Source organism: Meleagris gallopavo, chromosome 3 (genome assembly GCF_905368555.1).
Source record: "Meleagris gallopavo chromosome 3, MGAL_WU_HG_1.1, whole genome shotgun sequence".
Lineage (NCBI taxonomy): Eukaryota > Metazoa > Chordata > Aves > Galliformes > Phasianidae > Meleagris > Meleagris gallopavo.
Window position 1 is genome coordinate 50105439 of NC_139406.1, and position 121896 is coordinate 50227334.

Here is a 121896-nt window from a genome sequence, read left to right on the forward strand (position 1 = left end):
TCCTCAGAAAAAGCTCCATATATTTATTCATATTGTAAGACATAGCAAATCCCATTAGCTGTTAATTCCTTACACTGGGGAAGTATTTAGAGTTTTAGAAATACTTTAAGGCTGCTACTCTTTACTCACACACGTGAAATCCTAATAGCAAGAAGTAGATTTTGTGAGAATACCTTTATCACTAAATACAGGAGAAATGTCTTTTGTTCATGTCCTGCAAGGAAATAATCCCCTCCAAATGATGGACATGACACATACAGTAGGATATTGTGAAAATTTTAACCACGAGGAAACGTTTTACATGATTGCATCACTAATATAATGATTTGATCAGACAGGAGAGATGCTTTCAGACATGCTTAGTGTGTCAAATTTCCGTAGTTTGGTAAATGTCGAGCACTGGATTATTTTCCATAGGTGGCAAAATAATGCAATATATTATGTATTTAGTGATTCATTTAAACTACTCAATAACCGATGTGTGCAATTCAAGATAATTCATATGTATATTAATAGGTATAATAAATAATTTGATTCCACTTACAGAACACTGAATCTGTACTTTAATAGTATCTAGAAAGCAGAGAAAATTGAAATGATTGCTTTCATTCAGTTGACGAGCTGTGAATGTGACTGAAATCTCCACACTGATTGTAGATCAATTTACTTTCGAAACTGAGAAACACAAGTTATGCTCTGTGTCTTGTTCTTTATAAAGTTTTTAAACCATTACTTTTTGTATTTTAACAGGCAACAGAATTTAATCCTTGTCAAAAGGATGGGAGTTATATAGGAGCGGTGGTGTGAAGATTCACGAAGAGCATCGTGTTTTGTTTTTCTTTATAACTAAACATATATTATCATATTGATATATCATCAGTTTGCTTCTTTTTAAGAACCTTTGTGCCTGTATGGAAATGAAGAGAAAGGTTGTTGCAACCAAATCTGCAACAAAGCAACTATTTGCTTTCCAAAATTCAAAGCATCGTTATCAAATCCACTAATTGACAGACATTGAGTGTGATCTCTCATATGTCTTATCTTTCCAGTTCTATCCAAGAACATTAACCAGAAGAGAAATCTACCACTACTTTGAATATGTTTTTACATTTTTTTCTTGAAGTCTAGAAATTGTTTATTTTCAGTAGGATCTAAGTATTTTCTTCTCTAGTCTAAAAAGTCTGCTCATGGCTGAAACAGAATTTATAAGCAGGCTGGCTATCATGAAAACACCTCCTCATCTGAACCAAATTAATATATACTGTCACTAAATCCTCAGTCTGCTGAATCTTGCTGGAATAACTTTTCTACACTGTGAAAATTTTAAAAGACCCTCTACACTTAAGAATGAATTGATAGGGGAAAAAGTGGTCTTCACAGAATACCTGAAGATGTAAAGCAAAATGCCTTCAAGACTTTAATTACAGTAAAAGAACAGCGTACGTTAAGATTTATGGCATTCTAAATTTATAAAGTTAAAAAGCCTAGAAGTTAAAGTTGACAGGCCAAGTTTAGAGGATTTTGTTTAACAACTTACATACTATGAAATAGAAAAGAAAAATCACGTTTTATATTTGACATAGAGCAAGAGAAAAATATGTCTGAGCAAAAGCCTGCAGAGGAGTTGTATGTAAGAATTTGATCACATTTTTTTTAACACTTTTTTTTTTTTTTTGCTGAGTTATTTTAATTATTATTTTTTATTTTGCAAATAATGCCATAATTTTCACAAAGCTATAGGAACAAACAAAGTTATGCCTAGATCATTTGTTTGTAGTGTATTTGCTGTCCGCGTCTGCTGAACTTGTATGGTTGAAGATATGTAAAAAATAGCCAGTTTAGTGTATTAATGCATGCCTAATATCAGCCAACATCACAAGTTACTGTGCAATACCTTCTTTATCCCCCTGCAAAATAAAGATGATAGTACTGTTTACATTTACTTTATCTCAGTGCAATATTGTGCTCCTTAATCATGTCCTGCCATGCAAGTACACTTAACCTTTGGAAGTCCTTGAGGAAAAGAAAAAGGCAAAGGAAAAGCAAGATAATGTGAAATCAAATTATATTGGAGGAAGGGGGAACTTTAAACCTGGGGCAAACTAGGATTGGTTGGATGTTTTTGAAAGAAAAACATCATGTGGCCAATATTTTCCCTTCACTTTTATAGAAGATATTTATAGTTTTTAATAACTGCAAAGACTCATACTCAGGATCTAATGCTGCATGCTCTGTCGTGGCTGTAATGCTGACAATGCCATAAAACCAGCATTACAGTACCTCAACACATCGGAACACATCGTTGCATGCTCTATGTCACATGGAATGTGGCCCCCTCCTCTGCCACCTCCCCACACCATGTGGGTCTTCCTGGGCTGCCTGCCAGCCATTTTGTTCTTCTCAACAAGCGACAAAAACATCTTCCTTTTTCATTTCATCTCTTTCCAGCCCACATACAGCTTCTGCTGTCATCAAAGGTGAACAGAACTTTGGAGAAGGATGATGCAAATCAGGAAGGGGATGGTCAGCCCATCTAACTGACAGCTGCTAAGATTTTGAATATTCCTATCCATCACTAGGGAGAGGATCCTGGGATGAGAACCCAGTTTGTGAAAGAGTTTCGAAGGGAAAAGAGGGAATGGAAAAGAAAAGCATGGAAAAGAGACCATGGAGTAATGAGTAAAGAAGGAGAACTTAGAAGGAAATTGGAGATTGTAAGAAATGGAGGGAAAGTGGAAAATAAATAGACTAAAAAGTAGGCTAAAGTGTCTACAAAAAGGAGTGAGGAGAGAAGGAAGGGAAAGGAAAAGGAGGTACTCAAAGTTGAAGAGTTAGCTGACACTGGCAAAAAATGTGTAGCATCAGGAATTTCCCAGAACTCCCCAACTCTACAAAAAAAAGGAGAAGATAGGCAATGGCTGAAAGAGCTGGTCTCAGTTTAATTAAATGTTTACTTAAGTCTAACTTATTTGAAAATTATAATTGGTTTCCCCTAGCAATGCCCTTAACCAAGCCCCTCTCACAAAGATCTTTGAAAAGCAGAAAACTCACAAAAAATCCCAGTTGGCAACTCTTTTTCCCTGGAAAAGAAGTTTACCGAAATCTTCAAAGGAAGGATCTGGCATAATTTTCTCCTGAGTAAAGTTAACTCTGCAAGTTAAAACCCTTCCAGGCAGAACAGTGTACTCCAGCTAACTGCAAGCTTGGCCCCAGACCTATGGCAGGAGTGACTCATGGTGCTGCCCATCAGGCTGGGAGGAGGACCAGTCCAGTTCTTCTGTATAACCCATCCCTGCTCATGGACCACTAAGCTTCCAGCGGTGGTACTACAGGATGCAGTCTGTAAGCTGAGGATATCCCCACAGTAAGAACAAAATACATGAATTTGCACAGTTTCATTCTGCAAAGGTTCCCACTGCCCTTCAATGTTAGTGGAGATGCACTAGCAGATAAAACACAACATACAGTAAATGTATACCTGAGCAGTGTTGTCATTCAAAGACCACATAGCCAAGGCAGGCTTAACTGATCATTTATTGGACAAAGCTCCTGCTCATGATCATCAGCTGTAAAAAATGTGTAGAATGACTAATTGCCCAAGAGCCAAAATGGACAGCAAAAAATCTGCATATATCTGATACTGGGAAACCATGGGCCTGATGTTCTCTAAATATGTCCTAGGTGGGACACTGTTACACTCAGATCACATGGCCTTTGTAATTCTGACATTGGGACAGAAAAATAAAAAAGAACAAAAATGATGCAAAAATGTATTTGAAGTCATGTCTTTAGCAAATATAGAGTGGGACTGGCTTGGAATATTTAGGAGGAACCATTTCTCAAACAGAAGAATCAGTTTGTTAAAAAAAATTCTCAACAATAGCATATCTACAGTTTCAAAGTGGAAAGAATTTCTGGTCGGAGTACATGTAGAACCAATTATCCACTGGCTATAGCCCCTGCTGGCAGGAGGAACAGAAAGTCTTAATATCTTAATTCTCATCAATTCAACTCAGAGAGGAATGTTCAAACTACTGGGCTACGGTGTACTGCATTTTGAGGAGAACATTTAGAGTTGGACAGTATCTTACTCCGGCTCCTCTGCTTTATTCTCCTTTCTTGTTCCTCAGCCCATTCCAAGCAAAGCTTGGTAGGTACGGCACTTTTCTGAGATGTGCATGGCAATCTAAAATTGGATGTCTCCCATGCCACTGAGCAGAAACCAAAGACCTGAACATCACTCTCAGCAAAACCTCTTGGCTAGAAGATTCACGTTCTATCACTCTGTGGTCATTAGCAGCTGAGTTCATAAGAGGAAGTTGAGTTTTCCATTTCTGAAGGAAAAAAATGACTTGCATCTGAATCCAGGACCTACGCAGACACAAGTAAACAAAGTATAATTTTTTAATATCAGTTTAATTGCATACTTCTTTTAAACTATAAGACCACCTGGATGCAGTCATAGCAATAACAACAAATCAATGTTTGTGAGGAAATGCAGTTAAGTATTAAGATCTAATAATACACTGACTTGGAAGTAGCTGTAAAATTCTTTGTTTCCCTTTACAAGCAGAATGTTATGAATGCCAAGAACCAACAAGTGTCTAATATTATTCTTCCCCAGATGAAATGAAAAGATATTGATTTCTACAATAGATTTCCTAACATGTAAACTCATTATTCTAAGGCCTAGAAGAATCATATACTTTTATTTCTGTACTGAAGACACTCAAAATAAATGTTTTATGAAAATAAAATGTTGTGTATGCTTCTTGAAAAACCTACCAATATATAAGTCACCTTTTCACACAGTGGATATATATATTCCTAATTTTGCCTAATACTTGAAGATTGAGTATCTCTAAACATTAAATGATGCAAGGTTACAGCAGTATGATGACATCATGTGCTGTTGTGAGGTTGCATTTTAAAAGAATTCTATTGCTCTACACTAGCACAAAAACCACAGAAGAGAAGGGGAATAGGGATGAATCAGATACAACAAACCTCCTTCTACTGGAGTGTATCTGGAACAGACACTTAGAGGTTTCTCATTAAGTCCATCATTCTTTTCTTTTCCTTCAAAAAGGTAAACATTTAGAAAGATTTCAGAATTTTACTACTAGTCTTCCAGTCATCTATGAGTTCATTTTTCCTAGTTAATGGAATAAGGAGGAATGCCCCAAGTACTGTAGAAGAAGCATGGATACTGGCACTGTTTCCAGCCTATCTGGGGGCAAAACTATCAGACACCTAGATAATATTCGGAAATATTTTCCAATTGCAATCCAATTGAACCCTTGAACTACTTCTCAGAGTCACTTGCTTGTATCATAAGCATACCAGGAAATACATGCCTATATCTAGCTGTTTCTATATACACAGACTGGGAGAAATTTCTCAGACGTAAATGTTTTAATTTTAGAAAGACCTTGTACTCTTCTGTCGCTGCTTTTCTTCTTCTTTTGCTCAAAGTTATTTGAGGTACAAGCTCATCAGTACATTTGTTCAAGAGGCTTGACGGTGGGAACTACTGTTTCATATCTTCAATTTTCCAGCAGCTTTGCCTTTTCTTGAGCACATGCATATTGGAAAAGAAGCAGCCTGAGTTACCAACTCCTCAGTAAAGGACAAAGAACATCTCTGTATCTATCTGAGTACTATACAAAAAAGCGAAGAGGAGAAACAGGTTTTTTATTCATTGCTAACCAGAACAGCAAAAGGAGAAGGCAGCTTAGAGGGTGGCAGGAAAAGAAACGATCTGATTTGTGATGGCCACACAACCTAGTTAGAAAAAAATGTGTACTGCAATTCATGTTAAATAAAAGCCTGTTTCTGCTGATACTTGGGAGAACTTGTCCATGAGCACTTCATTATTAAATAGTGTTCCTATGGTACCGCCAAGTTTAGAAAGGTTTTATTTAACATGCCATTACAGCAATTAGCCCCAGGGAAAGTTCAGCTTGCATACTCAGCTTTGAAATATGCCTTAAATTTATATTTATCAACTGAGTTCCAACCTCCCCTCCCCCCAGTTATAAACTTTCCCTTTTCTCCTCACCTCATAGCTGCCACAAAGCTTCCAACCCAATCCCTTTTATCAGCACCCAGTCTGTCAGAGCCCCAGTCCACCTTCCCTCGCAGTGCACCAGTGCAGTACCAGTCCTCAGGAAGATTGGCCTGACAGGCCCCACGTGTCAGTGTGTCACATCACCACCGCAGGAGTAAGTCGGTGATTTTGTCATGGTTTTGTGATTTTTGATTGTCGGTATTCCATATATAACAATCATGTAGTGCACTGGGAGTTAAAGTTTTTAATTATTTTTGGGGTCCCTTGTTTCCCTTTTCCGTAGGCGTGGATTTGCGAAATCCCTCTGCCCCACTAGTCACGGAACTGGGCTGAACCAGCCCATAAACTGTTGATTCTTCCACAAGACAGGGTGTTTAAGAGACAGAAAGGAGGCTGAGGATGTTGAAATTTAGTTTCTAGCTCTGCTGTGTCTTGAAGGAAGTCATTTAGTCATTACTGTATCTCAGCTCTACAAGTCTGCATGAGGATAGTATTATTAGCTTTTCTCCATCTTGTTTATTCAGTTCATAGTAGATGAGCTATCACTTGCAATGTTTATTTACAGGATTTAGTACACCTAGGGTCCAGCCTATCCTTAGGTGTCCAGAAACAGTTGTTCCTCACAAAGCTCTCTGATCCTCATGGCTTTGATCAGGTCCTGGTGAGAAAGTAGGATTGACACACAGTGTGGCAGAAGAAATAAACTCTGGTGACTGAAAAATTCTGGTTTTAAGTTTGCCAGGTTATCTATCTTCTTAAAATACATAAATAAATGATTTAATATTCTTCAGGTTTTGACTGCATGTCAGAAGAATAAGGAAGCAAACATTCCGTGTTCACACAAATGCTGGTGTGGCACTGCTGCTGTGCACTGATCACGAGCAAAGTGCTGGAGAAGATGTACCTCGAGATGCTCTCCTCCTGAATCCAAAACATAGTTTCTATTGTCCATACCATCGCTTTTCTTTTCCAATTGTCCATTGCAGGAACCAGAAACATGGTTGTCTGAGCATTTCTAAAGCTACTGTTTTTTAACTCTGCAACTGAAATTAGATCCTTTTAACAATATTTTTTGGGTGTGCATTTTATAGTCATAATGAACTGTGAATGTTGCAAAACAAAAATTTCAGAACCTCTGCTTGTTGTACGTATGAACAGTGAGAGGCGTAGGGAATGCCATTGCCTGAGTTTTTAAGGGTAATATTGCTTTGAATTTTGCAATACACATGAAAAATTAACCTTTTTTTCTGCGTGCATACTCCTTTTGTGCACCATGCTGAACATACATTCGTTATACTCTAGCTCAGTACAAATCACAGAGAAGTCATGCTACAGTGGTATCAATGAAACTTTTCTCTCAGGTAGCAACAGAATTGGCCAAATTCTGAGTTGCTGGAGGCAAAAAAACCCAACTATATATATATGTATGTGTATATATATATATATATATATAGTTTTATTTTCTACCACTTACACTGTCTAGCATAAAACTGAAGCCAACTGCAATAATACTTCCAGCAAATGACTCAATCTACAAAACCATCATTCCCTGACAGTTTCAACCATTGGATTTTTTTTTTTTAATTTTATTGGTTAACCAGTATTTTGATCTACCTGCTATAATAGTCTCCATAAATTAAAATCTGAATATTTCCTAATCCATTTTCCCAGCATTATTTAATTAGCATTACATCTCAGCTGTTCAGGATGAATGGCTGCAGCTGGAAAAAGAAAGAGGAATTTCAAGGGCTTCATGAACACTACCCAAGATATAGCTGCAGTCTAAGATTAACTGATATCAGCTTGACCTCCTATCTGCCTAAAGGAAAATGATCAGATAGCATTTGGTAAAGTTTATGAAATGTTGTTTCTACTGTGGTGTATGCAGGTCTTTAATTTCTTGTAATTTATGTTGAGAAGGCTCCCTTAGGCACACTGCTTTATCCCAAAAGCAATAGAGAGTCAAACTTCAAGCCTATGATCTCTTTTTTTTAACATACCTTTAGGAATGAAAGGAATGTGAGAGAGTACAGTGCAAGTGTGGTTGAATAGACTTTATAGGGCATAGACTTAATGGGGCAGTCATGAATAAAACTGAAACGGGTTATGTAAGAGAAAAGATATGCAGCTGCTCACAACCACTTCCTCAGTTGCACAGAGCTTAGTAGAACACAATTTCATTTTATCATATTTAATTGTATTAATTTTTATTTAAGAAAAATTATGATGTACAATGTAGTTTGGAAGAAACAAAAATTCTACTCCGATAATAAAACTCAAGGGTCTATGTCACATTTGAAACTTGCTTTAACAAATGTAATGAAAAATACAAAGTTATGCTAGAAAAATAAATGATCACGAGCTTTTGAACTCAAACTAGCTTTGATCAAGAGCAAACTTCTATGAAATTTTAGGAAACCACTCACATATTTTAGTGGTAAGAGCTGTCTGGTTATAAAGAAAAATAATCACATCTGCTTTTCCCTCACTGAAGTCTTGAAAATAATAGGGAATGGCATAGTGGCTGTGAGCATTTCATAGTTCCTAGAGAAGAAGGAAGTATTTCTCACTGATTTCTAGTGACCCCCTGTGGTAAGGCAAACTCAATTGCTGAAGGCTATGGCATCTGCTGATGTCCACCATGGCCTGGAAAAGTCTTAGGAGTTGAGTCTGACCATTTCAATGAGCGTGACACCTTAGGCTGTCCAGAGCCCAGGAGATGATCAGAGTTCAAAAGGTGCTCTTTGTGAGAAGATACCAGACTGAGCCCTACTTACTATAAGAGGATGTAATTCTATCAGACATGCTGTAGTGACAGCCTAATCCATAGGCAGAAATTAAAAAAATTTACTCCAGTCACACATACACACAAAAATCGTAGGATGAAATTCGAGTCTAATATACTTTTTATATTGCATTAATGTGGAATGTGATTGTCCATATAAATGTCTTTCCAAGCTAATTTCAGCACTGAGGTGAACAGTAATTCAAAGGAGGGAGCATTCTGGGTAATTTAGTTTAGAATTCAGCCTGAAAGAGAGAAGACAAGCTATATGAATGTCTTTAGGTAGTTCAACTTTTAGATTTTCTAAAATACATATTAAGTCCATCTGTAAGACCAGAAGTTTAAAGAAAGTTCTACTGGAAAAAGGATTTATTAGAATTTATGCTCACTCTCAAGTACTTACAAATGCTTCATAAATTGCATATTCACTACACAAACATTCCGTCAATTGGGAACAAGCCAAAGTTCTCACTAGTTGTCCTAGAAATAAAGCCACTTGCAGAAGAAAAATGAGCTAATGGAAATATTAAAAAGTGTAATGCAAATTTTTTACATAGAAAAGGTACATCTGGATCTCGTATAATTCATATACCTAGAAACTGTACGTTACAGATTTTGTCAGGTGTCAAAACACAAAATGAATAGCTGAAAGGTAGTTATTGTTTATTGACGGGGGTAAAAATACCTATAAGATTTTCTAAATATCATGTCATATTTCCCTAGTGTTTGCAAAAATATGAAGGCTGATTCCTTATCTGACATGCCTTCATTACAGTTGGTGGTTAGTTACATTAGTTGGGAATCTGTTACAGGTTATTTAACACATATGGAATCAAGTTCATTGGCTCAGTTAGTATTGTTGTCATTCTTCCCCTTCTTACGAAAAAATGAGAAAAAAAAAGTTGGAATTATGAATAAACTTTATGTATGTTGGCTAAGCTGACAATGTACTGTATACATAAGCTCCCTTTTCCATGTGTTTTTACTTGTTTCATGTTCTTCCCCTTAAAATTGCTTTAGTAACGTCCTTGAAAAGTAAGGGGAAAAAAATGCCATTAATATTTTGGGTCTTTATAAACCAGACTAAAAAGACAATAAAAACAACCTTACATGAAAAAAAAAGTGAGTTATAATATAGGTTTAACAGCGGTTATTGGAGCTTTCAAACTTTGAACAAAATAACTGGGCAGCAAATTTTGCAAAAGCACTTAGGAAAAATATTTATTTAGATCTAAATGAATCTGGCCCTAACCTAATCTCCCTGTCTTTCCATATTAAGGAATGTACTCTTGAGAAACATCTTTCAGTTTAAATTTTGGACATGGGAATAACAGACACCATAGTCGTGACTGATGGACCACCTACAGTGTGCGGCATGGAACATTTCTGACACCAACAGAAATGGGAAAGTTACGAATGGATTCTTCTCCCTTGGTTACAGAAGTAATACGATTTCAAGTCTGAGAAAATCATCCTGAAAAAAGTTTAATCGATCTTGGGATACTGCCCTGAAAAAATTCCATTTTGCCTTTTCCAATTTGAAAGAAATTTCACTGGAAAATTTCCAGTGGTTCCACTCACTGAGTAAAACAAGAAAGACATTCAAAAGGTATGTGAGCTATAAGCTTGGAATCTAGTTTTTCCCCATTTAAGCCGGTCTTCAAAAACAATCACTAAATATATTTATTGAAATCATAAGATTTATGGTTATGATTTCTATGTTTTCATAAGTTTATATTCAAAATATCATTCTAGAACAAAATTCATCATCCTCTTTTCCCCTTTGTGTATTCCATCATCAGTGCCACTTTAAAATGCTTCTGGACATTTTTGGGAGGGGTGAGTTTTCATAACAGTTTAGATATCTGAACAGATGTAGAATTAGCCAATATTGCAAACTAAAACGAGTTATATACTGCAGACACACTTGTCACAAAATTCAAATATGATATTTATCAGCTTTTAAATGAGAACACAAACATCAACTTCAGCTCAATCTAGGATAATGCAATGTTTGCAGCTGAAGAATAGCTGATTATATTTACAGAGGTGCTTGCATTTAATGGCCACATTTTCCAGTCTCATAGTACAACAGCAAGAAAAAATCTTTCTTTCTCTCATATATGCTAATTTATAACAACAATTATTATGATTTTTATATCTATACAATGCTGCCTACAAAATATTTAATACCTGAGCAGCTGGTGCAACGTGGCTGATGCTTACTAAATGAATAAATATTTTGTCTTCTGCTTCCCCTGTGTACTTGCATCCATCTGTTGTCTTGTGTCATTTTTGATTGAGGCCTAGAGGCATGATCACAAAACAAATAATGTCAATTCTGTTTTCATTACTGGGGGAGCCAAGAACCCTACTTCCAGGCTGAGAGCACTTTGGTCCTCGGGGCTGCAAAGAGATGCTTTTAGCTTTAGACACAATAAAAAGCCACGCATTAGGGTGTGCAAAAGTTAGCATGAGAAGTTTAAATTGGTATTCATTACAGGACAAATAGTTTCATCAAGTGTGCATTCCGAGTGAAAGCAGATTTACCAAGCTGGCAAGGGAAATGTTAGTTCCCCATAATGAATACTGTAATTGAAGCGTGTTCTCCAGGTCAAACAACAGGCGAGCATCTGTTTCATGTCCCAGACAGTACGTCCTTGCTGTGCCTGCAACCTGCCCGCTCTGAGAAAGTAGCTCTCAACTCATGCAGAGACCACCAGGGCCTTGTACGTATGCTTAGCCCTCAGCTGTGCTGCACTGGCTGTACCTCCTTGATACTACTGTACAAGTCACTGTACAGTCACTACGCAGAGCTCCAATACAGGGCCACGCACCTGCCTTTTCCGAGTCCTTTTAGTACAGAGGGAAATAGTACTCACCTGCAAGGCTATTCCAGGCAGCTGTTTTGGGGATGAGGATGACTGCTCTTGGAGAGATCTTCTCCCTTTTTGTTGACTGCAGAGGGAGACTGACTGGCTTCCTCAGTCGATCAATTCTTCTGCTTGACACCTTGAAACTTTTCAAATGCTTCAAAACCATTGTTGGGTCAGGATCAAGCAGTAAGTTTTGAGGATTTCTCTGCTCAGCTCTGGCATTAAATGAATACTTGGATTTGGGTGATGCATTTATACACCCATACAACCATATGCATTCATAGTTATCTCTAAAGGCATTTAATTCTTGTATAACTCCTAAAAATGTGTTGATGAAGACAAACATGGTAGTTTTCATATGCAGGAAAATAGAGTTTCTACAGACCATGAAGTAACAATTCAGCAAACTGAGAGTGAACCTACTGAAATCTGACTTGTCTGAAAGCAATCACTCCTCTTTCCTTTAAGATAGAGAGAGATGGAGTTGCAGAAAGAGTAAGACTGAAAAGGACCAAGAAGTGTACCTGGTGATTACAGATATACAGGAGACTGTGCTCCAGTGCGTTTGGATTGAACACTTGAAAGATCCAGCAATGGCCTTCCATTTGGGTAATGCTTTCTAAATCTTGGTCTTGCTCACCTTACCTATATGACCTACCTTTTGATTGTGTGATTATGAAGAATAACTCAGGAAAAAGTGAGAGGGATTTTGTTCCAAATGGGAATATTCTAAGATAGGTCTGTTCCCAATCTAGTAGACTGTGAGTTCAAGTTTCTCAAGAAACATCTTGGAGTTGTCTGTCTGCTGAACAAACAGCTTCAGGGACAAGGAGCGGCACCCTGAGCTGAGTGAAGTAGATTGTCCCTGACACCTCTGTCAGGACAAGTTTTTCTCGAGAGAAAGACATGGTCACTTTCTCTTGCAACCACATAAGAAATCATTCAGTATGGCCATATTTGACAACTAAAACAAATACAGCTATATGCAAGAATGTTCAGTTAAGTAACTCAGTATCATAGAATTTTTTTGACATACAGCTAATGACCTATTTTTCATTTTCTTCAATCCCAAATAAGACATAGTAAACATTAACTACTATCCGAGAGCATACCTCTGAACTTTGAAGGCCATTCCTCCTGGAAAATAGAAAAGGAAGAAAGGGGAATTTTCTCATATATTCAGAAGATTTATTCTGTTTTGTGAGATTGCAGGCATGAGTATAATCCTTGCTCTCAGAAATGGCTGCATGTCAGATGTATCCAAGTAATCTAAAGCACAAAAATTAATGGAGCAAGACAGATACAGCCAAGCACAAAAATTATTTGAGAGAAACTGATCAAGCATCTATTTGGTAACTTCTATCCTCTTCCTTCCCTTTCCTTCTAACATTGCAAGAGGTCATGCATTGGGTCTTACCTTTGGCTAATTATTGAGATGGAATTATTTCTGTGAAGAAATCTTTTTTTCCCTTTTTATTCAAATAGTCGTGGAGACATTGACTCCTGATCATTTCTTTGCTGCTAATTAAAGACTCTTGGAGTCATGGATGGTTTCAATCTCTTTCTCTCTCTCTCATTCTTTTTTTTTTTTTTTTTTTTTTTTTTTGGTAGCAATCTAAGTAAATTAGTAAATAAATGCTTGATTAGCTAATGTAGCAGAGGTATTCCTCTGAGCTCTTCTTGTACCACCTGAGTGAGCCAAAGCCTCGTGGTGAGGCAAGACCCAGATCCCTGAGATTATTATTATTGCTCCAATAGCTTCTACCCCAATTAGGATCAAAGCCCCCCAGTGTTCTAAGCACTGCATATTACACAGTAAGAGATACATGCTGTCCCTCAGAACCTTCAGGCTAATATGAATAACAGATGAAGCCAAAGGCTGTTCTGCCATTCACTGGGGAAGCAGATTGAGTGGTTGTGCTCTGTGGATTTTGTGTGAGAAGCGTCTTCGACTGCCAGGATTGTCAGCCTTTGTCTGATCCCCAGAGCATGACTAAGAAAAGGGAAAAAAAGGTAGAAAGATGAAGATAAAGTCAGTTACAAAGTTGTATATTTGATAGAAAGCTACATGGGGAGTAAAAACAAAATTACAAAATGACAGGACACAAATGCAGTGGGAGTTGGGAAAAGATGAAAGAAGGAAGGAAATTGGATAACAATAGTGATCAGAAAGAATAAAAGCAAAGACAAATAATGACAAGCAAGAAAGAAAGCGGATTAGAGTTGAATGATGAAAGCTATGGAAATAAGGACGGTAGCTGCTATCAGAATTACAGGAAGTTATTTTATTTAAGATGTCATTGTTAGGAGTCTGAAAATACATTTTTTTAAACATAGACAATCCTGAAATGAGGAAGATTTCAAGACAAAAGAGACTTAGGGGAAATGTACAAAAGCTACAGAGAATATGTACACATGGCACTAGCTGCTGATGGAGTTAGTTCAGAATTGCCTGGATCAGTGTAAAAGAAACAGTACAGCTTATATTGGCACAAACTTTCACATAGCCTAAACAGTACTGTTAAAAAAGTAAGGAATTGTAAAGTGCCATTTGAAAATACTCTTAAATGCTTTTGAAAATTTCATCTGAGCACCATCCACCGTTGTGATTTGCTGCTTTCTTTTCAATTATTTAACAATGTCAATTTCTGTGCAGGGGAAAAAAAAATTGCTTTGTCAAGAATATCAGCAAACTTCCTTATAAATAGTTGATGTATGTTGAATAGCATCGTTTCTGGAGTTTGTTTTACAGGGACTATTTTGACTGACTCTTGGGATTCCAAGCCTCAATGCATGCTAGGGCCAACTGGTATCAAGCCTTCAGCCTGAAACACTGCTGTATCTCTTTCTCTTGATTCAGTATATCTGACCCATAACCTAAATAGGCATCTAAGATGCTCTTGACAATATGCTATACTTACACTATATAGCACTGAATGTGTTATTTAGGGAGCAGGTATCTGAAAGGCCGTTTGTCATATAGTTGGAATGAGGGTAGTGAGGAGAGAGAAAGACAAGTATGCCACCGGGTTGCCTGCCAGGACAGGAGAAGAAGAGCCATGGGAGTCAGGATGTAGATAGCATTCTGGCTAGGCACAGTGTCCCCCATGGTCGAGTGATTTCCAGCATTCTGTGTTTGCAAGGAGAGATTCTGGAGCTACTCGAGCTGTGGTGTATGAGTTACACGACAGCTCGATATGAGTTTTTCAGCACCCAGGTTCTGTGGCAGCTAAAGAGACTTGCCAAATTCACCACTAGGAAAAATTAAAGAGGTATGAATCACAGCTGATATATAGCTCATTTAATTTAAAGACGTCCCACCAAACACCAAATGTTAATGTTATATCCCACTTCTGAGTTCAGTAAAAAAACACATTTGTAACACCTGAGTTCCTAAGTAGGATTGGTACCTAGTAGCAAGGATGGTCAAACAAGCTTAGTTTCTCTGAAGATTATATTTCATAGGCTTCCTTCTCATTCAGGCTATTCAATTTAGGATAAAGCTCAAATTTTTAAGGCTTTACTTGTCCAAAAGTGGTGCTAGGGTTTTGGTAAATCAAGGGTCTTTTGGTGCAGGACAGCCATACACCTGGGAACTTGGGGATACTACTGGAGGGCAAGATGGACATGAGCCAGCAATGTGCCCTGGCAGCCCAGAAAACCAGCTGTATCCTGGACTGCATCAAAAGAAGCGAGGCCAGCAGGTCAAGGGAGGTGCTCCTGCCCCTCTGCTCTGCACTGGTGAGATCTCAACTGGAGTACTGTATACAGATGTGGAGCCCTCTGTACAGGAGAGACACAGACCTGTTGGAGTGTGTCCAGAGGAGGGCCACAAAAATGATGCAAGGGATGGAACACCTCTCCTGTGAGGACAGGCTGAGAGAGCTGGGGCTGTTCAGCCTGGAGAAGGGAAGACTCCAGGAAGACCTGAGAGCGCCCTTTCAGTATCTAAAGGGGGGCTGTAAGAAGGAAGGGAACACTCTTTTTAGCAGGGTTTGTTGTGATAGGACAGTGGGAAATGGTTTCAGTCTAGAAGAAGGGAGATTTAGATTGGATATAAGGAAGAAGATTTTTACAATAAGTGTGTTAAGGCACTGGAAAACACTGCCCGGAGAGGTGGTGGATACCCCATCCTGGAGACAAGGTCAGACTGGACAGGGCTCTGAGCAACCTGATGTAGCTGTAGGTGTCCCTTTTCACTACAAGGGAGTTGGACTAGATGACCTTTAAATGACGACTCCATGATTTTATGATTCTTTGACTAAAATGACACAGTAGCAGAGATAATATCTGCAGACTTTTTTCAGCCAAAGCTCTTGCCTAGATCAGCTCACAGAATGAGAGATATCTGGCTGGAAAGAGATCCATAAACAGCAACTATCAGAGCTGGATGGAAAAAGATAATTCCAGCTTGGGGAGGATTTCAATATTTGATGAGCACTTTCATGCCCATTTAAAATGAGAGCTCAAAATGTCAACGTTTTTCTTAGCCAGACTCCAAGCTCAGTTTAAAATCCTGGGCAAGATGCAAACTGCTCCTAAAGCACCAAAAATTCTGAAATAGAAACCTTGATGACTAATTAATCTTTCATGTGAAAGGCTTTTCTACCAGGAAGGGAAGGGTTTCTGAGGGCAGGCTTTTTGAAGCACAGAGCAGGCAGCCTGGCATACACAACCAGAGGCCAATGGTGAAAGCTCTGCTCTAACAAGAGTTTCTTCCAGTGAACCCCAAGCCTCCTTTGAGTAAACCCTATCTCTGATGAAAGATGCCTCTGTAAGCCATCGGTATTCAGAAGGAACCATCTAGAAACTGTGTTCCTTTCCGTTCAGAATCCAAGGCAGTTACGGAGAGTGCCATGTTTCATCAGCATAAATAATTAACTGCAGAAGGACATGTAATATTCATAGCTGAAAATCATTAAACAAAATAAGCTGGGAAAAAAAAATCTTGAACGTGAAGCAATATTAATCATTAGCCACAGATTCAGCTTAGAGCTTCTCTTTTGTTTAATTTAATTATTATTTCTTTAAATCTATTCACGGGCAGATGTTGCTCCACAAACCCACACAACTAATTCCCACATGCACAGCAGTCAGCCTGAGGTTTAGCCTCTTACAGTATTAATTAACATCATGAGGCACTGTTAATGTTAGTGGACAAAATCAAAGAGAAGAATTTGTACTGCTTGCTGAAATGGGGATAAAAATGGGTCAAAAGAGCAATGCTTTTCAAGCAGCCTTGTCTTCTCGGCTGTATCATAAACTCTCAGGTTTGTTCATTTATGCGAGATGAAGAAAAAAAGCTTTTCTCTCCAAGCATGCACAAGGGGAGCCCTTGAGAGCTGAGGTGTTAAAAAGCAGAAAGGACCCCAGCAGCTCCTTTGGGATTTCCAAGCAGGAAGACAAGAAAGTATTTCCATGTAAGAGCCAGAATCTTCTCAGCAAGCAGTAATATCCAGAGTTACACCGCTGCTCTCACTAAAGAGGTGATGTCAAGGCAAACCCTACAAGCTGGCATTGTTCAGCTCATGGCCCGGAGAGCCATCACACACAAATTAGCAGTGTCACATCTCACTAAAGGTCTCATTGTCCTTGTGCCTTTCTGACATCCCTTCTCTCTTTCCCTTCTTCTGTCCAGAAAACAGGCTCAGCCTGAAACTAGCTTCTGTGAAATGGCTACTGTTTTGACAGTTGGGAAGATAATGTAGAAAATAAGAGGGAAAAGTGCAGAGACAGAATGGTCGGAAATATCTCTGCTGGCAGCTGACGGTGGGAATATTTGATTCTCTGGGGGTCTGTGGCCTGTGATGCATCAGGAAGCTACACAGGATTTGAGCTTAAAGGAGAAAATGTTCCTTTTTTCTCTTGTCACTTTTGTTTCCTTTTTTTGTGGTTTTCTTTGTTGTTGTTGGTTTTTTTTTTCCCTCCTGGAATAACTGCAATGACCCGTGGTGTCATTTGCATGGAAATGCTCAAAGCTGTTCAGAAACACTGCATTTGCACCACGTGTCCATGCTATGCTGAGGAGCCCGTGCAGAGGGAGAAGACTCTGTATGCCTGAGTTGTAAAGCATTGACTTATCACTTGAAGTGATAGACATTATTCTCTTAAATATGACTGAATGCTGCAGCCCTTTTAAGTATAGACGTCCAGAGCCTGTAAGCTGTACTTGTAACAGTACTCTGTTACAAGTCTTCACGCACAGACTTTGGAGCTGCAGACTGATTTTGAGCCTTGCAGAAGCCTCCTCACAATACATTATACAAAAGCTGCTCTCCTGGGGTAGATGGTTGTTATCCTGGGCCTTGAATGTGGCCAAACATCTGTCAAACATGCAACTTAGTGCTTCTTAAGGTCCCTTTTATCGAATGTATGCTTTGGAAAGCAGGTGTAAAATCTACATAGAGAGGTATCTTCAGTCACTCTCACTTCACAGTTACTTTTAATGTTTGCTTATTAGGCACTTCAAAAGGCTGGAGGGGACTGCACCAAAGCACAACAAGGGCTTATGCACTTAAAGGTCGTATACAGTTCTTTCATGAAAGGTGCAATCATACAAAACATCTACAGTTCTTTTTTTTTTTTTTTTTCAGCAAACTGTGAGAGTAAAGTGAGAGATCTTTTTTCATTAGCTAGCCAAACATCAGACCCAGATGTTGAATATTTTATGCTTCTATAAGGCAGCTACAGACATATATATGTTTTTCTGTTTCATCTGCAAGGTTATTCAGTCTTTAGAAACAAACAAGAAAATTTTGATTATCCCCGGGTGCTTAAGTGTTGGGACAGTTGCATGGAAAAGGATTTCTGTTTGGTTTTCAATGAAAATCATAACACAACCTTAATGATTCGAAGATCACCAGTATCTGTATGGCAGTTCTCAAATATGTAAGCAGGTAGTCACTGAAAGCTCGCAGTGAAATAATTTTAATTGTATCATTTTCTTTTCCTGTTTATCCATTCCTTTGTCCGACTCCCCGTGCTGGGCTGCGCACTCACCCAAGCTGTGAGGTCTCTAAGGCACAGTGCCTAGTGTGATGCGCACTTAGCAGCACTCTTAGCTCTCACTTAGGATAAATAGGTCATCTAGCATGCTGTGTGCATGCCAAGATGGTGAACGCTGAAACCTCTGGGTTGGTTTACTGCCAAAGTAGGATTTTAGGACTGTATTCCTACTAGTAAGTAAAGTAAAATGTAAGGAAAAAAAAACAAAAAATAAAGAGCAAAACCAACACATATTTTCCTTTCTGGGAAAGAAGTCAGCAAGGGGAACAGAGCAGAACTCTGGGTGACAGTGTATATTGTAGGTACAGAACAAACAACCGAAATAGATGCACCAAACCTATATGTGCTACAAACTGATCAATTAATCTGGCAGGAACCAGAGTTCTCTATTTCTACTGTCAAGATCTGAGGGCATAATTACATGAGCCTCAGCACTTGTAAGAATGTTCAACACAGTCATGAATTTATTAGAAAACAAGGGAAACACATTTGCATACTGAGTTCATATTTCTAGAGGAAGAAATCTATGCACTATGCCAAAATAAGAATTTAAATGATCTAATAAAAATTGTGAAATGTTATGAATGATTTAGTAACATCATCAGCATTAGCACAGATGGCTCACCATGTTGGTGTACCACTCTGTCTGTATAATGGGGATGACTGAGAAATGCCACACATCTCTATTACACAGTATTACCCTGGGTGCCAGCACAGCGTACTACTGAAGAAGTTCCAGTGCCAGAGCATGAAAGTTATCAGTTAGATTTCAGCTGCAGAAAAAAAAACAACAAACAACACCTTGTTGATTTATAACTACTGTGTTGTTCAGGAGAGAACAGAAATTAACTTTGGTGTTCTCTGGGAGACATATATTCTAGAAAAGTGAACAAAGTAGACTTTTCTATGGTTTTCTATTGCTAAAAACCTTTCTTTCTGAGAAAAGGGGGATAATTATCAACAAATTCCTCTGAAGCTATTTGGTTACACAATATAGACAAACTCCAGAATATTAATAGTGTTTGAGTGCATTGATATCTTCAATATGACCTAAGTTGCTACTGAGGGAAACAGGTTTTTCAAATGATGACTAGACATTCATTGAAATTTCTGAGATTTGCAATTGCTAGTAATTGATGAGATGATAATGAATGTGTGTTTAAAAGAGAAAGCAAAAAAAAATAAAATGCTATGTTTAGAACTCTAGCTTGATTAAACATGCAGTCTTACAAAGTATCACGACTTGTGCTTTGGAGAATAGGTTGGAGATGCAGGGGTGGGGACTGATCACAGGTGCAAATAAATAAAGGCTTCTTGAGCCAAACCTGCCACAAAAACAAATGTACATTAAACTATGCTTAAAATCTTATTAATAGAAGAGTCATCGGAGTCATTTGAAATCCATTATTTTCTTACACAAACAGTAGTAGCAAAGATTTGGAGTCTCAGATAGGATACAGCAAAAAGCATGTACTTTTTAGAAAATTTAAATATATCATTCATGGTTGGCATATGGCAAAGATCAGAAAATTTTTACACAAAACCTGGGAGCAGGCAAATGTCCTTCCCGTTTCAGCCTGCATTCCAGATTGTCTAAACAAGCAGAAAATTATTCTTATTTTAATATTTTATTCAACACTGCCTCTTCTGGTTTCATTAAAACAGGGAATTACCATAAAAAGCAAAAGAACAAGAAGAAAACTCTGCTTTCCCTTAAGTTCTTGGAAAAATGTCACTGATTTTGAGAGGAAAGAGATTTGATCTTTTTCTGCAATGCTAATCTAAGTCCTTGCAAAACAGAAGATTTTGAATTTTGTACTAGGACGCATCTAGTGCTATCAGGCCTCCTTTGAAAAAGGAGTGCTTCAACTGCTGTTCTGAGCAATGGCACTTAAACAGGTTTGCTTCTCATACTTTTGCATGTTTCAAGGCTGAAATAGAGAGGATCTTGGTTAAACACTATTCAGGGCACCAGGGTTAGCTTGCATATGGCAGCCATCACCTTCACTTTCATCTCCCACTCACAGAGTGCCTGCTTTGTTGACTTTCAGTAGAATGAGTGATCCCAACACTTTACCAAATAGAGTGCATGGTGAATCCCAGAGCAGAGAACCACAGGGAACATTTGCTTTCTATAAGTTTCTCTCTACCAGACAGTGTGGCTGGAAAAATCTTAGTATGACAGGAGAAAGCACCTCCATCTCAAAAACACTCATACTTAGAGGAGCTTAGGACAGCTTTGACAAGTACAGGTAAGACACAGTATTGTGCGTTAATTCACAGTAGTTAGCAAGTTAACTGTTCTGACATAGTTTAAAGCTGGTACTTGACCTACTTTAAAGGCAGCTGTTGTCTTGTAGCACATGGGAGCCTTGGAAGTCAGATAGCTTTTATCTTGGTGCCATGGATTGTGGTTTATGTGTTGTCTCTTCCTGACAAATGTAAAAAGCAGGTACAGAGTAGCGAAGAACTCTCAATGAAGCCTAAAGATCCGTTATTTATCAGTGTTTTTGTAAGTTCCCTTACTGTATATTTGCTGTGCTGCCATGGAAACAGCCATTCAGCAGCCAATTAAGTACAAATCGAAGTGATGCTGGATAAGCAGGATAAGCATATGTTAGAAATGAATTCCTTACCTGTTCCACCTAAAGTCCCGCAGATATTTTTAATTCTTAAGAATCCTATTTGTCATCATCTTTTTGGAGAAATAAAGAAGCTATGTCATAAATTCAACAAACCAAGAAAAAGCTTTGTGAAGTCTATGCCTTCATACAACCTGCATGCAGTGGACTGTGAGTGACTTTACAAGTGCAGTTAATATAATGATTTCACTTTTTTTGCTTTGATTGTTTTCCAGCCCTCACACACAAGCAGTAGATTACACCTAGGGATGGGTGCTAGCTCTTTTTCATATGGCAAAATGTCAGAATAGTGCATGCATTATGCCATCCCAGTCCTACACTCTGCTCCAAAATTTCAGGAGACTTGTCTGAAGCTTGTGGCTGTGGTTCCATAGAAGCCTTGGAGGTGCAATGGCCCTGCCTTCCCTTCTCTTCCCAGCTCCTCCCCAGCTGCATCTTTGTTCTCCCTCTGTGCTAGCAGAGGTGTGCATCTCCCAGTGATGTGAAGGAGCAACATCAGTTTTATTTTCTTCCCAAACCTGGTCAGATGAGCATCAATAGCTCTGCATAGCAAATAGAATAAGTTACCTGGAACAGCATCCTTTAAGCTCTCTCAACTATCTAACTCTTAAAGAAATGTATTACTTTGTTTATCAGAAAACTGTTCTGTTCCATTCCCAAAGTCACTAGAGTCATACTCTAAAGTTACTCAGAAAATAAGGAAAAAAAAAGAACAAAATAAAAGCCTGTAAAGATAACTCTTCTTGTACCATTCTTAAATTGGATGAAGAAGGTGAGACAATAAATCAGTGCTACTATGTGTGAAGACCTGGAGTTTGCTGCAACTTTCTCTGATGATTATGGTCACGAATATGGCTGATGAGAGTAACTATTTATAGCAAGCATAAAAACATTGCTAGTTAGAACTCAATAGGTGTCGTCATCACTTTAACAAAATCTTGTGAGCGTGATACCAATTTGGAGGTGTCATACTGTTGCTTGAATTGTAGAAAACTGCTGTTTTTTTACAGGTACCAAGAAAATGATCAGAGTAACAGCAGTAATCAAAATGAAGGAACCCTACATAGGAAAATATAGTGACTACAGACTTGACGGCAATTTTTCCCTTCCTGCGCCTGTCAGTCCAAACAAAGCGCATAGTAAACAAGAATCCATTATGGCTGATAGGTACAGACCCAGTGAGAATTTCTGTATATTCCTTCACTCACCCAGAAGTACCTATGCTTATCCATCAGTTATCTCTGATAATTAAGAGTCATACAAAAAAATGAGACTTTTAAAATATCACTTTGTTCTGTGAGGACTATCTATGGAAGTGTTTTAGTTTTGCTTATGATGTTGCTGAAATTCAGTGTCCATGACAGCCACACCAAGGGCCCTCACCCATTCAGAACAAGCACAGTTGCCTTAATTATTTATCCATACAGTATGTTAATTCCTGTAGTAGCTTGTTTTCTTCTCTGACTGAGTAGTATTGATGGAATATAATTAACTTATGCCCTTTTGTTTTCAAGTACTCTTCTACTAAGCTTGCCTTAACTCATGATGAACAGTTTCCCAGTGGCAATCTAATATAAAATATAATACTAATAGGACAGCATCACTTTCCTTCAGGAACAGAATAGCGCAGGTTATGTCCCTGAAACAAGGTTCCCCTCAGCTGGACCTTTTTGAATCACCTTAGTCATTTCCTATTGTGTCCCACGATCTTCGTCATACAATCTCCACTGATGCTCCCTGCCTTCAGAAACTTCAGACATCTGTGTCACTCTTTTATCAAACAACACGGATGCTGAATTTATTCCAAAAGGTAATTCAAGAAATCTCTAGTGACTTTATATGACTTTCAAAGCACTAAAGATATTAGGCTCATCTAATCTAAGACACCAGATCTATAACTCGCCTCTGATTCAAGAATACTTTACAACTTTGAAGCCTTGAGGTAATCTAATCACGTACGGATGTGTGCAAGTCTGTGGGAGCCACAGCAGCCTTAAGCTTTGGTCTGGATTCTTTGTAATGAGCCAGTCTGTGAGCTTGCCCATTTCACTCCTGTTACAGTAACTTTTTCACTTAATCTAATTTTATCGCCACTTTTTACTTGAACATGGTAAATATCAAAAGAGATAAAAATGTCATGCATCTGCATTTAGTTCAAGAAAATATTCTATTTCTGGCAAAATTGTGGTATTTTTATATTAATCATGTCTTGAGATACTTGCAATGATGATTAGTTATTCATATGCTAACTTCTTTAACCGTTGTTCAAGGTTAAGCATACATCTGCTTTTATACAGTTTATGATCTCACGATCCACTTTATCCTTATTTTTAGAAATAGGAATTCTAATAAACCAAACATTTTAAAAAAAAAAGCTGCTTAACTGCCAGGGTTACTTGTAGGAACATCGAATTCATCAGCTTGTAATGTTGCTGTGTGATATCCAGCGCCCTTGGAATATTCTTCTATTCTTCTCCTTTCCTTTGAACCTAGGCAGTGTGTCACCAGCTTTGAGCTTGATATTTGAGAATCGTATTTTAGGATTTATTGCAATCCTGCTTTCAGAGATTGCATTTTCTTCCTTGTTCAAATTAGGCTACAGTGCATTACCTCCCATACCACTCCCGCTGCAATTAGTTTAGATACACATATGCCAAATCCGTGACCTGATTGATTCATAGAATCATAGAACGGCCTGGGTTGAAAAGGACACAATGATCACAGAGTTTCAACCCCCCTGCTATGTGCAGGGTCACCAACCACCAGACCAGGCTGCCCAGAGCCACATCCAGCCTGGCCTTGAATGCCTGCAGGGATGGGGCATCCACAACCTCCTTGGGCAACCTGTTCCAGTGTGTCACCACCCTCTGTGTGAAAAACTTCCTCCTGATATCTAACCTAAACCTCCCATCATAGTTTAAAGCCATTCCCCCTTGTCTTATCACTACCCACCTTCATAAACAGTTGAACCCCCTCCTATTTATACATTCCCTTCAAGCACTGGAAGGAATACACACACCAGTAGCAATTCAGTTCCTTTGCAAGCAAAGAGTAGGTCAAGTGGAGCAAACCGAGGACACTGGGCACCTCGCTGACTGTCTCGCCCCTCTCCCCGCGTTCACAGGGCTGCAAGATGCCGTGCCTGAATGCATTGCCCCTTGCAGCGCCACCTCTGAAAATCAAATCCGACGGGTTTCCTGGCGTTTTCATATGCCTTATTTAAAACACTAGGTGTCACTCGCATCCTCCTAACGCAGCCTGTTGAAAACCAGGAGCCCATCAAACCCTAATCTGTGCGCATTTGAAGGTGTTTGCAATGCAAGCACAGTGCAAGGCAGCTGCCTGGAATAGGTGTCCGCATGGGAAGCAGCAAGAGGGGTGGCAGCCAGCTCAAATTTCTGATTTTGTGCTTTTTTATTGGTCTCAGACAGAATGTATGAAGCAGGGAAGAGCCATAAACGGGAATGAAATTTTAGCTGTACTGTAATCAAATCCAAATGCTGCCAGAGGTTTTTACAAAAAATGACCTTAATCACAAAATAAGTCTGAATAAATTATCTGGGATATTTTTTCTACCGGTTGGGGGTACATTTTAACAAGTTATTTGTACCGACTTTTATATAATACGCTCCAGTGATGTGATACAAGTTCAGCTTGTGCACAGGTTTTTCTCCCTCTCAGCATGTCTGTGGCTGCTGAGAGCAGCAAGGAGTGCTGGCATGAGCAAGATAAACACAAGCAATGTTCAATGGTGCACAAGAAGTTACTTTTCAGTTTTTATGACACCCTCTGGGAAGATCTGAGGCATCCTCTTCCTAGCACCTACTGCCAGACACTGGAAGAGGCACAGAGTGAAATGCAGACTGGCAACAAGCAGCACAGCAGCTGTCCCTCAGTGAAAAAGTCAAGGACGGCAGCCAGGAATGGGTGAGAGTCTAAGAACATTTCCAACTTGTTTGTTGCTTTCTTTCTGTGACCAGGAAGTTGGAGATTTGCCCCTAGAATTTGAAAGCATTCAAAAGGGTGCACAAATGGCTGAGCTGCAGCCTGATCTGCTGTACAAGAGCTGGGTATCATGGACTGTGCTAATGATGACCTCATTTAATGGCTACTGAAAGTCTGAAGAACAATTAGAGATGTCAAGGCTAGCTCAAAGGTGCTATTTGTACCTCTACAGGGCGCATCACACCCAGCTTCATAGAACCACAGAATGGCTTGGGTTGGAAGGGACCTTGAAATCTATCCAGTTCCAATTCCCTGCCATGGGCAGGGCTGCCACCCAGCAGCTCAGCTGCCCAGAGCCCCATCCAGCCTCGCCTTGAGCACCTCCAGGAATGGGGCACCACAACTTCTCTGGGCAGCTGTGCCAGCGCCTCACTGCCCCGAGTAAACAATTTCCACCTAACATCTACCCTATATCTCCATCCAGGGTCCACCTTCACAACTTACACCTACCCAGGCAGAATGCCCTCAGGCTCCTCTCCATCCAGTGGAGGTTTTCTGCTCACTCTAGACAATTCTGGTCATCTGGGGAAGGAAAGAAACAATTTTCACTTATAAAGCATTTTTCATCTTATAAAGCATCATCCATTCCTTTACCTTAAGAAGCACTTAAAGAACCAGCCACATTAAGCCAAATAGCAGTGATTAAAACCCTCAAGAGCTGCTTCATTTCAGAAATAGATAGATACACTCAAGTCTCCCTTTCCCCCTATCTTCATCTCCCTCCCCACACTTCAAAATGCTGACTAGAACTGTGTTTCGTACTGTGCTCTAAAGACCCACCACTGCTGTTCTCAATCTAATACTTGTTATCCAGGACCAGCAGTCCATCTATGTTGCAGGACTGGACTGTCAGTAAAAGCATAAAAGCAGAGGCCAGGTCATCTCATTCTGGATAAGCGTGCAATGAAAATGAGTAGAAAAGACATGATGCCATTTGAGATAAAGCTATCCAAGGATAAAATCTGCAAGAAATCCTTTATTTCTGAATTGTTCAACCTTCCTTTGTATTTTCTTTGTGAATGAATTTTCCATATAAAAAGCAGAGTTGTTTTGCACAGAAATCAAGCAACTAAAATTGTTTAAAATAAATTACAAATTTATATAGTGGATTATTATATATAATAGGATTTTTACAAATTCAATCAATTTTATACATTTAAATGTGTTCCATATAGCAGGCATACTACGCTTTGTTCTTCCTTTAGAACTAGCCAAGTTTTCTAATCAAAGGGAATATGCTCATATTTAAAATTTTGCCAATCTATTTGTTCCCACTTCCAAATGTAGAGATCCTCTCTAACAAATTTTTCAGACTGCCAAGCACTGATATAGCTAACAAAGTGAAACATTTGAAAATCTAATGCAGCTTTCAAGGATGATAATGCTCACGTCTGCATACTTCACAAAACAATTTGTTTACTTGTCTTGAAGAGCTTATCTGGTCCTCACGATACTGAGATGCACACAGTCAGCAACATTCATGTCCTTCTGTCTTTCACAAGAAAGAGATATTAGCCTAAGTCTGTGGAAAGAAAATTTCCATTGAAACCCCAATGGCAAGGAAGTTTCGAAATGTGAATATCTTTCCTAATCCCATCTCTCCACTTTGTCTTAAATTTGTTTCAATCACTTGCAGAAGTTCTGTTTCAGCAGTGGCAAAATCAGAAGAGTGCTGTCAGCAGTACTCTTATATTAACTGCAGTAAGCACTTGCTTATTTTTGTCTAAATATTCCAATTTCTTAAGTCTCAACTGAAGTGTTGATTCACCAATGGTGCATACTGCATAAAGGTTATGTTACATATAAACTTCACCTACCTATTCAGAAGTTTAATAAGACAAATTACTAAAAAAATTAAGCATGGTTTTATTTTATATATTTCAACATTATCCCTGAAATGGGTATGTTACATTACTTTTAATCAAATGTCCCAATCAGAATATTTCATTGATTTCTTCAGGACAAAAAGCTGCCCCAAATGTATAATTCGTGTCATAACTAATTTAAGTAGGTAAACAAACAGTTGCTATTTTGGTGTTTGACAGCTTCAACTGTGCATTCACTAGCAATAGTAGCAGTTCAGGACACTTTGAGGAATCCGTGCTAGGTTCTGCTACTTAGGGGATAAAAAGGGTGTATGGTTAACTTCCAGGCCTGCTGAGTCATTTATTCAGTATTTCTGCATCTTAAAACTATGTGGGTTCTTCAAAAGGTGTTGCAGCTTCTGTCCTCATCACTTTCCACATAGTTAGACCCAGAAATCTTAGCCTCCATGCTTACAAACAGATTAGTTTATTTGCCCTGCAAAATATGAGACACGAGCTTCAATTATTTCATTATCAAAACTACAAACTTATTGCATCCTTCCTCACAGCCTGGGTTATTAGCACACCCATCTGTGTGGTTCAGCAGCCTGTGTGATTAGCACATCCGTCTGCTTCAAGTCTGTTGATTATGCACAGATCAAAGTCCCACTTTACTATGGCCATTAACACCTTTCAGCGCAAGAATATAATTCGAATGAGACTGGGAGGTGGGAGGGCTAAGAATCTGTTTGAGACAACTGTTTTCTCAAGGAAAGTCCCGGTGCTTAAATGGTTGGCAAGCAGCTACAGAAGGTTGCAGTGCTATAGGATCTGGGAGACAATAACTGTGGTTGCTTATTCAGTCTTCCAAGAAGCAGAAGGGAGAGGCTGTCTTTTTACAGTTCTCTTATATCCCACTTCAATACGTTGGGCACAAACAGTGTTTTCCTTGGGTGAAATCTCTTGTGCTTTAAACCCACCTTGCTTTTTGAAGCAGGACTGCACCATAACTGAGCTTTCCTGTTTGACAAACGTGACAAAAATTTGTTCTTCTCACAAGATTACAATGCTCACATTGGCTGACCCTCCAACTGTTTTAGTTTTAGAATGATTTAATACAAATGATAAAGAATTTCCTGTCATTTCACTCTCCAGGACAGCCACAAAATAACATTTGTTATGAGAAAGTTAACTATTCCATTGCTTTTTAAAGACAGATATATTCATTGCATAATTTTCCATTTGAATCTCTTTGGTAAAGTTATTTTTACAAAGAAACACTATATCATAGAAAATGTTGACTGAAGTGAATCCCAGCTCGGTATGCAACACAAGGCCCAAGTAAGAAGATAAATCTTTCTGGGTTATCATCTTTTTGTTCTCACATTTCACTGAAATACGTTACCCACTGTGAGAGAGGAAAAGCCTCAGGGGTTCTTGATATTTCTCAACCGTGAATTTCCAGCTACTTGCTGTATTTATGGCTACATTATCAGTCTTCATCAGGATGCAGTAAATACCTTTGCAGAGGTCAGTATCTTGGATTTAGTTCAATTGTTATTTTCAGTGGTGATAGAAACTAGACTTAAATCACTCCTGTCATGTACTTGAGACGCTCAACTTGTTCCAGCATCAGCCCCTCCCTTCTCAAACGAAGGACAGATTCCCTGCCTGGAACCACTGAGAGAGAGAAACCCTGCCCTACCCTGCTATCCTACCGGCTCTTTTTTGGGGTTTCTTGTTCCCCAGCACTTCTGATCCTTGAGGGCCCACAGATAATCCAGTGATTTCTGCTTTATCATCTTCTTGTGACTTTCAGTGTCTTTGTCTGCAATATTATGCCTCCTTTCTTTCATTTCACCTTTTCTTTTTTTGTGATTTCTGCCCCTGAATCTCTTTTATTTTTAGCTTCCTGTTTCTGTACCACCAACCTTTCTATTCCCTTACTTCACTGTCCCCCATTTCCAAAAGACCTTGGAACAATACAAAGAAATGAAACTCTCTGAAGATCCATTCTCTCCCATGTTTTATATTCAAGTAAAATCCGAGGCTCAGTTTAGCCAGGCTTCAATACTGAGCACCATAGTACCCAGCCATGCACAATTTCTATAACATTATGGTTTTCAGATTCTGTATTACTCAGATTCCTGTCAGTTTCTTCTGAGTGAAAAGTGATGCTCCTTACAAGGACTTTTCCCTCTCTACACACCTACGCCTTCTAACCACCTTAACATGCTTGACTCCTATATTTGACACAAGCCTGTAATTAGCCTAATTAAACTAGATAAGCATGTCCCCTTTATAGAAATAAATTACGCTTTTTTTTAAAAATGGGCTGGGCTGAAACGTGACCTCGCTGAGTCATTCTTGCACAGAGCAGGTGTCATTTGTAAAAATGTACTCACAGTCTGCCTGCCTGAGACACAAATCTTCCTCCCTTTCAATCTCTTAGCTCTTCTTTTCTCAGTCACTTGCAATAGTTTCAAACTCAAAACCAAAGTCCTTGTTAATCTCCACCTAGGAGAAATACATCCATAGCCCCTGTTCCCTCAGGGAACTGATACACCCTTCACCTTATCATAAGGACTCACTTTCACTTGATCTTGACTAACATTCTAGCTGTTTCCCATCAGCCTTAGACAGGTTGCCCTATAAATAACGTTTTCAAACTGTACATCCATCTTTCATCTTGCCATTCTCTCCAACATATTTCTAGCACAGTCTAATCCAGTGCAGAGAGAATCACATTTCCTCTCTGTCCATATTCCCTCTTCTCCAAGGACCACTGCTCCAGCAAGCACACAGCTCTACTGGCTCTGCTTGAGCTCTCAGGGTACAGTCTCCTTCTCCCATTACTTTCAGGAGGTCAATCAACTCTACTTAACACCTGTTTAAATACCACGCTTGGCCCATAAGTGTAGAAACTGTCAAACTTCTTTCTGTCAACTTTCAGCTTGCAGTCCTCTGCTAGGCATCTTGTCTGAGCTACCAGAATATCATAGAATCATAGAATGGCCTGGGTTCAAAAGGACCTCAAAGATCATCTATTTTCAACCCCCCTGCTATGTGGAGGTTGACAGCCACTAAACCAGACTGCCCAGAGTCACATTCGGTCTCGCTTGAATATCAGTTGTCCCAATTGCATTTTGGGGTTCAGTAACAAACACTGGCTTTATTAAGATTTCCTTTTCTATATTCAGTCATGAACTTCACAGTCTTATCAACCATGCAAACTCAGAAAGTTAGCCTCTCTCTATGCTTATCTCCTCTCTTTTTTCTCCCTTCTTCAAATTATATTTATTTTTCCTTAACCTCAAACTCCATCCCTTTCCATTCTGCCAACCCTTTGGCTAAACAAAATCTATTCTCTGTAAAGGAGGAGTGATGTCTTCCTCTGCTTCCTCTTTTGTCACAGAGCTTCCATTTGTAAGAATTTTGTACCAATTGCAATTCAAAAGGAACCTCTATGTGCATCTAATATGACCTTTGCTACACCAAACACTTACAACCATGAAATATGCCTGTATTCAGAGTGGATTTTTTTAGAAAAAAGATCCATATTTAATTTTTAATCCTTCCATTAATATAGAATTCACAAGAAAAACATCGGTAAATTGACTCACAATAACTGGGAGAGTGTTTTCTAATCCCACTTACATCGACTAGATCTTGCTGTGCTTTTTGCTGGAGAGCAAAGAGCATTGTGTCCTCCAAAGACAATTCCCCAATCAGTCTTTCTTTAAAATAAATCATCCGCTACAATTTTGTCATCTGAACTTCCAGTTTTCTATAATACTCCATTTCTGATATATACATGATACTACATAAATAGAAAAGAGAAATTTAGCACTGTATTCTTTTCTTTCCCCCCTTCCCCGTCATGCTTCAGCATTTTCCTTCCTTATTTATAAAACTGTGTTTTTTCTATAATGTTCTTGAATCTTCCCAGTTAATATTCACGTTTATGAACTATATTACCAGTACAAAATTTATTTTATTTTCCTGTAATAAATGTTAAGATGTTAGTAAACACTTTGCTTTGAAGTTACCTCCATACTTGGTCTACTAATGAATCCCTCTTTGTCTGTCAAGATATAGTCTAATGTAGAAGTCCCCAGAGCTGGATACAGCACAATTTGATTTAAGAAACTGTCATCTGTAACATTTAAAAATTCCAAGGACATTTTATTATGGGCAGCATGAGACTAGCAGTACAAGATGCTCAGATGGAAATTCCCCATGATAGAATATTGTTTTTTACACATATTATGGAGAGATATTTAAGTTATTAGTTACTCTCTTCTCTAGAGCAGTGCCTGTGGCACACTGAGTTAAGCTCTTTCTTTTAGGGTGCTGATCCTTAAACATTTATGGGGTTTTGGCTTTTATGTGGCCAAAGCTTTATGTATCATCCCCATTCTTATCAAACTCAGGCTCTGGGTAAAATGCCAGTGTCTCTGAATTTCTACATTTTCCAGCAGCCTTTCCTCAATTTTTGTTTCCTTGCTTCTCTTCCCTATTACTTCAAAGGCAGACTTTCTCTTATTTAAAGACTATTCTCTGTCCTTTTCTGCCCTATTCCCCTTTTCATTTCTCTTCAATGCTTTATTCATTCAAGTCCCTGCTACTACACCAATAAATCCACTTTCAGTGTACTGGGTCCATAACACCTTATCACCTTCATTTCTCCTTCCTCATATCTTTTAGATGCAAGATTCCCCACCAGTTTTCCCATTCGAATTCCTGTTCTCTCCTTCTCTCACTTAAATACTGTCTAATTATCTCAATTAGACAGTGAATTACTTCTTGTTCTTCCTTTCTGGCTACTTTCTCACCAATAACATTGTTCTTTTCATTTTGGATCTCAGCCATGTTTCTCTTCTTACCCTTATTCCCAGATATCTTGCTCTTTTACAAATCCTTTTAGAAAACAAATTACAATAAAGCCTCTGATCAACATAGGAAACTTGAATAGGAGGACTTGGAAGCAACATTAAAAAAAATTTGTTTACCTGCAGTTTGGAGACCTCCTGTTTTCTCAGAACTGAGTTTCCTGAGGATCTCAGTTGTACCAAGGTCGACAAAGATGTTCTTCTCACTCTAAGATTTGTCAGAGAAAATGTTGTTATGAAGTGTTGTCCAGCATGTACTGTGGGCAAAAGAAGAAACTTCATTGGTTTAATCCTTAGTCCTACCTTGGTTGGCCAGTCAAAAGAACAAGGAATCCATGCTTATACCACCAATGGGGAGAGGATATAAAAAATCTATGCTTTTTTTTTTTTTTTTCCTCTCCTTTAGGCATTATAGAAAAACTATGTACCTTGCTTGAAGATTATTTGTGTTAATATGATTAATAACATGTATGAAAAAATTAAATCTATAAATTGTTTGCTTCAAACACGATAAATGTAAATATCTTTGGTTCCAAAGCGTTATTAAAACAGTAGAAAAGTAATAAAGCTTTTATCTTCCCCAAACTATGAGCATTAATTTGGAAGTGAATACAAAATACAGACTGTAAGTTCTAATTTGAGACAGGATAGAAAAATAACCAGAATCTCTTACAGAGTCCCTAGTGACTGAATGTGTGAAATTAATCACTGACAGGTGGAGAGGACAATTCTCCATGCAGTGTTAAGCTTCCTATTCTCTGAATGACAGCCAGTTAGAATAAGAGAGCCAAAGATAATAAGAGGTGCTTTGCTGCATTAACTTTCTGATCACCAATCATGCACCTGCAGCAAAAAGAGGTTTGCCCAAAACCTGGACTGGGAGTACATCTTAAATAAGTATACATTATCCTGTACTTGCATTTCTCTTGGAAGTCTTCCAAATGCTGCCCCCATTTGTTACAGCCCTGGACAAATTCCTTCCCCCCAGCATTCACTACACTTGAATACTTGGTGCAGACATGGAATTCATGGGGTTTGGTCCCTCTGTTATTCTGTGCGAGGTCTTCGTTCCTCAACTGCAATACTTATTACATGGGAATACCCTGCCTTATGAGAGCCCTTGGTTCATCTTCCCTGTACTCAAACCTTCTGCGTCCTTGAGACTTTCCATGAGGTACTTCACTGTCTTTGCCAAAAAGCTTCACTGATACATTTATCTGGAGTACTCTGAAAACAGTGAGTGGAAGCACTAAACAAGCAAATAAATGAAACAGCCCATTTCAGGTTCAAAAGAAAGAAGACACATCGAGCTATGGAACTCATTGCCATGGTATGGTCAGCATGCCAAACACAGTGCTGCCATGCCTAGACTAAATAAAGTCAGGAGGTAAAAAACTCTTGACCAACAAGCATTAAATACAAGCATAAAACAGTGGTCAAGGAAGTCTCTGAGCTGCAAATCACTGGAGATTGAGGTAATAAGCATTACTGTATGCTCTAAAACTTTTTTTTTTTTTTAGTATCCAGCTCTGTCACACCAGGATGGTGGTGTAGATCAGTTTTTGCTCTGACTTAGAATGGCTGTGTTCTTATGATATAAAATGGCAGGGATTTTACAGAGAAATATCTGCTTCAAACAGTAGTGGTGTCACGATAAAGATTTAGAAAATGACAGATAAGCCTAAGCAAATGATTACCTTCATTTCTGCATGGAAACTAAGTAAGGAAGATTTCAGTTTAAGCTTACTGCCTTTCTTTCTCTTCTCAAAATGGTAGGTATGAGACTCTTCTTTGTATATACGTCAGTGTTTTGTGAGAATGAAGCCTCCTTGTCCAGCTCCAAATGAATGTCAGCTGCATGAAGTCCTCCAACCTCTGATCAGCTGCTTTCTATCCAGCTCACCTTGAGGAATGCACGTAAAATCAGGGGGAGGCACCCTTCTCTGTAAGGGATGAGAAAGACTGCTGTGACACAAAGTAGACATAAATTCAGCTGCAAACTTAATTCGTCACACTGAGATACATATGGTTTAAAGGAATAATGCCACCTAAATAAAGGTAGATACTTGTAAGGAGAAATGTGTCAAATGCTGGATGGACATAATCCGGCCAGCAGCTTAGAGCAGGAAATGAAAGATAAGCATCATAGACTGCAACTGCCAGGCAAAAATATTGAAAGCAGCAGGTATTTTTTTTTTCTAGGTGGAAATTAGCTTTCTCCTCATGCTGCTAGACATTTGAGAAGTTTGGGGTTTCATTTTTCTCTGTCATGAATAATATATAAACATATATGTGAAAAATAATTGTATTTCAAAGTCATATAAGACACATAAGATTAATTTAAAAAGAAAACCCACGCTGTTCTATAAACATGTTTTCTTACTGAGTTTCTTATCCAGACTTTACGGTACAGTTCCATGTCACACACATGGCAGTATTTAAAATCACAGCTAAAACCTTCAGAAGCTGATAAGCTTGTTTCAGTGCTGTCAGCTAAGTCCCTGTACCTTTATCTGCAGTTTGTGTATGCTGTGAAGTTCAGTGACTGCTTACCTCATATTCACAGAAATATTTCAACATCTTCTGCAGTTCATCCAAAAAATAATCTCTCAGGATCAATGCGTGTCCTGAGGCAGGATTAAGCCAGTACTTGGTAGGGCACCAGTTGTTCTGGTGGCCTGTCTGCTTTCATCTTTGTTTATTAAAAAAAAAGCAAAAAAAAAACAAAAAAACCCTCTCATCTGTAAGTATGTGAAAAATTCTTGTAAATGTGAACCAAATGCCATGCAGTTTCCTGAAACTACAAGAAATTTACGTGTTCTCTGAAGTGTATGGTTTCCTCTGTCAGTCTTAATGGACCGTTCATTCGAAGACCCAAATATTCCAGTTATTTCACTGCTGTTTGATTGCAAAGCAGAGCCATGGTTCACCATTTATGATGCAGAGAATAAAAGAATGCTCACAGTTCATTTTCCCATCCGGTCTAACTCCTCCATGTGCTGCTGCTGTCCTAGCTGCGGTGTAATTAGTTTGGCTCTCCAGTCCCTGAAGATAGCTTGTGTGGGTGGGTACTCTGCTGCCACCTGCTACTGCTGCTTTATCAGAGAGCTGTTCCTGAAAACTGATGTCCTCTAAATGCTGGAATGAGATTCCCAATTTTTTATTTTTTATTATTATTATTTTTTAATGTGGGAACAGAGTGAAGCAAAGGTAAAAGAGAGCTTCCCATTGTATTGTGACAACAACAAACCATAGCAGAAAGAGAGTGCTGACTAGGGCCATGTCCTCTGTTGGTACATGCTGGTGTCGTTTCATTTACCTTGGCAAAGTCCATTCACTGCATTTGTAGATCTGGCCCTTGAAAATGTTTGTAGAATTTTAAAGAACAGTTAGTTACGAATAAGTAAATTTGCTGCCCACTCTTTTCCTTTTGATGAGTTTTTTTTTTCTAGTATACATTCCAAGCATGAACAGTGTTTTAAATTTATATGTCAATTTTTTTTGTTTGTTTGTTTTTCTGTTCAGCAGCATGTCAGCATGACATTTTTGATGCAAGTCAGTCGCTGCCTGCACTCTGAGCTACTGCACCTTAAGCAGTGACGAACTCCAGGCTGATTAATGCTGCACACAGCAGTGGAACACCCAAATCCTATGGCCATTGACATGACTACAACATGAATGGAATCTGATGTGTATCTGTACTGCCCTGAAAAGCAGCAGTTTTAATTGGGTAATTATTATTATTTCTTAATTTAGTTCCAATAAAGAGAGTTTCTATATTCGGGACGAATGTTGTTAAATGTTAATGCTGCCCATAGTGCTTTGGTGTGCTTCTTTCCATAAACTGAACAAAGTGACTCTGTCTCTTGCCAGCCACAGATTTATTGAGGTATGGATTACACATATTAAACACAGTCATCAGGCCACAAAGGTTCCATCACAATCTGCCTACAAGCTAACATCATTAAGAGGCAGACTTCATATATCTTCATGACTGATACGCTGATCGTTCCCACTCCATTGACTAATGAATTGACACATGCAATGTTCTTCAACATTAATGTGCACACCTTTGATTTACAGCATTGAAGTATGGGGCTGTAAGCTCTCGGATGCTGATGAATTCCAGACAGCACTTGCATCTGGCTGACCAGGATGCTTCTCTCTGAGGAGAGCAGTGTTTGCATCCCAGAATTGTACAAATAAATGTGGCGGGCCTCACTCAGTCTGCAGTTTCACCTCCACAATGCCATCAATGACTGCTTGCCTTCCTGAACCAAATCCCCAGCTGCTGTAAATCAGTGCACACTGATTTATGTCAGTTGAGCTATGAGCTGTGTGTCTTAGCCTTTTGGTTTGTCTGCTTTTAAGATACACCTGGGAGCCACCAATGCATGCTCATTCCCAGGGTTTGTCAGTGATAGGGAAAAAGGCTCAAGAGAAGGAGAGTTAACTGATTTCTGCCCACAATGCGTTTCAGTTCTGCCACCCTACAGCTGTAGTGAGAAAACGGTGGCTGCTAGCCTGATGCTGCCTCTGTGAGCAGAGGGGAAGAGAGAGCCTGTGAGAAGATGAGTAGTAAAAGGTGGTTTAGTCCAGAGGCAAAGATGGTTTAACCTGCAGGACTAAGTGGCTGGCTGCAGGCTCATATTTTCCTTGCAGCCTCATATTTAAGTTACCTACTACGCAGACTACCTAGTTCTAATGACGAACATGAAATAAATTCAAATGTCAATACTTTGGAAGTTGCCATCACATGGAGCAGCCATCTTCCAGTCTGCTACTAAATCCATGCGATAAAACAAAAGAGCCATTGCAGGTACCATCAATTTCGTGAGCAGGACAGGGCAGGAGCAATTGCTTGAATGCATCCTGAATGAAAGACTGAACATGATTTGTAGTGTGAGTCTGTGGTGTACTGAGCAAAAATAGCCAACAAAGACACTTCCAAAATTAAAATTAAATAGGAAATTCTTATTTTATGTGACAAATAAACCATAATTTTAAGAAGTCTGATAACAGATGCAAAACTAAATCATCCAGATCTTCCCACAGGGAGATATATTGTAGTCTCTGACACAACATTTTAACGATGACTGAAGTATAGTACTTCTCATAGATTCTAGGATTCTTCGTCTGTTTTTAATTTTGAGATGCCTCCTATGGTTATTCAGATTTCATATCAATAAGATGTCATAGATTTAAACCTATTCAACTGGAGAATTTTAAGACATAGGGAAGTTTATTCCTGCTATTCACACAAAACAAACACAACAACAACAACAAAAAAACCCACATGCAAAAACTATTAAAACAAAAACCTGAGCAGACAGCCCAATTAACCTGAGGGAAAGAAAGAATTCTTTTTATCTCACTTGCTAAGATGGTCACCTCACTTAAAAAAAACCATCAGACTTGTCACATGACTATGTATCTAGTCACACTGAAAATAAGGACTGTGAAGTGTGTCACTGAAGACAGGAATGACATCATTCGTGCATTTAAGGAAATATTAATAGTAAGGGCTGTCAGTTCCACATCCCTTTTAAATGAGCAGATCCAAAACTACTGAGAATATAGGAAATCAAAGCAGAATTTCTATTAGTTGTCTATGTTCTGATTTTGTGGATAGAATCAAGGTGGTAAAGAGAAACTGGTTGCTGGTGTTTGTAGCTGACAAAAGTTGAGGCCAGAGAATGACAGCAAATGAAGAGTTATGCCACAATGGAGATTGTTATACTGTTTGCAATCAAAATCAGATCATTTTTCACAGCTGCTAGATATGAATGTAAGCTGCTTCCAGGCATCTTTAATTTATATGACTGCGACTGGAAAAGCAAATAATGTATTTTCATACTCTTCTTAATAGATTACAGGATAAAATGTGTCACAGGGTGACAATGTCCTTTATACAGCATTGCAACACCCGTTGTATAGGGAGTACAAAAGCCTTTCCTTCTAATATGTAGCTCATATAATCCTTCATTGTTAATACACCATACTTATTATGCTGAACTGAGTAATAGAAAGAAGGGATTTAAAAATCTAGGTAAATTAGAAATCAGATTCTTGATTCACAATGCTGACTGTATTTCTTTGGATAATCTTCATGAAGGTAATTTTTGGAAGCAAGACTGGGAGATGGAGCTAAATTCCATCATGAACAAGGAGCAGCTCAGGAACTACCTTGAAAGTTATTGTGCAGCCTGGAATGAAGAAATGAGCCAGTGTTTGTGAGAAGAGAAGAAAGAGAGAGAGATGCAAAATACTGGGAGGAAGATCTGCTCTATACCTGCAACAAGGTGCAGTGTGGGACCAGTTCCCAGCAGAATGTGGAAAGTGAAAAAGCCCCCAGCCAAACCAAGCTGGACTGTTCACCCACTCACCAAAAGGACTGGTTGAACTGCACAAGAAAAACACCCTGTTTTTCTCCTTGCCAGCAGCTGCAATGTGATTCTCAGAGGAAAAGCAGCAGCATAGAGAAGACTTGCAGACCTTCAACAGCAGGACATCATCCCTGGAGGAAAATACCAAGTGCTTCCTTTTACAGCAGGAGCCTGGATCTGTTCCTACACAGAGGAGATCTGCTTAGGAAAAAAGGACCAGCAAGCCTTGTGGGGAATAGATCCCTAAAGAGTAGAAGGAAGAACACAACAAGCAGATATTTTACTGAAGAAATCTTTTCATTTAAATAAATTCCCACAAGACGTCACTCTTTTTATTTCCTTTGTCAACGTTCTTACTTGGCCCCTGGGAATCTTGCTGCGTTGGCTTCCAGAAACTCTCATGTGTCCAAGATATCATGAAACACTACATGAACTTTTCTTGAAAATCCCTTTGCTGAATGCCATTTACTCATCTTGAATTTCTCATTTTCTGCTGTTCACCTTGCCTTGAAAAGTTCTACTCCAAAGAAACATTCTATTCTCTCCCACTTTGCATCATATCTGCTTTCTCCTTCAGTGCTCTCTTCTCTCAAAGCAATGCAGTAAAGAAGAACAAAAAAGTTGTTAACGTTGTCAATCTGATGTTCCAGGTTGGAGAAGAAAGTAGACAAACTCAATATTGCTCAAACTGCATGAGCACAATGGCTTTTCCCTTCTCTAGAAGGTATATACACTCCTTCACAGACCAAAAATATCTCCATGGGAGTGTGTGAAATACACAGGCAGCAAAAGAAACCGCACATAAAGAATTAAAAAGCTGCGCTTAAGTTGCTTGTTCTTATGAAACAGAGGTTGGATTCCTTTGTGTAAGCAAACTTACAGAAATAGTCTGTTGTTCAGGAGCCTATCAACTGAAACACAGCACAAATTTGTAATCTCTTTAAGTTTTCTGTGAAGCATGCAGGGTGTACTGAAAATATAAATCTATGTGTTCAAATACACCAGACTGGCCCTTCCACGTGTGTCTCAACAAACATACACAACTCGCTTTGGATATCCCACAACACAAAGCGCATACTGTTATTGTGACTTCTGCACAGGCTTCTTCCTTCTCATTAGCTCCAATGAGACGGGAAAAGAATAAACTGCAGGCAAAGTGTGATCTAAGATGACAAGGCTAATTTTGGGAAAAATGTTCCTTTACCTTCTTCAGTTGTCGGATTTAATATAAAGCAAGAACAATGTGCAGATAGTAAACATAATAGCCTCCTAATTATATTAAATTACCTCTCAGGAGCTGCCCTGCCCTCTTGTCAAAGTCCAGGAACTGGCTTTTGATGACAAATGTGAACCTTCGTGGGGCATTCTATATTGTCATTTAGTTCAGCAAATGTAGTCCAAATTAGTTATATAGGTGTAATTAGATGCTGAAAAATAATTACCGTGGCCTTGCCATTAAAAATTTCTTGCTTGTATCCCCTTGTGATCTATGAACAAATTACTTTATTAGGAAATCATTAGAGCTCAATTTGTCTCTATATACTACAGACATCAATATTCATTTATCATAATGGTACCACACATTCTTGCCATAAATTCATACAGCTATGTAGACAGATATCAATTTGGAGTTGTTAACAACCTTAACTAAAAGACTGGTTTTACATACTTAGATGTTTTCCTTAGGCGCCATTTTCCAGCAGAAAACTGAGCAGAAGTTTTTGTGTTAGATCATGCATTCAGACAATCTTTGCATCTATGTACCCCAATACATCAGAAGAGCAATTCATATGAGTGCTAATACAATATACAAGTTTGTGTCTGCTGAAGCAAACTACCTCCTCAAGACCATGAGAACAGACCATACTATTTTTAGAGCCTTGAGAGCATCCTGCTTGGAGGATAATTTTGGGGCCAGCTCTCAGAGTGTAGAGATGAGAGCAGCTCAGTCCCTCTGAGGCAGAGGGGAGGCATGCACAAATGCCCTGCAGGACAGCCTGGCCAGGACTGACCCATCCCATGGGAGCTGCTGACCATTGCTTAGCCATGACCATGATCTCAGAGCCCGCTGCAACTTTTATCAGGCCTCTATTTCTCTGCAGATTTCTCTGAGCACTGAAAAAGCAGGCTGCTCCAGTGCCCTTGATGTGGGGACACACTACAGTTTCAAGTCATATCTAGTAGTTAAGTGATTTATTGACTATTAGAATTTACAGAGCAGATGTGAAAAGGGAAGGAGAGGATTAGTCAGACCCCAGGTTACCTCCTGCTATAAATTATGTTCCCAAGCTTTTAGCTTTCACACAAGTGCAGGCTCTCACTGAAGTCATTGCAGGACTGAATAAAGGTCCAGCTAACTCTCTACAGTGATGGTTAGATATTTACTTACTATTGAAATGAACCAATATAGAGCTATTGCCATCTTCGTACTCCTCAGAGCATCACAGATACCCATACTAGTACTCTGCATACTAGAACTTCCGAATTTCCATTTTGGTTTGTGCATGCATATGTGCATTTTTTACATTTTATAATGTGAACATTTTTGAGGATTTTAGTATGCCACAAGACCTGAAGAAGAATTTAATTAAGAAGATCACATAAAAGCAACAATACGCCCATAAAATTCATAGTCACTTCAGAAAAAAATGTCAGTAGCGGATTTTTCAAAATTATTGCTTTAAAGTTGAGTAAGACTGAGATTCTAAGCTTGCTTCCTTTAACTTCCATTTCAACAGGTACAAATTATCATCTCTTAACAGTTATAAAATTCTTAGTCTAGCATATGTAGTAGTTTCACAATGACAGGCAGCTAAGCTCCACTACACCACTCTCTTAATCCTCATCCTCAAAAGGACAGGAAGAGAAAACATGATGAAAAACATCTCAAGAGTGAAGATAAAGACAGGTAGATCACTCACCAATTACAATTAAGGGCAAAACAAACTCAGCATAGGGGAATTAATATTTTATTGCCTACGATGAAGGTCTAGAGCAGTGAGAACTAAAAGGAACCCAAAACTACCTTCTCCCCATCCACCCTCCTCTATCTCTTCCCACCAAACAGTACAGAGGAATGAGGACTGAGGTCAGCCCATAATGCTTGAATTCTGCTGCTCCTTCATGATTACTTCCTTCCCCCGCTTCAGCATGGGGTTCTTCCCGAACTGATTCCACGACAGCTTCCTATGGGCCTCAGCTCTCCAAGCACTGCTCCAACACAGATCTGTACCACAGGGCCCACGCTTCAGGAACTGCTCCAATGCAGAGCCCCATGTACATCAGGTCCCCCAGCCCTCCTGCCCCACTGTGGGCTGCTGGGCTCTGCTCAAAGAGGGCACTCCTGCAGCCCCCCACTATTAAAGTCTTATCACATAAGCCCAGTACAGAATCATAGAATCAAATAATCATAGAATTGCTCAGTTTGGAAAAGATCTTAAAGACTATCAAGTCCACCTACAACCTAACCAGACTACCCTAACAACTCACCGCACCATGGACCACTGGTCCCTGAGCATCACATCCAAACAGTTTTTAGACATATCCAGGGATGGTGACTCAACCACCTCCCTAGGGAGCATATTCCAGTGCTTAACAACACTTTCTGTAAAGAAGTGTTTCCTGATATCCAACCTAAACTTCCCCTGGTGAAACTTGACGCCATTTCCCCCGCTCCTGTCACCTGTCAGCAATGAGAAAAGACCAGCTCTGCTCTACTGCAGTCACCTTTCAGGTACTTGAAGAGGGTAATAAGGTCTCCCTCAGCCTCCTCTTCCCCAGGCTAAACAGCCCCAGTTCCTTCAGTCACTCCTCATAGGGCACATTCTCCAAGCCCTTAACAAGCCTTGTTGCCCTTCTTTGGACCTGCTCCAGCACCACAGTGTCCTTTCTGTATTGAGGTGCCCAAAATGGAACACAGTAATCATGCAGAATCACGCAGATCCCGTAATCAATACTCCTACAATCACTGCAGTGTTCACTCTGCTGTTGGTCTCATTCACAGCTGCCAGAGTCCCAAGTTCTCCACTCAGGATCCCTCTGAATCCTTCTGATTGCAGCTATGTAATGAGTACCAGGGCTGTTCAAGCTGCTGAAAAAGGGACACTCAGCTGGGAGCAAATGGAATGCTAGACTCCTTGCAAAGCCCTTGCACATACCTTAAGGTGTTGAAGTTGTTAAAGCAGTGAGAAGACAGTAAGCATCTCAGGCCAGTTCCCTCACACAACAGGAACAAAAGACTAAAGTCATCAATATAGTTAGCGTAAATCAACTGAATAGGCAGCTGGAAAATGACAGCTACTTACATTATGAGACTTAAAAAGAGAAGATAAAATATAGGTGGATTTTTATCTTTTGGGTTTATAAGGCCATGTTTGATGGACCATGAGATCTTGGTAGGCTTTATGGGCCTAATTCTTCCCTGGGGTAACTCTATTAAGCTTGGTTGTCTCCCATTAGGATGGTTTGAACCAGGAGAATTATGTGTGCTGCAGCAATGGTGTTAGGTGCTCTGCTTTTAAGAGCTGCCATGCCTCAGCTAGTACATTAATTCCAAGGCCAGGAAGCATATATTCAAAACTGCAGAAAGCAGCAGAAAGAACAGTGCAGTACAGAAACAAGAAGATAACTGGTGTTCCCAGCAAGCACACACTAAATGGCAACTAAAGTGCTCAATTCTTTGCTTCCTGCAAACTGCATCTTCCAATTATATTCTTTTATCATTTCCTGCCTGACATGTCCCCCCAAGTCAAACCCTACCAGTGTAACCAGAACAGTGCTCAGGAACGGACTTGGCTTTGCTCTGGGGAAATTGTCTTTAAATGTCATTCTGTCTTGCTTTAAGTTACACAGATTTTTCTTGTTTTCTGATCTCCTCCAGCTCCAAGTTCAGCCTGAAAGAGTGACAGCAATTCTTGAAGCTGACTATTACTCAACAGCTATGTTCAGGGACCCAAACTGAAAAGAAATAGATCACCCTTTCAGCCTCAGAGTGAATCATTTTCAAACTAAGATATTCTGAAAGCATTCCAGTGAAGGTGAGAAAAATCCTATACAGTGATTTAAGCATCTACTAACAATAGGCTTTCTTGAACTTGGAATATAGGCTGGGAAACATCCCTCAGAAAGGTTTACTGCCTTAAAAATTACCTTTACTTTTGCTGACTTGCAGCAGTCAACCAACAATACATAGTTATAAAGAACTTTAAGTAAAACATGGGATGCTTAAGATGAAAAAGATGGAATAAGATGACAAATGTAGAATAAGTCACCAGAATTCTTTCTCCAGTTGTTTTTTGTTGCAGACCTTGCTGAGAAGACAGAGATTTTGATTTTACAAATAAAGGTTAAAACATAGTGACTTGGAATTTTTTTTAGGTCCACATTTCCTTTCACTTTTACCTACATTTTTCTACTTTTTTGTCAGCTTGGGGATACAACTAGTTTAGATGTCTGGTCCTAGCAGTAGGCACAAGCAAATACAAAGAGAAGAAAAAATACTTCGTGCCTACAACATACATCTGTGCTCTTTCGATAGGTAAAGGATCAGCACCTTTTGTATTGAACTGGGCTCCTACTAGTACCATCTGTTGACTGACAGCTCTTACGACAATGAAGAGACAGCACCTATCCTTCTTTTCTGTGTCATCCATGTCAGGATGCTATGGATCTTTTATGTCTGTTTTCCTAGGCTGCTCAGCCATTCTTTGTACAGAAAGATTGTTACCTATCTTTGATTATGTATTCTGAGGTACAAGAACCACACAGTTGATTTTTCATAGACCTAACATATCCTCAAGATCTTGCTGAGAGTCCATCATTTTACACTGGAGTGGCTGTCCATCTTCACTGAGTGCATTGATCTGTATTTATCTGAACTGAACATCAATTTTGTTGTGTTGTTCAGTCTTGTAATAATCCTCCAAAACTCTTCCTACAATATATGTGCATTACTAAGCGGTACAGCTCAGTAAGAACTCAGAATTAAACAATTAAAGAGTGAACCAAATGATGCTGTGAATCCAACATCCATATATATGCATCTTGAGGTGTATGCCTGAGAGAGTACTTGAAACTAACCTGAGCATGTGGATAGAAAACTAATTAGTAGTCAGAGTGCATCTTCCAGCTTAGTTTCTCCTAAACTGCAATCTAGATTGTGCACTCAGAGACTTCCTGACATCACATGTACAGCCCAGTAATTGAGGATCATAAAATTTGCTTCAAAAGCACATTCTTGACAAAAACTGAAAGGCTAATATGGGCACTCCTCTAATCTCTCCCTATTACACTGAATAACTCTGTAGTATCAGCAAACTTTATACTTCACCGCTCACCATATTTTCAATGTTATTTATAAATACACTGAACTTAAGATGTACTCCCAAATTCATCTCAAGATAATACATCGCTCCTCCTGCAAAGCAAACATGTTTGAGAATGAGTCAGCTTTATCTACTAACCCTCCTGGAAATAAAATTATTTGGGCCATGAGTTATGTTTGAAAGTGCCAGTTTCAGCTGTTAGTCTGATATTTACATTAACTCTCTAGGGCTAGTCTTTTTGTTCAACATGTCAATCCACATCACTAATGACAAATTGCCTGAGCACTATCCTTACCTTAAACCTTTCATAAGTAGCAACTATTTTTATACACATTCTATCACGATCTAAAAACTCCAGAGACAAAATGTTTATTGCAGCCTTACTCAGGATAGAAACAAACTCCTAAAGACCCTTTTATTCCTCTCTTGCATGCTGTTTTTCAGCTGGATGCCTTCCTCACTGTTGGCTTACTATTTGGGAGAATAAACAAATGATCTCACACAGTAGAGATGAGGCACATGTAAAGTGGGAATGAGGAAATGACAATACAAGAAGGAATTGAGGACATCTTGTTGATGAAGAAAAACCTATCTAAATATGGTCTGAGTTACATTCATGTTTACTAACATTTCTGAAAGTGCTGATAAACATTTGGTATTTTGGAAATTATTGGTATTGCACACTGGTACATACTAATCTATTTCAATCACTTCAAACAAGAGTTTAAGACATGCCCTCTAGCTTCTCAAAAAGAAATGGATGCAAGGTTCAATATGACTATATCTTAAGAATATTAAAAATATTATAGTATTTAATCCTTGAGGTTAGAAAGGCCCTAGGAGTTCTCTTGTCCAGTCTCTTGCTCAAAGCAGGATCAGCTGTGATAAGATCACATTGCTTAATGCTTTGTTCTGGTGGAACTTGAAAGCCTCCAGAGATGGAGACTGCACAGTAGTTTTCCTGGGCATCCAATTCCATTGCCTGACTGCGCTTGTTAAGAAAAATATTTTCCTTTCATCACACGTCAATTTGCCTTGTTTCAATTTATGCCTATTGGCTCTCATACTCCCACCATCCAATACCTTTCCGTCATTTTCATTACTTCTCCAGAGGTACTGGGGGACCACCTCTAGGTGCCCTGGAAACTGTTCCAACCTTAACAAGCCACAATTCCTCAGCCTCTGCACAGAGAGCAAACTCCAGACCATGACTTGGACTGGACTTCCCTGAGATAACTCCATTTTATTAACATCATTCTTGTCATGGGAGTGCCTAAACTGGAAAAAGTGTTTCTGGTATTTTCTAACACAGGCTAAGTAAATAATGGGTTACAGCAATACTCCTGTTATACTTTGTTAAGCACAGTTCATGATGCTATTAGTCTTCCTTTTTGTCAAGGCCCTCTGCTGGCTCCCATTCAGCCCACTGTTCAGCAGAACTTCCAGATTCTGTTCAGCAGAGATACTCCCCAGCTGCTCAGTTCCCAACTGTATCGCTGCGTGGAGTTAGCTTGCCTAATCTGCAGGACCTCACATTTCTCCTTGCTGAACATCATGAGGTCCCTGCTGGCCTTCAGCCTGTCTAGAGCCATCTGAAAGGCAATTCTGCTACCAAACATACTGACTGCACCACCCACTTGGTGTCATCTGCAGACTTGGTGATGGTGCAGCTCTCCTCCTCTGGATCTTTAATGAAGGCATTGAACAGTAGTGTTCCCAGCACAGAATCTTGACCTGTAACTAGTGTGCAGGTACAGCACAAACCCTGTCCATGTCATTGTCCACGGTTTTATGGTACTACTGCATACTCTAGTATAATACTGCATAGTATAACTAAGCACTAGGTTAGTTTTCATATCCAAATATCTATTTTTCTAATCACAACTAGCTTTATGCAAAAAAAGTTTTTGGTATCTGAATTTATGGACATAATAAATAAGATGCTGTGCTGGAATGATTTTCATTTAACAGAAAAGGTCATTCAAAAATGCTATCAGAAAGCGTACTCAGGAGAGCACTAAATTAACAATATGTATTTGTCCTTGTGCCTTTGTATAAGGTCCTACTCTGTGAACTATTAAATAGAAAAATGTGGTTAAAAGGTGATAAATGTTGAGAGGCATCAATATCAGTATTATTAGTGGAATAGCAGTAATGCATAAAATCAAGTTATTCTTATCCTTACTTACTTAATGTTTAACACTGGGAAATAAAAGTAGAATGAAGAAAAGACGACTGCTGATTTCTAGGCAGTACATACATCTGCATACATGCACTTTTTTATTATGTGGCATAAAGAGATTGAGATGAATCAATCTGGAAAAATAAACAAGTTGAAAGACATGTTTTAATTTTAGAATGAATCTTCAGACATTTAAGAACAGTTGATTCTTGCTGTTCGTTTTATATCTTAGCCTTTAGTTGGGGGCAGAAAAATATAAATACTGTACAAAAGTTTTTTGTTTGTTTGTTTTGTTTTGTTTTTACTTGTAGAATTAAGTAACAGCAGAAGTCTATGAAGGAGGAAAAGATGTTTAAATGTTCATGCTCTGTTAATATTTTAAATGCAGTTCCATGAAGCATTAAAGAATGTTTCTAATGGACTTTTACGGGTAACACTGGATTTTTTTTTTCTGCACACTCTGACACAAACAGCTGAGACGACACCTTTCTGATGAAGGACACTGTACGCCTTTCCAAAGGCATGAAAGTACGAGACTTTGCGATTGCTGAAATTTGCATCTGTGTGGGTTTTTTGTTTTTTGGTGTGTTTTTTTTTTTAATATATATATTTATATATAAAATAAAAAATAATGGTGACAGAACTGGCTTAACTTCAATAAATTTTTGGTTTTGATGAATAGCCTCTTATGAAGGTTCTGTTTCTGCTATGTTGTTAACATAAAAGCGGATACATTCCATAGCTGAAAATCTGCAGATATATATAAGAACAAAGTTTTGACAGGGAATGAAACAACTTAGATTTTCTTCTCTACTCTAGAATTAAATTTGTGCAAACCAGAATTCAGACAGCTCAAGACTGTACTCTAGGATGGGTAATTGGAAGTAAGATCTCAGAGAAAAATTAGTGAAATTCTCTTTTTCTCATCTTCTATACTATTAATAATGTAAGTTTTAGTATGCATGACCCCGGTTGCTTTTGATGCACTGTAACTACCTTGTATGGAAAATATGATATGAAACTTACTCAGAATATTTGGCTTCCTAAGAGTTTTAACTGGTTTTGCAATGCATCAGTAGCTCTCCATAAATGATGGAAATAAATCCTGTTACTTGAAAACGTGATAAAGGTTCAAGATGTCACTGCATATTATAGCAGCTGGTTTTTGCAAGTTTTCAGCTAATTTACCTGTATCAGCTATAAAGGAGACAGACACAGTTAATACAGTTCATGGGAGAACAGAAGAATTGATCTGAAGACTAAGAGACATGACATACTGAAAAGATTTGAGGTCAGTTCTAGAGAAGAAAACACAGAGTGAGCTTCTAGATACGTTACAAATGATGAAAGTAAATTCTATCCTCTGAGTCCACTGGTGGTGGAGTAAAATGTAATAAGATTAACTTTCAGCAATTTCACTGCAGTCTTTTAACCAGAAAGACTTGTTTTAGACATCAGAAAATACTTTGTAACTAACAAAATGAGTGTCTAAAGGAATACAACATGAATGGAAATGAAATGTAGGATGTAGAGTCTCTTAGACTATCTCAGGAATGGAGCAGTTGACATCTCTCTGCAGTAGTAGTTTAGGCTTTAAAATGAAGAAATGGAGATGACGATTTTTGAAATTCTCCTGTCCACATGTTGTATGGTTTATATGTCTGGCTACAAAATACTCTGGAGCTGAAGAGACGTTGAAAAAGCAAATGAACATCCTCCTCCCATCCCTACTCATCATCTGTAAAGTAATTCCCTGCCCAAACCTTGCTGAGTATACATGCACATTTTAAAGCATTGCTGTGTTGACACCCTCTTCTGTGTTTGATTTGATTTTTACAGATTGCTGTGATCAAATTATATTAACCACAAGTGCTGAGAAAGCACTTTAAAGCTTTAATGCACAAATACACCATGAAAATGAATAGGAAAATTCACAGGAAATGCTGTTTTCACTGGTAGACAGAGTTGTATGACAAATTCATCCATTCAATGAAAAAAAGCCCAAGGGGTGAAATCACTACTTCAGATCACAAGGCATAAATGAGCTTCATGAAGAAACTGTAGGATCAAACGTGGAAGGGAATCTTCTCTTGGACTGTCTACAGAAACAAACACAGTGGATAGATTTTTCTAGGGTTTAGTATGTTAGATTGTTCACTATTTTGTCTTGGTCCTTCAATCTTAGTGCCCTCTTTACTCTCAAGAGAATGAGAATTAGAGAAAGTATTTTGAGTGGGTAAACCTTATGGGGAAGAGCCAATTTTATTGTGACTAGATAAATGAGGCCAGGGGAAAGAGGACAATTGGGTCATCTTTCTCAAAGTGTTGACTCTAAGCAAGTCCTATTTCTCTTTTAGTCACTTGTAATGAAAACTGAAAGCAATAACTTTATTAACTGTGCAATGAAGAACACCACTGGAAGCCCAGTATGAATTAATGAGGAATAGGCTGTGCATAAAGTGATGAGATCCATATCTGTTATAAAACTCAAACCCTACAAAGCACAACAAAACACCCTACCTTCAGAATGTAGCAATCCTGCTGTGGCTGCTGCCTGCATTTGGGCGGGGGTGGGTACTTCCTTGCCTACTACACCCCCATGTGCTCCCCCACCTGCCAGGCAGCTTACCTTTCCTGTCCTCACCACAGAATTGATTGACAGGCATTTGGCTAAGACTTCAAAAGTGGCTGAAGAAAATTCACCCCTTTGCATTTTCTCATGCCTTTGACAACAGGGGGAGAAGAACTTGCACTTATGAGCATGTATTGTTATTAGAAGAATGGAAAGACTGCACTGGCAACTGTTATGCCTCTGAGCAGGTGCTGATCACTATCCTATTTAAAAATACTTGTTATTCAGCTGTTATTCTGGAGGACTCTACATGAACCAGAATTAATTTGTGGCTGGGACAGTGCTTGCAGAATGCTTCCTATGTTGAACTTGTTTGCTTTTTAACATACCAAAGGTGCAGTTTTAATTGAGAGTTATTTTAACACAAATTGGAAGAGAATTGAGGCACATGACAATTGGAGGTCTTCAACTGTTAGTCAGGAAAGTCATGTTATTTGGTAAAATTGAACAACTTAAAAACTAGTCTATAGTGCAAAAGGCGGCTGCCCTCACAAAAATAAGCCAATATTGATGGGTACATAAACTGGCCTCTTACCTCAGGCTCCTGGTTGTTCCGATCAAAGAGAAATGCTATCAGGAGACATGGTTTCTTGGGCACTTCCCTTGTCAGAATCCTTTTGCCAGGTTTCTTGGGCTGCAGCCATTCTATTTGGAGACATTCAAACATTGTCTTTTGTGAACAAGAAGAAGAGCGCAAGTTCTATGAGCCAGGCAAGAGTTCTGCAAAGTAGTACCTTGAGGAAATCACAGAATCGTAGGGGTTGGAAGGGACCCCCAGACATCATTGAGTCCAACCTCCCTGCCAAAGCAGGTTCCCTACACCAGGTCTCACAGGTAGGCGTCCAGGCGGGTCTTGAATATCTCCAGAGAAGGAGACTCCACAACCTCCCTGGGCAGCCTGTTCCAGTGCTCCGTCACCCTCACTGTAAAGAAGTTCTTACGCACATTTGTGCAGAACTTCCTATGCTGCAGTTTCTGGCCGTTTCCCCTTGTCCTGTCTCTACACACTGCTGAAAAGAGTCTGGCCTCGCCACTCTGCCCAAAAATATTACATGCTACTTAATATCACAGGCAAACATCACATGCTACTTAACCTGTTCAAGAGGGTGAGGGGATTTTTTGGGTCCAGTTTACCAAGCAGTGAGCAAGTAGAAGCTTTTTATTCAGTCTGGCATGACTCATACACTTCAAAAGAAACCATTTCCTTTGTAAATTATTTTGAAGCTCTCTGCTTTCAGAACAAAAACCACATTTTCAAAATGCTCATGAAGTGGAACTTATGTCCTTAGACACTAGACCAATGCATCTGTAATGACGGACTTGTCCCTTCATCACTCATGCAGTGCCTTTTCATTGAACTACAAGAATTCACACCAGGGATTTTCCTTGATCTGTAGCACTGCCTGTGCTATCCTTACTATCAATAGTAAATAATGTCTTTTTATTGTTATGAAAAGAAAGACATTTTGAAAAGATCGTGTGACCACCACTCCCGAAGACGCACCTCCAGGGGGACACATTGCTGAATTTTCTCAAAAACTAAATGTGTATGCATGAGCACAAACGAGAAAGATAGAGGGAAATAAATACCTTTCAGAGTCCTAACTCAGGAATTTTGGTTGCCCCCCCAAGTCCTCACCTGTAATAGGACTGTTTCTCAGAGAGACTATGCATTCAGTCCACATTGCAACCGCAAGACACTTTGAGAAGCCTTTCTTCATAGCAAGGCTCTCACTTATTTTTTGGCCTCTACTTTACAACTGTTTCTGGGAAGGATGGAAGCAGACTTCTCCTATTGGAGGGGGGCAGCTTTAGAGAAAGACAATCTCCATTTTTATGTACCTTTACAGTAGAGAATTTTTACATAACAACAGACCCCAGAGGCAGTTAAAAATCTGTATGGAGATCACAGTCAGCACAATCTCTGAATTATTATTTTGCCTGCCTTCCTTATTAAGATCATACCTTACTGACTAAATCCATTATTATACATTGCAGGTAAAACAGCTAAAGTTGTGTCAAAACAGCCAGCACTTCTCTCAATATAAAAAGAAAATTAGTTTTGCAGTACTGACCAAGACAACTGATTAACCACTCTTCTGCAACACTTGCAATTTGCAGAACCATAAGCTGGCACTGTTCCATGTAATGATCATTTACGGTACAATATGCATTAGGAAAAAAAAAAGTAAAAGCAACAACTCTTCACCTTCTCCATAGGTGATGTATATGGAGAAAATAAATAAGGAATTATTGACGATGCTTATACTATTCATATTCTTGCAGAACAACACTGTTGACTATTGCATTCTCCCAGTAGTCTATAGAGATACACATCTAATGTAAGATACAGCACTTGCTTGAATCATCTTCTGATAAATCAAAGCACTGTTACTGCTTTTAGAGTTGCCATTAAAATATCTCCTCTGGACATGAGTACTTGAGTTCTGGTTCCCTATGCTGTTACCTGAAGTAGTGATAGGTGCCACAGAGGGCATAACAAAAGCATAGCACACATCATCGTAACAAGCTGACACAAGATTGCTTCAGATGAAGGATCTTTTCAAACCTGATGCCTCCCAGGACACCCACTAATAGCTGAGACAGCAGAGATTTAATCTGACTTAAAGCAATTGGACAGAAACTGGCTTGTGTGTGTATCCATATGTCTCTGAGTGCATGTACAGTGCTACGAGATGTCACAAACTTCTATTTTTTAACTCAGCCATAAACATTTGCTCCAGGCAAAACACAGCACACGATGTTCCACCCAGGGAACAATTTTTGTTTAAACAAATTAAAAAATATCAATTTGCTCTTTTTTAAATTTATGAGTGCCAATATTTCTTGCTCCCCTCTTCTAATATCCACCTACATGACTCTACATATGACTCAGTAGGGATTTGATTTATTGGAATTAATTTGGTAAGTGATTAGTTCATACCACAGAGTAATGGTTTCACACTATTTTTCACAGGAGGAAGGAAAGTTGAAGTAGTACAGCTGTTAGAATTGAAAAAAAAAAAACTACTGTAAGGGCAGAGTATCTGTCTCTTACAGTATAGGTTTTCTTAGGATTGTGTGACCTCCTCTTTGCTCACCCCTGTACAGAATGGCAGAGGTTAATTACTGCAGGGAAAATCATACCTATTCCAACAAAATGTCATAATAGGAAATTGAGTCCAACAACATGAGATATCCAAATCCTGGCAATTAAAAACTCATCTAGATTTGCTATACTGACATCTGTATTTCCTAACTCTGGAGAAGAAAAGTGATCTCAGGCAGCTTGCACTTTTCTGCCTTTCTGCTAGACATCAGACACAAAAAAGCTGCACTCCAGCAAGAGAGAAAAGCATGTATTACAAAACAGAAAAAAGTACTCAAAAAAAAAAACCCAAAAAACCGAAAAAACAGAGAAAATACAGGCTTGAGAAACACCTAACACTCGTCTGACGGTCTTTGTTTGTTGTTAACTAGAACGAAGATGCAGAAGATCTACACAGTAGAAAGCCATCTCTGTTTTACCAAGCACTACAGTCCTGCCTTCCAAAATAGGGCATGGTTCCTTAGCTCTAGAAAAGCCTCCATCTGGCAAGCACTGGTTCCTTCTTAAGTGAAGCAAGAACCATTGTTAAAGGACTCACAAAATTGAGTTAATTAATTAAACATTCTGATTTGTTGTGGATCAGCATGATGTGGATCAGGCTAGGAAACCAAGAGGGAAAAAAAAAAAAAAAAAGAGGTGAGATTTTCCCTTTCAGAATATGTGAAAGGGTGAGTCAGGCTTACAATATATGCCTCTGGTTTAAAGAGGCTGCTTGGTGTCAGCTTTCCATCAGTTCAGAGCTCTGTTAATTGGAGTTGCCATTAAAATATCTCCTCTGCACGTGAGTACTTGAGTTCTGGTTCCCTATGCTGTTACCTGAAGTACTGATAGGTGCTACAGAGGGCATAGCAAAAGCATAGCACACATCATTGTAATAAGCTGACAAAAAAAAAATCGCTTCAGATGAATGTGGTGAATGCACACACCTCTGCTGGGAAGTGTGGCTGCTCTCTAGGATGTTGTGTTTGTGGAACATTCTTTATACTTGAGTGTCAGTTTTCTACCTTGGGAAGGGTGGTGGTTCACGTAAACTTCTGAGCGCACAGTTCTACAAAGCTGTAATATTTGGAACCCTTTGAATCTCAATCACAGAGATACTAAAACTTTCTCCTACTTTCCTTTTATTATCCTTCCTTTTCTAATATTAAATAGCTTCACAATGCATAGGAGGGAATATCATTTGTGAGTCCAGTACTTATTAATGGCAGGTATGTTGCCTTGCAGAGTTTGTGAAGCTGCTCTGAAAGACACCTCTTTTTTGGGAAGCAAGAGGTTGTTGCTAGGAAAGGTCTCAGCATCTTCAGGAATAGGCACAGCATGAGGAAAAACTCCTGTGTGCATACACAGCATTCCACTCATGCTTTTCCAGCATGGAAAAGGAGACTTTTTGTATTCTTCCATCTCTGAGTTGTGCATGGGCAGGGAAGCATAAGGACCTGTATTGCTCATGGGCTTCCCAAACGCAACATTGCTAAATACATCTTAAATTACTGGAAGCCTGTGAATGCTGATACAGATGACGGACAGGAAACTTCAGTGAAGTTGCCTTTGTTTTTTAGTCTTTGAATTTTTGCTGATGATAATCAGTTTCATAGTCTGACTGCAACTAGAAAGGGATTATTTCTTTCACTCTGGATTTTAAGGATGAGCATATTTGTTCAGAGGATAGAGGAGACCAAATTAGAATGTGCTAGTGGGGCATAATAAATTCACAGTAATTGTGTTCCTCAATTCTTCAGACACCATCATCTGTAAATATTCTGATCCCTTTATAGTTAGCTCATTTATGCTTTTGTCCTTACTGAATTAGCCATTGTCTTTTCTTTCATGCTGTCTCCTGAGGGAAACCCATTCTAAATCATTTTGGTTTAATTCAATTAATTGGCATATTGTCTGAACTTATGTTTGCCCTCCTGGGTCTTGAACTTATGTTCCCTCAGTTCTCAAACTCCTTAGCTATATTTCTGCAGCTTTGACTGACAACTTGCTTGATCAGAGGACAAAGCATGTGCTTTCATATCTTTTACTTCCAGGCTAATGTTTAACAATGTAGTCAGTTATCAGTCAATTTGTTAAGCCAGGGTGAGAGTTCTCCGTTCTGAAGTCATCATAAAAATCAATAATAATCAATTCATTTATTCTAGCTACATTAAATTATTATTAACTGTAATAATTGAAAATAAATAATTTAAAGGACCTAAAGCCTGTGCTGATTTATGAATAGTTCGTGCTTTTGTCCTTTGCTACCAGCTTTCATTAACTGGAAAAGGATTAAAAATGTGAAAGACAGCAACTAAATCATACTGCCTTTTCAGTGTGAAAAATTAGAGGATGAAGGTTTTGCTTTCAGCATAACTTCTTCACTTATATAAGCAGAAGAATGACTGTGCAGAAAGTATGAAGCAGAAAGAAAAAAAATGTAGTTTTGATGAAGCATTATTTCTGTAGTAAGAAAAATGGGTTGAAAAACATAGACTTAATACTACTCTTAGTCAATACATTTTATGGCTATAATAAACTGAATTAATGGTACATTGAGGACATTTTGTCAATGCTTTTTTTTTTTTTCTTCTCCACAGGACACACAAAAAAACATAACTTCACCACGACTTGCTCACAGCAATTCTGTCAAGCTATAGGTTTTAATATATCTTATATACATTCAACCAAAAAAAAAACAAAACAATCAAGAAGTAGGGCAAAAACAGAAGTATCTAAAGCAGCGATAAAGTTAAGCAAAAGCTGAATGATCATGTCATTCTCAAACGTAACCACTCTGGTCTCTCAGAACTTTCCCCATATCAACATGTCCCTTATTTGGGCAAAAGTTTAAGGTGCAGATTCCAAGGTTGAGAAGAACTAGATCTGTAAAAGCTTGTCTTAGGACACAAGAAGAGTTTGATGTAGAAAATAGCAGTGCCCTGACTACCATTGTATCTTTCTTCATGTCTGTTCCTTTCTACAGCAGGACTCTGACAAATATCCATATATATATGAAAATATATGGAGAGGCAAGAGCTGCTTCAATTCTAAAGAAGCCAAAACAGAGAGAACTGTTTGCTTCATATTTCATAATATGAATGACCTGTCATTTAATCGAAGACCACTTTCAGATCTTTCCTCTGGCAAATTCTCATTCAACACAAGACCTAAGGAAAAGGTGACTAAAACTCCATGAAAGCTGTTGATGGTGTAAATGGCTGTTGAATAACTTCAAAGAGAATCTTGCTATCATGGTGTATCCACTTCAGAGTATGTCTCATGGCTGTAAGCATCCATTCAAACTTAGTGAAAATTGTATACTATGCCATGTTTCTCTTTAGAAGTTTTTTTTTTTATTCAGGTTAGTCTAAGAGCCATCTGGCTGAGGTCACTAAGGATCTTGTGCATTTTCTTGTTCACAGTACCCAGATGGTAGCATCTAGATTAGAAACAGAAGATATGCCTGTCAAAAGTTACGCATTTATCTTGAATCCCATAGTGACGCAACCTAAATAAATGATCATAAGTGATTTTGCTGAGCCTTTTACAAAGAGAAAGGACTTTAAAGCATTCTTTTCAGGTGTTATTCTCCTTACCTAACTTACTAAAAGTACTGATTCATAACTTTCTTAGTTATGACCATAGGTACATGAAATACTATCAGTTTTAAACAAAGGACACCACCAAACTTCAGAAGTGAGTCTAGTCTAGTCTCTTCTTCAGAACTACTTCAAAATAAGAGCGTATTTTTTTTAATACGTAGTTTGAAAACTTGCAGAAAGTGACATCCTGGCTTACTGTGTCTGTATGTCCTTGTTGTCACAGACAGCATTTGCCCTAAATCCTTAAAATCTATAAAACTTGTTCAAATAGTTCATATGCACTGCCCATTCTGGGAGGCTACACTGAATTTCAGTGCTCTGCTCTCTACAAACTAGCTCATTTCTTCTCTGAATACTATCCTTGTCAGTTTACTGCTGGTTAAGACAACATATCTTTTCTCATTATGGTTTGAAAGATAAGGATATTTCTTCACATATTTCCTGACATAGGCATTATGATTCCTCTTGTAACAAAGAGATGTGTTTCCTACGCTACTGTGCCATGCTTTCAGTATATGCATGCTGTCAGCGTTGCCTGAGAGGAAGGACAACAGAGGTACCATTAATATTTTTCACTTGGTTTTCCAAAAGGCTAGCACTTTCTCCATAAATGAAGCAGCTATACCTGTATAAGTGGCATATTTAACTAGAAAATTAGTAATTAACATTCATACAATCCACTAGATTGAATGATTAGACACAGCTGTAATTTGAACCCGAGTGATAACAACATAGTGGTACTTAATTCCAGTACACCTTCTTTTGCTTCCTCACCAGAAAAGGTACATGAGTGTCAAGGTTTCTTTTAGCAACTACAACTGCAATCTAACCTCTTGATACTAAAGACTTAGGTATCACTTTAACACTCGACCAAGGGCAATTGAATTGCTGTGGCATTTCAACATGTTTCTGCTCATTGGCTCAGCTCCAGGAGCACTTAGGTGTTAGAAAGTCCCAGTTTTGCCATGATGTATTTAAATTTTTTAAAAAATTAAAGATACCTTTACTGTACATCTCTGCCATCTGAAAATATTAAAACCTGTGCAAAAGTCAGAATCAGCTACTCCTGCTTTAGTGCTTATCCACATCTGCATAAGAATACCTTCAAGTATTATCCTTCCTTCCCCATTGCCTAGTTCCTGTTTGAAAGTTCCATGAAATCTGAGTTCAATTAAGGCCATTCATGTAACTACCTCATTGTGTGCTTATGCTTTAAATAGAAACACAGATGCCTGAATAGGGCCTTCTAGTTATCTGAATCTCAATAGTTTTACTAACATTGCCAAACTTTGAACTCTAGTTATAAATCTTGACTCAGTAGAAGACAGGAATTCAGAGTTATATACAACCCTTAAAAATGCAATGTAGAATGTTACTGTGGGAAGCCTTCAGATTCTAGGGAAAAAAAAAAAACAACCACGGAGGAACTAAATAGATAAGAAGAATATTCAAAAATTCAAGGTAAGAAGGGGTCATAAAACACAGTTCCCTATTTTGTCAAGCCTAACACATAAAATAGCCAACATTTCTGTCTATATGTTCTTCCTGGACAAGACTGATTGATGCTACTTCGAAGGTACACAAAATTTCAATCAAACCAAATCTCTTGTTGTTGTTGTTACTACTGCTTTCATGCTTTTACAATAAAATCTGTGCATGAGATTTTCTAGGCTTTCCATGTGGAACAGCTGCAATATGACCAAATAATAAAGCCGTACTACTGCTTGCCAAAAAGCTCCAAACTTGAAAGTCAGACTAAGCCAATAAATGATAGATTATAATTGCTTTTAAGTAGTGTTACAGCCTCACATCAAACAACAGATAATTACTAAGGACATTAAAAGTATGCTGTCATACTAACGTATATTAATCACATAAAAACTAATGTACGCATTCCTAGATATAAATGATACAACAAGAAATAAAATTAATTCTTTTTTTGTTAGCTGGTCAGTAAAGCTAATTTTAAGAAATACTAATGCATATTTATCCACTGGAACATTATGCTATTTTACTATTTTGTTAGTTACTGCCCTTAACGCATAAAGTCATCCTACCTTTTAAAATGCCAGACACTATCAGATAGTGAGATGCCGTTAAGAAAACCAGTGAATACAAATAAGGGGCTGAAATATCTATTCTAAAAACATTACATTTTTTGCTACTTGTTTTTGTCATTGATGTTAAGAAAGTAAGAAGTATTGAATGGGAATATCATAACTTTTACCAGTGTCTGGCAACACAGCACAAAGACAACAAATGTTCTTTGATCATCTTGTGCAGGCTGGAGGATTCTGGATAATGATTAATAATTACAAGACATTTAGAGGTAATTTTTCAAATCCTATCTAGTTTAGCATAATCTATAATACATAAGATTAAAAGATAGTTCAGGCTGGTGCTTCAATCCTTGTTCAAAGACAAAACCGATAAAGAAAACATTTTAGTAAAAAAAGAAACAATGCCCTTTTAAGTAGAACAAAGGCTAAAGGGTAGTTAGCAGCATGGTTACCACCCATCAATCCAGGGAGTGCTAATGAAAGCAGCCCCAAAAGTGGCTGTGGTTAGAAATGAGGAATGTGTTGTCAGGATGATGATGAGGGCTGATATTTTTCCTGGCATTTTAGGCATCAGGAGAATGAGACCCTATCCACAGGATATAAATGATCACTGGTGTGGTGTCTACTGTTGTAGAAGGGTGGATCTCCAGCACATTTGTGCTCATCAGATACCTATCATCTTCTAGAGTGTGTCCTTACAGATCAACTGAGTCCCACCCCATCATTTCTCAGATAAAGTAATATCACCCAAGCAGATCTGGCTGCAGACTTTCCAGTCATGCCAAGCAGTGAAGATCTCAAGCACCTTTACAGCCTTTCAGTCTGCTTTTTTTCTTGATAAGGGTTTCATGGCTGTGATAAAACGCAACTTCCAAAGACCAAATTGGCAGAAACCAGCAAAACTGGATTATTGTGATTGTGGTTAATTATCCATTCCAAATTAACTGAAGCATTAGTAATGTTAAAGGGTAACATTAGTAATGCTTGGGGAATTGTAGTATAAGAGACCAAAGCTGCAAGGTGCAACAAACATCAGAAAAATTTAATATGCTGCATTTTACAAAGGTTCTTAGCACATTGCAAGATCAGGCCTTAATTACTCCAAAGGCCTATGCTCGGCAGGACTATCAACACTACACAATGAAGCAGTACAGTGCCTGCTGGCCAAATCTGTTCCAGAAACCAAAAGAAAATAATAACGTCCACAAAGCGTTATCAGCATATAGTACTCTCAAAACCCATGTGGGTACCCAAAGAACTAATCTGTTCTTTGCTCACACCAGCTTTTGTTGATGAATTAGGACCATTGCAGAGTTTCTATACAGGTTGTCCACAGGCCTAAAAAGAGAGGCCACATGAGTGCAGAAACTAGTGAGAGTATCTAATCTCAGTTTGAAATTGTTCCACCCTGTGTCAGGACTCTGCCTACTCCATCATGAAAGGACTGGAGATTTTTATTTAGTCACAAATGCACATTGGCAGGCTTGGAGAGCATGTGCCTATGTTTCTCTCCTTTACTCTTAATGAATAAATGGAATAACTCATGTTGTGGAAGTAAGCAGTCAACCTCAGTTTTAATGATCTGGGGACATTCTATGAGTTCTGTGGGATGGCACGTTTTCTGAAGTGAAAGCTTATTTTCATATTTTTCTCTTATCTCGGGCCAAACAACTTCAAATCATACGATGCAAAGAATCCTGGGTAAGTGACTCCTTTTGAACAGGGAAAGTTAGTAAATATTTTTAATATAACAGAAGATGTTGGAAGAAACAGTGAATTAATTTCCAGTATTTCAAGAAAGGCCTTCATAAGTATGCATACATATATATATATATTTATATATAAAATTGTATATATATATATATATAAAATTGTAGCTGTTTATCTACATAAGAATATTGTCACTAAGGGAAAAAAAAAAAAACTTCGTCTATATGATAACTGCTGCTTACAATTCAGAAAGTTACTGTGTTGAAAGCATTGTGCCAGTCTAGAAATTCTTGTAATATCTAAATCAATGTCTTTCAGATGTCTGTGCAAGGAAAACAAAGCTCTAACAATTGAACAACCAAACATCTTTTCATATTAATCAGTAGGAACTTGATAAATTCCACTGATGTGGAAAATTAGCACCTTTGCTTGTTTCCCAGATTTTGATTTCATTTTGGACACTTGGTCATGAATTATAAGTGCTGCCTGGCTGGATGTAACTATTTCAGTTGAAATCCATTATATCTTACAGAATTATGTGCCTTGTTAGGAAAATGCTAGTTATTTCCATTTCAGCATCTGCACTGCGGTGGATCTATTATTAACAGTGAGCTCATTAAAAAAATGAAAGAATCTGATTTGTGTCTTTGGGTTGGGGGTTACCAAGGCTTCTGCTGAAACAAATAAGCTGGCTGTTCTGCTTCCAGCTGACACAGCTGTCACGAATACCTCCACCGCCACTGCATTGCACAGGGATGCTGGGCTACAAGGCCTTGTAGCCATATGTAAACAATACAGCACTGATGACAGGTTTACAACACTGGAGACAACACGTGCAGCTGTTAGCCACTGGTTTTTATAGTGCAGAACAAATGTTTCTCGATTTGCAGACGTTAGGCATGCAGGCTCTCTGGGAGCAGGGAGGGGGAAAATGTGGATGGCTAGTGGCAGCTCTGCCACACAAAGGAAGGGACTGAAGACCATGCTTCCTTCTCGTCACTTCATCCTCAGTGGAGGAGATGGGGTTCCTGTCAACAATGCACATATGTTTCATGGTGTACTTCTGAAGGACTCCAGTGAGATAAACACTGTGACAGGAACAGCTGATGTGGGCTATGCTTATGTCACCAAGCTAAGTTGCAGCAACAACCACAGATACAATATTTTAGAGTGGAAGGGACATCAAAGATCATTCAGTTCCAATTCTCTGCTGCAGGCAGAGTTATCAACTGCTAGATCAGGCCACTCAGGGCCCAATCCAACCAAGCTTTTCACGCCTCCAGGAACTGGTCTTCCACAACTTCTCTAGGCAACCTGTTCCAGCAACTCACTGCCTTCTCAGTCAAAAAACTTCACCCTGATACCTCATCTAAATCTTCTCTGCTTTAGTTTAAAGCTATTCCCACTTGTCCTATCAATATCTATACATATAAAGAACTGACTTCCCTCCTGTTTATAATCTCCCTTTAAATATTGGAAGGGAGTAACGACGCGTTCCTACAACCTTCTCTGTTCAAGCCCAGCTCCATCAACGTATCTTTGCAGGAGAGGAGCTCCAGCCCTCTGATCATCTTTGTGGCCCTCTCCTGGACCCTCTCCCAAAGCTCCACATCTTTTCTGAGTTGGGGGACCTGGACCTGAACACAGTACTCCCGATGGGGCTTCACATGGGCAGAGCAAAGGCAGACAATCCCTTCCTCTCCCTCCTGGCCACCTCTCTTCTAACACAGTCCAGGATACTGAGGGCCTTCTGCACTACAAGTTCACACTGCTGGCTCATGTTAAGCTTTTCCTTCTACCAGGATACCTAAGTTCTTCTCAGCAGGAATACTCAAAGTGTTCTTCCCCCAGTCTGTATGCATATCTATGTTTGCCCCAAGCCAAGGAAGGCTTTCAAAATAGATAAGAAAGCATAATGCTGTAATAATGCAGTGGAAAAGAAACAGAAGGAAAGAATCTGCTTACCCTTAGAAGGCTTCAAATACACAATAAGCTCCAGCTAGATACCCTCACCTCCACTGCCAGTGCTTAAATGAGGTCTGGGAACAGGTGGATCCAGGCTCCACCTCTTCCAGTCACTCAGGTCCTTTGTGTGCACCTGAGCTCCCCTAGGTTGGCCCTGCCTTCCCACTAAGGTGCTCAATCATTGTTTCAAGCTATGACTTAGCATTTCCACTGCAGAAGGGATAGTAGAATTTGGAAATTCTATCCAAAAGTTCTTGAGTGTGAGAATATATAAAGTAGGAAGACAAGGAGTAACGACACCTTGCCTTATCCTTCCCTACTTAACAGCTCAAGTGTTGGTTACTTTCTGACCCAGCAGATCGCTCATAGACTACATATTAAAACAGGTAGGAAACACCAAAAGAGAAGGAAATTAAAAAATAATAATTTCTCATAAACCACATCCCAAAGCAATAACAGTATCTTATAAATAATTATTACACTGTTACACTCCTGTGTGTAGATGTACATTATATTAAGACTTGGGTATCTCAACTAGCCAAGTCATATTAAAGTACATCTTTGTCAGCAACATAAGTTTAAGCCTGTATTTCAATACTTGCTGTCTCACATAACTTCTAGTGACAGAAAGTTTCTAGCTAATTAATAATAATGAACATACTGATAAATACCTAGGTCATGATAACTCAGTAGCATGCGCTAGTAAATAAAATGCTCTGGGACCTGTTTTCTAGCCTCACAGGCAGTGTCACTGAACAGTTTGTGCCGTAATAGTCATCTTCCACTACATTGTTTGGGACCATTTGATGTCCCCAGGACAGTCTCTGACCATTACTGTCCTCTGACCCCAGACTGGCCCGGCATTGGTCAAAATTATACAAAAGGAGTATATGAAAATATAAAGAGCATCGTGGGTCACAGCTTGTGAGAATGCGCTTGTCATATTTAGTATATCACTATGGATGTAGCTTTAGCACAAATGGTAGTGTTAAAGCATTAGCTGCTGATTCCACTGGATGATGGGCTGCTATGACATGCTGGAAGTCCCTTTCGCAAGGGGAGCAGTTGGTAATACAGCAAAGCAGATGCAAGATCTCAAGATACAACTTTCACGAAGACTTTCCAGATAAACAGAAAGGATTGCTTGATTACAAAATAATGTAACTACAGAAAATAAAATATCTGGGAAAGCTATTGCTTATTTCAATCAGCAATTATTTTAGAAATTGGAAAATTGATCCAGACTGCAAAATCAACTATTTGTGAAAATCCTTTCTTGCTTCTTCTTAGTTATGGTGTTACTATCTTCCACATTGATTTTTTTTTTTCCTATGAATGAGAGGAACTGACAATTCGAGGAACTTCAGGAAATGTGTTTTCTTTAGTTTATGTTTTCAGAAATGTGCTGAATTCAAAATGATATTATTTCTTTTACTTAAAGTATCTTTTTCTCCCAGGTAAGTTAAATTTTTACACCCTATTTTTGCTAAACAGATAGCAAATGAAAACCTCGAAGCAAATGAAAACAAGCTTGCAAGCTTGTTTTAAAAAGTTTTTTTTTTTTTTTTATCCCGCTAGATTTTGTAAAGAAGATTAAATCTCACCACATGACTATAAAGAATTGCAGTGTGATAAAACAATATTCAGCAAGAAATTTTAATATAAGCCAAATGATTACACTGTGATATAGCCAAGGGGACGTCATAAAGGGAGCAATCTTGATTTGAGAGAGAAAGATCTGTAATTGCTGTATTTGATACTTAGCAACATGTCTAGATGACTGGGTGACACATTTGAGAGAATTATTCCATCATATGGCTTTTGGGAGAGCTGTTATTTATGGCATTCCAAGGCCTTCATCCTCTAAGTTTAATTTTTGGTGGCTAATATTGGTGGGTTTTTTTTCTGTAAGTGCTGGAAGTAATGACTATTTATGACATATCCTACCCACACAATACCCATTTTGTCTTCTAACAAGGTCATACTATTGCTGTCTATAAAAATTGCACATTCTTGCCACAAAAAGCGGATGCAACTGGAAAGAGAATTTCAATTCTGTGTAGCCATTTACATGTGAGAGGTACATCTCCACAAATGACTTCCAGCCTACCACACATGCTCTGCCTTTTAACTCTGGGTGGGGTTTTATAACCATCGTAAACTTAATCCTCTAATAGATAAAAGCATGCAAAAACAGATGGATGATGAGATTGATGATAGTGCTCTCCTGCAGCTGCCCTCTCTTCCTTCCCCAGTGAGTACTAGGAACTGACACATGTGCCCATATGGAGGCATATGAGAAGTTTGCTCCTGTTTTAACTCCATCTGCTAAACAGGTGGGTTGTGTTAGTTATCCATGATCCATCCTAGTGTTGCCTCTCACCACTGATGACATATTGTTCCCTCTGCTTTGCAAAGAAGGGTGTTACCCTGCATCTTCTGAAGCAAAACCCTTATCCCGTCATCCATTACAGATCTGAGCTGTAGAGCGTGGCAACACGCTGGTAAGCACTGCATACTTACCATTTTGTATTCAGATAGGCAAGAAACAAAGGATCAGGTTCTGTAGTCTCACTTAAAAGGACTTTGCTGAGGCAAAGAGACGTGATCTGCCAATGGTCCTCTTCAGGGCTTTCCATTCACAGCACTGTGTTTAATTCAAGTCGTGTTATACCCTCCCTGTAGTGGCTTTGTTACTCTAATTACCTCAGATAGTGATTGTATTTGATATTCTATTATTTGGTTTGCAAAAGCCAGGCAAACTTTTTCATGCTGAAGTCCCTTTTATTGCTTATTAGTCACCTGATCACAAATCCCTTCATTTCAGTTCAGGTTTGATACTTAAGTTTTGAAGTACCTAATATGGATTATTTTTCTCATTCTTGTTTTTATTATTTTTAATAGCTTGTTGTTCATAAAAAACTGCAACATCAAGTCATCCACTGATGCAATCCATGACTCACATGACACCCTTTCTGTGTTTGAAATGAGCAGTTGAAATTATATATTAAGAGATGCCAATTAAATATGTGTTAAATTGGGCATAAAAACTATTCAGGATACTATAGATAAAATGAGGTCAGAATAATGACAGATGAATGGTGTAATTTTTGCAATGCTACTGAATGATGATCAAGAAAAACAAAATAATGGCAGAGCAAAAACACAAGGCAGGAAATAGGAACATTCATATCTGTCTGAAATTAGTAGTAGAAAATCTATGTCTAAACATACAGAAATTACTTAGATGCATCAAGTCACTTTACTTTTCCATTGTTTGCATGTTGGCATTATCCCAGATCCCAAGTCTTTTTCTGTGTTTTATGCTCATGGATTTATACATAGCAGTGCTGCTTCTGTCAGATTATTTCTGGGAGTCACATCTTCTCTTGTCCTCAGCTGAAATTTCCGATCATGTCTTCATCTCTTTCTGTTTATTTTATATTGTTTTGCATCCTTCTCAGATAACCATTCCCTACCCCACAAAGGAATTAAGTATCTCTTTTCAGTTAAAGGAAACAAACAAATAAATACAAACAAAAAACTTTTTACATTGAATTGTAAATCCTCAATCATGTCCACAAAACTCACCAAATAATTTGGATATTAAAATGGAGCAATACAATTAGTGAGGCAGTATACACAATGCTTTGGTGATTGATCTGTAAGCTGACAACCCTTCAACAGTTGAAACAGAGCACAGCAGTCTGTATTTACCAGCCTGGAACACATCATAGAGGAGTCCTACTCTAAGTGGTTCAGACCCTGCTCCAAATGTTGGGTTGTGAAAGTTAGCATGTTCTAGGGAAAGCAATGACCCTTTTGTCAAGGGAAGACTTCAGGGGAAGTCCCCAGAAGACTTCCAGACCTGGAAGGAGCGCTGTGAAGTAAATCTTTGCTGTTTTCCACTGCATACAAGAGAAAATATATGAGATACTGGCAGGCTTAGAGGGATGTGGTACATGGACACAGACCAGCAGCCTCCAAAATTCTTGGTCATACATCATTATGTCCTGGTTTCAGATGAGACTGTTGATTTTTTTCTTCTTAGTTTCTGGTATGATGCTACATTTTGCCTTTGGGAGAAAAACAATATTGATAACACACCAGTGTTTCAGTTGTTTCTGAATGGTGCTATGCAGGATGTTTTGTCTTCTTGTACTGCCCTACCAGCAAAGGTGGTTGGGGGGGGGAGGGGGGGAGGGGTAGGAGGGGGTAATGGAGCACAAGGAGATGTGAGGGAGCGGAACTAGAACAGCTGACCTAAACTGGCCAAAGGGATATTCAATACCATATGACATCATGTGAAAAAACTATAAAACTGAGGACAGTTGGTCAAGGGGGACAGCCACTGTTCAGGGTCTGGCTTGGACATTGGTCAGCAGGTGGTGAGAAATTTCATCACTTGTTTCATAAATATATATTATATTGTTATCATTACTATTATTATACTTTTTCTTTCTGCCTTAGCAAATCGTGTTTATCTCAACCCACTAGTTCTATTTGTTTTCTCTTTTTTTTTTTTTTTTTTTTTGGTTGTCTCCTCCATGCCACTTGGAGAAGGAAGTGAACGAATGACTGCGGTGCTTAGCTGCCTTACAGGTTAAACCACAACATATTAGCAGTAACAAACGTTTGACTGTGTATCTCAGTGTGTATATTTGTTAATAAATTACATATATTTACTTACTGCTGTACTAATACATTATGTACAGTATCAAATATAAAAAAAAAAAGTGATGAGATAGATGAAATGAATACTATTTTGAAATATTTTATTTAGAAATATTCATATATTTTTACAAGAAATATGTTATTACTTCACGCCCGTGGATTGACTTCCACACTTCCTGAGCTGTAAACACATCCCATTTTGGAGACCACTGCTGAGACAGGTTAGGTTTTCTAATAACAAAGAGGAATGTTTCCTCTCCCTCTAATATGAGGGTTTTAGATCAGGAGAATAAGTAGTTCAAACAAATGCTACAGGAAACCAGAAGCAGAATGGCACAGGCTCTGAAATCTCCCTTTCTAATCCTCTCACAACAACTCTTCATCTGAGGAACACAATGAAGAATTTGCACATATTTTGTTGCTCCAAAGTTACGAGGAGTTATCTTTCTTGATTATAATATGAGGTTTATTTTAATGACAGAGCCATATAACTAAACTACTTTCTCTACGATATAATGAAAATCTATAAAATATGTTCAACTGTTCAGAAAAATCTAGTCATCAATACTCAATGAATGCTTAATATTATTTTCTATCAATTTCCCTCACTTGGCTCTAGTTTGATATTAGGGAATAGAAAATTTCTACAGTGGTAAATCACTATTCCACTAATCAACTAGCTTTTTCTACCAAAAGGTGAGATGCCCTTCTTCCTTCATCAAAAAAGCCTAATTAAGTTCTACAGTTTGTATGCCTAAGGAAATTTGAGGATGTAAGGCCGTGATTCTTAAGCAAGCCTGCTTAACTTACTGAAATGACCCCTTGCATACATATAAGGGAAACTTGCATGCAAATATTATGAGAAAATATACATTTCAATATAATTAGTGTTCTTATTTGTTCTTATGTATCAAACATTTTCTTAAAAACACATCCCCAAGCAAAGGTTTTTTCAAGACATTCTTGAAAGCCTCATACAGAGTAAACTCCATTTTGGATCTATTAAACACTGGAAGACTGTCTTTTTCTATGGAAACACTGTACTGACTATTGCATAAGAAGGGTTGTCAGTATAGTCTTACTGTTGCTATGCTCTTGTTGTCTAGAAAACCTTTATAACACTGAGAAGAAACAGCTTGAAAGAATAAAAACTGCAAAGTCAAAGTGTCACCGGAGCCCCAGTAATATGCCAGTTTTCCACAGTGAACTTTCATGCTTAGAGCTTATGAAATAAACAGTGCAGACAAGTAGCTTTTTGCTGTGATCTGACTTGCAATTTGCACCTCTGAAAAAGCAATATTCTTTTTTTTCTTTTCTTGAGTCCTTTTAATCAATGTGTCTCATTCCACCTCATGGCTGGCACCTCTGCTGCAAGAATCTAAATTTTCATTAAGATATGCTAAAAGTAATACAATCTCCTAATGAACCTCTTCACACACAGAGAGAAAGAGAGAAAAGAACAAAAAAACCCTGAAGGAAATCAATTATTCTACATTATTTTGCACTCTCCTTAGAAAGCGTGCTTTGCTGACCTAAACATGAGGGAATGGATGACTTATGAGCACTCACATAGTTATCTGCTAGTATGTTGATTAAAGGTTCCCTGGGGCTCCTGAGACCTGCATCTTCTTGGACCATGAACTTCATATGTTGTACAATGCATGGACACCCAGCTGCCAGCTTTCCCTGAGTCCATTCAGTCCCTACTCTGTGATGTACCTTGTTGCACACCCACCCAGTGGCAGCACCCTTAGGAGAGGGCAGCTTGGATGAGGCATCTGCCAAAAGAACACTTATCTTATTTGTCTTGCAGGTTTCTCTTGAGAAATCACCAGGAAAGACAGCAGTGAGGGATGTGCCATGAACCAGGGGAGCCATTTTGGCAGACTGCACAAAGCCTGCAGATCACAAGCCTAACCCCTCCTGATTGAAACAATAAAGCTGCTTAGTATTTACTTTTATTCTTTCTCTCCGGTATTTTCTATCATGTTACAAGCTGTGAAACCACTTCATTTCTTATTTACCAGATGCTAGTTCTTGTCTTGTTTATGATTTGGACCAACATTTATATGGAGAACAACTTGAACCCAATTAAAAGTCATAGGAAGGAAGAAAAAACAACCTGAAGTGTCCTGAGAACAATTTTATTTAATTTTTTTTTCTTTTTCAGTGGAGAAATATATTTTCACATTTAAAACTAGCTGACTTTTTAAATAAGGGAAATAATATCTACTGGTGAATTGGAGGGTGGTAGTTCTTTGTGGTCACAATTTTGCTAAGTATTCAGAAGAGGTAGCAGGTCTCCTTCTCTTCTCCTCCCAGTTTTGGGGAGATCTGAGGAGGAACACTAGCCTCTCTGCATTTTCAATTCTTATCTGGCTTCCCTGGTTTGAATTAAATAATGGATCCAAAGAAATGCAGTGGAATGAAAAAAATCATTCTCTATGTCCTCTGAAAGAGGCCAGTGCTGTCAAAAGCCCATTTAGCACTTCAGCATACTCTGGTTCCAGGTTCTTAGCTGCAATAGCCATGTGTATAATGTTTGGGCTGTTTCTGACAGCCAGATCAGATTCTGCTGGGTTTTATTTCCCATAGAAAATATCAGCTGAGACCTTGTCATTGCTTGCCGTATTTTTACAGTTCATTGTACAGAGCCTCACTTTTAATGCAGGTAAAACTAGACATTCTAAAGTATGCATTTTCTTTTACTTTGGTTGCTTTTTTTCTAAATCTACACATCAAGCAGTTGACACACTGAACAGAAAGAATGGCCTCCAAATTGAAATTGCAGGAAACTACAACACTGAGGCACACAGACAAGCTGCAGACACAGTTTGAATCTGAAAGTAAGACTAGCTGCATCTGTGGGTTAATCTCACTTGGCTAATTTATGCCTTCACAGGCAGGACTAAGTAACTTTGCAATTTCATTGCATAGCATCTGTGCAACACTGGACACCAGCTAGAAAATCTGTGTGAATCTCTTACCACATTTTGCAGATTTAGTGACTTTAGTCCCTGCTAGCTGCAGGTATGCAGTAAATATGCTCTCTGTTTGCTGCCAAGCATCTGTATAGACTTAAACATCTGTAGAGCAGAAGCTTAAAAGGGTTGTGTAATATAATGAACAGCAGACTACATAATTACTCTTTATTTGCTTGTAAAAGATTAGTTACTAAAAGAATTGTATTTTCTATGCACCAAAAAAAAAAAAAAAAAAAAAAAAAGGTACTTCAATTAAATCAGCAGATGCACTTGCATTAATTCTGCCAATGAGAATATAATTTCAAAGTGGCCAGGGTGAGTGTAAGGACAGTGAAAATAGATTTTTTTTTTTCTTCTGAGGAGCTGGCAGTAATACAACAAGCCTTTGCAATAATTCCTAAGAGTTATTGATTTTGGAGCCAAAAAGAACCATTGCATTAATCTGTCTTGACCTCTTGAGCAGCAGAGGATTTTGCCCAGCAAGTTCTCCAATAAAGTCAGTAGCATTTTACTTAGCTTATGAAGACCTTAAAAAAAAACAAAAAATAAATAAATTTTAAAAAGGCCTGAAATAGTGAAGGAGCTGAAATCTGCAAGTTCCGTTCATGATGCATAATAAAAATAAGAGTGAATTTGGTATTTCTGGCCCAGATTTATTCATGTGTCACATTTAGAGTCTGCCACATTTTCACAGAACTTCTGAATTTGACTCTGTCAATCATAAAAATCCTTCCTTTTCTGACTAGTAATGAAAAAACACACTACATTTAAGACTCATTTCTTCTGGGGCAATATATGTGAGTTGTGCTAGATGGAGCAAGCAGAATTTAACATCTACACCAAGACTCTGGTGTGATATAAATATGATCTAGATTGATCTAATAGTCCACATTGCTATCTGAAAAAGAGAAAATAGCAGAGTTAGAAAATGTGACTAATACACTGAAATATGGTCATTCACCTGAGCGTGTAGAGAACACAAAGCAATAACCCTAAGGAATAAAAGGCCTGCATGCAGCTATGCACATCATGCCCTCTCAGAACTGCAGAGTGAAATAGGAGAACATGAGGGTTTCATGCTCCACAAGTTCACCAAAGTAAGACGCACAATTAGTAGGCTACAAATTTGCTACAACTTTGTCTAGTGGAGGATACAAAATAAAGAATCCCTTACACAGTTCCACTCCTGTTTAGATTGGTCATCCCCAGTCTTTCCCCACCCCTGCCATTCAGTGAGCCAGAGATATATTTTGGGAAGAAATGATAGCAGCCTTTTAGTATCTAAATGGGATCTATCGGAAAGAAAGGAACAGACACTTCTACAGGGTCTGTTGTGATAGGATAAGGGGAAATGGTTTCAAACTAAAGGAAGAGAGATTTAGGTAGAAGAAGTTTTTTAGAATAAAGGAAGAAGTTTTTTAGAATAAAGGAAGAAGTTTTTTAGAATAAGAGTGGTGAGGCACTGAAATGTGTTGCCCAGAGACATGGTGGATGCCTTGCCCTTCGAGACACTAGAGCTCAGGCTGGATGAGGTTCTGAGCAACCTGATGTAGCTTTAGGTGTCACTGTTCACTGCAGTGGGTTTGGACTAGATGTCCTCTAAAGATCCCTTCCAAATGATTTTATGATTCTATAATATTTTTTGTTAAGGCCTTCTCTTCGTTCAGTTCTGACTTTTGATATATAAAGAACTTTAAAGCTCTATGGAGTAAAATAAACAAATTAAGTACTATGCATAGATTCTTTCCTCCTTCTGCTCAGCTTAGAAATGATCTTTTTTCTCTATAAAATCTTGAAGTTTGGAGTGACAGAAAACTTGGAGGGCGAAGACCATGAGATGGGGCAGGATCCTGCTGCAGCCTGACCTGCCCAAGAGCTCCAAGATGGTGCTGGAAGTACTGCACAGCCTGGGGTTCAACAGAGATTTCCCATTGCAATGAAATTTCAATGAAGAAAAACAAAAAGCTGTTGTCAGAAGTGTTTTTTCTTTGTTCCTTTGACATGAGTCCCTCATGACATACAAATATCTAGAAAAACTAACAGTAGAATAAGTAATCACTGTGAAGCTCAGAAGGCGCATTTAGGTCTAATAGCGTAAGCATTCTTGTTCATTGCAGAAGACTGTGTTATGTATGTTAGAGTTCTGTAAATTTCTTAACAGTCCAAGTAAATTTAAAAATCATTGCAAGAATCATCAGAAGAAATAGCTTTGTATTCAAGCCCCACCTTTCAACTAAAGTGGATATATCAGCTGAAGTCATGTAGAGACAAACAACTTATTTACAGGATATACATATACTCAAGAAAGTATTTTCAGCACTGGAAACTATGAGATGGCATTTCAATGCCCTGCAATATTTGATAGCTTTGATCTGTAGTATCTACAACAGAAAAGATGCCAAATTATTGAAAGCATGAGAACTAAGGTATAAAATTTGAGTGTGTGCACCTGTCTTGCATAAAATGCATCTTTTTGGGTTCCAGTTGGCATTTGAACTAGAAGAAATACATATCTTTGCAATCCAAGCTGCCTATACACTCAGTTGTAGTTATCAGTTTCTCATACACGTAGGCTCTTTAAGTATTGAAATACGCTATTCAACCGAGATAAGCAGGAAACACCTATACATACGAGGAAACCAAATAAAAAATGTGTCTTTTGTTCAGAACAAGTCAGTTAAAATATTTAACTCCTGAAATTTGGAATTCAACTACCATGTTTTTTATAATAAATTCTCCATACCATTCAATTTCCACATTTAAAACAAGACTACTGAAGCAACCATGTTATCTGCTGTATATTGGATTTTTAAGTCCCATCTCTTCCTGGTTTCTGGATTTTATGACTGTTACATTTTCCATCTCCCAAATGTCATCAAGCTGACAAGACTTATATTTAAAGGGCTTGAAGTGGCTACTTCACTTCTTTCTAACAGTTAAGATGGTAGTTGCTGTGCATGCCTATGTCTAAAACCAGTGAACTGTATGGTCACATCACAACAACACTTATGCCTCTTTAACCACTGGTTCCAGCTGTCAGAAGCATTCATTGGATTTGAAAACGTAGTCTTAAATGAGAGAGAGTGGTTATTAATGATACTGAATAACCAGTGCACCATCCCTCTCTAGTGATGCGAGTCTCCTGCCATAAGGAATTAGGTTTGAAGAATTTAATGCAGTGATAGGATAAGATGAACCTACTACAATTTCATGACACTACGACTTCAGAAATATTAGCAATTAAATAAAAACAAGTAAATAGCAAAAGCTTTCTTTATACTATTTATAAGTATCATTTTAAACAGAATATCCTACAGTTAAGTGACACCAAGTCCATTTTTTAGGGGCTTAGAGGTTTAGGTCCTCCTAGCACAAGTTGGTTCTCTGGTGATGTTTGTGCCCAAAACCATTGATAGCAGATGGTGGCTAAAGACTAATGCATTCATTATTAAAAATCTTATTTAAAAAAAAAAAGATATTTTATTATGATAGGTGAACCTCTGGTGTCATAAAGAAAGAAGATAGATGAAAGGACATGATACAAATTATGTTTCTTGGTGCATATATTTTTTTTATAAGTAGGACACTGCCACCTAAGAGGAAGATAATTTATAGTAATCAACTCTGCAAACCTTGCTCCTGTCACTGCTGTTGCTCTTTCATAGCAGATGAATAAGCAGTACGAGAAGTGGCAGTAAAGATGCAGTAGTTCCAGTTTAGCAGACGTATACCTATCTTGCAGGGCAAGAGTATATTGTGCACTCAAAAATAAGCTGCATTTTCTTCCTCAGACTTCTCTTTTGAAAGTCAAAATTTTCTTCCTTTAAATTATGTATGTATATATATGTACACAAATATACATAAATATACAAATATACAAAAATAACCCCTATTTGAAAATAACAAATAACCTCTGTATGAAAAAGTAGTTTTATCAACTGTAACATTCACACCTATGCTGGTATTTACCATGGCCAGAAGAGTGCACTGTGCTGTTTCCATGCACAGACGGGGCCTGGATGGCCAGAGTTAACAGACTGTGTAGAAGTACAGATGTGGTATATAACATGCTGGTATATATTTATTTAGATAGGCATTACTGATATACTTAAGATCATATCTATTTAATGACAGAACAGTATTTTATGTTTTAATGCAATGATCTCTGTTTTTAGCAGTTACTGTTTTATCTAATCCTGCAGTCCAGAGAACTCTGGGTGAGAATTAGTGAGAGTTTTGTATAGACGGGATTTTTGGGGCTTAGCTCATAGTAGAAAATATGATTGATGTGAGTATGAATACAGATTCATTGATCTGTTGATGGCAGTACCAAAAAACAGCCTGACACGGGTCCAGTTGGCAGAGACCGACATGAGGATACAAGAATACGGACATTTATCTCCTGGAACTTATATGTCTGCCATTTGAACCAACAAAGCTGCATAACATTCTAATGTACTTGGCCAGGGCAGCAGCCAGCAACATTACCATTCAGAGACTTTGAAATGAAACACCCTTCACCCTGTTTATGCTTCATGCATGATTAAGAGCTGAGAAAGCAAGCTGTATTGGTATGACAATCTGTCAAGGAGACCAACCTTTTGTACAACAACAAAACAAACTTCTAAACATATTTTCAATGTGAAACCTCTTGTGTACCTGTTTATAGAGTACTACAGGAAAATTATATTAAAAGGACATTAAGGCTGAAAAGTCAAGATCCTCAAAGTCAGTAAGTATTGAAATTCTGACTGTTTATGAAACCAAAATTTTGTTCTTTCAGTAATACTTGTTATAAGTTGTATCTTTGTGTAGGACCCAGGCCTTCCTCAGAGCAGAGAATCAATGGTGCTCAATATTGGAGGAGCTCTTTAGTATTTTGGTTTATCATCACTAGTCAATAAATTTGTTTTATTTACTTACACACTCATGTACACGCTATTCAATGTTGCTTTGTCCTCCAGCATCCTTTACATCATGTCACAAGGTAATAGGATAATTCAGACTGGACAGGACCTCAGAAGTTCTGTGGTTCAGCTCAAAGTACAGACTTTCTGGGTAACCTGTTCCACTGCTTGGTTACCCTCTCTACAAAAAACTTTTTCCATAGATCCAATCTAAGTCTCTTCTGGTTCTGCATATTCCAATTGGCTCTTATCCTCCCACTCTTATGTGCATAGGCTGACACTGGCCTTTTGGAAGACTCCCCATGAGTGCTGGAGGTTGCTGTTAGGTTCTCTCAAAGGCACCTCTTCTCCAGTCTGGGCCACTCCTGATCCCTTAGCAGCTTCTCATAGGGCAAGTGCTCAAGCCTCAACTGTCCTGCTGACGTACCAAATTCATTACAATTTATCAATGTCTTGGGGGCCAAGAAATGGACACAGTACTCTAAATGTCGTGTAATGAATGTTGAGTGAGGAGGAATAGTCACTTCCTTGGATGTACTGCTTTTTTCCTGCCTGCATGCCTTCAAACCTTCCAGAATGCCTCTGTGCATGGTCCTCTTAACTCATGAACTCCATCACTCCTGCACACTCTTGCTGCATGGCTTCCTTCATAGCAAATAATCAATATTCCTTTTTTTGTATCATTCAATACATGGCACTATTACTCATTTACTGTATGCTACCTAGTTCTTCTGATTAGAGGTGTGGGTATTTCGGCATAAAGTTTTCTGTAAAACTCATATTTGTCACATCTGAGTATCAATTCTTTAATCTCTGTAGCCTCCAGGAAATGTAAAGTGATGGGTGTAGAACTGTTCTGATTTGGAATTGTCTCTGCTGCTTTTGAACTACGTTTGAAATGCAGAAGTCAGAATATTCACAAGGTTTACCATTATGTAGCACATTATGCATTCTGATAACAACTCTAAAAAGTTAGTTGGGGCCAAGAATAATCTCGGAGGCTAAATTTGTGCACCCAGGAAGTGAGAAATACATACCGAGAATTATTCATACTTTCAGACATCTGGCTTTAGAGCTGTCAGTCACTATCCCTCTTCACTGACTGCATGAAGAGTTAGGGTTCCACATTTCAGACAGTTGTGGAAAGTTTGGCATAATTTGCACCACATGAGAGTCCCTGTCTTGCAAGGGAGCACTGAAAGCTACAAAAGCACATAATTGTAGTCTCTCACAAAATACCACTGTCTGACATAAATCAGCAGGCATCTTACAGGTACTAATTATTTTCAGTAGATGGCCCTGCCTAACTGCCTGAGTGTAGTCCAGCCATTCACTGAGTAGGGCAGGTGACTTGGGAGATGCAGTTTATGTATGGCACACATCATGAGTGCACAATCAATGAATATACAGATGATATAGTATATTTGAGAACTTGGCTTATGTAATTAATATACTAGAGCAGAAAAGGACACTCACCCTATGCTGAGCTCACATAAGAAACTCCAGCAGAGTAGATCTCCAGAAGAGATCTTTCCCCACTGGCAATCAGCTCTTAAATAGGTCTAGGAGAGGTGGAACCAGGCTCCACCCCTTCCTGCAGCACAGGTGAATTGCCTTCACCTGTGCTCCCATGGCTGACTCATTGCTTGCCTCAGGTGATCAGTCAGAGGTTCAGGCCATGATTCAGCAGCCCTACACAATGAAGCAATACTCAACAGTGACATAATGCTTATATAGAATTCTCCTGGATAGCCATACAGTCATCTTAAGTATTTGAGTGGCAACTTCAGCAGCAATCCTATCAATAAGCTTGAGAATTTATTTGCTCACTTAGGTAAATATTTATGAAACATTAAAAATGCCCAAAGCATAATAGCCATCTGAGCTGAGCCTGCAGATTCGGATCTTTCTGAAAGCCTAAATCACCACAACAAACAAAATAAGGTACATATCTGAGATCAATGGGAAGGCTGTCAATTATACGGAAACTTAAAGGAGAGAGTCAGAGGGTCAGACAGAGAGACATAAGGGTACAAATGGATTCAGAGTTGGGGAAATAGAAAGGCAGAACTGAAGTAATTCATGATATTGTGCAAGACTGAATGGAAAACATGGGTCTCAAAGGAGCCAGAGTCCAGCAGAAATCTGCCTGAAGGTAAGATTAGGATTCAATATTTGGAGTAAAATTACTTGAGCAAAAATCCAGGCAGATTCTTGTTTTACTCAAGCCACCTCCATAGTTAAAAGTTATTCGTCTCAATAGCAGTGCTGTCCTGTGTCCATAAGTAAAGAGAAATTTGCATACTTAAAGTAGCTAGGAATTTATTGAGAAAATGAGACAAAGATAAGTATGTTAGGGCAAAATTAAATTAAGACTGTGAAAGTGTAAGCTCATTCTGGCTACAGGCTAAAGACTGTTGCAGCAAATTTTCATGCTTGAAGATTTCTTTTAAGAGTGGTTTGTGATGGATCTCATCTTGCAAAAATAACATCTGAGCCAATCTACAGCTCTCAAAGCTGGCACCATGGTTAGCTCAACTTCCCCCACTCTTTTCTAAAATGAGCAGCTATGAAATTACAGAAGAGATGAAAGCACTATTCTTCTGTACTAGGCACTCCAACTACCAGTGAAAAATGAGGAAAAACCATACGCACTTTACTAAGAGCAGACTAAATTAATTGAACTCTACTGACAAGTGGCAGATAACAAAAGGTTTATGAACTGAGGTCAGGACCCAAATCCTCTGCTGTTACAAACTACTTCTGACTGTCCATGTCAGCAGTGCTTACAGACAGAAATGTCTGGGACATCAACTCATTAGGAATGCTGTTTTTAGAAATGATAGAGAATGTGTCCATAATTTAGTTCTACAGCACTAGAATGGATGAGGCAGTTAGGGTTTTCAGGCTCAAAGTATCCTCAGATCACTTCCTCCACACAAATTACCATGCTTATCAATGGTGCTATCTTCTACAATGAATTTAGGTGCTCTCCTCATATCGCTCTTGAAAGAGCAGAAACGCATCACTAGGGAATAGAATTGGCTGGAAAAACTGTGATGAAGTGTTTCTTACTCTTGAATTTGGCAATATAAAAATGCTGAATGGAAACAGTTCAAATTGAGCTATATTTGCACAGCTACATAGTTTTTAACCTTTGTGAAAGTTTGTGATAAAGAGATTTCTTAAAATTCTGATTTTATGTGAAATGCCTAATAAGAAATAATATGCACCCTCCTGTTGTGAATAGCTGCAGTCTCTGTAAAGGAAGAATCCATCAGACACCTCTTTGCAACACACAGGAGGCATCAGGTAAACACATTTGGTAGGTATCACCCAAAGGTTAGTTTTCCATGTTTAAATTTAATTTCTCTTACTGGCCTGAATCATTCACAGAGATATATGTGATGCATCCTGGAGTCTAGTGAATAAGAAGGGAGAATTCTCCCAGAGAAGCTGAAAAATAAGGAAAATTAAATTAAAGTGGCTGGGGGGAAACCAGCAAACTGCTCCATATTTCTTTTTCTTCTACTCGGGAGATAGCAAGTGTGTGGATGTAAAGCTGTTTAGGCTCCTTTACTTGCTGAAGGTAAAGAAAAGATGACTTTTCTCTCTGGCAGACATACCAAAATGCTGACAGCACACTGTATTATTCATTTGCAGTGTATGAGTCATTGCCTGCTGTGTTAGTCAAAGAAAATTATTGTGACCAAGGGGAAAGGTGAAAAATAGTACAAAACAGAATTATAGACCTCTGTGTACCATACTTTATTATCAAATTTACAAGCAGCCATCTGCCAAGACAAACAAGGAACTGACCCATAAGACAGCAGAGAACAAGAGGTGGTGGTTTTGGCCCACAGTTGTCTACACACTTGTGGTCTTCATTTCTCCTCTCTAGCATCCCAATCCTTGTAGTTAAAAAGTTTCAAAATAGAATGCAGAAAATTGCTTCTCTAGATGTATTGCACTGTTTAAACTGCGAGATTAAAAACAGCCTGGAACAAATGTACCATTCTCTTATAACATTTCATCTGTAAAATTCAAGCATTATCAAACAGAAAAATACCAGTGAAATACTGCTGGTTCTTAAAGGTAGAAACCAGAGCTTTCCAACCCTGCTCAAAAGCAGTTCATATCTAAGCCAAGAGAAGAAGAACCCTGATGTCCCAGTGATGAGAATTGCTCACAATGCATGTGACACCCCCATTTTCTACTGATGGATTTAGTTCTTCTTGGATAAAAATATGAGTTCACAGAATCATAGAATTGTGTGAGTTGGAAGGGACCCTTAAAGGTCATCTTATCTAACTCCCCTGCAATTAAAAGGAACACCTACAGCTCAATCACGTTACTCAGAGCCCGGTACAGCCTGACCTTCAGTATCTCTAGGGACAGGACATCCACCACCATCTGTGCAACCTGTCCCAGTACCTCACCACCCTTATTGTAAAAATTTCTTCCTTATATCCAATCTAAATTTACCATTTCTTAGTTTGAAGCCATTTCCCCTTGTCCTATCACAACAGACTCTGCTAAGGAGTCTGTCCCCTTCTTTCTTATAGCTCCCATTTAGATACTGAAAGGCTACTATCAGGTCTCCCCGGTGTCTTATCTCCAGGCTGAACATCCCCAGCTCTCTCAACCTGTCCTCACAAAGAGGTGTTCCATCCTTTGCATCATTTGTGGCTCTCCTCTCAACACACTCCAGCAGGTCCATATCTCAACAGAGTATTCCAGGGGAGGTCTCACCAGCAGATTGTAGAGGGGCAGGATCACCTCTCTCAACACTTCTTTTGTTGCAGCCCAGGATAGGGTTGGCTTTCTGGCCTGTGAGGGCACACTGCTGGCTCATGTCCAGCTTCTCATCCACTGTTATCCCCAAGTCCCTTTTGGCAGGGTTGTTAAGATATCGAGATGGAGAAAAATTGGCTCTGTGCTAAGGCTTGGAATCCTGTAAATTTCAATTTCTTCCCTGAAATTTCCATTCTTAGGCAAGCCCCTTGTTTATTATATATATATAATAATATTATAAAAAAATAATAATAAAAATTATATTTTCTATTTCTATCTATTTTCTAAAATTTCTATTCTTTATTTATATATATTTTTATATTTATTATTCTTATTTATATATATAGAGAGAGGATAGGTCTAAAGATAGCTTTTTAGCTCTCAGATCTTCCAAGCCTGTGCGTTACTGAGATACTCTGAAAAAAGCGTTGCTTAGAAACAAAAACAAAAATCAAAGGTCTCTATTTTTGCCTCTCATGGTGAACCTGGAGACCAAAGCTGTCTTTGAGACCAAGTTTTTCTTTTAATGTTAGTTCACAGACAGTATCCAGAGCAGGACTGTGTTGTGCTTTGCTTTGAATGCCAGGTTACACAGTAGCAAGCGCTGCATCTCAAGCTGCTGGCCCCAAGCTGTTCTGTGGTGTTACTCCAGGTGCCAGCTTGCCAGCTCTGGATGCTCTTCTGAAACTCTTAGCCCTCCAAAGAACTTCAGCAAGCTGAGCAGAAAATAGCTGCTACCAGCAGCCACTGCACTGAATAGGACTCTGATTTAAATAATTTATTTTTATAACAATGCATAGGTGGAAGAGTCATTCATTTTCTTGCTTCATAGTTTTCCTAAATATCTTTGCAATTAGAAGGTCTACAAGACGTATTCCTTGGCGAGTATACCTACTTTCTATTTCTTCTTGCAAAAGTATAACATGTGTACAATCATTCAATACCATTTAATCCTTCAGCATCCTCCTTACTGCAACATACTCCATTTCTGAACTCTCCTAGACAATAATTGATCTTTCTTTCCATGAGAAATACTGGCTGTGTATATCTCAGCAGGAACTCTGATTTTGACAGAAACTTCAAGAAACAAATAACTGTTCTTGACCTGGCAGCCTTTTCTATGAAAGTGTTCTTATTCCTTCCAAAAAGCAAAGCTAGTGGAGAGACTATTTTTCTAGCACAAATGTTTTTTGCAAGGCTGTGCATTAGTGAAGGGATCTAAACATTGTGTTGTTGTTTTTTTTTCTGGTAGGTTGCAAATGGGAAAGCCTTCCTATTCTAGTGGCTAATTCTGCCCTGGATCCTGTTGTTACGAGTACACATTAGGAGGCATGTCCTTCTCTATTCCCTGAGTCTGATGAACTGTGAGACGCAGGAGACAAAGTGCCATCAGGGACTATCCTACTGCCTGGGTAGTGGTAAGGTGGAGACAGAGGAGCTGTGTGCTCAGCTGAGCAGGCATGGTACAACTTCCAGGAAATAAAAGCATGGATGGGCATGGGATATGTGCATATATATACAAAGATGGTGAAGAGTCTGAGGAGAAGACATATGAGGAGCATCTAAGGTCCTGTGTTTGTTCATACCAGAGCAGAGGAGGGTGAGGGGAGTCCAGATGGCACCTCAAAGGGAATGTAGAGGGAGTGCTGAGCTCTGCTCTCTGGTGACAGTGACAGAACCTGAGGGAACGGCATAAGGCTGTGTCAGGGGACAATGAGGGTTGGGGTTAGTAAAAAGTTCTTCACCCAAGCCTGGTGGGCACGGAACAGGCTGCCCAGGGCATGGCCCCAAGTTGACAGAGTTCAAGGAGTGTGAGGACAATGCTCTCAGTCAGATAGTCTGATTTTTAGGTGGTCCTATGTGGAGCCAGGAGTTGGACTCAGTGATCCTTATGAGTCTCTTCCAACTTGGGATATTCTGTGATTTTATGATGTAAGTACACCTCTGTGCAAGCTCAGGGCACTTGTCATGGGTTTACAAGAAAATTCTTACAGTTTCAACAGTTGGTGCAGGTAAACAAGGTCATGTTTCTGCCACGAGACTTAGCTGGAAGGACAAGAAATGCAAACACTGGGTACACACTTGTCTTTAAATAGCAAAGCTGCATCAATAGAAGTCAAAAATCTTCCACAGTGACAAGAGATGCAACTACAAAGCAAGGTGCACTCACTCACTGTTAAGCCTGTCCCATGGGATGTGTGATATACACTGGCCACACATTGTCCCCATGATAGAGAAGAACATAGCTGGGAGGAAGATGTGGTGTGCTCCTGTGTTGTCACTGTTGTGAAGATTGGGACTACAGGTGAGCTGTATAAAGCACCTGCTCTGCAATCTATGTGTAAGGGCAAGGTCTTCTTTTTGACAGCAGATAATCTGTGCACAGCCAGCTTTCTCTTACAGCCTGGAAAAGATGACCACACTGACCTTATTGAGCTATGTAAGATTGCTTAGCAGGGAAAATGGAATGAATTCATGGCTATAACTAAATTTCATTGTGATAAAGATGGTTTCACCTTGGAAAAAAATCAAGAGGTCCTAAGTACAATATTATGTGATGGAAAGATTGAAACAGACATGAGTTGTAAGGAGATGAATACCTCTGTATTTTTCAGGTAGCTTTCAATGGACTATTTACTGAGAAACAGTAAGAGTGAAAGAGCAAAATCCCTCTGGCCTTCTTTTGCAGCGTCTGAACCATGGACTCAGATGTGAACGATCCAAATCGTTTGTTACAAGTTCTCACATCACTTATATACCTTCACAAGTTTTCTTTTTCTAGCTTTCCCATCCACTCCTACAACTTTCCTATCCACCTTTACATGTCAACAGAGCATTCTACAAAACACTCTTCAACTGTTCACACAGGCGTTTATCCAATCAGAGCCATGAGATGTTCCTGTGGCTTTATTCTTCTAGAGGTGTCCTTGGTTCTCAGCTGTTTATCTTGCTCCACAGCTGCTGCTCTGAACAGTTTTTCTTGTATTCCCACATTCTATGAATTATTTCTTTTTTTAATAGCAAAACACATTTTTTAGAGTATTGAATGTGAATGCTCAACATATTATCAACTCAGAACTATGTAACAATCAAACATTTTTTCCTTTTTTTTATCTGTCTATACTCTCTCCCAAATCCCAGCTCCTCACAACTCTTTTAATATTCACAGCCATTCCTCACTCTCTGTTTATCATGCGCCTCCTTTTTTACCTGCAAAACTCACATCAACCTGCTCTTCAAATCTGTGTCTAAAAGCTGCTGGATTTACCTCCAGTGAAACTTTCACCCTCAGGTATTCTCTAGAATCTAACAGGTGGAGAATTCAAGTCTTTCCCTCAAATACTTCTAGAATCATAGAATCATAGACTTGGTAAGATCTGTGTCCAGGCCCATTGCAAAGGTTCTTCAGTAGCCATCAGCTCTACAAAGTGTAAGAAAGTCCGAGGGAGTCATTGCAGTGTATTATTCTGAAAAAATCCAAAGTGGAAATCTACCAAAGCTACTTGTGCTTAGTGCTCTGACTTAAAAGGATGGTGAATTGATTTTCTCCCCTGAGCAGGCATTGTTAATTTTCTTCAATGAAATTAGTGACAAAATAGTGCTTTAAATGTGCTTACATTTGGTGAGAGAAGCACAGATGAGTGATTGAACTGCAACAGAATCCCATTCTCAGTTGCCTCTTACGCCATTGTTATAGAGTTTGATACCACTTGCAACCATTTATTTACCCTATTCTATCTAAATTAACCACATCTATGGTAGCTAGAGTGCTCATTCTGAAAAAATTACAATGTAGGTTCACTCTTAAAGGTGAAGGAACTGAGATCTGTCAGAGCAGTGATCTACTCTGAAAAGCCAGCTGCTCAGAAGCCAGTACTTCCTCTAACTGATGACCTTCTTCCTGCTTTCCCATCCCTATGTCATGCATCCTCTCTCTCTGTATTTAAATTATGTGCATTTCAAGTCTATGTATGCATCCTTACTACTATTACATTAGTTACATTAGTCCATGTTTGCATCATAAGTGCATCCCAAGTAAACTTTAAATTCTATTTGTCAAGGACTGCTAAGAAAGGAAAGAGATGGAGTCCCACAGATATATGCACTGAATTAACATTACTCTGAAACTTTGGCTATAATGCCACACTTCGATTTCATGTTTTAAAGGAATTTTTATTTCTTCTCTGCTTTCACTGTCTTTAGCAAGCCCTCTCAAGCACCGTGCAATCTTCTGTCCCTCTAAAGTATTTCAGAGTATCAGACAGCACTAGCTTTTTCATTAAATCATTCTTGGAGGCAGCCTAGTCACAAAGGAGTACTGTGTAGTCTATGGCAGTTCTACAGGTATTTATGCTTGTTTCAGTACTGACTCCAGCCCACTTTATCACAAAGTGTTTTATTTGTTGCATTTTTCTTAGAAGCATAAAACATTTTGTTTTCATAATCAACTCCTAATTTCCATTTAAAAGTATCACAAAATATTAAATTGTTAGTTATCATTCCTCTTCACTGTACGGTTTCTAAAATTATCAAAAGGAACCAAATATGTAATGAATAGCTCAGCAGATGAATAGATAAAATTAAAACAAAGGATATTTCCTGTTTAGATAGGAATGCTAGTACTTGTAACATGGTTATTCACAAGATAGTTTTTCAATATCAGAGGCAAGAGAATGAGTGAAGAGCAGTGGTGTTCATGCAGACCTCTCTGTAAGGTGTATTTCTCCGCTTCAGCTATCATTTACAGGTTTACCTGTAGCTTGTTCCTGTCTTTCCTATTTGATTTCAAAAATATCCTCTAGCTTTAAGCATAGCCTTCCCACACATTGATGACCTTTTAAATAATTAAAATGCTAACAGTTCATATGAGCTATTATGCAACTCATTCTTCAAAACAGCAGGCAAAAGACCAAAACTGTGAGACAGAAAACTTGTCTGTGCTACTTGTTTTTGACTTGCTTTGTTTTTCTGACAGGCTCTGTTTGAGGAAAATTGAGACGTGTGCTTTGTTACTGGTTCAATGCTCAGAAATGCTTCAGTGTCATGTCATTATTCATCGTTTCTGTTTTGATCATTTAAGCAATCTTTTCATGTTGTTTTCCTCCTGGATATATTATCTGACATATAACAAAAGAGTGTTCATAAAGCTCTTTGGTGCCTGTGGGTACATACGTAGCTGATGCCTGTTTAAATGGCAGTTTCACAGCCTTTGAAGGTATGCTGCATCATCTGAATAAAAGAGAAAAACAATTGCTGCATTAGAAAGCTTAAGACACTCTTAAAATCATCTACTCAAAACAGTGACATAGCCTGCGAGGAGAGGTAGGATCTAGGCAAAGTACAATGTCAAATGAAATATCCTGGGCTTACCTCTGACAGCACATCATTGATTTGGTTACATATCAAAACAATACGAGAATAGAAACTGATACATTTAAAATGAAATAATCCTTACTTTGAGAGAAGGTTGTTAGATTTAAAAACCCAGAGATACAAAAATCTCTTTGCTTGGATAAATAAGTGGAAGTTAAAACCAGGATCCTGCAAAATAGAACAAATTTTCAAAAATGCTAATACAGTTGCACTATTAAAATTAACAGGAGATGTCAGTGCTGGGATACCTTGGTTCTACAGTGATGAGAAGTAGTACATGAGGCATACAAATGCATAGGATTTGGCAAATAAACCAAGATTATCTAGAAGATTTTGAAAGCAAAAGAAAGTTAAAATATATATTGCCTTTTAAATTTTTTATATCTGCACATGCATTTAAGCTTCTACAGAATCATACAAATCAAGACAAGAAAAACAGGATTAATTCTAGAATGAACTTTATTTCAGAAACAGGTATTCTCATTACATATCACCAGATCCCTAGTTTCACAGTATTACTGGTGAAAATACCTTATATCACACAAATCAGTCCTACACAATCTCTGATACTGATTTTGATAATAAAACAGAGAACAGTTTCGCATGTATATTTTTGTTAATTAATTTAAATGTTATACATACTTCCATATTAGTATTTGTATTTTAAATTCTACTTTTACCTTGCATCTTTCGGGTATGAAAATGCCAAGCCTTTGCTACTGTAAAAATATTATCTAGCTCCAGTGTAGCACTTCGTGCACAAAAGAAACAAACAGCATTACCTGAATTTTGCAGGGAGGAAAACACATGCAAAGAAACGAAGTTCTTAACCAAGTCTATTCACAAAGTGGCAGAGTTTCAATGGAATCCAGTGGTGTTAGTTAGCACTGTCCAGTATAAAATTTCTGTACTGAAGCACTCTTGAAGAGTTCACATTTAGTCATAATTATAGTATTATTATTATTAATGGTTAACACTTAAAGAAGTCAGCATGAGATTATACACTACATGCAGAGAAAAATGTAATGACACCAGTTATATAAACATGCTGTTTTAATATTGTTCTGAGTGGCATTAATTTAGTTCCCCTGAAAAAATAAGAAGTTGAAAATTGAACTAACGATAAATTCCTCAGTCTTTATTCTTTCCTGTGTAAAGAAACTGGAGACCAAATAACACAAACATGATGCATGTCTGAGGAGCATTTTCTTGGGTGAGAAGACTGGCTGATCTTCAGGGCATTTCAGTGTAACCTCAGAAGTTATTGCATAAAAGGAAAATGCTAGAAAACTAGTTAAAACTAGTTAAAACTAGTCATTCTGTCCTATCTTGTAACTCTCCTGCTGCTTAGAATATTATCCTACAAAATGAAATGTGGCATCTCAGCCAGGATTTCCTATAGAAGATACTCCCTGAAATGACTATAAACCCCTAAACAGTGGTGTATGCTTTCCTCCTTCTCTGCTTCAAGCAGTGACAAAGTTGTCATTCAATTTATTAGATACCTGTTTCTAGATGCCCAGCCTGCTTTCTGAAGGCTGGCATGGTACTCTGGTCGTCAGCAGGTTTTTAAAAAGTGATTACATTTGAGAGAAAAAATCACTTTACATAATATATGAACCATTCAAACTTAGGCTGGAGGCGACGAAACAAGATTCATTTATTTCTGGGCCGTATTCCCCCATACTTGCTTTTACAAATCCAGTTCTTAACTATAGATTATGGTTCTTCTGCATATCTGTAATACAAGATCACCTGTTTTGCTTTAGAATTTCAAGTAGAAAAAAATGCCAAATTTAAGATTTATCACAATTTAGTGGAAGCTCTAATCTTTGCATTTCCCCCCTGAACTGTGAAGAAGAGAAACAAGGCAAGAAGCAGTGTTTTCTCAGAAACAAAAAAATAACAAACAAACAAGCAAAGTCCCACCAAATGAGCCCTCCAAACTTTTTGTCTATGCTAGAATCATCATAGAGTCATAGAATGGGTTGGAAGGGACTTGAAAGTGCAAGAGGTATGCACTATTACTTCTGAATTTAGTCTGATAGTTCAGTATAAAGACACTACATGAAGTCATATTAGAAAGTAATAACTCTGAAATGTTAATGAATTGATTTTGTCTAAAAAAATAATAATAAATGATATGTAGCACTGCATGATCCCAAATCTTTTAATTCCAGTCCATACTTCTGCCTTACATTTCAAATTGTTTTGACTTAATCATCTGTATTTTCAGTTATTTGGGGTTGCCAAATTTGCAGGGATTTTTGCATCATAAACCTTTTTGAAGTAAGTTAGCATGTATTTCCAGATCTATGACAGTTGAATATTTATTTCCAATAGAGTTTTATCAAGTCTATTACTAAAAGCACAGTTTTTCAGCACTTCAGTCTCTAGAAGGTTTCCCATTGCCCACAGTTCTGTGTTAGTTACAGCAAGCTGACTTATATGTGCTTGACCTTACCTGCAGCTCCTAAAAATGACTTATTATCTATCTTGAAGTCTTCTTGGCACATCTCCATACTTTTTTTTCCCAGTCCCACCCCTAAGCACTTTGATTTATCAACTAATTAGATATTTAATTTTGTTTCCCACTCAATCAAGAAGTCTTAGCAACATACATTTGATTATCATTTCTCCATGTACCAAATCTAGTGTCAAAAAGATCAGCTGGGCCTGTATCAGACATGGTTTCTTTACTTCTGATTCTTTACAGAGCATGAAACCAAGCAAAAAACATCAGATTTCGTGAAAACAGAAAGCAATAAAACACTCTGGACAGGCTTAGCTCCTGATAAGTACTGCACTGGTAATGTGCCAGTCTGTTATGTATGTGTTGGATTGCGTGGGGGAAGATTACTTAGAAAAAAATTCACTGTTTTTAATTTGGTTAAGACAGTAAATTAGAAAATTCATTTCAAGATCAATATTGCAGCAATAAGCTATTCAGGGTATAACTAGATTTCATTTAAGTTACAGGAAACAAGAGTCAATAGATTGAAGAACTGATAAAGTCATTAAAACATTGAAGTCTTGAACTGCGTACATACGGAAGAGTATTTGAAACCAATTTATTGAAGGTCTCAGTGTAAAGATTCTTCCAGTGACTTAAATGAGCTTCATTTGTTATCCTAAAGCTCTCCCAACTCTTGCAACAAAGTGTATTTTGTTGCATATACTTGCTGAGATCTCATCCAGTAGAAATATTTAAGTTCATGATACAATTCTGCATTTTGGGCAGTTGCTTCTTCTGTCTACGGGCTGGATGACACAGAGAAGAACAGCGAAGTAATTGGTTTTGTTGGTGTCATTGCCTGACATTAGATAGAGCAGGGATGGCTGTAGAGACCAACCAACTCCTTTTTAATGGAAGGCTTGTTACCTTTCGGCTGCTTTTTTTTTTTTTTTTTCTTCCTAGAGGAAAGGAAATTTGCTGTGGTTGTGTTGTCAGTCATTAACAGATTGCTACAGTGTGCAGTCAATTTTCTAAGCAGTGTTCTGTTTTGTTTTCTGTTCTTGCCAAGATTCCCCCTTTAACCTTATCAAAGCAGCTGCGTTTCTTCAACCTATCAAGCTGAGCCATGTCAGCATCTTAAGACAGTTGCTGTTGACACGGCTGAGCAAAGCTGAATTGGTCTTACAGCCCTCAGGACATCCTGCACAGCATGTGTGCTCCATATACCACCACTTACCTGATTTAAAGTTCAGACCTTTCTAGCTCGCTGTTGGCAAGGTAAAGTGTTTTGTGCCTCTATGGTTATTTATGATCATTCTGTTGCCACAAATGCTGTCCAAATAACCTTAGACTATATGCTGGAGTTGGAAAAGGAGGACAGAGGTAACATCTGTTGGCACTGGAAGCAAAACAAATAACCAACCAGAAACTACAATGATGAAAACAACAACAACAAAAGACACAATTTGAATTGAGCTTTACCTATCTGAGAATGCTGCAATAAAACAAGATTAGCTACATTAGAGAACAAAGCGTGGTTGACAAGGCTTTCCACTATTGTCCATGAGGAACTTGACAAGCGAATGGCCGTTTTCCAAGCTGTTAAGCACTAGGTGGGTTACTGCAGACTTGCATGTATCATGTGTATCTTTCGCTAGCAGGAACACATGATGACTGTAACCCAAAGATCACAAGAATTGTGTCCTTGCCAATGTGAGAAAAACAAGGATGGATACTGAGAATTAGATAATAGGGTATTTGGAAGTGTTCAACATCACCAGGTCATCAGGAGAGCTCAGCCTCAAGGCAACAATTACTCATCCTATTTACTTCCTCAAAAATATGCATATCTCTTAATTTTAAGTAGGGAAAGAGAGGAATATTCTCTTAGAACAAGGAAACACTTCATTTCCAAGAGTTTCCGAAGGCCTGCTCATGTGTGTATGCATTAGTTAGCAGCTATTTATGAAATTGCTCGAAACAGATGACAGTTTGATAACTATCAGTGGTGGGCTAATTGTAATGCAACTACTAGATCAGTAAATGCAAATACTAAACTGAGGTTTATTTTTGCTCTGGGAAAAATGAATAAACATATAAATGTGGCCTATGAAACAGGGGCCATTGACAAAAGAAAAAAGAAGTTACATTTTAAAAATATAGGACCAAATCCTCAATACAGTGTTCAGTTCTGCTGGAGGATGATGGGCTAGCAGAAGCCTGGTGCTATCCACTGCGTGGGACTGCTCCTTGTTGGAGTTACTGTAGTAATGCTATTCTTCAGCCTTTCAGTTCCTCTGTTACTCATGGCTGAAGACTGGGGAGACAAAACACCCATGGGATTAACGGAGCAGTTTCCTGTGGCTCTGCCTAGCATGGACCATCTCTGCTGGGCCAAGAAAAACAAACAAGAAACACCTGCAGCCACCAGACATCATACACTTTGCACAGCCTAAGTAATTATTAAAGAAATAAAAAGAAGCAACTTTACAGGAAACTTCATATACTGCAAAATCCTATTTGTATTACCACAAACAAAAACCTTTCCTATAGCTGTCCCTGGCAAGGTCTCTTGCTATTTTTTCATGTGTTTTTAAGATGGATGACTCCAGAAACTCTGTTTGTCAACTGAGATGTGTGTGAATTCCCCACACAACAGTTAATTACCCTGACAAATTGTCCATGAAAGTTATTAAGTTATATGGGAAATAGGTAAGGGAGCCTGGATTGTGTTTTTGTGCTAGAAAACTCATATAGTTTGAGAAACAAAGACTTGAAATCCTGGCATGTCTATTCTGTGACTCAGTGAAAATAACTGATATAAAATCTCAAAGGGCAACAAAGTAAAAAATTGAGCTAGTAGCAAAGAAAACTTCTCCTTTAAAAAAATGCAGGGGAGGGAAAAGGAGAGGGAGAAGGAGAAGGAGAAGGAGAAGGAGAAGAAAGAGAAGAGAAGGAGAAGGAGAAGGAGAAGGAGAAGGAGAAGGAGAAGGAGAAGGAGAAGGAGAAGGAGAGGAGAGGAGAGGAGAGGAGAGGAGAGGAGAGAGGAGAGGAGAGGAGAGGAGAGGAGAGGAGAGGAGAGGAGAGGAGAGGGGAGGAGAGGAGAGGAGAGGAGAGGAGAGAGAGAGAGGAGAGGGGAGGAGAGGAGAGAGAGGAGAGGAGAGGAGAGGAGAGGAAAGAAAAGAGTAATTATCAATAGAACAAGAAGTGAAATAGACTTGAGGATTTCTTCTGTAATGGGAATTCTCAGCCTATGCTAATGAGAACATTGTAATGCCAAAGAACAAGTGTGAGCAATAGCTACTATAATATCACCATCTTATTATTAGTAAAACAGGCTGATGATATTAAGCAATTTGTTCATCTCTCAAATAATGACTTAGTGTAGCATTCTGATTTCAGAACAGGATTTCAAAAGCATTTCCCTTAAGAGCAAAAAGAATTTTCATTTATGTATTACATTCTTTTACCTAAAAATCTGTATTAATCATCTTTCACTGTGCTTTTATTCAGTGTCGAAGAACACACTTTACCACTTTCAAGGAGCATTCACACAAAAGGTTCAAGTACAAGTCTATTAACTTGTATGAATGCAAATGGTTGGAAAGTAATTTTATTTGTATCTACATCGCGATACATAGATTGAGATGATTTCAAAATCCACTAGTTGCAGATTTTTTATTAAATAAAAGATACATTGAGATGATAAACTTTCCTGTTGTATCTCCCTTACTTAATCAACCAGAGCAGGAAGCCAGTCAAAATTGATGATGGTTTGCAAAGTAATTCTGTCTCTGACTGCAAAGATAGTGATTTCCTTAGTTGTCACTTGTTGGGAGCTTAGAGGCAATAATAACACATTCATTGTATCCACTTTGTTTGTTCAGCCATGATACTGAGCTATGAAATACCTCACAATTTAAAACCACTGCCAGTGTATTCCATACCAATCTTTTCCACATGATACAGAAGTAAAGAACAACCAAAATAATAATAATAACAACAGCAACAACAACAACAACAACAATAATAGTAAACAAATAACAGAGTTATAAAATTATTAATAATAGTACCTGGAATGTTTAGAAAATAAATAAGAAATTATGGCATGTGAATGCATCAGAAAACAAAAATACATTTTTTTTTTTCTTTTCTTAAAATCCAAAAATTGTATGTGTAAGGATTTATTTTTCCTTTCAAAGGGGTAAAAGGCCCTTTGGCGCAGCTGAATGTTATGTGATTTGCATAGGGACAGCATTAGCAGCCAAATGAATCTGAGGATGCATAGGACAGATGCTATTGGATAGATTTGCTCCCAAGTGTTTTCTGGGATTACAGTGAACCTACATGATTTAGATGTAGAGTATATATGATTTGGATATAGGTACTGAAAAAAGGCATACGGAATAACAGTTGAACCAGCTGGCATTTCCCCACATTAAACCAAACATTTGGGTCAAGCACAGAGCTACTTTCTGTTCCTAGTAGTGGTACTCCTACTTGATGTGGAGAACAAAGAGGGTACTTGGAAGAGGCAACAGAGGCACAACTGCGAAGAGTAATCATGCTAGGTCATCTTTCCACACTCAGACTCCCAGAAGAGTGCCCTCAAATAATAAATCCCATCCTTCTTTTTCCCACGCATCTTCTGTAGTACCCAGCTACTGAGAGCTGGTGAAAAGCAAAACTTCAGTACTACTCCATTTGTTACGTAATTAATCTCACAGAGAAAAAGTAAATGAATCAGTGAGGTCAGATCAAAGTATGCTCTTCCACTGCAGTATCAGCTCAGATGTCTCCATGTTATCCTCTCAACAAGAGTTAAAATATATGTAAAGCAGAAGAGTCAGTCATATGTGTTTTTTTTCTTTTGCCTCACATTCAAACCATTGGAAATAAGATGGTTATCTAGAAGAGCTAGGAAAAAAAAGTATGTCTGGCACCTTTCTTTTTAAAAGGACTAATAATAAATGCTTGTGGAATATTTTGTTTATAAGATTTTACTGTTTTTCTTCCCACATGTATATAGGAAGTTTTATTGTGATATTTTCTAGTTTGTGGTAAAGGGTGAAGAGATCAAAGGAGGACAGTATACAGTAGCCTTGTGTCCTGAAGTGAAATTATGATTCAGTTATTAGCTCTGCTACTCAGAAGCACACATGAACTAATGCAGCATCTATCCACTTTGCCTTATCTATTGTGACAAGCCTCCAGGGGGCTGATCCACATGAAATTCATTTCACATCTCATTCATTGAGTGCCTGGGATCTGAAATACCTTTCTGCTCTTCTAGGTTTCAATAAGATACACAGCACAGATTTGTTGCCAGAAAAAATGTAAGAAAGCAAACTTCTCCATAGGGATTGTGCTTTCAAATATCCTGTGATGCCACTGGAGATGCACTGACATTCATTTCAGGAGTTGTGCACATATGTACCTAGGACAAGGATGGCTTAGAAAATAATCACAGATTTCAGACCAATGGAAATATATTTTCTTGTACTCTGGATAAAAATGAGGTTTGTATCATATAAAGTAGAAGACAATCTGAGATTGATGACACTGAAATCAAATCTTTTCCCCTTCCACCAACTAAAAATGCCCTTCCTTAAAGGAAGTTAACCATTTAATATTTGATCATTCAAGCTTTACAAGTTCTACTGATGGAAGCAGTGCAAGGAAAGACCCAAATATCTGTCCATTAAATTTCATGTTTGGTAAGCAAAAACACTACAGGAGAACAGTATTGCTAGACAAGCTAGGGTTTTCCTTTAGTAAAAGCATCATCAGGAAAAACAATTTATCTCTTCCTTTCCCTCTTCCTCAAACAACTAATCCAAACTATAACTGCTAGAACACATAAATCAACACTTCCAGCAGCTTATAGGCCTGAAGGAAATGGGAAATTACTGGGATTTTTCCTATGTATTTGAACAAACCAGTGACTATCAGAAACAGAAGTGTGTGGTGTTGGGCCAGAGAGAACTAGGCTTTAGCTCTACAGAATTCACCTACAAAAGAAAACACACCTAAAGGAAGACTAATATGAAAGTTAGTTACCTTCACTCAAGTAAATGATATATTTTTCAGATTATTTGTGTGTTTTGTCCACCAGAAATTGTCCCTGGGAGTAGAGGAAGAAACCATATCATCCCATGCTGGGACTCACTTCACTAGAAAGCTAGAAAATCAGACTTACTCTTGGTATTTCTGGCTAGACTTATCTTTCAAAATACATTCATTTGATGAGTCCAGTTATTTCTTTTATACCAAGTACTTTGAATAAGAACAGGATTACTGCCAGCCTGTAGTCAGGAGCCCTAGCAAAAGCTCCTAAATGCACAGCATTATCAGTTGAGAAACCAGCAAACACCATCTGAGTTACACTGCTTAAGAAAAGGTAGTTAATAAAGCTGAAACCTGAGATTATTAAAAGACAGTGACAGTTATGATGTAGTCAGCATGGAGAAGGAAGTAAACTTGGTTCTATTTTACCAGCTTTTCCCTTTACAACCTCAGCTGCAGTATTTCACCCTGGGTCAAAAGGAGGCTTCATGGACATAGAATTCACAGGGTTCTTGACTGCCCTCCTCGAACCCTGGTTCTTCTCCACTCCCATGTAGAGCCCAGGCTGCCAGTACACATGTAGTGACAGTAAAAGGCAGATTCTTCATGGAGCCACCTGCACCAAGTCTGTTCCATCACCTGTATTTAGTTTGAACCCTCATCTGGTTCCATCTCCTCACCTACTATCGCTTTCTCTCCCAGGCTGCTCCATTTAGGAAATGCCACAGAAATTAACTTTAGACCTGTCATAAGTTCGGCTGAAACTATCCTAAGAACTCAACAGTTTTCCAAGGAGAGGTGAAAACCAAATCAAAAATAATCCTTAAGGCCCCACAAAACATAATAAGCAAAATGATATCAGGGAAGTCATTTCCTTCAGTGCTCAGACTAACCCTGAAGATAACAGTATCACAGCTGGAAAAATGTGATTTGTCTGAGGAGTTATTCTAGAATCCTGAAAATAAAACATATTCTGAATAATGTTTGAAATTCAAATGAAACAAAATTTAGATGGTTGTGAAATTGCTTTATTTTTTATTTTCAATATTGATGAGCATTTAATTAATTCTTCTACTCAACTTTTTTACATGTAGTACAGTTATATTATTTTAACATTCACAATATTACATCTAATAATGTGCTTTTTTTCAAGCAAGAGTTGTCAAAAGTGTCTTATTGAAATGAAGCAGAAAATGCCAGTCTACATCTTCAGTCTAAATCAACATGCACTCATGAGTTCTTGACAGATTTTTCTCATTTGGTCATGTACAATTTCTTCCATAGCTCCTAAATTATAAACACTGGGGAATTTGCAAATAAAGAAACTTAAAACCACAGGACTCAATCGGACATTTTTCTGCTTAATGCAACTTTGTGTGACTGAGTGTCTGTACTGTTTTTCACTCACACACATTGTTCTTTAGTTTTGTTTTTATAAATCAGTGGTTGGTGTTGAAAACACAGTTACTTTAAACACTTGTTCTGAAGGATTATAACTTGTATCTTGTAGTTACTTTGTTAAAGTGTTCTTAGGATTCCTAGCTTGCATGCATAGATTATCCTGCTACTCATTACATGCTGTGTTTATTCACTGATGCCTGAGCTCATGATCTAGTTTAAATATTGGTTTCCCTTCTAACAAAACACAAGTTTTGTTCCCAGTGAAATCACATTTTCTCCATGAAATAGCACTGAATCAGCATGAGGGTACAGTATAAACAGTCAAAAACATACAGACAGTAAATACAATTTGTTTTAGATGTTTGTTGACATAATATGCAACATCTAAGCCATTAATAGATTAGATGAAAAGAACAGTTTAATTGTTTTCTATTGTTACTGTTCAATCCACACACAGCATAGATGTGATTATTAAAACAAGAACTGTGTGATTCTTAGTTTTTATTCTAAAAAGCCATGACGTTTATTCCAATCTCAGACATTCCCTCAAAATGCACCTTGAACTGAACTATATCCAGTGACTGTTTTTTCTGTGGAAAATGCAACTCATAAAAAGATACGTAAATATAACTAAATATCTCACTAAGAACATGTATTCTTCCAGCGTATAATAAATTGAGAACCAACAAAGCTTTTCACGCAAGGCAGACAAGGATGACCATTTCTCTACAAAATATGTATTTACCTTCTGAGTGTATAATCTAGCCCAAACTATTAGGGTCATGCTGTGACTGAAACATGCAATATTAGAGAACACAGTTTTTGTGTTAGCAAGTAGAATTTATGCTGTCCTGAAATTTCCAGTCGAATGAATTTTTTGTTTCTTCTACGACAAACTGTCAGGTAAAACACATCAGTTGTTGCCCTTATTATCATCAGATACTTCTGTATTTAAGTATTTTATGTTTGTGGGTTTTTTTGTTTGTTTGTTTGTTTTGTTTTATCCTTTAAATTATGAAGTATGGGGAAATGTAATGAAGTTAAAATATGTAATATATTAAGTTTAATACTAATGTAATATGAAGAAATATACATTCAGATATGTGGGGGGAAAAGGGAAAAAGGTTCTTAACACACCTACAAGTTCAACATCCTGATCATTATGCAAGCCTCTGAGTGATAAGTTCTTAAAAGCCTAATATTTTCCCTCATATGGAGTCTTTTCCTCCATCTGCTCAAAGTATGTTACCTGTCAAATGCACGAAAGAATGTCTATCTTCATTTTTCATCCACGGTATACTATTTTGTTTAAATGCACCATAGAAGGAATACTATTTAAGCAGGGGGCCAATTCACCTTCTAAATCAGGTGTTTCATGTAAAAAAAGAGAGCTGCAGATACATCAAGTGCTCTAAAGCAAATTAAGCTAAGTTATAAGGCAGTTAACCTTACCATAGAAAGGGCTATCATAGAAAAAAAAATATGAGAGCTTCTTCAAATACAATGCCTCTTATTTTTTACTTTGACCTATGATGCCAGAGGAAAATGCTGGTGGCATGGCAGTAGAGGTTGAAGCTCTCCGCCAACATTCTGTTGCATTTTGTTGCTTTGTGACAGCAGAGGGTCAGTACTTTTGTTGTACAAGTAGTGCAAGGAAAAGTTTCCAAAACAGGGACCACCCCCTTATCAACAAGGTTGCACTTGAAAGGGTTCAAGGTTTTAATGCTGTCACATGTGCTCTCATCCCTATTACAAAAATATAGTACGAAAAAGCAGGCGACCCTGAACCAAAATGTTTGCTCCCTTCTGCGTGAAAGCTACAGCAGAGAGGTGGTTGTTTTTGTCTTGAGCTTAATAATACCCAGCGGACATTTCTGCATTCAACACTAAGGAATATCAGCATAACATAAGCTTTTCTGCCTTAACACTGCAGGCTTCCTTGAAAGTCCATTCAGGCCCTGATTTTCTGGTGTGGTCCGCTGCTCTCAGTCAGTGGCTTGAAAAAACAGGCCCCAAAATTATTGTTATTCTGTTCTGATTCTCTCTCTCTCTCTCTCTCTCTTTTTTTTTTTTTTTTTGTGAATATATGCAAGGCTTAGTTTAGCCAGTGAAGTTTAATTAGCTAAGCCCGCAAATTAATCACTCAGATTAAATTGCTTGTATCTGTCTAGCACTTTGATATTTATTTATAGAGCAATTATTATCAAATGTCTGAGATAAAAGCTTTTAGACTAAAAGTACTGTTATCGTTCAAATGCATATTTGTATTTTTCAGACCCCAAACCTCCAACTATGTTTAAAGCCACAGTAAGACTCAAAACAGAGGAAATAAATAAAACATTAAGGTTGAATATGCAATCATGAGATTGTGAGCTCCTTGGAGCAAAGGCTTTGCTCCTTGAAATATCTTGTGAAGTGTCTAGCACAGTTGATATTACTCAAAGTAATTATTATCCTCTTAATGTAAAACTTTCACATCACATTTTCTATATTTTTTTGTTATTTTTTTTCTTACATCTTTTGAAACATTTCTGTCAGGCCCAGAGGGCTGTAAGGAAGCCTAGGAGAAATTCCAAGGCTCATGTTGTTAATTTACATGTTAAATGTTGATTAACATTTGAAAAGATCTCACTGCAAGACCACTGGAATATGTTGCTGTCTTTAGGTGGATGGGAAACACTGAACAGATTTTTCTTTGTATGGGTTCTGATGCAGACATTACTGCATTAACTCATAAAAACAAATTTCATTGAATCACCTTGGCCTCGAACATTAGAATTATAGTTTAAATTGTATTAAGTGAATCTTTGCTAGCAAACACACTGAGAAGATGTAAGGTTGCTCAGAAGAAGCACATCCAATACATTCACTAAAGTGGGACAGCATATGACAGGACTCGCTACAGCAGTTTCTCAACTTCTTCTGTAACACCCATGACTTTAGTATTGGAACTTTCAGCCTAATGGGAAAAAGCATAGAGGACAGATTATACCACTCAAATAGGAAATCCTGTCGGAAACATAAAACAGAAAAATATTAAGTATCTTTCTCCTTCAAGGAGCTTGCACTTCCAGCCTCTGGAATAATTTAGGGTGGTTTTTTTTTGAAAAAGGAAAGAAAGCCTGTGTCATATGCAAATATACCTTTGTATCCAAGGTATCAGAGATTGCCCAAGAGTGCAGAAAGATGGAATATGTCTCATCATTTGGTCAAGCAGATTCTGGAGCAGCCAAGCATTATGCATGATTTGGAGGGTTATCATGCTAACTGCCAAAAGAAGATATCAGTTTGACCTCCAGTCACTTTTATATCTTGGAAAAGCTTAGCATGATGACAAACACTCAAATTGAGAACTGCTGCTCATAGTGCCTGCCTTAATCTGTTGGTAATCTTGGATTACTTATCAAATCTTCTCCAATTTAGTGGCTCCTGTCAAGCTGTAAATAAAGGAGATCACATGGAGATTTCTTCCACCAGTCATGGAGATGTCACTCACTTGTTCGCTGACTAGCTGGCAGATTTTCATGACAAATCTGCTCACTTGTTGGAAATTGTGCCTGTCGCATTTCCAATCAGCTTCCCACTGACTGGAAAAGGGGAAAACATAACCTTCATTTTCAAGAAGGGAAAAAATGATCCAGGGAACTATAATCCAGTCAATCTCATCTCTGCCTGATCAGATCACTGAGCAGATCCTCCAGAATGCCCTAATAAGACACATGGAAAATAAAGGTGAGGTGATTGGTGGTAACAAATATGGCTTCACCAAGTGCAAGTCATGCATAACAACCTTGGTGGTCTTTTATAGTGGAGTTGCAGCATCAGTGGATAAAGGAAGAGCAACTGATGTCATCTACCTGGACTTGTGCAAAGCATTTAACACTGTCCTGCATGGCATCTTGGTCACCAAATTGGAGAAAAAAGGATTTGGTGGATGAACCACTCACTGGATAAGGAATTGGCTGGACAGTCACACTCAGAGAGTTACAGTCAATGGCTCAATGTTCAAGAGGAGACCAGTGACAAGTGCAAGGACCAGTGCTATTTAACATCTTTGTAGATGACATGGACAGTGGGATTGAGTGCATTCTCAGCAAGTTTGCAGATGACACCACGATGAGTAGTGCAGCTGACACACTGGAGAGAAGGGATGTTATCAAGGGGCACCTGGACAGGCTTGAGAGATCGGTCCATGCCAACCTCACGAAGTTGAACAAGGCAAGTGCAAGGTCCTGCACCCAGGTCATGGAAATCCCAAGCACAGATACAGAGCAGAGAATGGCTTGAGAGCAGCCATGAGGAGAAGGATTTGGGGGGGGGTCAGTTGATGAAAGACTCAACATGAGCCAGCAATGTGTGCTTGCAGCCCAGAAGGCCAGCTGTATCCTTGGTTGTATCAAGAAAAGCAAGACCAGCGGGTCAAGATAGATGATTCTGCCCCTCTACTCAGCTCTTGTGAGACTCCAGCTGGTGTCAGCTGGTGTACTGTGTTCAGATCTGGGGCCACCTGCACAACATCAGGCTGGTGGAGTGGGTCCAGAGGAGGGCCACAAAGATGATCAGAGCACCTCCCCTACAAGGACAAAACTAAGAGAGTTGGGGCTCTTCAGCCTGGAGAAGATAAGGCTCCAGGGAGAATGTGTAGTGGCCTTCCAGTACATGAAGGGGGGGCCCTACAGGAAAGCTGGAGAGGGACTTTTTATAAGGGCTTGTAGTGACAGGATCAGGGAAAATGGCTTTAAACTGGAAGAGGGTAGATTTGGACTATATTTTAGGAAGAAATTCTTTACTGTGAGAGTGGTATGACACTGGAACAGTTTACCCAGAGAGGCTGTGGATTCCCCCTCCCTGGAAGCACTCAAGGCCAGCCTGGATGGGGCTCAGCAACCTGGTTCAGAAGGAGATGTCCTTGCCTATAGCAGGCGGGCTGGAATTGGATGATCTTAAAGGTCCCTTCCAACCCAAACCATTCTATGATTCTGTAAGTGACTGGTAATCCGCTTAAAGAATGAAAAAGACGACACCGATGTGCCAGGGGTCTCTATATAAAAATGAGAAATATTTGACAGCAGAAAAATATGTGTTTGTAGGGTTGTTTGGTTCATTTTTACAGAGATAACTGAAATCACAGAAGGCAGAGATCACTAAAACTCTTCTGCACACAGATTAACTTGTAATTCACTTATTCATGCATGTGGGAATACAGCATCTCAGACCAACTTCCTTCAGCAATAATACCTTTCATGCTTGCGCTCCTGTGTTTTAATAAAAGTCATGGGATTAAAAAGCCTCCCTAGTGACTGCTATCCCAGAGCTGAAATGTAAGAAAATAGATTGCATACTGTACCTCAAAACCACAGTGTCTGCATTTTTAGAAAAAACAGGAAATCAGTTGTAATGCGACATGGCTTCTCAGGGGATATACTAATCCTGCTCAGAAGAATTAGCTTACTCGACTCAATTGCTCCTTGGGGACTTGCAAATAATGCACATCTAAGTGATACATATTTGCATGGTATCAGAACAGTGTCATTTATGCTTTTAGGTGTTCCATAATGTAAACTCTAATTATGGAGAAAATTCTAGTCGCATTTACATAGTGTTATACAAAATTGCATTATACAAAAGCAGTAAACGCTTTAGAAGAGAAGTAGAGAATTTAGTTTTGTTTGGTGTTTATGTATCCTCTGGTCCTGGACCATAACAGTAGTTCCTAGACATTATTTGTGTAAACAAAGTGAGATTTGGAGAATACAGCACTTGTTCATCAAGTTTTTTCTCTTTGCCCTGAATAACCAAATTAGCCATGTAAATTATGCAGAACTCTATCCTCTTGCTTTTTTAACGGTGTCTCAATGCTTCTGCTGCTTTTGCTCCTTTGTGTAGTGGCTCGCAGGTGAGCAGCCCCATAATTTCCAGTACAAGAGATACCACTCAATGTAGTAAAGAGTGTCAGAATGGGCCCTAAATAATGGAAGAACACCATCACTGCTTTTGGGCTCTCTGCTGCTCTGACCCAAGCACTGCTACAGAAGGCCATGTGAAAAACAGATGGAGGGACATGTACATGAGTGTATTTCATGAGAGACTGAGAAGAGCAAGACAGGGGAGCTAATCTCATTCTTCAGGGAAGATAAGACAGGCTGTTTGAAACAATGTACCCTTATCTGCTTTAAGTAACCAGTAGTAACACTCAATTTAACAAGCATTGCTTACTGTAGAAACCTTAATTACTCTTCAGACTACATTCAATACAAAATTTCTCAAGCTGATTGTTTCAGCTGAATGTCAATGTATTATGTCCTAGCCACTTCAGTAGAAACTGTTGTGTAGCAGCCAAATTTTCTTCTGCTCCATAAGTGACATGTGCTGAAAAATTAATGAGCTGCTGCATTTTGCATCTGCATAAATATCTTTCATGTAAACATGCATTACAGATGATCAATGTAGCCTCCTTTGTGCTGAAAACAGTCAGCAGTTTTGACTGCATGGGCTGTTTGAGAGTGTTGTGAGTACATGGAGGTTTAGAGGTGATACTGCAGCAGTTTATACTGATCTAAGCCTAGCTTCTCCCCTCTATCCAGCTGCCCCTTCCTTCACATCCCCTCCTCACATCTGCTGCCAGGGAGGCTCTGACCCATCTCCCACCCCTCCAGGCAGCACTGACACTGGCACCAGTGGTGTATGGACTTGTGGCCACAGAGCATCTGGTGCTTGCATTGACCAGGTAAGCAAGTAGCCAAATAACTACTCTTACCAGTGGAGTCCCTGTGTATATTGCATCCAATTACACATAGTTTTAAGGCCCTGGGGATGTAGGATTATCAGCACAGCCACAAACTGAGCTACATAGATACTGTTTCAATGACTTGTGGGGATAAAAGGAAAAGATGGGTAGAATTTGCGGAAAGCAGGGGAAGCTTTAAGACATTAACTGTTTAGGCTTACACTGTAAATGGATACATTACCAGCCTTAGTAAAAAAAGCCTTAATTAGGTTTCGATCTATAGTCTGACCACATTTAAAGTCCTGAATTTGTAGGAGAAGTTGGCAGCATGAACAGAAGCCTTCTGCAATGAAAACTTTTTGCTTTCAAAGGACTGGTGGCTTTAGGTATTTATCAGCAGTGAAAGCAAGCGAGAGGTAACATGGTACTGAGTTGAGCCAGTTTAGCTAATTCAAAACTGAATTAAAACATGAAAGTCTGAGTGACTGGAGGAGTATAAGATATTTGGAAAAAGTTTGCTTACTCTGGAACAGAAAAAAAAAAAACAACAACAAAACCCCCCCCACACAAAAATAGTATCTTGAGTTATACTGCTGTGCTGCTAATGCTTTGCTTCCTAGCAACTTTAGCCCCATTTGTGTCTTAAGTTTGTGGTAAGGGCATCTCACTAATGGCTGAGAACAATGATGAGACACATTCTAAAGCATGCAGTCAAAACCCTTCCTCTGTTGTTTTTCTCCCTATAAGAAGTATATTTCAGTCTCTAAATTGTTAAAAAGAAACTGCATCTGAGACTAACTAGAGCAACAGGCAAGACAGAAAAAGTAAGAAGATGTTGGATTTGGAGCTCGACTTCACCCTAATCTCCCCTAGAAAGAAGCAAAGAGCTCAACAAACTGTCTGCCCACTGCTCTGCTTCCAAGAATCAGGTGATGCCCACTCAGATGGGACCTGTCAGGTGAAGAAAACTTCATGTTAGAAGACAACATCAACAGGCAGGTTGCTCCCAAGGTCATTATCTGCCCAGCAAAGTTTCCAGGGTTTGCAAAATATATTTTCTAAAAGGGTTTCTTGCATTTTGCGTGTCACAACTTTGACATGTTAAGAGGGCAAAAATCAGAACAAACACGATGTGCTCTAAAGACAAATTCCTGTCCGATTCTCCTCCAGTTACAAAGTGCTAGCAACAATCCTGAATTCTCAGCAGATGATACACAGACAATGCTTGCTTCTGTATCCTCAACCCTGATGAGCCTATTATTCATAGAGCAATTACAGTGTTAGGTCAAGTTAAAAGAAGAAATCCAGGACAGTGAGACATGAACAGATGACAAACTGAAGAAATTTGGGTTTGGATAGCATGCCAAGTGCTCTTACTCAGAAATCAAAACAAAATTAATTTCTATGTCTTCATTACTTCTGACAAGTCTCGCTGCAGCTCAACTTGCTGGCTGAAAACCCACTGCTGCCACCCGGTGTTACTATACCAGCATTGACCTGCGTTTAGCCAGAAGCAGCACCCGCCTTAACAACACCAGCAGTTTTGGGAAAGGTATTTATGGCTTCTAGCAGGAGAGAATAGAGAAAATGGCAATGTATGTACGTATTTAGGATTAACGTGTATGATTCAGGCATAGTGCTGTGATGGCCTCAAAAAAGTTTTCTAGGAAAATGCAGGAAGACATTTGTTGTTCAGCTGTTGATAAGGTCAGTAGATGAGCTATTTCATTTAATTGGGGAACACTCAAGTATACTAAATGAATGTGCAGAAAGTGAATAACAATCAAATGCCTTTTTAAGTTTAGGTAATCCACTTTCATTTCATGAATTTTCTTTAGGAGTGCTACGTTGCTAAAAAAAAGTAGCACATTTGTTACAGCCTAGGGAACGAGGCGCAGGCTGAAAGGCAGATTGAGAAGAAAAACATGCATTGTGATTTTCCAGGTGATCAGTAATATTTGGGACCCTAACCTGCCTTGCACTCTACTCTTATTGTTTTACCCAATATAATTAAAACCCGCATTCTGAGTGCAGCAGGCTGCTTGCGTAAGTCTCTGTTTTGGCCGTAAGACTTCTCTCAAGACAATTCACAATGCAGTATCCATTAAAATGCTATTCTGTTGAGACCATGTTGTGACTGAGTCTTCTGATCATCAGACCATCCTCATTATTATCAGTTTTACTCTGAGTTATCCTTCTGTGACAGGTTTGGTTTCATTTTGTTCAGAGGAAATCAAGCTAAACACTGTTTTCTGTCATGTCCTCTGGAGAAAAAGCAATGGAGGAATGCAAAAAGTGAGGAAAAATTCAACTCTGTAGGGCTTGTCTTATTTTCCTTGCATGAAATTTTCATTTGATTGCTAACTAGTTATTCCTTATGCTAGAACACGGCGCAGGTTGCAACAGAAACATTCATTATCATTTGAAATGGCAGGGGCTAAATCTTGTGAAAGAAAAAAATGAGAAAAAATAGTAGCATAATTTGGACATTAGATGCTCCCTGTTCCTTGAATTTGCAAACTCTGTCACTAAATATGACAAAACCACAGTGGAAACAGGTGGCACAGTTTGGGGTAGGATTTCCCCAGCTTAATCAGACTGATGCCCTCTTGCTCTTCCACCTGGTCTGATCTGGTGACTCAGATTCCCTTTAACTCCAGTGACTGGCCCTTCCTCAGATGAATCAATTCATTGTCAGCAAAAAAGTACTCATTGCTTTGCTGTGTTACCTTTAGCAAGATGCACTGGCCCATAGCAAGGAGCGTGTTTCATTTTTTTTTCAGCAGATGTTTCAGCCTTGCCTGCTAAGAAATTAATCAAGGAAGATATCTCCTTATGAAAGCTTACATAAGCATAGCTATCCTTCCAGCTCTCTGTATCACAACAGGACACTGCCAACTGCACATTCTTCTCTCCAGTCAAGATGGGAAAAAGAACTGCCACTGTGAGAGCCCACTTGTTGTAGGCCTTGTGATACTGGAAGTAGGGCAGTCATATGAAAACAGAAAACATAAGCCGTTTGGAAGAGCTGAGCAGCTGATAACATAGCAGCCTATGAAATGGCTGAAGATTGCAATAACTGAATTTTATATTAGTTAAGCTGATAATTTCTAGTGACAGAAATCATTGTCTTTTGAGACAGAATTTGCCATCTGTCTTTTTTTTTATACCTAAGTTGTTGCTAAAATGATGCCACCTCTGGATGGACCTCTGGTCATCATCTGATCCAGACTCCTTTCATAGGAGGGCAAATGCAAAGTCAAATTTTCCAGGGAAGTGTTAAGCATGACTGAGTAAAATAAGGAAAAAGCTGTAGGAAAAAAAGATTGCCAAGAAGAGATCACAAATATTTAAAAGGTATTATCTAGGTCACTGAAATCTTATTTAATCAGCTTCTATACATGAATGTCAAAAATGTCAAATAAGACCCTAGGTAACACAAGAGATCCAGTACTAGCAACCACTAGCCTAACAGGCAAAGAGTTTCAATACTGGATTGAGAAGGAAGGTGGCCTTTCTCCCTTCCACATCTCAGGGTAGTCAGCCTCAAAACCAACCCATTCATGGAAAAAATTAGAACTTCCAGAACTTCAATTTCTTCCAGGAAGCTCCTATAAAAGAAATGGCTAGGGCTCGATATTCCAGTTAAGCTTTCAATGAAAAATATTTCAAGCCTTCCTTCCATGATGTTGAGATGTTACTGTTTAAATCGAAGCTCTAGTATTTCTGCAGATAAAATTTCAAAACAACATGAATTCAGCATTTTACAAAGAAGATCCACATTTTGTTTCACATAGGATGAAACTGAGACCCAGGCCTATATGTCTTTCCTGAGACCACAGTAACTATCACTGTCAGAGTGTGGATTTTGGTGTCTGAGCCCTTGAAAGACTGAAGGAAATGCCTTAGAGAACTCCCTTAAACTAGTTCCACAAGAGAAGATTCTGAAGTTAACAAGCTTAAGTTCTGGTCCCGTCTCAAGTCTCACCCACTATTCAATTTACCAGCCCTTTATTTATAATGTTTGCATAGAAGCCTAAATTTGCTCTTCTAAAACAATATGAAAAATTATTTGAAATTAGTCCTTTCAGAGAAGGAAAAATCAACAGCTTATTTCATCTCTCATAATTTAATTTAGATTTTATGGCTGAACTTATATTGCATTACAGTAGATCTCTTTGAAGATAAAGCAAATTAATTAGCAATAAAAGAGCAAATAAAGTGTTAAGAGAATTTGGGCACAAACAGTTTGAGCACAAAGTAACAGTTTGCAAAGATTTGCAATCTCCTCTTAAATATCATTAATTATTTCTTTCTTGATAATAAATTATTATTGATTATATAAGAATTAAATGAATGTAAAAATCCACAAGGAGTGCTCAAGTAAGAAGTACAGCATGAATTCATACTAGCAAAACAAAAATTCTTTGCAATAAGGGAATGATCAGAAAATTATCTGAAATCAGTTTTTATCTTCACGATCCATCAGAATATGTAAAAATACAGCAACATTCTGTGCTAAGCATGGGAATGTCAAATGTGCTCTGAAATAATTTGAAGATCTTTCTGTGCTTCACTCAAAATGAGGGCATCTAACATTTTTGGCATTTGAAACCCAAATCAAGTTGAGGAATAAGAAACCATTAAACTTGTAGACATAAAACAGTGGACCACTACATTTAACCTACAGGATAAATAAGAAGTCTGACAGGGTCCCAAACTGATTGGTCTTTGAACATTAAGAACTGTTTAGCATCATCTACATATTCAAAGAGTTCTGACAATGTGCAACTGTCCATGTAACATTTTGATTCACCAGTAGAGGCCACCACACACTTCATAAAATTATCAAACCAGTCTGGCCAATTAGTTTATTCGTCCTGAATGCAGGTGAAAACTATGAGCTGGATCCCAATGGCAGCTCTAATACTCCAGCAGAAGTGCCTGTTTCTTCAGAAGCTAGTATTTCCTCCAACCCTTTTTCCTTACCTTGTCCTACAACTCAGAATTTAAACCCATACTAGATCAAATTCAGTCTCAAAAGCCCATCTCAGCTACCCATTCTCCTGGATTTCCAGAACAGCTCCACAACTACTTTCTGCAGGTTTCTTCAGTTTATAAAGCCACTGAGGATGCAACACATCAAGGCTTTCTTCATGGTGTGCCCACGTATTCACAGAGAAAGATGACAGTTCCTTCTTTTCAGAAAATGATGTACAATAAAAACCCAATGTCAAACCATGGATCAACATTTCTTTCACATTTCAAATCCAAGCTGGAGTCTTTTAGACCCAGTGTTAAAAGATTCAGTTTTTCATGTATGTTGGTCACAGAACCTCCAAAGGGACAGTCACAATTTCTCTTGATATCCAAGTAAAACAGCTTTCTGAATGTACACATGGAAATTATATCTACACTATGTTCAGCTATGCATACCAACATTTATGATTATTTCTGATCTTATTTCCACTTCAGAGATATGTTTGCATCTGTACAAAGACTCCTATTTCAAGGTCTATACTAGTTCTAAGTAAAGAAGCATTAAGGGGAAGAAAAAGGAGTTCTCAAGACAAATAGAATCAAGATATTTTGAATTTCACTCTCAGTTGAAATCCGCATATGGAACTGAAGTCAAATAACTAGTTAACAAAAAAACAGGAAAAAAGATTTCTTTTTCTGTCTCTTAATTCCATCCTTACTGAGCCGTTGTCAAAATCCTGCTGCTGGTGCCAGCGTGCCAGAATAGTTGGGATTTCTTGCTGACAAATACAGTACTGCTTACATACTCAGCTGTCTCTGCACACTGGAAAATGTAAAAATGCAGATGTGTCCAAAAGTCCAGAAGACAGTAAGACAGGGCCCCTCATTCATTAAAATATGCTGGCAGGAATCCTGTGGCTTTGGGAGACTTTCTGTAATCCACTAAAATGCTCTTTCAGGAGGAAGGTACAAGTGTTCTGTTATTTGAAATATACAATATACATGGAGATACAGAAGCAGTATTAGGAAGAGCAGAGTATGTCTATGGTACTGAAATACCAGACAAGATGTCAAGAACCGAGTGGGGAAAGTATTAACAATGACTGATAAAGATGGTAGACAGCTCATTAATGCTGTTTCTATGTAGAATTATTCTGAAGATCAAACTAAAACCATTTTGTAATGTACATCCTCATATTGAAATAGGGATAATGCATCAGGTATTAGAATTTCTGAGCCACAGTACAAAACATGAGGAATATCTTTTCCATAGACAAAGAACAGCATGATGTAGTCTCATTCAAAATGTCATTTAATTTATGCTTTGAGAAAAAAATGCAAAACAAAGAGTAAATTAATATTTTAACAGCTTATTTTGATTTCACTTTAACATTTCTAACTCCCTTGGTTTCCATGTAGAATGAATCATACATACCTACAGCAAAGGTTTGAATGGGCCCGAAGTCTATAAGCAGATAGTGTGTACACACACATGTTTTTCTTTCACCTGTTCTATTCAGTAATTATGTGCTGTCAGAATAGAGAAAGGATTGGGGTGACTTCTGCTGCTAAAAACAAATATTTAAGTAAACTTCAACAATTCCTGAGGGTCAGCTCTGGAAAACAACGGCTGTTGGGCTTTAAGCATTTGTACCTCAGGTATGATTACACTCCTATCTTAATGTGAATGCAGATGTAAATGGGCAAAAGCTATTTTATTTCAGAACCAAAAAAATTTATCTAAGTGCAAGGAAATTTTAATACAGAAAATAGCTAGATCTACTTTGTTAATTCCAGTTCTCTGCTGTAAGAGAAAACTTCATCTTATAACACTTTTCTTACAGCTAGGAAGTTTTCTTTCTAGGAGAGAGTTTTCTCTCTCCCTGGATTTTGTTGGCTTTTTTTTTTAATCTCTATTCTTAATGGAACAGGGATGACAGATCTCATTTCTCTTATCAGAAGCCAGCTACTAATTTCTGGTCTGAATTTTGCTTCCTGGAAACCGTGCCAGAATTGTCTGCTAGCTTTTCTTTCTTCTCATGATTTTCTTCTGTGGATAGACTTTCTCAGTCTCATTTATATCTGACATCATGCTTCTGTAAAACAGGAACTTGAAAAATATAGGAACTAGCTCTTAGATCACAGTGGTAGATCTTTTCTGAACATGTTGCAGTTTTCACACTTCACATAGGAAAGCAATACAGTGTACAACTTTTCAGATGAACTCAGCCAGAGTCAGGCACAACAGCATCATGTTTTATATTCTCTCTGTCAGAAATAATGCCCCCTATTCATATACCTGATGTATGTTTTTTTCACAGCCACATCTCACTGCTGCAGATCCTGATATGCAGCCTTTAACCTTGATCTTAGATGTTGTTACAATTAGTGACATATTTCTTCATTATCTTTGATCTCATTTCACTTATTTTAGACCTCAAGGTCTATTTTCTCCTGTTCATAAGGTTCTGTTCCCCCACCATGTGCTGTTTTTACTTGTGCCTTCCTATATTCTGTCATCCTCATGTACTCTTTACCAATACGTTTATGTTTTCCTGCTTTAGCCTACTAAAACTCAGCTTTGAGGTAAACCACAGATCACTTCTACATGATCATTACCGCTTCAGAGTGCCTACAGGGATAACTGAAGAAGTTAAAAATATGTCACAAATTCAGTTGTTGTCACAGTGGCTGTTAATGCACACAGACAGTGCATCATCATGTCAATATCTGAATGGCCTGAGTAACTAATTATATCAAAAGAAAACTGAGAAACTTTTAATTCCTGGCAATGGCATCAGCTTATGAAATAACTTGAATCCTTTCTCCTTCTCAACACCTCATTAAGCATTACATTTTCGTCAGGCTTGACTAAAAAAAAAAAAAACCAAGATATTTACCCTTTATATCTACAACAAACAAGATAGCAGAAGACCACACCTAAATACTAAAAGCCTCTAAAACTAAAATCTGATGTATGAGGCACAGAAGTTCAAGGAAGAAGGGAAATGCAGATAGACATGTAGTGTATCTCAACAGGAGCAAAAATAGGTGTTTACAAGTCTTTACAAGATCTCCCAGTCCCCCAGCCCTCTATGATTAGAGCTTAAAGGCCATTTTAAAGGCCTTTATCCACAAAATGTAGTAAGATAAGAGACCATAGAAGAAGAGAAAAAGAATATACTACTAAAAATAATCATGAACATCACTTAACTGTAAAAAACACATCTATTACAAGTTCTAATCTGTCCTACCATTAGATCCAGCTATGACTGGCCCATAAAACACAGGAGAGAGGGACTATATGGAGGATCAGCAAGCCAGATGCAATACCAAATAATTTAAGTCCTACCAAATGAAGTTTTCTATTTTTCCATTCTAAAAAACTCACCTAAGTGGTACCTCAGTACTGATTAAATACTTGGGTTAGACAGATATACATAAACAGTCCCTGTCACAGTTCTGTGCCGCAGAATCTTCCAAGAAGAAGATCTTTTATTGCTACCAGAAGTGGAAGAACAGTTCAATTTTACACTTGTTTAATCAATGGATATACAGATGGGGGTGTGTGCGTGTATATCTCCAGGAGCTTGGAGAAATGAGAGAAAGTCACTCACCCTGTCCTGGGTTTGCAAGATGAACTCCTAATGGAGCAAATCTCCAGAGAGATCCTGCCCCACTGGCAGTCAGCTCTTAAATGGGTCTAGGAGAGGTGGAGCCAGGCTCCACCCCTTCCTGCAGCACAGGTGAATTGCCTTCACCTGTGCTCCTGTGGCTGACTCATTGCTCACCTCAGGTGATCAATCAAAGGTTCAGGCCGTGATTCAGCAGCCCCATACAACACTACAACTTGCTTTGAGGCTGGTTCTATTTTCTTATCCAAAAGGTAGTAAACGCTACATTTTAGAAATAGAAATAAGGACCAATCCTGAAAATATTAATACTTGTCACTCTGATATGTAAGTAGTACCAGTGACATCACTGAAGAATACACAGTGAATGCCTTGCCACTGCTGGATAACATACAAAACTTTAGGAAAGCCCTACAGAGAGATCTGGACAGACTGGATTGCTGTGCTGAGGCCAATGGGATGTAGTTCAACAAAACCAAGTACTGGATACTGCACTTTGGCCACAACAACTGCAGGCAACATTACAGGCTTGGGGCAGAATAGCTGGAAGACTGTGAGAGGGAAAGAACCTAGGGCTATTGGTCAACAGTCAGCTGAACATGAACCAGCAGTGTGCTCAGGTGGCAAAGAAAGCCAACAGCATCCTGGCCTCTATCAGAAATAGTGCAGTCAGCAGGAGCAGGGAGGTGATCATCCTTCTGTTCTCAGCACTGGTGGAGCTGGACCTTGAATGCTGTGTTTAGTTTTTGACCTCGCAGTACAAGATATTGAGGATCTGGAGCATGGAGTAGGGCAACAAATTTTTGAGGAGTCTGGAGCGCAAATCTTACGGGAAACTGGATTTGTTCAGTCTTAAGAAGAAACTCAGTGGGAAACCATATTGGCTTCTATAATGTCTTGAAAAGAGGTTGTGGTGAGATGGGGCTCTTCTCCTGGGTAACTAGCAGTAGGATGAGAGGGAATGGTCTCAAGGTGTGCCAGGGGAGGTTCAGGTTGGATATTATGAAAAATTTCTTCTCCGAAAGAATGGTGAGGCAGTGGCACAGGCTGCCCAGGGAGTCACTGTCCCTGGAGGTGTTTAAGTAATGTGGAGAGGTGTACAAAGGGATATGGCTTAAGGGGACAATACTGGTGATATGTGGATGGTTGGACTAGATAATCTTAGAGGGGTCTTTTCCAACCTTAATGATTCTATGATTCTGGCCCATAAGCTAGCTTGGGATTGATCTGGGCTCATACATCAAAGGGCAAATAGAATGGAAGAAATTTCATTACTATGTCTATCAAAAGAATGTATTAATTGATCCAAATCCTTTTCCATCTTTAATGGACTGAGCTGCCAGAGAAAATTTATGCCTCACAAATTTCAGTGAATTACAGGTTAGGATGCTCACAAACTTCTCAGATGAAAAACTGTATTTTTACAGTGAGACTGATGGCTAAGGTTAACTCATTCAAGTGCTAAAAAGAGATCATGCTATATAAATATCTTTAAAATAAAGTTGTTTAAAATAAATATTTATTTTATACTGCACCTTTATTTAAGTACTGTTTCTTCAAATGTAATATTTCCTTCTGTAAAATCTCAAACTCTTCACACTTACCCTAAACTTGGAAGCTCAATGAACTTCTCGCATTACTTCACACTATCTTACATGCTGTTAAATAGGTGAAGATTTTCACTTAAAGCTATTGCCACACATGTTGGCAATCTGTTAGAGGGGCTGACATATAGAGATGCATGTCACATCTTGCCCCTTGTATTCACAGTATCAACTTTAATCTTTAAAGATAAATTCAGTTTTGTCCACACATTCAAGATCATGACTTTAACAGTTATCTTAAAGAATACAATATACGCAGGTGCTTTAATGATCATTCCTGGGTATTTTCTGTGAATCAGAGCTTGTTCTACAACAGTAATTTTAATGAATGTAGCTATGTATTGGGAGAGCTGAAAATAGGCTATTCTCCTAAAGAGGTAGGATAGATTTTTAAAACAAAAAGTTATGTGTTGTTGCAACAAGCCTCACTATGAATCAAGTTTGAGTTTTCATGGCAGAACATACACTGCTGTGTGAGCTCATCACTGGAATACATCATGCCTGATGAATATGATCTCTTTACTTATATTTTTCAATAAAGCATTATGAAGTATCACCTCAGTTTTAAAAAGTATCTTTTGTGATTATAAGTTATGTGAAATGGTTAATCTGTTTGAGAGTGGGAAGGCTTTGCAGAAAGAGAGGCTGGATGGATGGAACAAGGCCAATCACATGACATCCAACAAGACTAAGCAACAGGTCCTGAACTTAGATTGTAACCACCCCAAGCAGTAGTATAGGCTTGAGGGAGAGTGTCTGGAAAGTTGGCCAGCAGAAAAAAGACCTGTTGCTGGTCAACAGCTGGATGAACATGAGCCAGCAGTGTGCCAGGTGGCCAAGAAGACCAATGGAATCATGGCCTGGATCAGAAACACTGAGGCCAGAAGGATGAGTTAACTGATTATTTTGTTGCATGTGAAACTGCTGAGCTCACACCTTGAATACTGTGTTCAATCTGAGTTTAGTCTCACTACAAGAACAATACTGAATCGCTCAAACATGTTCAGAGAAGAGTAATGAAACTGATGAAGGGACTAGAAAACAAGAATTATGAGGAGATGCTGAGGGAACTGGAGTTCTTTAGTCTGGAGGGGATGAGAGGAGACTTCACTGTTTTCTACAGCTACCTGAAAGGCTGCAGTGTGAAGGCTGTCAGTCTCTTTTCTTATCACATGATTATCACATGATAAGTGACAGAACACAAAGAAAAAGCCTCAGGTTGCACTAGGGGAGGTTTAGATTGGATATGAGGAAGAACTTCTTCCTGGAAAGAGTGGTCAAGCATTGGAATGGGATGTCCAGGGCAGTGGTGGAATCTCTGTTCCTTGAAGTATTTAAGAGACAAATAATCACGGCACTAAAGGTTTTAGTGGTACAAAAGGTTAAGAGATGAGACTTGGTAAGTCAGATTATTTGTTATGCTTGATGATACTGAACGTCTTTTCCAAACAAATGATCGGTGAAAATGAGTGAATTCAGGATGACTGCTTGTCACTAACATCAAAATCCACAGGCAAACAGGCAGACACTGATATAACAAGGACTACTCTGTTCAAGGATTTAAAATTGAAGAAAACCTTTTTCAGCCTAAGTAGAAACTACATTGGGTGCCAATAAAAGCAAGGAAGAACTGGATTGATAGCTCTCAGCTGCCTGGTTTGGAAGATGTGCAGCTGCATCATAGACATGTTAAGCTTTCACAGAGGTTGTTTTGTTATATCCAAGGAGAAAGGATTGCAACAAACAATATCACAATGAAAGGAGAAAGGATTGCAACAAACCATATCACAATGAACCAAAACTTGGATTACAGAAGCTTGGTTCACATCCAAAGTTGAGTTTCTTGCTATCCACAGGCATTCCTTCCAGTGACTATAATAAAAATCCAAGAATGGAGCAAAACCTAAGACTGAATCTGATACTGTAACCTAAACAAGGGATAACAGCAGTCTACCAGTTGAGTCTTTGCATGTTGTTTCTTTCCTTTCATCAAAGTGGTGTCTCATTTTAAGAAGTTACAGCTCATATTTCTTTGCATCAAACTAGGCTCTTTTCATCTTAAATCCCATTTATCATTGCATTAGAGGATCATTCATATATGACATTTCAGACACTATAAAAGTATGTTATCTTCTGCGACACAGTATTACATGTATACTTACTGAGAAGAAGAAATTTAGAGAATTTTCATTCATTGGCATTTAGAGAAGTTTTCCAGGTGAGAGCTAAAGAGGAGGAGATGGAAGAAGTTCCAAGCAAAAAGCTTCAAATTTCCAGATAGGAGTGAAATAAGACATTTAGGAAGGACAAGTTCTCTTCACTCTCAATCTCTTAGGTAAGTCAAATGCTTCAGATACCAGATAAGCTAAAATAGTGATAGCACTAAGGCTTCATCTGCTTGTGACTGTGATAAGGTCACCCATCAGCGGCAGAGGGCTCTGTCTACACCTCAATCACTTTGAGACTTTACCAGCAATCAGTGAAGCCAATGTAGAAATGTAGAAAAAAACCTGGACTGTCACCATCTCCTGGTTGTGATGCAAGATGTGTCTGTGGCTATGGAAGGCACTGGTGTAAAAACATTGGCTTCTTAATCAGAAGCTGGGGCAACCCTTTAGAAACCGTGCAAAACAGTGAAGAAAACAAGCAAAACATGGATGGCTTCGAGGCTATTGACTGATCTGCAAAATTCTTATCTTCTGTTTTAATATCATTTTTCTGTGAAGCTGAGAAGACCTGAGGTTAATCTGAAAAGCAGGAAGCCCTAATAGCATAGCTACAAGAAATGAGCCAGTGAGATAAGCTGTAATAGATATCTGAGTTTTCAAAAGTGACAATGAGAATTCATGAGCCCAACAAAAGAACAACATTCCCCAGACATTGAATTACTGTACTTTTATTCCACAGCATTTCCAATTAGCATCTCTGTCCTGGGTTTGAAACTAAACTGCAGAGCTTAAAACAATGACTGCATCTCAGCACATATCAGCCTCTGTTTATTGGAAAGCCTTCATGAATTAGATCTGCAAGGATTTTTATTGAAACCAAGCCCTAGGTATCTTTGTAGATTTAACTCTTGGAAAAGCAGTTGGGCCCATACCAGACAGTCATTTTCAACTTTCATGCTTAGTAAAGTGCCGAAACTGAATTAGCACTAATGCTTTTCCAAGGTTTGTTAACCTTGCTTGCTCAACAGCTGCTCTCAGTTCATTATAAGACTGAAAAGGAGCTGTAACAGCCTTGGCATTGCCAGGATTTGGGGAGCAGTGCTCTAAAAGCTTCTGAACAGTTTTCTTATCAGTGAAGGATGATTGGCAAATGTCAGCAGTCTGAGGCCTTTTACATCAAGTAATGATGAATGCCACAGACGTACAGTAAATAGGGCTGCTGAGAAATTTAATGGCTGCTTTAGATGCTTCGTTTCTTATTAAAAAAGGTCACCCATTGTCCTAGCTCACATGATTAATGTGGACTCCTGTATCGTTATGGGCTATTTCTACAATATGTGCTTTGCCAGTGACTGTTTGTTCGTCAATTCAGCCTATTCCAAGGTTTTCTACTCAACATGAATTTAGATTTGTTGTTGAATACAAGCATTTTTCCAGCAGGCTTGTGTAAGCTGTCCTACTGGGAAGAGGCTTACGTCTGGGGCCTAAACAAAACCTGTAGCCCACTTTAGTACAATTTGCTCCAGCGGGATTGCTGAAAATCATGTTTGCAGAGCCATTTAAAATAAACAAATTACTAAATCCATGCATTTCTCTACCTGCTTTCTGTGAATTTGAAACAGGATTTGTTTTGTTGGTTTGCTGTTTTCTTTTTTTTTTGTTGTTTAATCTTCATTATTTCCCTAAGGTTTGGGCAGCTTAATGCCACCCATACAAAGAAAAAATATTAACAAGTTCGGTTTCCTGCTTTCAAAGTTTTTCATCTTACACCTATGAGCCCAGCACTTAACAATAAGCCTCATTACTTTTTAGGGATATTGAGTACTGAAACATAGAACCTTTTTCTAGCAGAAAGGGACAGATGACCTTCAGTAAGATCTCAGGGAGACTCAGAGCAAGGTCACATTTAATTTAGCAATCCCAGTATTCATATTTCAGTTAATAGCAGTTCATTCTTGATCATACATATTTAGTCTCAATGTCCTTTATTCAAAAGTACAGTAGTGGACAGCTAAATGAGTATTAAAAAAAATAGAAGGAACATGTCAGTCAAAAAGGGAAAAGTCTAATGAAATTAATAGCCATGATTTCTTTAAACTGGCTGAATTTCCTGAACTATTCATATTCCTTAACTTATTCCTTGCTTATTTTATATTTCAAGTAAGGCCTACTCTCCCCACAGTCCTTAGATATGCAACTGTTATCAGCATTTTCCCCTTTAATTCATGGGCTTTTGAGAGGGAAGGCACTAAACAAAGAAACCTAAATGACTGAACTAAGTACCTACATAAGACGTTAAACTGTATATACAAAGGTATATGTAATACAGCTCCGTGCACAAGGTAAAATTTACCAATTTAATGACAATATAATTAATGACAGGTTATGCTTTCAAGCACCAGAATTATTAAGACATACCAAACTCATGAGCACTTCTAAGAAGCAGGTATTTGTGTAAGAATGTTCTGATTATTAGGAAATAGAAACAGGCATGAGACATGTTTCATGCATATTAAATCTGAGTCTGAAGTTAAGAATATGCAGGTTGATTTTGCTTCAGAATTTCAAGCCCCAAGTTTTGCTTAGCTGCATTTATTGCTGTAACTGCCTAAATACCCCAGTCAGTGCAAGCATAAAGCAAAAGAAATATTTGTTAGCAATTGCAGGCTTCTACCCAATATTCTGCAAGGGTTTAGGACTGTGTCTTCCATTAAAATGAGACTAGCTTATGTTGGTATACTGAACTGCTGAATATGGATAACAATTATTTACCACAATTTAAAGACATTAGGAACTTGTCAGAATCAAATCAATTCTTGGTTAAGTAAGGTACATTAATAATTGCCAATTGATGAAACTAATATGGATTTTATTTTAAATGGAGAGAGAAAGAAAATATTCATCATCCTTGTCATTTTTATGGAGTTATTCAAAGAATAAATTATTAATGATAGGCACAGGACTGGTGAATAGACTGTAGAAGTTTAGGTACTTGTCAATTTAAGATGTGTGAATACAAGCAAATGCAGAATTGCAACAAAGATAAGTGCAATGGCTGACAGTTCTTAGTCAGTGAAGAAAAGATACAAATGATTTGCACAGAATCAGACAAAAAGAGAAAGGATTTGTTTCAGGATTCTGCACTATTTGGGTACATGAGAATCTCCAAGGCTAATCTGAAAATATTACCAAAAAATTATGACCTCCTGCATCTTCCATATTTTCCAAGGTGACCTGCAACATTTCCAGTTTGCATACTTGTGCTTTGGCCTCTGCACTTGGGAAAACATTGCACTTCGTACAAGACTACAGGGCACATCAGAGAATGCTGTGCAAACCTGCATTGCCACAGGGAAGAAGACCTCATTCACACCTGGAGCACCAGTGCTGCAGGCTCTGTATCAGCACTGAGCTTGCAGGGGATGAGAGATGGCAGATCTTGGGTGGCCATGTGCTCTGAAGGTGTGTTTTGACACTTTAAGGGGTAACTCTGCAGGTGAGTGAGCAAGCAGCCTCTGCTGAAGGGAAAAGGATGTAAATACATGGATGTAGGCCAGTAGGAATGTTTTTATTTTTCTTTAATAATAATATGTGAGAGAAATATTAGATTAGTATTAGAAGTAATTTACCTTCAAATGTTTCCTTTCTATCAAAACCTCTTGAAAGCTAGGCTCTCTACATTTTGGGCTGTACATTGGTAGCTATGATCTTTATTTGAAAGATAGCCTCCCAAGCTAATTTTGTTTTTCATCTGTGCTTAATAATAGTCACGCACTGGTATGATTTAGGTGAGGGGATAATAATAAAATACATTATTATTTCTGATTAATGTTATAACTTGTTATAATTTGTTTGTGAAGTTATGTTTGTGTGACTCAGATTTATAATGCCATGTAGCAAACATAACTTTTGATATTTGGATATGCTAGAAATGATTCCACTATTGATATCTTATATAGAACGTTTTCATGTGGCTATGAAGAATGACAACAAAATGCTCTTTGAGGGGATGTATATATATATGTATATTTATATATATAAACACACATGTATATGTATTGATTTAAGACTTAGAGTCGCTTTCAGCAATCCAAAGACACATCCAGAGCAATCTGTAGGCTTCCTTTTGAAGCTCCACAAGGGTTTCCTTTAGAACTGGAAGTGCTGTGTTCTCAATGCTAAATTAAAATTGTGACTTAATTTTAATTATGTGCTTGCCCTGTAATAAATACTGAGTGTTGAGAAGAAATTTAGGCTTATTTTTGTTTGGAAAAATGAATCTGAAATTACAGCTTCACTTTTATCTGACCTCTTGATAGATTTGAGTAATATGTTACTGTAAAGGATCGACACCACAAGTAGTGCGTTACGTTTCAGATGACAGAATGGAGATTTTTTAAATCCAGCTACAGATCTGAAACTGCATTCATTTGAAAATATGCTTTCATAGGAGTTTACCATATAATGAGGAAGATTTTAAATTTTCATTTGCACAAATACCATAAAAATGAGATGGTAGATGCTTGTCAGTTACAAGTAAATAAATTCTAATCCTTGAAGGGAAAATGGGCATTGGATTATCCAGTGCTGTAGCTCACTTGTCATCCCTTGGATAAACTGATGATTAAGGAAAAGCACTTTGTAATGCATGGTTTAACCCTGCTGATTTCATTATAATGATCTGAATGAGATACATACGATGAAGTGATTAAGACTCATGAGTCTGTAAAAGGGGAACACAGTCTATAAAAGGAGTTCTGGTGAGACATCTCAACTTGAGACCCAAAGATACCTCCATAGGCTTCTTATGGAAGAAAGTGCTACGTTCAAGAGCCTAAGGAAGACTTCGCTGCCGTAGCGGGGCTGTTACATAGTTTAGCTTATAATGCTTGGTCCATGACTCTGACTACAGTGACAACAAAAATAATAGGGAAACCATGTGCCCTAGGATCAAGATTTTCAAAGTGAACTCCCATTCAATTTCAACTTCCTGCATGAAATTCCTCCTCTTCCTAAAAATCCATAAGAAAACTATGTTATTTACTCCTTTGTGTGCTCTTTTTAACCACATCCTACTGCAAGAGCGTTCCATCCTCCATCCAGCCCTCTCAGAGTTGGAAGAAAACATAACTAAACAGTTTGGAGTATATACTGGGCTCAGGACTGCTTGTGCCAATTTCTGGTCATACCAAAAATCAGGTCCTTATGCACGGGAAACCAGCAGCAGCACATGTACTGTGGAGAAGTGTGGCAGCACAGCTGCAGTCCTGTGGATTGCAATATTCTACTTACGATTTCAAGTTATACTTATGTCAGTTATGAAATCTGCATCTAAGTTTCTTTCTGGTAATTTTTCTTCAGCTTCTACATAACTGGGGGGATTTAAGAGGCCCTTTAAAAGGCCATTGTGGGGAGAAAAAGCAGAAGTTGCCCAGGGGATGGGAGATATGGATGAAGGGGAATAGCTGGTGGGAGCTTGGATTGTAGTACATCTTAAGGCTCTAGTAGCATCATTTTCAGGTGGGACAGACTTTTTATTTGTAAGCTCCACAGAAGAAAAGCCACTCAAAGATGTGAAAGCAAAATTCCTTCCTGAATCTGACTTGCCTCTTGGTCTTATAGAACATCTATTTCTATATTTCTGTGTGCAAATTATTATCTGTCACAGGATGTGCATTCTGCTGTGACAGATTTTTTCATAGAAAGAGAATTTGCACATTGATATATATTTGGGACATTGATATATTTGGGATATATATGTTGTAGGGCAAAACATAGACCAAAAGCATAACTTATTCTCTGCTTTATATACACTTCTAGTAATTTCAAAACCTGTCAACCTTCCATACTTTTTATGGCTGTTTTTCATGCAACTTTTAATTAACAATAACTTTTCACATTAAAATTTAATTAATTTTTCCCCCATAGTGAATCTTTGGTCAACAATTCACAGCAAGTCTTATTAAAATCCAATGTAATTACTCTCTACACATCCTGAGAACATTACAAACATTTGGTTCTTATGGTCATAATGATTAAAGAATTGAATTTACTGAACATTATTGTTAGAGCTTGCATATCTACCAAGTCAATTGTATCTGTGTTTTGTGCTAGACTTGTAGAAACTGCACTTTACGCAGCCAAGTTACTAAGCTAAATCCTTTTTTATCAGATTGGAATTGGAAAGGACTGTGGAGTTTGTAGGAAAATCTGTAAGTGCCATTCTTCTTTTTGTTCTTATTGCTTGGATTGCTGATTGCACTTTCCCCTAGCTGGATTTTCCACCAGGGATTTACAACAGCTCACAATATAAAGAGGGAAATAACAAAATAATTAATGACCCATTGGCGCCTGCCAATTCTGAAGAGGCTTTTTACCTGGGGCTTTCAGTATTTCATAATTATTTGACACTACTGACTGCTTTTGCCAAGTCCACATATTTCCATAGCCTGCTGCAGAGTGCACAAATACATTCCAGATTCCAATTATGCACCAGCTCTGCCCTACACATAGCTCTTCCACTCAATTTACGATGGTCACAAGTGTTCCTTAGGATTCAGCTTGCATTGCACCAATCATCACATACCTGCCATCACTTCTTGAGTGTCAAAGGCTCTTTTTGCTTCCTCTGTCCCTTCTCTCCCTCTCTACTTGCACATAAATCACTCCTACTTTAGCAGTACAAAAACAGCCTGCAAGATTTTTGTTGCGATGTTTCTCAGACGCCAGTTTGCAATAAGCTTAGGGCAATAAACAGGTAGAAAATTAATTAAAACAAAGCCAACACATCTAGGAGCTGGTCTAAATTTATAAGGTGAAAGCCCTGTATAGCAAGATAGTATTTAAACATACAAGAGATCTCTCTAGCATTTGCTTTCCAGATATCTGTTGAGACAGAAGGAACTCCACACTGCCAGTGACTTCCAGAGTCTGAAGGCAGATTGCATTTCTCTTGCTTTCCCTATCAATCACAGGTGCTGCAGATGCTTTCTGCCCACCCACCCTCCAGCAGGTGATCCCAGTGAACCTGCTCTCTATTGCAGATGGGCTTGATTTGAATTAAACTGTGACCTCCTTGGCACCAGTGAAAGTATCCCTTTGGGTGCTAGTGCAGGTGATCAGAACAGCTGAAATTTGGTTTATAGAAATGAGGATATACAATCTCATCTCCTTTCTCAAGTAATGAATCTCAAATGTATTCACAAGTCCCTATACTGACAACAACATATTATATTTCCAAGAATAATCTGATAGGGAAAAAACAAATACATTGAGACTGTCACAGTACTAAAAAAAAAAGGGAATCAGTATGTTTCCCATACAGGACTAGTCACCTGTTTCTGGAATTTAGACGCAAGGATCTATTATTTGATCAAATTCCAAAACTGACCAAGAAGTAACAATAGCTTTGACTTCCTTGGCCCCTTAAAGGAGGGATCACACTAGAATTACTGACAACTGCATGCACAAGTTCTCATGAGCTCTTTCTTTTAAGGTAAGGAAAAATATCTTCCCAACTTTTGTCTAAATGCCATTTCAACAGTCTAGTCTCCTGGGGCAGAACTATAGTACATGTATGAAAAGATTACTAAAGGATGAAGGAAAAAAAAATAAGGGAAATGCTAAGTCACGCTACTTACTAAGCTTTCTTGCAGTCAAGGTCTCTCAGAAACCAGCTGCCACGAGAAACCTTTACAGTAGGGTTGAGTGCTTCTTTCTGTTGTTTTCCTCCTCACCAGTGCTTCAGCTACCACTTATGAGACCATTCCTGACCCAGAAACATAACAAAGATCTGTACTTGGACAGAACACAAAGAGGAGTTGCAACATGGGAGGACAAGAACAGTTCATAGCATACTGTGCAATTTTGCACGGTGATGTGACTTGGATCAAGGGAGTAAAGTTTGTTGGGAGGACAAGGAGTTGAAAAGGGGATTGTATTAAGTATCATGTGATGTTGTGATTTAACTTGGCAGGTAACTCAGCACCACACAGTCATTTGGTCACTCCTCCCTTCCCAGTGAGAAATGGGAGACAGTCAGGGAAAAAGAGTAGAATTCATTGGTTGAGATAAAACTATTACTAAGGTAGAGAAAAGGAA

The 121896-nt window shown here is 38.4% G+C and overlaps 1 long non-coding RNA gene across 3 annotated transcripts; it reads right to left on the reverse strand.

Annotated features, from left to right (window-relative positions):
• Nucleotides 1–7983: 7983 nt before the first annotated feature.
• LOC104910302 (uncharacterized) lies at nt 7984–121684 on the reverse strand. Of its 3 annotated transcripts, none has more exons than XR_014882468.1 (8): nt 121437–121684; nt 50139–50248; nt 33778–34023; nt 32201–32337; nt 25834–25905; nt 11738–12868; nt 11049–11161; nt 7984–9100 (listed from the first exon to the last, which is right to left on the reverse strand). It is a non-coding gene; the product is annotated as an uncharacterized LOC104910302 (long non-coding RNA). The 3 variants fall into 3 exon arrangements; XR_014882469.1 differs by lacking the exon at nt 121437–121684 and adding an exon at nt 62032–62099 and having other exon boundaries at nt 33828–34023; XR_014882467.1 differs by lacking the exon at nt 121437–121684 and adding an exon at nt 62032–62099.
• Between the last annotated feature and the right edge of the window lie 212 nt (nt 121685–121896).